Source organism: Apodemus sylvaticus, chromosome 15 (assembly GCF_947179515.1).
Source record: "Apodemus sylvaticus chromosome 15, mApoSyl1.1, whole genome shotgun sequence".
NCBI lineage: Eukaryota > Metazoa > Chordata > Mammalia > Rodentia > Muridae > Apodemus > Apodemus sylvaticus.
The window spans coordinates 77,285,418-77,421,196 of NC_067486.1; the positions used below are offsets into that span (position 1 = coordinate 77,285,418).

The window sequence follows — 135,779 nt, forward strand, 5'->3', positions numbered from 1 at the left end:
TCTGGTACAGTGTGGCTGTAGCACTGTCAGCTCTCCTACACTGCTTTATACATAAGTGTGTCCATTTCTACTCTGTATTTCCCCCATTGGTCCAGGAACAAGAAAAGTTTCAACCTCAGAGTCCTTAGCTGCTAGATCCTCCACGCCTTGCTGATGGCTCTCTTTAGAATAAATAACCTTCCTGAATGATTTTTACAGGACCGAATTATTCAAATCAGCTGTGTACACACCTTCTGAGTAAACTTGAACCCTTAACACAAAGAGCTTGTCTCAAAGTTCTGGTATCTATTTAATGCTCCGCCAGAGGAGGATGGGAGAGCTTAATGACAGAAAGAGTTTGAGGAAAGATCATGGATGATCTCTTACACTCTTACTGCAGGAGGATTCCTGATGCTTGCTGGCACCCTGCCCACTGAGGCTTGCCTAAAAAGAAGGGACCTTGAAAAGGGCTCAAGAATGGGAACTTTAATTTCAGGGTTGCCCAGGGCCTGATACTATTTTAATTTCACTTTATATTTACAATGGCCAAAGTTCAGGAATGGATGAAGCAGCATGAGCCAAAGGAAACCTCATCTAGGTTGTCAGGGGAGGGGCTCAGCACACTGTGGAAGGGAATGCACACAGTGTGGAAGCTTGTCTGATGTCAGTAGTCAGGACATTCCAGAAAGTCCAGCGACTGCCAGGAGAGAGACGAGGCCTCAGCCGGTGTTGCAAGGATGGCCCTCTGGCCATTCTCACTAGGGAGCTGTGCTACGGTTTTCAAACAAGTGGAGGCTGTCCCTAGCAAAGTGCAGTTAAGACATCATCACCCCTCCCACTCACCTTCTTTAAAAAATGGTATTCACATTTCAAACTAGAAATGTTGGCGACCTAGGAATATCTGAGAGACTTTTGTGGGCACATGGGCACCAGTGGAATCACTAAGGCCAGCTGTGTCAGAACCGAAGCATCCACCTACCTCTCAGAACAAGAGTCATTTAGGTCTGTCTCCCATTACAATCAAGGGAAGAAGAGGGGACTGAGCCGTGGGAGAAGGCACCATTTTCTAGAGGTGTCACTGGGGACCCCTGTCCTTCTTCATTGAAAGCAGTAGATGAAACAGCCCAAGAAAACCAAGTGCTCTGAGGGACCCACACTAGTCGTTCTTCAGACTTGGAGGGAGGCATCTGACCATCGGAATGTTCTTCAATGAAAGCGGAGTAGCGACCGGTCTGAAGGGGCCTTGGTGTAAGGATGACAAGCTGGTCAGGTGGGCTGCTGTGCAGGGGAAGAGACTCATGCAGAATCTAGAGACTTGGTTTCCCAGTCTGGGGCTGACTGTGCTGTCACTGAGTCTTTGTTGACAAGTCACATCATCTCTCCTCATCACAGTCTCTTCAGCAAAATGGCACGATGGCTCGCTAACCTTTTCAGGTAATAATTCAGTTTATTCTAACAACAGGATAGAGTTTTAGATGGAAGACAAACCTTTCAAGCAAGCAGATATGTCGCCATGAACGGTCCATAAATTACCATTGCCATAGTCTAACACTGTCTGGAAAGTATCTTGAGGGATATATTAGCTCAGTTATATGAGCTAAGACCTGCTGCATAACAAGCCACCCTAAAATTAGTCATTTATATTTTTTCTTCCAAGTCTATGGCTCAGCTGGGTGATTCTGTTCAACTCTGAGCAGGACTTGTCCAATACTGACTTTACTTCTATAGATGGTCAACTGGCAGGTTTCTGGTAACTCTGTGGTCAACTCTCTTCCACATATCCCTCATATCTGTCCAGCAGTCTAGCTCAGCCCTGGTGGCAACAGCAAAGGCCCAAGAGAGAAAACAAATGTTCTGAAAGCTTTTGCTGGGATTGAGTTTGGTAATGGTCAGGTACAAGCCTTCCAGTCAAACCCAAGTCTCCAGTAGAGGCATGGGAAACTAAAGTATCGAGTTTTCTACACAGTTGCTACTAGAGAATGAGTATAAGAGAAAAAGAATTAACACCAAGAAGGCCAGTAAATCAACACACAGTAAACATTTGAACTTGGCAAGAGGGATTCAAGAGAAAAAAAAATACTTAGTCATAGGTTAGTTGGAATTTGTCTTTGGACAGGATAAGACAGCTTGGGCCTGAGCGACCAGGAAGCAGACAAGATCTGGTGACCACGTTATGCAGCTAGGTAGGGCACTGGTGGCAGGGATGCTGAAACAGCAGGGTAACGGATGGCTGGAGGAGGTGGGGGACCCAGGGCTCTTACTGTGCTTCTGTTGCTCAAACACCCATCATTCAAAGTCGTTTCCATATTGCGTAGCTGATTCCCCACCCCCATACTTTCCCCAATTTAGAATTAAGTTCTCTTTCCCAATGTCCTAATTAATCAATTGTGTTAAAGAAAACAAACAATCTGTGGGGTACTTAAAAAGAAACTGAACAAGACAAAAATCTAAGAGTTATTATTCCCTTTTCATACTTATGGCCAGTGCCATGGTTAAGAAATGGCAGCCAGAATCAAACAGAGGCTCCCAACTCCAAGGTCATTGCTAGGTCCTTTGACCTATGCTGATTCTGGCTCTGGGATGCTGGGAATCCCTGGGGCATGCATGTATGGAGCAGTGATATGAAACGGAGAAGAGTAGGCTCAGTGCCTGGAGCATCCTGGCACGGGGATTTATAAGACAGACACAGATGCATAGCTGACAAGAAGCTGTGTCCTCCCCGTGCGAGTTGGGTACCACGCCCCTAGGCAGCTGCTGGCTAAGGATTATGACTCCTTAGCTTCTGCTGCAGCACAGCTTCAAACTTCAGCCTCTTTTCAGCATCTTCGTGGGAACACTCAAATACAATCAGTGGCCTATTGGGTACTCCCCAAGGCAGTAGTGAGGGATTCTTCACCTCCACAGCTCCTTCTTAGGCAGCACAGTCTACTCTTGTTACAAATGAGGAAGCTGCTGTGAGGCATGTAGCTATCACACAGTGTGACTGTCGGGCATTAGGTATGTAAGACTGAGAGAAACCATACATGGGTATACAGTGTGTCCCAGGAGCTCCTAAAGGACCATGGCTATACAGAACATTCTGGATGGGAGAGTGTGTGACATTCACCAGATTGCCACAGAGGGTTCTCAAACCCAGACTCACAGTAGTCTAGGAAGAGGGGGCAGATATCTGTGTCAAGCCATGCGGTTTCTTGCCATTTCTTGCCACGCATAACCATCCTTTAGAATAAAGGGTAAGCAAGAGATCCCACTAGGACCAGCTCAGAACATTTCCTTGCCGGGGTCCAGGATATGAGGTCTGAGCCAAAGCTGCTGGAAGAAGTACAGAGACAACCTCTAAACCTTTTGAAAGGCGTAAAAGGGACTGATTTTTAAGTTTGCATATTCAAAGACAACTAATGAATAGTTTCATTACATCCTACAAAATGAGTGTTTTCTCAAAATCTCTGAATTGCCTTCTTTAGAGATTAGGTGCTACACCCTGGCACTTAGGCGCACATAGACAAACCCTGCTTTGTGCTGAAGGAAATCCTCTAGTGTCACCTGGTGGCCGATATATGTCACTGCACACTTCACAACAGGTTTGTGCCAGTTCTTAAATTACTTTTAATCCCATTCTTTTTGCTAGCCTGCGTGTTGGCGCCCAGAGACTTTGTAATCTTTTAAAATGATGACAGAGACAGGACTGACATCCTTTCTCATTTCCCAGCTCTGTTCAGTTCTGTACAGTGTCTCTCTGTGACTCCCCATACTTTACCTTCTCCCTGTGACAGGGATATCTCATCCAAAGTAGAGATGCAGGCAAGGGCTGCTGCTTTTCTGGGAATTTCTCTCTAAGCAGCCTCCCTCACTCAGAGGGATAATCTTGACTTTCTAGTGTCCTTTGCTCCCTAAGAGACTCTCGGGAGCCCCGCTCACACTGTATTTCGGGCTCACACTGTATTCAGGGCTCACCCTGCCTTTGGCACCCAGCTCTTCCAGGAAGCAGCACAAGCACAGATCAAAGCTCACAGTGTCCCAGCACATCTGTCCACATGGCCAACTGTCTGACTGTCTTCTGGATCCTAGGGAGAGCGGGCTGTGGTCCCGTGTGCTGAGCTCACACGCAGACCCAGTAAGTCCCCCACTAACCACAGCGCTGAGGGTGTGGCCTAGCAAGTGCTGGAGTTATAACCATGTGTCACCATGAGCAGCTGTAAAGGTGAGTTTACAAGGGCTTTAGTGTAAAGTATTTTGGTAAAAAGGAAAGGCCATGCCCAGAAGTGTAAGCCAATGTGTGTGTGTGTGTGTGTGTGTGTGTGTGTGTTTAGGGTGGACCTCAGGATAACAGAGCACTCTGAGAGTCAGCCTAAGAACTGGACAAGGGCCAAATCACACACAACAGGCTATGTATGCCAGGACATCTGAGGATGACAGGAGTCTTGAGAGAGCCAGGAAGGTAGGCCGAGAAACGTTACAGGAACAGCACCGGATCACAGGAGAGACCATCCCAGTGCAGATCTCTGGCCTGTCAGTTCAGCGGGTAGCAGGTTAGCTTGGCGGTTCCTGAACTACCCTGAAGAACCTCTGGAGGAAGTGAGGAAGAGAGATGGGCAGAAACGGTGTGGCATAGAAGGGGCATGGAAGAGGTAGGAGCAGAAGAAGAAAGGAAACAAACACGTAAAAGATAGCGCACTCTGAAAAACATGAAAGCAGAGCCAACGAGGTCCCAATGATACAGTTAAGTGAGGAACTACTAGATACGGTTAAGTGAGGCATGAACAAAAGAAAGACTGACTGGCGGGCTTGGGAACTCAGGAACCTTCAGACTGTCTGGGACAAAACCCAGGGAGCAGAGAGTACTCACCATCCAGGTGGGAGAAGTACTCTGTCTAGAGTGATGGTTCTCAACCCGTGGTTTGCACCCCCTAGGGGTGTTGAATGACCCTTTCACAGGGATCCCCCGAGACCATCAGAAAATATGGATATTTACATCATGAGTCATAACTATCAAAATTAGAGTTATGAAATAGCAACAAAAATAAGTTTATGGTTGGGGTCACCACAATATGAAGACTTGTATCAAGGGGTCACACGCAGCATTAGGAAGGTTGGGAACCGCTGTTCCAGAGACTCCAGTGAGGAAGAAAGTGGAGGGGAGACTGCAGGACAGCTGGAAGGGCACACACACAGTGACAGAGAAGGGTGATGCGTTTGTGTCAGGAAGACTGAAGTCTCTGTGCCGTGGGGATGGGCAGTCACAGCGGTGTTTGCAGAGGGCAGAGGGGAAGAGGATGCCCTTGGCTGGAGCTGGGAGAGGGTCCTCCAGTGAGCAGGTGTGCAAGAGGAAGAGTGGGTGCACAAGTCAGTCTGAAGACTGACTGAAGGCAGGACCACTGAGAAATGCACTACTGCAAAGCTTTAGTGAAATCTGAGGGGGGTGCACATCTTGGTGAAATAATAGCAGGTGTTCAATAACTGAATGCAGACTTGAAGATGCTGGGCGTCTAAAACAGAGAGCTACAATTGGCTTCAACTATACAAAAGTAAATGATGCCATCGGGTTCAGAGTGCAAGTGCAAGAGGGTTGGCTTGGGTTAATTAATAGAGCCAAACACCTGCAGCATGGTGGACGGCAGCCTCTGTTGTGGCTCGAGAACAAGAGTCACTAGGGAGGGCTGTTGAAGCCCTCTCTGTCTCTGTGTCTCTCTGTGTCTCATCTGTGTGTGTGTGTGTGTGTGTGTGTGTGTGTGTGTGTGTGTGTATGTGTCTCCCTCTGTGTGTGTGTGTGTATGTGTATGTGTCTCCCTCTGTGTGTGTGTGTGTGTGTCTGTGCACATGCGTGCGTGTATGCACTGTTCATTTCCTGGTACTACTGTGTAAGGCAGTCACCCTCCTACCATATACAGAACCACACACCCCTGCCAGGCCTCCCCATCTTGATAGATTGAGATTTCTCTGAAATTATGAACCAAAACAAATGTCTCCTCCCTTAAGTTGCCTTTGAGCACATTTCATGACAGTAATGGAGGAATAACAGAGACATTTTCCATTTAACTAAAAGGATCTGGGAGACTTAAAAGCAGAGGGATTGAGGTTATCAATGCAGATTCCCAGAACTTTAGACTTTTACCATCTCCTAGTTCACCCATCTGAAGTTTGGAAGCAATGAGTGCTGTGGTTACTGAAACAAAGCCCTATTCTCTGAGATGTGTGTGTGTATGTGTGTGTGTGTGTGTGTTGTATGTATGTATATGTAATTGTAAGCAATGGCATTTTAATCATAAATTATCCATGTACTGGCTGGTTTCAACTTGACACAAGCTAGAGTCATCAGAGAAGAAGGAGCCTCAGCTGAGGAAATGCCTCCATGAGATCCAGCTATAAGGCATTTTTTCAATTAGTGATCAATGGGGGAGGGCTCAGCTCATGGGTAAGTGGTACCATCCCTGGGCTGCTGGTTCTGGGTTCTAGAAGAAAGCAGACTGAGAAAGCCAGGAAAAGCAAGCCCGTAAGCAGCAGTCCTCCAAGGTTTCTGCATCAGCTCCTGCCTTCAGGTTCTTGCCCTGTATGAGTCCCTGTTCTAATTTCTTTTAATAACGAACAGTGCTGACAAAGTGTAAACCAAATAAACCCTTTCCTTCCCAACTTGCTTTTTTGGACACTGTGTTTTGTCACAGCAATAGAAACCCTGACTATTACAAGCCAGTTCTTTGGGACTGTTGTGTTTTACAAAATGACTGGGTGAGGGGAGGCCTTGACTGACCCTGCCCAAGTGTCACTCTGGACAATTAAGTCATGTGACAGGCCTAATATAAAACGGAGTTTATTTGGGACCTGGTGAAGGGGATAGAGGTAGAGGAAGGAGGACAGAGGAGAGGAAGAGAGAAGAGAGGAAGAAAGAGGGAAAGAGGCCAGCTGGGGACACATGGGGAAGAGAAAGGGGGGAGAATAGATAGAGAGGGAGAGAGGAGAGAGAGAGAGAGAGAGAGAGAGAGAGAGAGAGAGAGAGAGAGAGCTTCAGATAGACAGAGACAGAGAAACAGAGAGAGAAAGAGAGAGAGAGACAGAGAGAGAGAGACAGAGAGAGAGAGAGAGAGAGAGAGAGAGAGAGAGAGAGAGAGAGAGAGAGAAAGGAGAGTCCTTTTATACAGGGTACCTGGCTATTGCTAGGTAACTGTTGGGCAGAGCCTAAAGGAAATACTAGCAGGGGCTACTCTCAAAACTGAATACCCAAAAGGAATTGTTGCAAATAAGGCTCATAAATAGACCTGACACTTGGAGATACTTGGTCTGATACTTAGAACACTAAGATGCCAGAGAAGACGTTCTGCTTCTGCAGGTATGAGATGGAGGTCAGATGACGCTCTTGATGGAACTGGAGAAAGACTGGAGCCACAGAGCTGCTTAGCAGCCCAGGAAACTAGGCTGCAGGTGGCTAGTTCCCATCCTAAAGCTTAAGGCCTAAAGAGAACCTGCTATGCTTCACACACAGTCAGAACCAGCTGCAAACATGACAAACGTGTGTGCCTGAAACCGTGGCTTGGGTATGTTCATGGCATTTGCTGGTCATTGTACAGGAGCATGTAGGCAGCTGGTGTCACAATCCCAGCCTCCCCAGGAAGCTCGCTGGAGGCAGGAGGACCACTTGAGCCCAAGAGTTCAAAGTTATCCTGGACAACACAGTGAGATCTTACGCTTAATAATCGTTATGAAATACAAAAAGCAACTCTCAAGATTTGCTGGATTTTAAAACCCTATTGCTTAGAAAAAAATTTAGCTTCCAAGATAAACCTAAGCAGCGGTCACCTATTCTTATGGTTTTCAACTGTTTTGAAATCAAGTGTGATTTAATGATGCTGTGAATGTGGTGTGAGGAGACAGTGAAGCCCTGCGAGGTTTAAAACTCAGCATGTCTGAAGAACACAGTACAACTTAACAGAATTGTCCATCATCTCCACGTCGGGCTTAGTTTTGTCAGTCCCCATGCCTCCCATAGCCTCAACCTTTCCATCCTGTGTTTATCCAGTGTACAGTGTGCTGGCTTTTCTAAGTTTATGCAGATGGGCAGCCATCACGAGTTTCAGAGCTCTCTCTCCTTACCCCACACAGCACCCCCTTCTCCTTTGCACATTCCTTTACCCCAGCAAGTCTCTGGTCTGCTTCCTGTCTCTCTATTGTTTTGCTTTTGTAGAAGTTTCATATAAATGAAACCATAAAACATTTGCCTTTGATGTTTAGCTTTTTCACTTAAAATAATGCTCTGGACGACTGGCCCTGTTCTACAAGTATGTGCAATCCATTCATTATATTTAGATCTTCTTTTCAGGTGCGATCCATTTTTTAACAAATTCTGCCTATCACTCCAAGCACTGAAGTCTCCAGATTTGTTATTTGTGGGCTTATAATTCTTCCATTACAGCTTCTGTAGACTGTTCTTCCCCCAGCAAAGCCTTGCAGCCTTTGTAGGGAAGCCAATGTTTTACTGGCCTGTTCTATAGAAAGGGAAACTGTTGATCCATGGAAATTTCCTTTCAGTCACTCGGAATGCACCATACCAGATTACTATGTAATATATTTCTCATTGAGCACGAGAGTGAAACATATTTCTTGGAAAAACTTTTATTTAGACAGTGCCAAATAATATTCATAATGAGACACTACTAAAGTCTCATTAAAATAAGTTAATAGTTTATTTGGGTCCTCAGAGATCATGGATTCCAGTAAGGCACTCTGCAGAAGAGGTGGCCGAGGTCCTGGGGAGAAGGTTGACTTCCCAAAGCTGAATAAGAAATAAGCCTGGTGTTCACCTGGTGACCCCCATTTTCCTCTGCACCAGAAGCCCTGCATCTCCTCTGCAGCCCCAAGCTGTTTCTACCTCGTCCTGGTCCTGCCAGCTGGCACGGCAGAGCTGGTAGCTTGTGACCTCTCCCACTTCTCACTGAACTCTGTAGTGCTCTGACAGACACCACCCTCGGACACTGTGCCCTTTGCTCTTGCTCATTGTCCAGTAATGGACCAGCTGGCTTGCCAATCGTGGACGGGACTCCCAATGGAACAGAGAAAGCATTAGCATCAACACCCAGTGGATCATACACACCTGTGGCGCTTTGCTGAAAATCAAGTAAATTGCCCAGCAACACATGAATTGGATTTCTCTCAGCTCCTCAGGAATACAGTAAGTCAGAGCTGTGAGACAGATTACCTCAAGGCCCCAGGACTCACAAAACTTACCATTGCAAGTTACCATTGTGCCAGTTCCAGAGACTCACTTGGGCATACTCCATCCCTGTTATCTTTTAGGGTCTCTTTCTCTCTCTGCGAGGCACGGACTCCGTGGCTTTGTTTCTGACTGGCCAGCCCTGGATATCCCTATCAGGGATCAAAGTGGCTCTTTTAATGAAGACTGTCTCTGTGGCACACATCTGCCTGGAGCTCATTCATTCATCCATGTCCTTAGTTGCTGAAGTGAACACATTCTGAGAGGAGGAACACAGCTTCAAACAAGGAAGCACAAAGAACATTCTAATGCTCGGCTGGCTCAGCAGTGTACAGGATGAGTTTCCAGCACTAGGTATTGGCTCAGGGCTCTGAATCCCTCACAAGGACAATCTCAGGTTTTCCAGTTCCTACAAGTCTGTGTATATGAGTTTCCCACCTCCTTCTACTTGTACAATGGCTGGCAGAACCATGGCGGCTTAGAAATTCTTGCAGAAAGGTCCAAGTGTCTCTTCAGAGGAGAGCAGAATGAATGAGCAGGAAAGGGGGTTGATCCTGAATATAAAAAGAAAGAGAGAGGGAAATAAAGAAAATGCTTAAACAACCATATAAATTCTGCATAAGATATTCCTGTTAGGCAAAATAACCCTAAGGCTACACAGGGAGTGTCTATAATATTTCTTATAACTGAGCATAAGTCCACAATTACTCAGAATGCAGAATTAGAGCATCTCCCCTATGGTCTTAACAATGGTAAGGAAGAAAAGGCAGGAAGGAAAGTCAGAGAATGCTATTATTGCACCTCTTCTATAAATTAAAATTTATCTTGACATACAAAATTCAAAACAGTTTTACAGTGCAAGCAATTGTTTATCAATAAGGTATAAGCAGAGCGTGTCATTAGGCATTGGTAGACACTGGCTCTCTGCATGACCTTGGGCAAGGCTTTTTTTCATTCTAGTCCTTAGTTTGCCCCACAGCATAACGATTCAGTAAGTGGGCTCTCCCCCTACTTTATGAAGAGTCCGTGTCCTCCAAGGTCCTGCATCAGCGCCACTTCCTCTATTCTTCAACTTTCCCAAAGCACATCTCCAGGTGTCTCGAACTATACAGATAAAATCTCTTTCCGAGAATGTTAAACTAGAAATGAAATGAAACGGTGGGTGCTGAGTGCACAGCCCATGGTTAGCCCTCTGCAAATAGCAGACTGGATGCCTCGTTTGCCCCACAAAGCAAGCATTAGCTAGTTAAGAACATCCAGCCCCAGGCTCTGGTCTCTAGGGCCAGCATAGAACCTCTGAGAAGAGCCCGAAGGGTCAGCACAGTGCCCGGCAAGGATCAGAGTGGACGACTCAGGCTCTCTGCTTTCATTCACAGTCCTTCTTTAAAAATCATGAATTTCAAATCTGAGCACACATCAGAATCGCCCACAGAACTCCCAAGTGCACAAAGTGCCTGCTCCTCCACGTGTGTGCTCTTATTCTGTAGGCTAGTGTGGAAGACAAGTGAATTTGTGTTCCTGACAACTTCTCAGATGGTAGAGTCTGCCTGAGCCCACAGGACAAGTACAAGTTGGTTCCCAGGCCAGAAGGGAGGGGAAGGGAGAGTGGAGAAAAGTTCCCAACACCCAGGGCACACACGATGGGAGAGAAGTGGCAATGTAGTCAGTTTCAGGCTGGGTTATGAGGAGCGTGTTCCTGGGTGGTTTGGAGAAATGCGTAAATTGTAAGCTGCCTGTGGCCGTGTTTGTCAACACCCAAGAGCTCCAATGGAAAATGAAGTGGAAGATGAAGAATGCCCAAGTTCATTATGTGTCAGTGTCTAATCCCATGCTGAACACTTTGCATAGCCTATCTCCATGAAGTCAGCCTGACTCTGATTCATCTGTGCTGACTGTGCGCAGGGGTGGAGCTCCCACAGCATATGGTCCGGCAGTAGACCCTTGCCCTGAGCCCTGGGTTGCTTCATAGCCTCCCGGGCTTTGTTATTTCCTGTGAGTGCTGGGATTTAAAGCAAACAAACGTCTTTGATTCTCAGTCCCTCTGCCAGTAAAAGGAGCTATAGCAAAGATCCCCAGAGGAACTGTGAGACTCAAACATAACAACAAGGGGAAACTCCTACACAGAACATAAATTGTTCTATGTATCTCAGCCATCAATCTAATGAGTACTAGTAATGGCTGCGGCCTCTGGATAGCTGCTTAAAGACATTTACTTAGTCCTGGGAGACACTGAGTTAACACTTCATCTTATTTTAAATAAAGCCATTACCCACCAGTGTAACTAATGTTTTATTATTACTAATTCTGGAGCCATTGTACCATGGAGCCTGAGTTAAAAGAAATTTAATTGAAGAGCAAAACATACTCAGTAACAAACCCTACTTTATAAATAATATCTGTTCCAAACTCTAAGTTGGTGTATAAAAGTTATTTTGGTGTAATTGTTTTTTCAGTATTTGGTATAAAAGTTTTGATTACAGTTTGTGTAGAATCCTGTAACACTTATAAGACACTATCCTTTATATGGCGCCAAATGGTAGGCTGAGGAGTAATCGAACTCCCTTGTTACACATTTAAGAAACAAACCTAGGCAAGCTACATAAAATGCTCTTATTATTCTGAAGGACAAGGGCTGCGACCACTCTTCAGGCCCGGGTCTCTGCCCTACAACAAGTGATGTCCACAGGGCATCTGAGAAAGGAGCTTTCTGTCAGCTTTCCCCTGCATCTCTCGTCTCACATAAGCATGTATTGGCGGAGATTGTATCAGAATTGGGAGGAGCCCTACAGACCGCCTGGCAATCCCTAGGGATCCAAAGCACACACGTTTTAATAAGTCAAAGCACCTACTAAACAACAGAAGGGGTCGGGATCCTGAGTCTCTTGTCACAGTTCTAAAGAAGATATCTTCAGCTAGTTAGTCCCAGGGCTTCTGGCAGAAGAGACAGGAGGACCAATAGGCACCTTGCAGTCACCTGTCAAAGGTTGGAAGATATTTCTGGAGCATCAGAATATGAAAACCTATACAGATTTTTATTATGAGTCCCAAGTCTAAATTATAGTTTGTCCTTTGAATTATTATCAAGTATTAGAACTGAATTGTGTCATAATCCATTTATATGGAAAACAGTATAGTTTAAAGACAAAATGGGACTTGTGAAAAGCCACATACATTTCATTGTGACAGGATAGAAAGTAGTGTAATAGCAATATTTATGGGCTAAGTCAGGGCCTGCATTCAGTGACAGGGTTTCCTCATCCAGCTCATGTAAAGCTCACAGTCAGTGATGTAAAAGGTGAGGTTCAGGGAGGGAAAGACTATTCCTTAAGACCAAGCATCTAAGAAATGCTAGACTCTAGATTCCCAACTAGATACGTTGGGCCTCAGGCCCAGGTCTCTGACTCTTATCAATAATTACATCCCATTAAGTATTTAAAAGAATGGTTAGTGGGACTAGTAGATGTATTAGAGCATGAGAATCATGCAAACCTACTAAGAACATTTCAGTAATGATCTTTACCTGGGTCCAAAGGGGTCTTACTAAAGCAACCTGAGGATTGCAACCCCTTTTGGGGTGAAGTGGTCCTCTGACAGGGGTCATCATCTAAGACCATCAGAATACAGATATTAACATTATAATTCATAACAGTAGCAAAACTAAAGTTATGAAGTAGCAATAAAAATAATGTTATAGTTTGAGGGTCACTGCAACATGATAGGGTCACACATCAACATAAATGGTCACAGCATTAAGAAGGAGAGAGTCGCTATATTAGGAAGTGAGGGTCTAGAAAGAAGACAGTTCAGACCCTCAGAAGGATCCAGATTTCACAGTGAAGATTTCAACCACAACAGTAGCAGAGACACGGTTCATTCTTGGAGACATTTTATCATGAATGCCATCCACTGCTAAGCCCTGATGTGGAGGCCAACATGAAGATACAGGCTACCAGTCACAGAATGTTCTTGAGGCGTTCAGGATATATTGTGAAGAGATATTGGCTTTGTGGAGAATGCTTAAGGATGTTCCTAACACTTCTAAACAGCTTTAGGCTGCTGTTTTACTGCTGGGGCAGGAGAGCATAGGGCCCAGTGATATGAACAACGGCCTTAAATATCTAAAGCCAGTAAAAGTGAGAATCAAGTAAACCTGTTTAGAACTTCTTAGTAATGATCTTTATCTGGGTCCAAGGGGGTCTTTCTAAGGTGTGCACACCATTGCTTCCCCAATAGTATTCATGCAGACATTCTTTTAGTGGCATGACAGTTTACAAGCTGTGAAGAACTGTAGAATATGTGAAACATTGCGAACATCTCCTCGTGAGGTCCAGAAACAAGATAATTACAGGTACATCCTTTAACAGCTTGACAGAAGGTGCAAGGCCAAAATATAATTGACCATAGCAAAGATGGACAGAGATAGACAACTTTAAGAGAAAACAAATGCAAGATGGTTCTGAAACTTCAAAGCAGATATTTGTAGCTAGAGAGGCTGAGGAAGAAGGAGTCCAACAGGGGTACTGGGGAGATGACAAACCACAAAGTGACCTAGATAGTGTTCAGGAGTGATCCCTCCACAGATGAGCAGGCAGAACTGAAGGGTTGCTTGTGAAGTTCCTGTTATCATCATACACAGAGAAAGGCACTAATGCTCAGGAGGTGACCCATCTGTAAACCCTCATAGCAGCACAGAGAGGACCAAAGACAAGACCTCATTGCAAGCCTCTGCTCCATCTTATTACTGACTTAGTCATGACATGACACTATTTGTAATGGTAAATATGAAAGTACTCTTCAAATTTATTTGGGTAAATTGAGACTGCAGGGGCTACATGTGTGATGATTAAAATCATATCAGAGAAATCAAATATAAGAACTTATCAGGAACACTAGACCAAGGAAAGGGTATCACTTCCTCCCCTAGACCCCATAAAAAAGTGGAGGGTCACCACTACAGTGGCAATGGCCCCATCAGCCTGTCATCTGACACCTGGTGTGTACTCCTAATGACAGCAGGCAGAGAACTCTGTACTGTCCTTGGGCATTCAGCTCTGCTTGGTTCATAATATTGACACAACCTACTCAATTCCTGTCTGTCTGTCTTCCTGTTTGCCCATCAAGATCTCCACCCATCACCCTGCCCCTTCCATGCTGAAACCTAGACCTGCACTTGAAACTCTTAGAAGGAATAGTCTAGGCTTCATTGCTCTTAACCTGTGATCCACAGCCTGACTGCTTAGCTGCAGCTTCTTTTCTGCAGAGGGATTGGATCGCATAACTTATCAAGACAGACTCTATTTACACGTATATCAACTCCTGAAACCACTTGAAAAACACTGTGGCCACTTTGATCCTTTGTGTCCAGTCTATAACCCATATAGATAGCTATATCTACTTCTCTCTCTGTCTCTGTCTGTCTCTCTGTCTCTCTATCTGTCTGTCTCTGTCTCTGTCTCTCTCACATGTGCATGTGCGTGTGTACGTGTGTGCGTGTGTGCGTGTGTGCGTGTGTGCGTGTGTGCGTGTGTGTGTGTGTGTGTGTGTGTGTGTGTGTGCGCGTGTGTGCATGTGTGTGTGTATATAGACAGACAGACAGACAGAGGGAGATTTACTATGTGATATGTCATATGAGATGTATAGTAGTAACTAAGATTGAATTTTTTAAAATGCATTTGCTAAACCAAATTACCAAGGAAAGTGAGATTATCAGGCAAATTCAGCTTTTGAAACTGCCAGGTTTGTGAATTTATTGTTATCCAACAAACTCTGACATTGTAGGAAGTCACAAGCACTTTGTGTCTTTCTGATGTTGAGCTCTCCATACCCTACATAGTAGAACTTTAAAAAATTTCATTCCAAGTATATTTTGGGGAAGCTGTATGTGATCACAGGCTACCAAAGTTCCTTTCTGACACTAGTATTCTGGGTGAGGCACTGTGGCTAATGCCTACTATTCTAGCCCTGGGGAATTTAAAGCAGTTTGAGTTCAAGGCCAGTCTAAGCAACTTTCAGCCTTGGTCTCTAAAGTACAAATACTACTTACAGTTTAACATATGTAAGCTGTTATTTAATTAAGTCTTTTCTAGTCCTCAAAATTACACAGTATCTTTTGCTTTTAGTAAAAATATCTTTAAAAAAACAATTTTGCTTTTAGTAAAAATATTTTAAAAAGAAGAGTAAAGCAAGGATTTCTTTATATATAAAATTTAAAAAAGCATGCCTACCAGCAAGCCCATATTAAAATAAATATCAAAGAGAGTGATTCAGACAAAGAAATATAATATCTTAGGAAATATGAGGCATACAAAAAGCACCTAAAATAGGAACTATATAGTTAAATATCTAAGAATGTCTTCATCATTATTTCTGTTTTTAAATATATGGATGGCTCCTTACTTAAATAAAACTAGTGGGATGTGGAATCATGCTGCATACTTGAGAGTTAATGACAACAGTAATATAGAGATGTGGAGCAAGAAAATGGAAATTATTAAAAGTTTCTTATAATACACAGAAAGAAGCTATGTGATAAGTTAAACCATAAAATGAACCTTGAAATAACAAACCAATTGCAGCTATAGATAGAAAGACATGGCAATGGATATGCTATTTCTAACTTAACTTAATCTAAAAGTCAGGAAAAAGAAAAACCAGAGCAGAGCAGACAGAGGATAGAACAGATGGGAATAAAGGAATATTGTGACACATAAAATCTAGTCATGGTATTATTCATCTTAAAGATAAATGTCTGTGTTGGCAAGTGAGAGAACAGGAAGCTCCTTGATCATAACCCCGCAATTCTAAGATTTTGGTAACCATACATAGGCAGTGTGTCTTATCCAGAAGCATTGAAACCTACAGATGCAACTGCAAATTTAACAACAGCTATGTGACTCAGTTCCACTCAACCCAAAAAGGAGCAAAAAGGAAAGGACCTTTAGCTCCTGAAACCAGTGTTCAAAGAAGAAAAGAGGTTTTAACTTCAGAAATGCACAGACACCAACTCAGAGCTATGGGGATAGTAAAAAGCCAGTCAAGCAAGATGCTAAAAACAGCTGAAATCAGGGAAATGGTACACAGCAAGAAGTTAAATAAATTTTAAAAATGAAATCATAGAAAAGAACTATAGAAATCCTACATGAAGAACATAACCACACAACTGAAAGATACAGAACAAAACCAGTGAAGATGAGTCAGAAACCAGTCAGGAAAAAGAGCAGTAACATTTTTCTAATAGTCAAACAATTTCAAGTGTAATTATGCAATTAGAGAAACCAAAAATGAAAAGTGAAAAATCATAATGTATCTATAAGTTGACATTAAGTAAACAGATACATGAATTGTGGGAGGTTTTGGAAGAGAGGAGAAGGAGAAAAAGGCACTGTAGTTATATTTTAAGTTTAAAAACAATTAAATTGAGAAAAGAATAGATAAAAATTTCTACATTGTGTGAGAGATATCTACAACCAGATTCTTGAAGCTTAAATATCTCTAAGAAAAGAAAAAAAGTCAAATAATGATATCATGATAATGAGACTCAGAACAAATTGTAAAAAGAGAGAAGATGGCATCTTGAAACCAAAAAAAAAAGAGAGAGAGAGAGAGAGATCTATACAAGAATCTTAGTTTATCAGCTAAAATTTTAAAAGAGGCAATGGGATCATACATTCAAAGTACTAAAAGCCAAATGACAAAAACAAAAACAATACCTCCTCCCAAAAGCCAACTAAGAATTCTATACCCAGTAAAAACTATCCTATAGAAATTAATAAGACAGGGATAAAGACATAAAAGACAGTCACAGACTAACAAAATGTGGGTAAGTTTATGACCATTCTGCGTGACTCACAAGAAATGCCTCTAACGTGCAAGAAATGACAAATGGAATTCTTAGAGCTGCAATGAAATGAAAGTAAATAGCAATATGAAAACTGAAAATATGAAACTCACTGATAAAGTAAACTGGGACCTACCAACATACCAAAAGAAAAGACTCTGAATTTTATAGCCTCTCAGATCTTGAAATCCTGAGACCCAAACCTCTCTTAAAGATTAAAAATCCCAGGTCATCATAGTAAAATATTTAATGTTTCAAATGCTAATGTTCTGAAAGTCTGAAACCTGAAAATGTCATTCCCATGAAAAACAAAAGTTCTATGTAAAAGGAATAGAGAGCTGAGTTCTGGTGAAGAACTGATGCTTTCTTTGGTTCTAGCAAATTATTCAATCGTGTATTGTCTGCACCCCTTACATACTTGGTGTCACTCCCTTTGTCAGGGAGTAGCACTCATTTGACTCAAAGACATTTGTTAATTGGAGTTTCCTCCCATGTTACAAAGCAGATTGATTAGTGAGTATAGTGTTGGCTAATGATTTGGCTGTTGAAAGAGACAGACTTCTTACAGTAACCACTGAATATAACACAAACTGTTGCATGCTTTACTTTCAAAATTGCTCCCACTGTGTTTAAGTCAGATACATACAATGTGTGCCCCACCAGGGAAATCATAAATCCTAACCATTCATTTCTGTTTTCAAAAGGAAAATGATGGTTCCTGGATGGCTATTTAAATATTTTCCAAACTTTGAATGAAAAAATGAATTTCATCTGATTCCCTGGTTATAATGACACACGCGCAAAGATTCTAAAGGTGAATTTCAATGTGTTACCAGTCGGGTTTGGTTTTTTCCATTCAACCCAGTTTGGTAGAAGTTTTCGACGAGTGGATTGGCCACATGATAGAATAATGACAAAATTTTAATGTCGAAATGCGCCATTTGTTTGCATTGACATTCCTTCCAGCTGATGAAAATCCAGGAGCTCTTAATGAATCCAAACCACATTTACAAGAAGCCAGCAGAGTTACTGGCCAGTTTGAAAGTAATTATGTGCAGGATAGGGCAAGAAGGCACTTACGCAATGGTGTTGCTTGGTCACCAGTATTGTTTCCACAAAATCTGAGGTCTGTATATGAGTAAATAGGGAAGGATATCTCTGTGTGCCCAAAACAACAAAAGGTGGCCCCAACAATGGAAAAATTACATAGGGGATGTACACATTGGTGGATATCAGTTCACAGAGAAATATCAAGTAGAGCAGCCTTGTAGGACGAGAATGAATATGTTCTTTGAGGACAGCCATAGCCTTAAAGAGCAGTCATCAGTGTGTGTGCAGTGGTGTAGGACTACTGACTTGTGGCTGTGGGTAGTGGTACCATCTCATTGAAGTGCCGAAAAGTTACAACTGTACTTTTCATTATATATTTCTTCTTAGTTCTTTATCTTACTTCATAGTTTCTCCTACTATTTGCAATGAGCAGCATTTTCTACAATTCTTTGTGCTGTGCATTTTATCTGTCCATTTTTTTCTAATATGGAGACTATAAATTGTAAAGACTTCTAAAGAGTTCTGATTCATTTCATGCCTTTTTTTGTGGGGAAGAGAGAATGATTTAACTACATAAAAATACATGATCACAAAGTTGGCTTTGTGTGTAAGAATTCTGCATGTTTATAAAAACATTGAGATCTCTTCAATAAACAAATAAAGGCCCTTTTTGTATATCTGCATTTGTGAACCATAAAATTTCTGGCGATCACATCTTGTCTGAGTTCACATTCGGTGGTGAACAACCATGAATTTATTTCAGAGACTGAGCTGCCTTTTATTGGTTCCAGGCGATTTTGTGAAAGAAGGAGACAATTTTGTGCAAGTGCCAACAAGCCAAGTGAAGTTGTGTGGGCTCATTCACACGTCCAAAATGTGGTTGATATTCCAAACATTACCCAAAAGAAGTTGGAACCTCATGCCAAAACCAAGAGATACACTAGAGATGCTGCAGACCTCAACACAATGCTACATGGAGGTGGGAGGAGCTGTAGTTCTGAGACACTAGAGAGTTGGCAGAGAACACAGAAAACCCTCATTTCTGGACTGAGGCCCTAACTGGTTCCAATGGTCTTGAAGGTTGCAGATGGTTATCCATTACTATTGTCAGTGCAAAGGCATCTTGCCCCAACCACCAGCTTCTTTAGCCTTCAAGGCTGTAAATCTCTACTCTGTTCCTTGACCTGAGCAAGGGTTTGAATGGCACTCACTTGCTATCTCTGCTGTATTCATTGTCTAAGTATGCATCAGAGTGTGGAAACAGGACCAAAGATGGGGGATGAAAGGCAACTTAGTTGCATGACTAATCCTGGAAAACCAGACTCTAGAGACAAGCATCAGGGTGCAGATCTGAGTTTATTGCCCAGCACATAAGCATATGTACAGTGTTTGAGCCAATCTTAAGCCCCTAAATCCTCTGCCAATCAGATCTCACCAGCCCCAATAAAAGCCCTGCCTGATGTAACTCAGAAGGGCAGGGGTGGGGCGTGCTCAGCTTTGTCACCTATTTGGACTTCCATGAAGATGGGGGGGGGGAAGCAGCCACCACCCTGGCCTTGATTCTGTTTTGCTGGCTCACCCATGTTCTGCGAACCATCTTGGATCCAATGCAGATCAGGACTCTTCAAGGAGTCACAGGAACCTGGGCGCCTTCCTCTCCATCCCCCCTTTTCCTTCACCAGGTTGACTTCCACATTCTGCACACTGGGGGCCTGGCCTTGTGACCAAGAATCACTGTTTTCAACACCTCCTGATTTAGGTTATCCGTTAGGACTTCGTAGAAGTCCAGTCACAACCTGGTGAGCACAGTTACCAGCCGTAGTGATCTGTGTTCACACATTTCACTTCTAAGCTGTTTTCTCCGTGACTGTGATTTCACTGTTGGTAAGCATTATGCATTGATACTTTCATCAGAGTACTTGAGCAAGAAGCTTGTAAGACTACATCTTTCCTTGTCGCCTATTTCAATAAGGTTTTGTGTGTTTCTCAAATCTTCTTTTAAAATGTGAATCTCTCAAATTTTAAGTCATATTTTGAGAATTTTGACTTTTGGGGATTCCAATATTCAGGATTATTGTATTCAAAACTGCGTGTTTTGGAATTATGGCCCAACCTCAAAGAGAAATGCAAAATCAAGTTGAAATATGGATACTCAACAACTTATAATAGTTTGACTTCAACCCTTAAACATTAGGCTGATATAAAATAATATCCACACAGTAGGATAAAAAAAAAATAGAGAAATAGACTGAAGTACCACAATACTAGGTAATTTCAGCGTCTCCTTTCCAACAATGGGGAGATCACCCCAACAGAAGGAGAAATAATAAATGAATGACTTGAATAATATCATCATCCAACTAGGCCAGGCAGACATAAAATATTTCACAAAGGAACAAAATATGCATTTTACTCAAATGAAGCTGTTGTCTTCTCCATGATACTACAGAACATAAAGGAGACAATTTTTTTTTTTAAGAAGGACCTTGGGAGACTGAATGAATGGCTCAGCAATAAAGAAAACTTACTGATTTTGTAGAGAACTGGAGTTCCATCCCAGAAGCCACATTGGGAAACACACCACTACCTGTAGCTCCAGCCTCAGTAGACCGGATGGCTTCTTCTGGCTTCCAATGGCACCTACACACATGTACATACAGAGCCCTTTATATACATACATACATACATACATACATACATACATACATACACCTGCACTCATACACAAAGAAATAAAAATAAAAGAAATATTTTCAAAAGAAAAAAAGGTATTAGAGCAGGCATCTTTCAAACACAATAGTATGAAACTATAATTTAATAACAGAAGTAACTTAAAAATTCAAAAGCATGTGGAAATTAAACAATGAAGAATTCAGTCAGCTAATGAAGGAAAGAGCAAAGGAGAAGTTTTTAAAAGGCCTTAAAAAGTAAAAATGAAATCAAATCACACCCAAAGCTATGAAAATCAACAAAGACAATCATAAGGTGAAACTTTGAAGCAATAAATGTTCATATTCCAGAACTCCCAAAAAACTTAAGTAGGAGGCTCAAAAGTCAGAAGCCAATCTGTGCTGAATAGGGAAACTCTATCACAAGCAAACAAAATAAACAAACAAAAACTCAGAACCAAACAAATAGGAAAGTAAAAGAAACACAAACAATTTAATAATAGACATCAAGGAAACAAACAAGAGCAACAAAAATGACAATAATAAGCTAATTTCAAAGTTATCAGAAGAAAATAAATGATAAATACTAAAGAAGAATAATTGAAATAGAAAGATGATTCAAGTTAAAAAAAAAACCCTAAGATTTATCTTTCTAAAAAGACAAGTGAACAAATCATAAATATCCATCCAGGGGCAAAAACCTTTAAATAAATAAAAGTATGGATGACAGAACATTTCTGGTGCTATAAAAACACAAAGGATCATAAGATACTACTATGAAAAATTTATACCATCAATTAAACAACATAAAATAAATAGGTAATCTACCAAGAATTAATGCCAAGAAATGAAAACTTTGAATACACATCACTAATATATAAAGAGATTCAAATAATAATTAAAAACTGTCCAACAAATAAAAAGCAAAGCCAGAGGTTCATGAAACACTAATATCTATCCTCCTCAAACTCTTCTCAAAAAGTTGAAAAGGAGGGAAAACATCTAGACTCATTTTGTAGGGCCAGCATTACTAATGATCAAAGCCAGACAATGAGAAAAGAAATGTATATGCCTAATATTAATGATAAACATAAGGATCAACTCCTCAACAGGACACTAACAAACTAAATTCAACCATTTTAAAAGAGACCATTGAATGTGACAAAGTGGAATTTCTCTTTGGAATGCATTAATGGTATGATTTGGAAGTGAAATGTACCCATAGGCTCAGGTAATTTGATCACTTGGTCCCAGGTCTTGGTAATGTTTGGAAGGCTGAGAAACACTGGGAGATGAAGCTTCACAGGAAAAAGTATGGTGGTGGGCTTTAAGGTTTCATAGCCCAGGCTCCCTTCCTATTTGTTCTTTACTTCCTGGCTGCAGATAAAATGTGATAAGCCACCTCAAACTCCTATGGCCATGCCTTTCTTGCCTCAATGGCTGTAACCCTCAAATTGTAAGTCAAGGTAAACTCTTTATCTTTTAACGTATTTCTATTGAATACTTCTTGTAAGGTATTTGGTCACAGCAACAAGAAAGAGACTTATGAAGAAGTTGGTGTCAGGAGTGGGGTTGCTGCTGAGGTACACCTGACCACATGGTTCTTTGGTCTTTGAAAATGGTTTGGGAGGAGTCAGAAAGATCTGTGAGGACTCAGGAAGATCATGGAGCTGCAGGCTAAAGGAGCTCTAGAGTATTATAAAGCAGAGTTTAATGGTCCATTCTGATAGGCATTTGGGAGATGTGAATTCTGAGAGAAACAATTCTGACAGAGGGGTTCTGGCTTAGGAAGCTTCAGAGAGAAATAGGTGGTTAATAGGGAACTGGGCTAGAGCTCATTCATGCTACATTGTGCCAAAGAATTTGGGTTTATCCTGGCCATGTTCTGAGAACTTAAGTGAAGCTGGATTCAAAAGTCACAGCCTAATTTGTACAATAATAGTCAGTTTTAGGCTGTGGCATAGTTATTGCTCGCCACTCTTCTTCAGGTGTACAATTGAAAAGAGCAACAGATAGAGCAGAAAATACACAAAACATGCAACTTCATGAAGAGAAGAATGCAAGCCAATTAAAAGTTGCAGGCAAAGCAGTGCTGAGAAATATATTGCTCTGTCCAGGACAACAAGTTCTCTGAGGCCAAGACCACATCCATCACAGCTTCCATATTTGAAAGAAGAGAACTTGAGGGTGAATCTTCAAGTTTAGAGGTAGGCCCCCTTATTTATGTGTAGCAGTGTTACAAGTCACCTTGCAAGTTCCCTCAATGACAGAACACCACCTTCCATGTTTCTCATAAAATCATGAATCAATTTTTATCTGTCAGGTATTCTACCAGAAGATATATATGTTAGTTTGTTGAGTCTATTCATTCCATATATCTAGTTAAATTACATTGTATATCATAAATATATAAAATTTTGTACTGTAGTGCAATTATTGAAAGTGTTTAACCTTTTTTATGATGATGGCCATTCTGACTGAGGTAAGCCACTGACAGAAAGGGCCTCAATGACATTTTAATATAAATTCCCTTGATGGCTAAGGATGCTGAATATTTTTGTTCTTGTTCTTTGGCTGTTTGTAAACTATCTGTTCATTTTATTGGTTATTTGGGATGTTTGACTTTAGAGCATTTAGGGTTTTTAGTTACTCATGTAGTCTAGGAATTAAACTTCTGTTAGACAAGTAGCTGGCAAAGATTTCCTCATGTTCTCTCTGTTGTCTTCCTGCATTATGTCCTTTGCTGTGTAAATGCCTTTCAATTTCACAAAATAATGTGTCAATTCCTGATTTTATTTTCTGAGCTGCTGGAGGCCTTTTCAGAAAGTCTTTCCCTGTATCTAAATCTTGACACATCTTTCCCATGCTTTTCTCTAACAGAATCAGAATTGTAGGTCTTACATGAAGGTGGGTTTTTTTTTGACATATTTTCAATTGATTTTTGTACTGTATGCGAGATGAGAATCTAGATCCATTCTCCTACACGAGGGTACCTAGTTTTCCTGGAATTTCTTGTTGAGGAATGTTTATTCTTAACATATGTATAAGCAAACAATGTCTATTATATGTGAGAGACCCTAAGTTCTTTGTCAGAAAACCCTTAAAACTGATAAACACAGCAAAGTAGCAGGATACAAAATCAACATAAAAATCAGTACCTTTCCTATATGTGCTGAGAAAGGAATCAGGAAAAATAACCCCACTTATAATAATGTTTTATGTTGTATGCATTAAAAATGGTGCAATTGTGCCAGGCAGGGTTTCACAATTTCGGATTCAGCAACCACACTGAAGTGAAGTTTAGTCTCCCTGGATGAAGCATAAGCATTCTTTTAATTTTCCACATTACTGTGATGACCAGGAAGATCTGAAGTTAATGGTATCAGTCATACTCCTGGTCAAGGTGCTGACCGACCTAACATTTAATTTTTGTTTTGCTTGGGTTTTTGATCTGGGTATCACTGTGTAGCCTAGATTAGCCTTGAATTTGCTGTCTTCTTGCCTCTCTTTTGGGAACATGGATTATGGTTGCACTCCACCACATCTGTAGTTCTGAATTGCCTCAAGTTCTTTATTCATGTATTGGGCATTCAGGAAGAAGCCTGAGTTTCAGGCTTTGACCCCCTGCCCTACAAAAGAACAACCCACTAACCAAATTCTTTACATTTTCTGACACATTCGTAGAGTTCCAGAAACTTTCACTCAGACGCTACAAAATAAATACTTTAGTAGAAAATGTAAACCCCCAGTGTTCCAGGGTAGGACTCATTCTCACAGAAGCTGCCTTTCTGATATGGCTTCCTGAGTGTAATGTGAGGGCTAGGGCTCTGAGCTCACCCCTGTTGTCCCCATTTCTTTGCTTAGAACTAAGAACTATTGGTTCCTTGTGTCCCTTTTAAGCCACTTTTTGTCAAACTTTTAAAGAGACTAATTGAATCTTTCCAAGCATTATTTTTCTTAATATCCATGATAGGATTCTTAATAATGAATGACAACACAGTAAGAACCAAAGAGGAAGCAAGTGACACCATTGAGCTCCTCTGGCCTCCCGACTCAGTGCAGACAAGCAGCCTCCCATCCGTGCATCTCTCAAGCCCACATCACGTTTGGTGTGCTCACACAATGAACTGATACCTCCCTAAGAAACTAAGTGACTTGCCTGAAACTGCAACAGCCGGGACTATAGACCAGGAGCCCAGTGCTCCAAACCCCAGAGCAGCATGGCCTGCCGTCGTCTCACACCTGGATCTGATGGGGACACCTCAGGGAGACTTCATCAAAAACACACTGCAAGCCAGAGGGCAGCTGCAGGAGTCACACCCAGAGCCTCCACTGCACCTCGGTGACTGTGTGCATTCCAGCAGCTCCAACTGAGCCTTGGCTGACGCCCGAGGAAGGCATATACCAGATCCACTGAGAATTGACAGAATGTTCCCTCAGAATGTCCTTCAAGTCTCTCCCATTGATCGTTGGGAGTCTTTAAAAAGCTAGGGCAAGAAGCTATTTCTAGAGGTCTAATTGCTCTCTGTGACACTTTACAAGGGGCAGCTTATAGCTTTCCCTCTCAAACTCTTCCCTCTGTGTCCAGATCTAGAGTGAAGGCCTTTTCTAAATGTATGCTAACTCCAGGGAGGGTGGGCTCAGCTGCAGGGAGAATTGCGGGACTCCTTCCCCGGGCAAGGCCACTGTACACTGTGTGCATCTTGCCAAGTTCTTTCTCCTTTGGTTTGAAAACCCTTGTGTATTCCAAAAGAAATGCAGCCCATGTGTTTCTGATTCATTTACACTTAAATCATTAAAATGTTGTTTTGTGAGAGTTATTTGATGTCTAAAGAGCCTGACAGTCTGCTTAATGGAGATTTTACAGGGTTTTCTTTCTTGTCCTCCCTGAAACAGAGAACATTTCTCTCAGGCAATGCCTAGGTTCAAACCTCCCTCCTCATCACACACGCTTACACTGCATTATCAGCCAGAGCCTCAGAATCATGCCAATCACACAAGGCTGGCACTCAGGAGAGCTAAAATGGAGAGCTTGGAGGAAAGCCAGGCAAGAATTACAGAAAATGTCAAGTCTTTTGATCCTCCAAAAAATACATCCAGGAGACCTATCTCAGGGTGGAGAATGTGTTTGCCACCTTGATTCAGGTGGCAAGCGGCTTCCTGCATAACTGCAAAGTAGCTCACCCTCAAATTCTCACTTGTGCCCCATTACAGTTTCCATTCAGTGAACAAGGAGATGGAGTCTGAAACAATACTGTACACAGCCAGGTTGGTTAGAAAACACAGATTACGGCTACAGTCTAGATCGGTGTCTAAAGCGCTTGAAATGGTTCAGAACCAAGTTTTTCTGCTAGTGGATGTATGTGGTTTGCAAGCGCCACGTGCTCTGAGACATGGTGTCACAGAACCCATGAGAGATGGGTTTCTTTCTCCCTTCCTGGGCGTATGACCACCTCCTCTGGTCACTTTTGTTAATGGAAAATGGAGTTATAAAACTACGACTGACCTGAACAAGGGGCTGGAAGGAACGAGTGGGACCAGGGTTAGCACACAGCGGCCGTTCTAGCAGCTGGCTTGAAGTGGCAATGACTTCAGGAGTGGCAGTGGGATTCTGGATGCCTTGACTAGTCATATAATCTTGCTAAGATGACATTCCCCCACCTGGGAAAGACCCATCACAAAGAACGCTCAGAAGTTTCTCAAAGTCATTGAGATAGCGTTTGTGCCTGGCACTGAAATAATGCTCGGTGAGCCAGCCCACCCCCTTCACACTCTCTTCAGTGCTGGCTGCAATCTTTGTGTGTTGAGGTTATTACTGTGGAGGATGCTCTGTCACACAGAGAAGCCAGTGTGCAGAGGTTATTCTGTGGTGGGAGTTATAGTAGGGGTTAATTGTGGAGAGGGTTACATGTGGTGTTATCTTTATGAAGAGGGGTCTCTTATTACTCCGCTCAGCATAGATCCACTGTACCATTTCTCCATGGGGCACTGACAGCACACAGGCACAGGTCTTTCTAGATGTGTGGGTCACCTGGCTCTCTGACTTTGCTGAAGCCTTTTCCCCAACTGGGTAAGTTAAATCTCTGCATGCTTTTGGCTAAACAGCACCACGTGGCAGCCTTTCAAGTGGGGAGAGTAAGTAGCCAACTGCACAAACGGGTGCTCACTCACAGTCAGGGCCAACCATGAGGTTTTCAGAAAAAAAAAAAAAAAAAAAACCTGTGGATGCCCACAGACAGGCTGAGGCTTGGGATCTGCATTCTTTCTTATAATCTCCTAGAATTGCCTTTTTAGTTGGCTGTTTCTGTTTAATTGTTCTTTTGCTGGGGTCCTAAAGTAGAACAGTTATAGCCATGAGGCAAGAGAGGCTGAAGAGAAATTAATCTCTCTCTCTTTCTCTGTGTGTGTGTGTGTGTGTATGCACACACACACACACACACACACAAGCACGCACGCGCACAATTCTCTCTGTGTGTCTGTCTCTGTGTCTGTGTCTATGTCTGTGTCTGTCTCTCTGTCTCTGTGTCTCTCTCTGTCTCTCTGTCTCTCTGTCTCTCTCTCTCTCTCTCTCTCTCTCTCTCTCTCACACACACACACACACACACACACACACACACACCTCTAAGTCTCTCAGTTTTTTTTTCCTCTCAAGGGCTGCAGTCCCTCCCAAGGAGGGGACTGGCTAACAGATCTTCCAAGGAAACAGTCTGTCAGGTCCCTCTGAGTGTACACAAGCTCACTCAGAGAGAGGAGAGAGGGGAAGCCAGAGGGAGAGGGGGAGAGGGGATCTGTTGCAGGCAGGAGAAGGCGTGACCTGAATGGAGAATGCCAGCCAATTCCAGAGACACACAGGGACCTCAGAACAAAGATAAGGCATCGCTGACACCACACCGGGGACTGGGAAGAGCTCACAGACAAGTCGGGCAGAAGGGACCAAAGCCGGGAGCACACAAGGCAGGAAAATGAGGTGAGTGCCGGATCAGGGGAAGACACCGGGTTTCTTCTTCAAGACCAAGTATAGAGCAGTGCTGGATCTGACCTTGCCTCTAGGCAGACTCACCTGCTTATCCTCTGGGTGGCTGGGGATGGGGGGGATTCTCATCAATCCTCGGGGCCCTGCAAAGGGAGTCCTGTCCCTGGGGCACCTTCCCAGGGATTCGGGAGACTCGCAACTTGAAACCAGATAGTTTGGGCAAAGCCAGCTCCTGGCGCGGCTGAGGCTCAGATTTCTCTCTCTGCCAGCACAGGGTGCTGCCTACTGGCCAATGTGACCCTCCTCCTCCTGCCCACAAGGCTGATTCTTCCCGTTGCTACTCGGCAAAGAGTAGTGATTTCTTTCTCCCAACACTTTGAGGGTTAGATAATGTGTTTGTATGTTTATATTTTTTTTTCCTGACCGGAAAAGAAAACAGTTCCCCACAGCCTCGCTTGTGGTTTCTTGAGCCTTCAGAAGTTTGCCAGTTAAACCTCAATTTAGAAAACTAGAAACCTGTCCCCATTTTACAGTTCCCTATAAATTCTGCATTTCTCACTGAAATCCGAGGCAGCTGGTGACATGAATCAGGCTAGGAAATGCACCAAATGGCTCTTAAAGAGACACCACAGTTTTTTTAAGCAGCATGTGGGTTTCCGAAACCTTCCACTTTAAATTCTAATGGGCTTGAAGCTCTTCAACCTTTCCTGTTTCTTGTGTTACTTCGTGCTCTTCACCAGGCATTTCTTACAAGCTTTTTCCGAGTCTGAAACCCCAACTGTCTTAATTATTTTTCTCGCGTGTAAGTGTCAAGGCTGCTAGAAACACTCAAAAAGAGCAAGAAAAAAACACTCTGTAGATGTGTTAAGTAGGGACACACCTATTTCCCCATTCATTTTCTTTAAATCAGGAAAGCTTCTGTTTTTTTTCTTTTCTTCAGTCACCTGGTAACTTTGCTCAGTCCGGGACCAATAATAGGCTTCAAGCTGTGTAACTTTGAGTTCCATTTACCTAAGGCTTGGAGGAAGAGATAACTCTCTAAAAGTTAATGCCATTATTCTGATCTTAAGTTGTCTTTCTGTTTTGTTCTTATACCTGCCAGAAATTTTCATTTTTCCCTTCTTCTGAAATAATGGCTTTTCTTCCTTTGTATGTAGAATGATAATCGGCCTTACCTGGCCTCAGCCGGTCCGAAGCGCACCTTTGTATGTGCTTAGGCTTCAATCACAGACAACCCTCCCAGGTATTCCCCACCTAGAACTGACTGGCAGACTCAACACTGTGTTCTCGTGTCTGCTCTCCATCCCTCAGACTTGGCATCTCTTCCTTTGTTCTCATCTGTGACCGAATTTCTTACCATCTTTGGCATAGCTACTTATTAAAATGTCCACTTCCCCTTCCAAGGGATGTAATCAATGTCTTTCTTCATCTTTGTAGAAGGTCTTCATTGTCACGTGACCAGCGCCTAATAAAATGTCCCTTTCCTAGTAGAAATTCAGTAACTATGACTGGGTTGAATTCAATTATTGACTATCAAAAAGAAGTTCTAGGAAAGGGTTCTGCTGGCTGTCTCTAAGGGGTCGGGACACACAGGCGCAGGGCACTTCAGAGTTTGCAAGACACTTTCATGAGCATTGCTTCATCTTGGCTTCGGGTTTGGGGTGACATAAGGATTGATGGGTACATGAGATAGAAACAGTTAAGCAACTTGTCCAGGACCACGCTGAAGATCTGGAAAAGGCCTGGACTCATTCTTGTGTCTTTGGGCTCCAACCATTTTCCTGATATATGCTATGAGGCTCTCAATCCCAGCTGCACATTACAATGGTCCATGGTACTCGAGGAATGCCAGGCCCCAGGCGACAGAACAGAGCTTCGAACACAGGGGAGGGGTTCAAACATTAGTATTTTTTAACTTTCCACATAAAGCTATGGGTTTTTTAAAATTATTTTTCACAGGATTAATTGCTTTGGCCAGATGCCTGGGCATGATATGGGCATGGACCCAATTTGTTCTCTGGGCTTTTGTTATTCTTTTCTTCTGTTGGAGTTAATTCACCATATGGTATTTGGCATGGTGTACCATCTCTTAGGATATACTTTTCATCGTCTGTCAAGTGAGGCTGGTGGGTAAGGGAGCTCTGTAGACTCTTCCAACTCCAAATCTTAAAAATGGAGCGTTGGTGGGGTGTACATTGAAATGCGGGGAAGCTAGGGTGTGTCACTCACTCCACGATCTGACTCACACAGCTTCTTTCTGTGTCTCTGATGGCCTGCTCTTACCACAGAGACTGTGAAATCCCAACTCTCTCTACCACTTTTCACATTTCAAACAAATGTAGCGCAACTGTTTCTGATCAGCTGGAGGACAGATAACAGGTGTCAGGACTTGTACAGCCGGTGCCTGGTGCAGAAGAAGCCAAAACAGGATTGCAACTGGAAGCGAATACTGCGGGGTACACCCTTGGATTCGCAGCCCCTAAGGCAAGCAAGCAAACATATGTTTCAGCCTCTCACATGAATGGAGATATCTACTTCATGCATCTAAGTCTGTCTCGAGCTGCAAAGAACAGGACACTCCACAGGCTCCTCGTGTGTGCACAATCACCGGCAGTCTGCCACACACAGCCCTGCGGCCTGGGCTGAGGGGTCAGTGAGCCACCAGCCTCAGCAGGCCTGACCTGAGGAGGCCTTCTCTTCTGCGTGTGAAAGCTGACCTTTAAGCCTTGTGTAATTCAGTTGTCACTGTTGCAGGGGAGTTGGGCTTCCGAGCGAGCCAGCGCTCAGACCTCTGAGTATGTGGCATGGTGGCCGTCAGAACAAACCTGGGCCTAGGGCTGGATGCTTAAAGCTCATTCTGACGCGCCTGAGCAGCACAGTCATGTGGGAAGTCATTATGATCACCGTGTATGAGATGAGGAAACAAATGGAGGAGATGTCCCCAGCCTGGGTAGGAGAATAAAGTCAAGGCCTAGTTCAATCCATCCTTCCTTGCTGGGCACTCTCAGCCCTGGTAACAAAAGCACATTTCCACATTCAGAAATGGGGTACCTGGGCCCTGAACGTTAGACCCTGAATTCCCTTTTCCTATAAATTCACTACGTAACTTGGACCTGTGCCTTCTCCTGTCTCTGTCTCCAAAGCCCTTCCTTTACAAATCGCTGTAGAACAATATTGACCTTGGCCCCTGGATTAAAACCTGTTGCTTTCCCACTGCTTTCCCATATGTCGCAACTGAAGGTGCTGTGGGGAAAATTTTAAAGTGGTGTTATTTTCTTTGTGGGTGAAAGCAATATATGATCGATGGACTTTCTTGTTAAATTTGTATTGATGGGTATGACTGCCTACCTACTTGTCTGTACGCGTCCAGTGCATGCAGGTACTCATAGAGGCCAGAGAGCATACCCTCCGCTCCCCCGAACATGAATTACAAATACCTGAGAGCCATCTGGTGTAGGAGCTTAGAACTGAACCCAGGCCTTCTGCAAGAGCAGCAAATGCGCTGAGCCACTGAGCCAGCTCTGAGGCCCTCACTCTAAAATTCCACTCACACAGAATGAACACACTTGCATTCTCCTTCTACAGAGAGTCACACTAACCCTTCTAGACCTTTCTACATATATCTGTTTACCTTGCCTGTTATCTATCACATAGAAACAGCTAGAGGATCTGGACATGTACTTGTTCACTGTTTGCATGCTGAAAAAATCATAAGTATACATATGCGTCCCTACATCCAAGCACAGAGGAAGGAGGTCTTGGCACAGAATTGACTTCCTGATTAACAAAGATATAACAGTTAATCCAAATGCTTGGCAGAGTTTCCTAGCTTTGCCTTTCTAGGTTATTTAAGACTCTGCTTCTGTGGCCCTGCTTTTACTTGTTCATTGGCATCTCTTATACGCCAGACACCTTCCTAAATACTTCACATGCATCAATGTTGATGGTGATGGGAGCCCTACAAATTCGGAATTATAACCCCATCTATGTATGAAGGGACCAAAGCACAGGGGAGCAGGTTACCCAGGTTTTTACAATGGAGGAACTGGGATTTGTACCCAGGAACATCCAACCTCAGAGGCTGTGTTAGAAGCAGAACAGTATGCTAGCTGCTCCAACAGAGGCCGTGGAAGCTGGAGGGATGGAGGGACATTCGAAACTAGGGGAAAACACTAAAAACTAGAAGTAAATGTTGGGGATGGGTAAAGCATGTGTATAGTGAGTCCGAGGTGTGGGAACAATCACAAGTGGTCTTGAACAGGAAGATCAGCATAGAATTGCAAAAGGTCAGCCACCTCAGGAGCAGGTGCCACGCCCAGGCAGCAGGGTTACATCTGTGTTAGGAAAGCAACTTGAGTAGAAGACTTAGCCAGGAGGGAAGGGACAGAAAGAGCACTTAGATCATGGTAGCAGTTTAAATGACGTAATTGACTGGAGACAGAAGAGATGGGGTTCAGAAGCATAGGAAGCAGAATGAATAGGGCCTTGGTGACTGTCGCATAGTGCATCAGGCTAGAGAACTGGCAGGCAGCCACAGCAGTAAAGAAACTCAGAGCTGGAGCTGGAGGGATGCCAGAGTCCAGAGTGCTTACCATGCAAATATGAGGACCTGAGTTCCATCCCCAGAACCCACACAATGAGACAGGCAAGAACACTACCTGCTAATTTCAGACTTGGGGACGCAAAGATGGGGGGATGCTTGAGGCTCATTGGCTAGCCCGCCTCAAGCCATCAGTGAGCTGCTAATCCCAGTGAGATGCTGTCTCAGGAAACACAAAGTGGGTGGCTCCTGAGGAACAACACTTGCGGTTGATCTCTGGCCTCCACACACACGCGCGCACACTCACCCACAGGAACTAAGAATATCAAAAATAATCACAGGAACCTGTTAGAAGAGAAGCTAAGGGATAGTGTTTGACACGTTTGAGTTCAAGGTCCTTGAGTCTTGCTGGGAAAGTGCTTGCTGTGTAACGGTCAGTGCCCTGACCCTTAGGACTATGACCAGCCTTAGTTATTCTGAATTGCGTCATCCGTGTTTGATGCTGTTTCCCTTGTCCCTCCCCCCACCCTTTACTCCCCACCCCGCTACAACTCTCTTAGCAGTCCATTATATTTTATTTCTCCAGAAATGAATTATAAACTTTTGATTGCTATAAAACAATCAAAACAGCTCCCCAAGACGTATTTTCTTCCTTCTGTCTTTATCCAAGGTTTTAGATGTATTTACTGGTTTTGTAGTAAACAACTTTTTCTTCCCAGAATATTAAGTAAAGTATCTTCAATGTCTGTAGATTCCACCACTGAGTTTGAGCTTTATCCCAGTACTGAAATCATTAATTATAGTGTTAAAGCTACATAGAGAATTTATGGTTCCTAAGTGAGGTACAGCTGAAGAAGTAATAACAGTTATCACCTAATTGCAATAGTTTTGCTTTCCAGAGTAGGTAAGACAGCATGTTTCAGCATCCCAAACATGCTACTTTCCAGAAAACAAAACTACCCATATCAACTTTTCAAATTATCAAAGCTAAAAGCAACCTTAGAAACCGTCTAGTTACTTTCTCCAAACATCCTGCTGACCAGGTTAGCAAGGCCCGGAGGAGAAAAGAGCAGCAGACATCTAGCTCAATGTTGGAAATCTGCAATCATGGAGGTGAGCGAAACTTCCTTCGTGTCTGTCTTCCAGGTTCCTGTCTTTCCGGCGGCTCCTTCTCTACCATGCTCTGTGCCTCGCCCTGTCAGAGGTTTCAGCCCATACGGTGGAGCTAAATGAAATGTTTGGTCAGATCCAATCCCCTGGCTATCCAGATTCCTATCCAAGTGACTCGGAGGTGACCTGGAATATCACTGTCCCGGAGGGGTTTCGGATCAAGCTTTACTTCATGCACTTCAACTTGGAATCCTCCTATCTTTGTGAATATGACTATGTGAAGGTGAGACCGCCAATGATGCTCTCTAATGGGAATGGGTACCATTCTTCTTCATGGGGTTGCATTTAGTGAGGAAGACTCACTCTTAGGGGCATAATGCAATGAAGGATGTAATGGGAGTGGTAGGCCAAGTTCAAGCCTATGAGAGCTGATAGAATGACTCACCTAGACACATCTCTCCCTCCTCTAATCTTAATGTCTGTAATGTATCCAATAGCCACTGCTCCTACCTCCCAAGAAAGCGCATAGACCCAGGAATAAGCACATCACAGATCATCATAATTATGTCAGACACGAAGGTATTCTAAAGCACTGCCAAATTCCCCCAAATAATAACCAAATGTTTAGGATTACAGGCTATGCAACAGTTAACAGCAAGAGGTTAGATTTGAAGAAGGAAGGCTAATGTGTGATTCTAAAGGCCTTGAGTATTGTGTCAAAAGTTTACATTTTATTAGCAAAGTACATGACCATGGAAGGGAAGTGACTTAATGGAAAATATTAAAAATATATACAGAATGTAGGAGAGTATCACAATATATAGACCGTATTCCTGGGAATTGCCATGGGTGCAAAGTCTTGGTTTTAAAGTGGGTCTAAAATAGACAGGCATGTCTGTGACTCCAGGACTTAGAAGCCAGGGACAGGACATTGGTGACTCAAATTGTGTCATCCAAAAAATAAATAAATAAATAAAATTTAATAATCAAGTGGATATGAAAAGGTTAAAAAATATTCTAAGAGATCAGGTCTATTAAGATAGTACCTACCTCAAAAAGTTATAAAACCAGAAAAATTTACTTTCTAATGCATGTATGTATGTATAAATTTTAATGTGTGCCTATTTTGTATATAAGTTTACTACATGTGTGCGGTGCCCACAGAGGCCAAAGGAAAGTATTGGATCCCCTAGAACTGGAGTTCCAGGTGGTTGTGAACCAGTGTGTGGGAGCTGGAATAGCATCTCTCCAGTCCCATGTAGTACCAGGTCTCTGAGTTCCTGGAAAGAGTTCCCACCAAATATGTCCAAAGTCGTCTTTCTACGTTTTAATCTCTAGTCTACTCTGACCTGCCCACAGCCCGCCATCCAGCAACACTTAACCTTGTATTAACCAGACCATTTGATCAGCAGCAAAGCAGTGAATTTTCTAGACCCCTTTATGCTTGTCATCTCAATCAAACCTCTGGAAAGTTTTATGAGACATGAACACCTATCCTATCTCACAGCAAAACCAACCCAGAAAGGTTCAGTGACTCATGGTGGCAAATCTGGAAGATGGCAGGTCAAGATCTCAGCCCACCTCATGTGAATTTGAACCCTGTATTTGTTTGGCTACACCAAACAGTTCACAAGCTATGCTCCCCTGAGTCCCAGGATATAAAAGGTCACTAGAGGCACAGGAAATGCCAGTGTAGCTGTGCCCCCCCACCCCCGCAGTGTCAGATTGTTTTATGTGTAGAACATTAGCACGGCATCAAATGTTCACATGGTGTTCCATGTCCAGGTTCTCAATCTCAGCACCATTGATGTCTTGGAGCCAAGTATAGGCATTGCTGTGAAACAGGGTTTCCAACTCAGAAAATTCCCTGGCCTCTGCTTGTTAAACATCAGTGGCTACTCTACCTTGTGATTATAACCAACAATGTCTACCAATGTTGTCACTATCCCAGAACCATTGCTGTTTGGGGTGTTGCCATTGTTTTGGTGCTCTCTTTTTATGGACAATAGGACTATTAGGATGCAAAAGATCTGTCATCCCAAGAAGAAAGATAACCCTAAAAACCATAAGGTCTGGGGAGTTCAAAGTATACTTGAGGAAGCTTGCAGAATACGCTGCTGAGCTGAAGTCCTTGTGAAATAGACACATTTGTCTAATTCCTACAGGGAAAGGGATTCATATGGGGAGAGAGTTTGCATGGTTGACAGTCAAGAATACCTTCCCAGCGTTAGCATCAGCCATGAGACAGGAACAGGCCTCCCACTTCAAGATGCTGCCACATCTGCTGGCAGCTGGCACTCATATAGAGACAGAGCCTTGTCTGCTCATCCACATATGTACAATAGAGTTGCCTTCCAAAATAAGAACTCAAGAAAGTAACACTTCAGGACCTGTTAGAAGTCCATATCCTCCTAATTTATAGGATTATGGTAAATTTTACATGGTTTAACTATGTTTCCTCTGATAAACATGCTCTATTAACTTAAGTTTGGCCTAGTACAGAAAAACACAGATATGGGTTTAGTGAGCCTCAAAGCTCCTCTACTTGTCTATCGTCACCCTACAGCACTTTGAGGCCCAGCGCTTGAATTCGCAGCTCCAGCAAAGTTCTCATTGGCTGAAAGAAGAGACTGAAGGTTAGAATTCAAAGGGACCATTAACACCCCCGGCCTTTGAACTCTCAGGTCCACAAGTATCACACAGGAGTTGAAACTCTTCTGCTTTCCTACAGTCCCAGATTCCAGTATATCCAGTATATACTTTATGTTTTAAACTTTGAATGAGACAGAATCTCTTCTCTTTCAATCTAAATGTAAGCACAAACATGCCCTGTGGCTCCAGGACAAGTCAACACTACTCTCGCAAATTCCATTTGTTCATCTGTTCAGTGAAGGATTGAATCACTTTTCCTAGGGATGCATGAACAAATTCTCTCCCCGCTAGGATCCCTTAACTGACCAAAGGAATGACCCTACCAAAGTCTATGTTTGTGAACCAGGGAGTTCATTGGGGTTACTTACAGGATAATGGAGGAGGGGTTGCAATGATTCAAAAGGCAGCTGAGCCACCCAAACCCACCTTGGTCTAGGTGAAAACTCATGACAGCTCCATCCTGGGTCCCTGTGTGACTTGAAGACTGTTGGAGACAGGCTGGAGAGACTCTTGAAGGTAGCTCAGATGGGAGGTTCTCTTTTGCCCAGCAAGGTGTAGTGAATCTTGTTTGTTTCAGTAACTTCCTGAAACTTGTGTACTTGTTTAAGTCTTAAGGAGCTTCCTCCAAAGGAGAGAGTGTTACAGCCTGGAGGGAATTGATGGAACAAAAAGTGAGAGGAGATGATCCCTAAACTTCCCAATCTTACTGGCCAGAATTTTCCAGGTGAGCCCCTCCAAGTCTTCATTGGCCTATTTAGCCAGTTCTCAAAGTCCCAAGGCCATTAGTTCACAAGTAGAGCCTGCAATTTCCAGGGCACTACTTTTGTGAGACACTATCTGAATTGTAAAGATAGCACACAACTGCTGTTATGTACCAAGTCACTTAAAATATCAACAGTTTCCTTTGGCAGGATAACATCTCAGACTATTTGGGAACTTTTTTGCTCCGTAGCTGAATTTTCCTTGTAGCCAAAGGGTCAGTATAAAGGACCACCCAACTCGCAGGAACCCTTTCCAGTCCGACCCACATCCATGGTGCCCCTTGCCACTCATACCCATCAGGCTGACCACAAGGGAACTGCTGACACTGAGTATCATCCCCCAAAGCCAAACAGGACCTCAGATCTATGGGCCGGATGCTCACAGTTACGGGAAATCCTCGCCAGTCTGCTCTCCCGCTGTCCTTAGTCTTCAAGACACGTGCACATCTGCACAGCAGCATCTGCTTCCCTGGAATGTGCTGTCATGGTGGAGCCCTGCAGGGCACAGATGAGGCATATGAATCACAGCTGGTGGGTGCAGCAGACGAAGGGCCCAGCAGAGATGCTGAGCACTGAGGTTGGAAGCCTCGATTCTGCTTATCATTCTGCACTATGATATTAGCCTTAGGCAACTGGCTTCTTCTAGAAAGACTCTCTCCTTGTCCATCCTCCCTTGTCAAACAGGGAGTTGATTTACACAGTCTGTAATTCCATCTAAGCTCAGCATTAAAAGACCTTAGAAACCAAAATCTAACTCCATCATCATCGTGTCAAGAGTGAGGAAGGGTAATTCATTGGCCTATATCAGGCCTATATCACAATCTACATATGAAAATTGTCAGTCTTGTCTAGAGTGGTGTTACACATCTTTTAGCCCACTGTGTGGGAAGCAGAGACAGGTGGATCACTGTGAGTTTAAGACCTGCCTTGTAGATTCAGTTTCATGCCAGCCAGGGTTAGACAGAGAGACATTGTAAAAAAATAAATCTATCTTTTCTTCTTTTAAATTAATCAAGCTATAGCAGAGTCCCTTCTAATGAATACCTAGGTTTTAAGTTGCAATATGTAGCAAATGTTACCTGTAGTTAAATTGTTATAACTTTCTTATAGTTGAATTCTATTATATAGCCAGAAAATACAGGGTTTTCCCAGAAATTGCAACAAAAGAACTTTATTTTTTTATTTGATATATTTTTTATTTACATTTCAAATGATTTCCCCTTTCCTGGCTCCCCACTCCCTGAATGTCCCATAAGCCCTCTTCCCTCCCCCTGTTCCCCCATCCCCCTTTCCTACTTCCCTGTTCTGGTATTGCCCTATACTGCTGCACTGAGCCTTTCCAGAACCAGGGGCCTCTCCTCCATTCTTCTTGGACATCAAACAAATGAACTTTAACTGAGCATCAGATCAAATGATTGACTTATAAAGGAGTCATGAGGTGAGAGTTGTGGAAATGCAAACCTTCAGGCACAGAAGTTCACACCATTTACACCTCCCATTCCAAGCTCATTCATACTATCTGCTTGCTACATAGAAGGCAGGCAGCACTCCAGTTCAGCATCTATCTATCCATCCATCTATCTGTCTGTCTATTTATCTATCCAGCTATCTATATCTCTGTCTGTTTGTTTTCCCATTGATTTCTCTCAATTCCCACCCCAAAGCTCAGTTAGTAGCTACTAAGTAACCAAAAGACGTAGTGCCCCATTCTCCTGTTAACCCTGCATCTCTTACATAATGAATAGTTCTGTGTCCCTTCCACTGTGAACCCCTTAGCCTCCCGCACTTAGCTCACCCAATACATTGCAATGTTCTCCTAAGTACCTGCCAGATATAAGTCTCTCCCGTAAGTCGGCCCTATGTAGATGTTCAGAGGGATCATCTTCTAGTGTCTCTCTGCTGGTGCTATTCTCACGATCTTTCCATACCTACCCACTTTCTTTTGAAGTCCAAGGATTCTGTAGAGAGCCTGTGCCTAAAATGAGCACTGCCAAACCTGGATACCCAAAGACAAGCAACACAGTCCAGCCTGCCAGAAATCTACAATTTCAAAGATGTAACAAGACAATTACATAATTACGATTTTAAAACCTGCGCACGTAGCACAAGGCAACGCACATGTGTGTGAGTGGTCACTTCTCTGTGGTCAGATTTCAGTGTTTTAAGGGTATGTAGAGGGTGATTCGTGGATTGGAATGTGTCAGCAGTTAACCACAGCTCGGAGATTGAAACAGATGTTCTGGTAGAGTCTGGGAGAGTGGTCAGGGATGACATTTCTTAGGGAGAGACACAAGAAAAGCCTAGAACAATTAGGTAGCAAGGGACTAAGAAAACATCTAGTAAATTTCGCTTTAAGCATGGCCATCTAAAGTGATAGACAAAAGACTAACTGGTCGAATTGATTTGGGGACTTAAGCATGCACACCACGGTCATAAACAGGTGATCAATAGGTTGACTTGGTTCTTCAGTATACTGTGTTTGCCGGTTTTATATGAGCTCACTCTGCTTCAAAAAGGATAATTTGTAACAACAACAACAAAAATAGAAATAATATCAACATAAACCTTGTGTTCTCACGCAAAAATCATTATTTCCCTTACCAATTCTGGCAATATTGAGAGACAAGCAGCTGGCACCCTGTAGAGTTGACCATGGAGTCAGAGCTCCCCACTCCAGTGCCAAAGCTTCTCATATCTTGCTTGCTCTTGCCTTGGAGTAAAGAATGTGAAACTTTCCTCTCCAGTGAGCCTACCAAAAGGGGAGGGGGACAGAGAAGCACCCGAGAAGGCGTATATTTCAAGGAAAATTATTTGAAAACATTCTTTGCAGAATGAAGAATGTCTGTCTGCATTTAATGTGCAAAATATGTTTCTGTCTAAAGAAAGTCCTTTGTGCTTTCAATGTGGCATCATATGGCATCTGACTGTAGGATTTCCAATGGGAACCTAAAGGCTGGGGACAGTGGACATGGAGGTGACATCGTCAGCAGCATGTCTGAGTAAGTTTGACCCAGATACATAGATACAGGACATAGGCACAGGCTACAGTGGGCACTCACTAACCACACTGAGTGTGTTAGTTGGGTAGAACATGTGTCTGGAGGAAGCTCACAGGCCCCTACAGAAAGCTTTGGAAGCTCAGGTAGCACATCACAGGAAATGGGGCACAGGGGAGAGGAAGGAGAAACTAGAGCTTCTAACCTAGGTTCTGAAAACCTTGTGACTACTTTCCCTGGGCGTGGCGGTGGGCAGCAGGCATGGACCAGCAATTTTAGAAAGCACAGGGCGTGCTGCAGAGTACTGAGTCTGGAACACAAGTGGAAGTGCTAATCCAGATTTTAGGATGGGGATTAACCAGACATAAGGATAAAATTAACTGAGTCACTGTGCATGAGACCCCTTGGCCAAGCTTTTGCATCTCCCTTAGCTTGGGCTTGTTGTCAGATTTTTTTTTTTAATCCAGAATGGGCACAGTGTCTTCCGCACAGCTTGAGGCGAGGCGAGGTAGTCTTATGTGGAATGGGCTAAAAATGGCAGTCAGACTCAGTGGTCTGAGTCTAAGTTTCAGAAACTGTGAAACCTGGGAGCAGGTGCTTCCTGCATGGTGCCTTGTGAAATGGAGATACCGTGATCCCTTTCCCACAGGCTCATTGGGAATGTGAATGGGGAGAAGGCTTCAAAGACCTATGTCCGATGCACATTAGCTAAGTAAGGCAGGGATGGTCATGGTGTAAGGTGGATGCCAAGGAACTCATCTGGTATCAGCTGCTGCTCTGTGGATATAATCATTCTCTTCTATTTTCCCCCCTTGCTGGATCACCCAGGGCTTTCTGAGTAATTCCTCCTAAGTGTTTTGAGAGTACTGTTTAGAGGCAGGGGCCTGTGTATCCCATCAATGTTTTGACAGGAGTTTCCAATCCACTGCCACATGCCATTCTTCTCATGGACTAGAGAGCTTACAAAGAAGGAAACTGAGGCACAAATAGAACTTTCCAAGTCCCTCTGGAAAAGCCAAGTCTCAATGCCTGGTCTTTGCAAGCCCAAGATCTGGTTCTGCTTCCCTCTCGGGCCAGTTCTAGTCTGAAAAGACCTAGGTTTATCTCTCAGCCATGCATTTATTTCTAAGGCAACAGTTTACCTGTTATGATAATTTAATGAAATTTATAAAATGGCATCATGGGATTTGAGGGTTCCTGTTTTGTCTAGATTCTATTAAATAACTTTCTTCTTTATCCTGACTTTGAGAGGACAATCCTTTTAAGAAATGGATTCTGTGATGCAAAGGCTCAATTGATATGTTTGTGGTGCATATACATCCCAAATCATCCCCACTAGACTGCCAGCCTCAGGAGTTCAAGTTTGTGTTTGTATGTTTACTAGTAGCAGGCAGTGTCCTGGGCAGGACAGAAAAAGGCACAAGTTTCCAGGCAGTTGTACGGAGGAAAGAACACCATTCTAGAGATTAGCCATTTGGCTCAGGATAAGACCTTGGGCAAGTCACCAGTGCATTCTGGGTGCAACTTTCTCAGTAAAGGAAGTATAGCCTCTGGCATTGCTATGTCCTTACTATTTTTGATGCCCTGAGACCCGGTCCAATGCCTTTTCCCCCAAGTCACATGGGTCAGTCTGCATCCTGCTGCATAATTAAGATAGAAGTCCTGTGACCTCAATTGCTGATTTCATTACAGCTCTCTGTTTACTTAGAACATGACCTTCTTCGGGCCAGGCTGACTCCAACTCCAGAGGTGGCTCTGCTCATTCTCTGAGAGTGGACAAGAGGCCTTGGCCTCAGAAGGAGATGAGAAATGGATGAAGGTTTCTCTTGATAATTGCAGTCTGGGCATGATTCTTCCCGGTGGGGTGCTGGGCCCAAAACACCAATGCCTGCTTACTGAAGAGAACTAGAAAGTGAAAATGAGCTTCAGAAGGTGTGACCAGATCTTATTTTAAGCAAGAAATGCAACAGCACAGGCTCTGGGGTGGTGAGAAGAAACAGAAGGAAGAGCCTCGTGCTTGGTCCAGGAAAGCAAGTGGATGTGTATAGACCCGAGTGATTCAAACGTTCTCTCCGGGGCACTGTGTACAAGGTACACATCCAGGTACTTGTGTGCCCACAGGAAACTGCTTGGTAAAAGGGCAGAGCTTAAAGTTTCCTTACAGGAGAAGAGAAAAAGTGGGAAAGGTGTTCAGTGAGGAAATGCTGTGATTTTAAGGTACAGGGTCTAGGCCCCTGTATTTTATCTACTGAGTAACAAGCAAACGCGCAAAGAAATAAAACAGGCAGTATAGGGGTGCTGCTGAGGAAATGCTGTGATTTTAAGGTACAGGGTCTAGGCCCCTGTATTTTATCTACTGAGTAACAAGCAAACGCGCAAAGAAATAAAACAGGCAGTATAGGGGTGCTGCTGAGGAAATGCTGTGATTTTAAGGTACAGGGTCTAGGCGCCTGTATTTTATCTACTGAGTAACAAGCAAACGCGCAAAGAAATAAAACAGGCAGTATAGGGGTGCTGCGGAAGCTCAGGGTGTGTGCTGTGACTTGAATATGTCAGGCAGGGAAGCCTCATAGAGAAGGAACTATTTGACCAAAGATAACAAAGAAGATCTTAGTCTTGTGTTTCCTCGAGAAAAAGCATCAAAGACCCAGGAAGGGAAGTGTGTGGTGTTTATGAAGAAGGAATTAGAAATGGCTCATGGCAAGAGGGCAGAGATGGGGCCAGGGAGGGACTAGGGCTCCTACAAGATGCTGTGGGGGATTGAAAGCACTTTAACAGCTGCTTCTACACCTGATGTCTCCTTTGCCCTGACTCCTGGAGGACAATATTAATATCCGGATTGTATGTTCTGGACAGCTGAGGCCTAGAAACAATGATATGTGCGTCCGTAAGCAAAGAAAAGCAGCAGGCATGGGAGGGACAAGAGATGGATCTTGGCAAATCGTTCTCCTTTTGAATAAAAAAAAAAAAGACCCCAGAAACAATGGAGGAACAATGCTAAAATAAATGAGAAATGATGAGTTTTCATAGAATTTATTTATTTATAATATGGTTTGTTTAATTAGCATTTGGGGGGAGGGAAACTTAACAATTAAAGATGGTTGTGTGGCTGTTTAACAATTCAAGCAAAATTCTAGAAAAGTTGGCAGTTGGCTCTTGTAGGCTAATAGGCTTTTCCGGATTCACAGCACAACACGGCAGAATTAAAGTGCAAAAATATGTGACAAAGACCCAGGACCTGTGGATCTGCATTTCCAGTCCCCTGGAAGGATTTCTATGCAATATTATCTATATTTGAGGATATAAACGGGGTTGGTTGGGATAGGGTTCTGAGCTGCGGAAGTGAACACAAAGGCTCACACATTCCTGCAAGCACACACCCCCTGTGGGGCTGTTACTCAAAGCGCAGCTGATCCCGCCTCCCCCAGTCCAGACTGGGACATACCTTGAGCCTGGCAGCCCTTGCTCTCACACACAGCCATCCTTTGTTTTATCCTGTCTGCAAGCTAGGTTCCTGCACTGAGCTGTGGGGCCCAGCCTCCCTACACTAAAGGGATTTGCATGTGAATGAGCAGCCCCCAATCCTGGAAGAGTGGGATGGAGGATTCTGAGCGGTTCACAAGCTGGACGGATTGTAAATCCACCCTGGCTCTCCTCCCCAGCCACAGTACCAGGAGCCTCTTTGCTGCCCCACTGCAGCCTCCGCCAGCTGAGCTGTGAGGCTCTGCTGGCTCCCACCTGCGGGATGCCTGGATGCTATTTCCTAGGCTCTGGGCCAGACCCCTCCCTGCTGGCCCTTTCTTCTCTCCTTGCACATGCCAATCTCTTCGGTTTGCTATCCTTCCTGGCACCAGGGGTAGCTACAGACTCTCAGGACCTGGGAGCTCTTTCTCATGCCCCCTCATTCTTTATGGTGTCTGCCCTTAGCACGGAGACAGGACCATCTCGTGGTGTTGCCAAGCTCCACTAAGGTTCTACTGTGGTTAGCTGAAAAAACAAAACAAAACAAAACAAACAAAACAATAAAACAAAACAAAACAAAAACTAAGATGCCAGGCAGTGGTGGTGCAGGCCTGTAATCCCAGCACTCTGGGAGGCAGAGGCAGGCAGATTTCTGAGTTTGAAGCCAACCAGGTCTACAGAGTGAGTTCCAGGACAGCCAGGGCTATACAGAGAAACCCTGTCTCCAAAAAATCAAATCCAAAAACAACAACAACAACAACAAAAAACAAACAAACAAAAAACAAAAACTAAGATAAGATAGCTATCCTGGTGAAAGCAATGCAGCCGGGGCTATTATGATGTGACTTAAAATCAGACTCAGTTTCCCCACCTAAGAAATAAAAAGTGTACACTTCAACTCTGACTACTGACATAATTGTCTGATTCTAACTATTGACCAGCGTTGGAAGTCAAGACGTGAATTTTAGCTCAGGTGTCCTACTCTTAGGCTGTGTAGCCTTTGAGGAATTCATATGACCTCTCTCTATGCTCAAAACTGTGACATCCCTCTGAGTTACACCATTACATGCTCAAGACTAGGAGCAAGTAGCACAGAGCTAAAAATGTTGCGTAGAAATCATCTTATTTGTTTTTATTTAGTAGTTGTTTATTTATTGAGAAAAAGGCTGCCTCACTATGTAACCATCTCATCCTGAACCTCACTAGATGACTCCTGGCCTGGGACTCAGAGATCTGCCTGCATGAGCAGTCACTCCTGGCTGGGCATCGTTTGGTTTTTAAGGCCACATGATGTAGGCCAGGACTAGAATATGGACACACACACACACACACACACACACGGCATATCTATCTGAAGCCAGCTGAAATCTTCCATCTTCCAGCCAGGCGATTCCACAGGGCTGGCGTTCGAGAGCCTTTTAAAGATTGCTCAGTGCCAGGGCTCTGGGCCACCCCTCTACGATTCAGGCTCAGGTGCACGTCTGGTGTATGGTCACTCCATTTGCTTCTGCCCATGCCCTTTAACTGCAGTGCGAAGCCACCTGCTAGAGTAGCAAGACTGGTGTCATCCACCGGCCTGGTCCCTGCAGGTGAGCATGGCTCCCTTCCTACCAAATGCCTCATTATACTTTTTTTGCGTCCATTGGGATTCATATGCATTCTGCCAATTAAGAGAAAGACATTAAATATTTGTCATTCAAGTCTGTCTTCTTAGATCAATGGATCTTTAAGCCAGAGTTTCTTTTTATGTCTAAAAGCAAAAAAGAATTACTTTGCACTCTCATTATGTGTAGTTAGTGTATGTATGTGCATATGTATATATGTATGTATATATGTATGTATGGAACCAAGGCTACATCCCCATGAGTAAGACCAAGGAATAACTTTGTTAATGTAATCTCAAATAGACTGAGCAGTCTTGGGAGATACCGACTTTCTTATTTCCTCAGATGCCTCTGTAGAGGTGAACATTGTTTTTATGGTTAGGGATGTTAGAAAAGGCTAAAGACGAAGAGTGGGTGGCTTTTAAGACTCTAAGAATCTATTCAATTGTCATACTCGAAATGTCCACTCACCAATGTCAGACTTACTCATTGTTCCCAAACACTTCTTTCACAGCCTTGTCCCCATAGGTTCTCTTTCACTGTGTAATAAACCACTCCAGCCCCTCATAGCTAAATAGGATCATTCTATCTATTCAAAATTCTGTGCTTAGGAATTTGATCTGTGCTGCATAGAATGATCCTTTCCTGGGCTAGCTTAGAGTCAGAGATTCACTGAAGTTCAAAGGTACAAAATGACCTCACACAACCCAGTTAGATGATGAGCGTCAACTAGATCTTCTAGAAATCTCTTGTAGAACATGGGTCTCTATCCTACCTCACTTTGATGCTCCAATGGACCTGCTAAGGCCTCCTCTCCTGGTGACTTCAGAGTAGGACTTCACATGTGAAATAAGGGAAAAGAGTCGATTAACAAACAAAAACATTATGCCAGGCAGTGGTGTCACATGCCTTTAATCCCAGTAATTGGAGGCAGAGGCAGGTAGTTCTCTGTGAGTTCAAGGCCAGCCCAGTTTACAGAGTGAGATCCAGACAGTCTGGGCTACACAGTGAAGAAACCTTGTCTCAAAAAATAAAAGCCAACCAAACAAACAAAAAAGACTAACATTAAAAGAATAGCGTTTAGGCTGTACTCAGGAACATCACTCCCATCCAAGGACTGCAACAATGGGGGTTTCCTTGCTAAAAATTTCCTAAGAATATTTCTAGGTCTTTGCAAATTCTCTATTAATGTGACACCAAATGGGTTCCCTAATGTTTACTAAGTTCACATGACTTTAACTATTATTTCTAGTTCTATTATTAGAATCTGCACCCTGTTCCAAATATAGCCCAAGCAGGTAGGAATTTACAGGGTGAAAAAAACAATTAGCTGGAAACATCAGGATTAGGAGGTATGGTGGCTAATCTGATTTAACAAGCTGTTTGGAGAAGACAGGCCAGGGTGCTGAAACATCACTGGAGAGCAGTGGAGGCTAAGAAAATGCATCAGGTACCCAGAAGCACAGACTTTTCCAAACTGCCTTAGCAGGGCTCCTTGCTAATAGTAGATTTTGCACACATGGGCTTAGCAGAAAACTCAGAAGCTTTACTAAAGCTGTGACAAGCAAAGAGTCTTTGTCAATAGCTACAACACTGCGCAGCCAACATTTAGATAAGGCATATCTTTTCAAACGTACAATGTCCTTTTGTCAGCACAAGTCACAAGTCACCAGCTCAGTCCAGGAGCAGCAAAGTCATGAGACAGAAGGCTCTGCATACAGAAATGGAAGAGCCAGATGCAGGTACTTTGGGAAACAATATACCACAGTCACAGAACAAAATCACTCGTGTCTTTTCCAAATACTGAACACAATTCACCCTGTTGCCTAAGTGCATTGTGAGATCAGGCTTGAAGTTCAGGGTCTCACGATCTAAACCGTGTCTACATACTGATAAAATGCTCACAACAGGTGCTTTTGTGCGGCTTCTCTTTGCCATAGATCTCTGAACCTTCAGGGAAAGTTACTTGATCCACAATGCCCAGTGTCTGCTTCTCCTTGTGATGTAAGACTAAGATGAGCTCAGTAAAGCCCTCACTGAGAAGTGGGAGGGATAGAAATAGCACAGCAATCAGCTTTGTGTTGTCTGCTCAAGAACTTAGGGATGGTCCCTGGAGAGAGTTCTGCTCTCTGAACAGAGTTCCTACTACATCTCAAGAGAAATCCTTTCCTTCTCCTAAGACAGAGCTCAAAGTTGCAGCCAGGAGCTCTCAAAACACTTGAACCCAAGACCTCACCTCACTTCTCGTCGTTTGTCTCACCATTTCTAGTTGAAGCTGGCACGTCCCCTTAGCATTTCCTTTGAGTCTTCTAGATGTGAGAATATAGTTCTTTATAGAAAACAACAGCAAACAATAATAAGCAGAGTTACTTTCTGAGTTGGCTTTTGTGCTTAGAAGAGCGCTTCAGAGTCTGTAAGGGTCATATCTGACTTCCGGTTTGGGTGATAAGTTCCAGACTCTGTCTCAAGTCCTTCGGAGCTCAACACACAGGTCATGGTACCTTCGATCTCAACCTTATCTTGCAACTACTTTTTCTTTCTAGTGAAAGGACCAATTCCCAAGCCCAGAATGTTATCACATTTCTGACAGCTCAGTGGATACTTGCGGCTTCTTGAAAACTAGGTAGTGTGCAGCCAATAGCGCATGCCCACACGTAGTACTCTGTGGGTGTCTTCTTAGCCAGAGCACCTACCCACTGTGCTGATGAGCCACTTTCTAAGCTGCCACAGCTGGTTTCCCAATTGATTCACCACTACAGTGCTCCCATGCTCATTTTTGCAAGAGTCCAATAGTGATTTCCTTACCATTTTTCTGGAATTCATTATATGAGCCAATTCCCCAAACCAATAGCAAAGAACATTGTTTCCTGACACTCTAGAATTCTACTGTTGGTCACTCACCATTCATTCAGGAGAGTTGAACCAGAGTCTCTGTGAACATGTAAGTCCATGAATGGTAGAGCTCACACCATTTGCAAGAAGAATTAGGGGAGTTATGTTGAGAGTGGAAAGTTTGAGGGCAACAGTGGATGCTACCAAACAATTCCGCTAACGCCCTGTCATCAGTGGAAAGGAATCTAATTAAAGAGGTCTCTAGAACTCTTGACTCAAAGACAACAGCACCTTTAAGCATCCATATTCACATATCAGATGTCAGTTACAGGTCCCTGCTGGTCCTCAGAGCCTGTAATGGGAGGGGAGAGCCAGGTGTAGAGGAATAAGAAGACAAGTTAGACTTACTATGTCTTCTCCATCTGCCCAAAACAACCTTTACAGAGTAATGGCTACTGCCTTCTAGATTTGCACAAGCTCCTCCTTGGAACAACCCTAGAATTATACAAGAAGAAAATCCTAGGGTCCCAGATGAGCTAAATAGATCATAAGTTATTTCTGCACGGATGCTGATGTCTGCCTAAAATAAGCATGAAATGTTCTTCATGGGTCCAGAATAGGTTTCAGAAGGGTTTTGGTGTTGCTTGTGAGTGATGCCAAGTAAGTGTTCTACAATTGAACTACGTCTTCTAGCTCCTAAGGATTTCCTGGACCCTCTCAGCTGGATACATCTGCTTTCCTTCCTTAAAGCCCAAGGCTGTCCATTTTCATTGTAATTATTATACCCTGGCAATATCATAGGGCACATATTTGAGCATTTATATTATTTTCCTACTAAATTTCACATCCCCAGAGGCAGGGCACATGCTTGTTAGCTCATGTCACAGAATAAGTAATTATTAGCAGTTTTCATATTATAGTCCAGAGAGAAATCAGGACAATTGAGTTAAAAGAAACCAAACTGATGACATGCAGCCACATGCTGATGCCCTAAGTAACAAGAGCTTACAACAATATGGTTGCCATCACAGGAAACAGGAAGTGCAGGGTCTGTGATCCTCGGTCACAGGGGCCTCTAGTTATGAATTCCATTTTTTCACATGATAAGATGCCTCCACCACATTGATATGATGAGTCCAGATACAAAGACAGTCAAAACAGAAGCCACAGTTCAATCTTGCTATACGCAGAGGCAAATGATCTTGCAGCACTTTATAACAGAGGGATGTAAATGTTTACCAGGGTCACCGAGCCTTCTATTTAGGTTATGGCTTGAGCTGTCACTGAGCCACATTCTCTCTGGGAAAAAAAAAACCCATGAACCCAAGATAAGGTTTGCAAGTGGCTCTCAGGCCAGGCAAGTTGTTTGGCTGAGTGTCTGTGTCCTTTGTTACACTCTGTGTCACACTCCCTGCGTTGGTGCCTCTTCCCTGAGTCCCAGGACTGTCTCAAAAGCAAAACATGATATCAGAAGTGCTCATGTTATCTCTCTGCTCTTCTGAAGTCACTTCCCCTCAGGGTCTCAGCTTCCTGAGGAACGAGAGAAACTGAATCTCTTGCAGTCCTCCTCCTCATCAGCAGTATGCTCTGCTTCTATTCTGGGCTGCAGGCTGAATTCTTAGGACCTCAGACTGTCTCTTGTCTGCTTCTACAAATATCTATGACTCAGTTTTCTTGGCTTTCCACTAGAGCACACATCCCTGGTCTCTAGACTGGGGTAGCGCTTAGGTGGTGATTGCTTGCCATCCCAGAAATTTCAAAGAGTGAGGAAAGTCATCCTAGGTCCCAAGCAGATCTCCATTCCAGATTATCTGTGGCTGATTTTGCTTGAAAGAGCCTGTGCCCTGCAGACCACAAAACCCAAGAGGCTGCGAGGCTGCCGGGCTACAGAAAGGTTTCTGTGCTGCAGTCCTTACTGTTTAAGTCCTGACAGTTCAGTGGTATGCAATTCTCCACTGTGTCAGTATGGTTCATAAATAATCTTATCTTCACCAGCAATCCTAGATCTCTGTGCTGAGATGTCTACAAGCCTACAGGTCTATACTTTTATGGTACTAGAAACAACTAACACCAAGTTAGAACCCTGGGATTTTGTAGTTACCCACTGAAGAATCTCTTCCTGCCTGGCAGTGGTAGCACATGCCTTTAATCCCAGCACTTGTGAGGCAGAGGCAGGCAGATTTCTGAGTTCGAGGCCAGCCTGGTCTACAGAGTGAGTTCCAAGACAGCCAGGGCTACACAGAGAAACCCTGTCTCGAAAAAACCAAAACAACACCAAAAACAAAAAACAAAACAAAACAAAACAAAACAAAACAAAACAAAAACAAAGAATCTCTTCCCTTAGTCCTTCTTCTAAATCTATTAAGTCTCCCTTCTGTTAAATTCCAACAAGAGCAGTGTAAATAGGTTCCAATTTATAACATATTAAAAGTAGGCAGACAGAAAGTAAGGCTACTACTTTACACAAAGTAAACCACTTCATTAAAAAGATGTAGAAACTGTGTTCCATGAAGGGCAAACAGTATCCCCGAGGGTCCCACTCTAATGTAGTATAATGACATTTGACATTTGTGATGTTGGAGCTCACCCAGGGAAGCTTAGTGTATTTTACTTAAGAAAATAGTGATTTACATATAACACTTTTTTTTTAAGGAAGTGCTCTACCATAATAGAAAATGATTTTAAGGATTACTGGTGGAAAACCTTCAGTTATCTGGAAACCTCCACTAACCACAATAGCTTAGCAGCTGGAAGGCCAAGGAGCGGCAGTTCAGCTGTGTAAAGAAAGGCACATTCTACAGCGAGTCTGTGGGAGATCTCTACTATCTGCAGAGAGAGGACAAATAGCAAAGCCATGAGCTCATCTTCTGTTTACACTTCAGTTCCCGACATTAGTGATTAATTGTCCTTGTGTTTTGTTGCCAGGGCAAATTGCTTTCCTTCTTATTTTAAATAAATAAACCATTAGTTTCGAAACAGAAGTGTCAGATGTCAAGATATTCTGCCATACTAGGCTTAGGAACAGAATAATGGACTCATTAGAAGCCACTCGAGACAGACAGCCTTTGAGAACTTCCTTTTAGTTGACAGAAACCATTCTCCATAGGATTTCTCTTGAAGGTTGGTTAAAACATCAGTGCAGATGTTAACAAACAGAAACACAAGTTTAAAGGAATCAAGTGAGCCCTAAGTTCTGGTAGGCATAAGGAAGTAGGTCAAATGTTCATAGTCAAATAACATCACCAACCAGCTCTTTCCCGAATGAACCAGACGCATAAAGTCAGCTGTAGGCAAACAATAGATTATCTCTACTTTGTCATCCAAATTTTCCCAGGGTCCCTGGCCCTTCCAAAGTAAGAAATTCTTTTATCGAGTAGGGAAATGTGTCTGATTTCAACACGTGTACAGGCATGCAATTTCTGGGGTCCTCCAAAAAGCAGTTTCTAAATGTTTCAGAACTACCTATTAAATATAGTTATGAGTACATGACTTCTCGTTCAAAAAATTTTAATGTCTTCCACTCACAGCATTGACGTCACCAAAGGTCAACCACAACAGTCTGCAATGTCCTTTCAAACACAGTTTCCTCCTGCAATTTTCACTGACTCTCTGGCTCTTCAAAGTCCCCATAATGTGTCTTGAAGTTTTAGTTCTTGTTAGCAAATATTTATTGGATAAATAAGTATGTGCCAGGTTCTAGTCCGTGGGCTGGGGAAATGGCTATTGAAAACAAAACACTCTTAGCCACGTCCTGTAGCTTTGTGGTGCACTGGGAACCCTTCAAGTCCTGACTGCTTCTGTAAATTCGCTCATCACACTGTTCCAGCCCCACTTGTGTCTGTTCGCCTGAGCACCCCTGTCCCCCAGAGCTTTGTTCAACTTTCATCACCCCGACGCCCCACACTTGGTTCAGTGGCAGGCACACCCTGAATGCTCTGTAAAAATGTATTGTGTGCAGTGTTCCTTTTCCCTGGAAGCATGGTCAGGTTCCTGCTGCGTATAGAATCCATTTGTGAGCCTATCTAAGTCTTTACAAGTTTTCCATGGAATGGTTTTTAATGAATGACTCATCCGGATGGCAGTGAGGATGCACACACCAAGTGCCTCCTGAGGGAATCGAACTGAATGGACTGATCACATGGCCTCGTTCGCTTACACCAGTCCCATGCTGTCTGCAGATCTGACTGTCCCTAGCTTCTTCTATTTGAGTTCCCGATGCTGCCTCATATGCTTGTGGGCAGTCCTGCACTCTGTCTTCTGGAAGAGCCAGAGAGATGCTGACATGGGAAGGCACTCATTTTATTCCTTTGCACTTTGATCCCAAAGGTAGAAACAGAAGACCAGGTGCTGGCAACCTTTTGTGGCAGGGAGACCACCGATACCGAGCAGACCCCCGGCCAGGAAGTGGTTCTATCGCCTGGCTCCTTCATGTCTGTCACTTTCCGGTCAGATTTCTCCGATGAGGAACGATTCACAGGGTTTGATGCCCACTACATGGCTGTAGGTAAGCCACCCTCATCACCAGGTCTCCCCTTGTCTCTAGAGATGAACACTGCCTTGTGCTCGTTCTGTGACTGACACCCACCCCGTGGAGTCCACCTGCTGTGGCCCCCGGTGCTTTTACATCAGATTCGCCCATCGAGCTAGCTACTACTCAGCCAACAATTAATCTTTATTGATATATTCCAGAGTAATAGCAGACATCATTATATTGCTTCCTAGCTCAATACCTGTTAACAGTGTTTTGTTTTGCTGTAGAATATACATATATTAAAATGTATAAATCTTACATATACATTTCTTGTATTTTGAAAACATATATATTCTTTCCTCTTCTTCTGTAGATTAGTTTTGCCTCCAAAATGTCACATCAATGAGCATACAGAATATACAGTTGGGCACAGCATAAAGTCGAAAAGATTCATCAGTGTTGTTGGAGCTCCCTGGACAAAACCGTGTTCTCTAGTGTTACTGGAGACACTGTAGAGCTTTTGTGCATTTCCCACTGAGGGAACCTACGCTTCACTTTTTATTTTATTTTATTTTATTTTATTTTATTTTATTTTATTTTTTTACATTCCTTATAAAGATTGTTTCAGCCTTTTTGTGAATATATGTTTCCCCATTTATTGTGACTATCTAGACATAGAATCACTCACTGGTTTGAAGACAGCTGTTTTCAGTCTCATAGGAAATTACCAGATTTTTCCAAATAATCATGTAGTTTGTACATCAGAGTATGACATTTATGGTGGCTCCATGTCCTCATCAGCATTAAATGCTGTCAACCATTTTCCCTCATTCTTATTTACTGTGGTGAATATGTGTTGCTTAAATTGTATCCTTTGATGACTAATAATGGTGGACATCTTTTTTTATATATATTTACTGGCCACTTATATGCCTATAGGAGAAATGGATGTTCAAACATCTAGGTCAGGACTCATTCTATATGAGGGACAGAGGGGATGGGGGTGTGGTGGCGAGCCAAGCTATGCAAGAACCCCCACCCCGCAAGGAGTTTTCTATCCATACAATAAGGATGGTGGTGTAGTGTGGTAATTACCAACAATCATAACCTAGATATGGTAATTACCTCCACTAAGACTCAGATTGACAAGGTTCAAACCCAGCTCTTTGCGATCTTGGGCAAGTTGCCTGACTTCTCTGTGTTCTGTTTACCTCATTTGATAAATGGAGACAACGGCTACCTCTGGGCTTTACACAGGATCAAGTGAAAGAAAAGCATGACCCTTCCCAAATGATGAGTGACCTTAAGTGTTTTATAAATGTGGCTTAGTCATCATACATGCAGCAACTGATGAGAGGCTTTGCCTGCCCCACAGATGTGGATGAGTGCAAGGAGAGGGAAGATGAAGAGCTGTCCTGTGACCACTACTGCCACAACTACATCGGCGGCTACTACTGCTCCTGCCGCTTTGGCTACATCCTCCACACAGACAACAGGACCTGCCGAGGTAGGGCCTAGGGATAATTCCGTGCTGTGTCATGATACGTGGCATGTTCCGATAAGATCAGGTGAGACACAGACACTTTGTGCACACCATTAAAAAAATAAGTCAGGGCTGAAGAGACAGATCACTGGGTAAAGACCCGTGCTGGACAAGCATGAAAATTTACCTCAGCACTCATGCAGAAGGTGGCCTAATTGATGAATGTCTCTGGGGGACAGAAACAGGTAGACTCCCAAGAAAGACTCCCAAGAGCTTGCTGGCCCCCAAGTCTAACAGAAATGAAACAATGAGCTCTCAGTTCAGGGAGTCTTAGACCCTCTAAGTCTCCAAACTTAGGTGGAGAGCAAGTGGAAGACAACAGACATGGAACTCTGGTCTTTGTATCATGTGCACAGCTATGCACACCTGCATTTACACACACACACACACACACACACAGAGAGAGAGAGAGAGAGAGAGAGAGAGAGAGAGAGAGAGAGAGCAGAGAGACAGAGAGTCAGAAGGAGACAGAAAGGACAGAGACAGAGAGACAGTGAGAGAAAGAAAGACAAAGAACATTTTTTCAAAAAATCAAAGATACAATACACACATATACCATAGAGAGAGATGCTGTACTGATAACTCCTTTAGGAGCCCAGGATCCACTGTCAGAGGACCCTGTGACAAGCTCTGGAGCTGAGCTGTCTTTTCTGGGCAGAAAGTCTGTTCCACATGTTTTTGTCTCCTCTGCTACTGCATTTAACCAACCTGTGCCCATTATGAGAAACATGGGATTTCCAGCCCATTCCCTCTGAGCCGTAGATCCAGCCAAAGGTTCATTTTTCTTCTGTGTTTCAGCAGCTCCTCTGTCCCTCTCTAACAGAGAGAACCACAGACCACACAGAACCACAGAGGAGGCAAGATGAGAAAGACAGCAAGAAAGTGGCTCTTTGACCCTCTCACTGTATCATCTTCTGGCAGCATGGCTTCTGCTTTGCCAGCTCGGGTTGGGGCTGAGATGTCGATCTGGGAGCATTCCGCAGGCTCGCTGTATAACAGGCACCTTAGTGTTTACACAGAGTAAACGCTATGCTTGTTATGCTTACAGAAAGGAAGCGTGGGCACAGACTAATCAGACCTGAGCTGGCCTGTGGAAGTGACAAATGCTTCCCTTGACAGAAGCGAAGGACTATCAACACAGGGAGAACAGATTCTAAACCCACTCAGGGGTGTAGTAGAACTTAGAACATTTAGGGGAATTGCCCATGGGTTAGTCCGACCCTGAGTAAGGTCTGCACTTGTGAGCCTACTTGGGGAGGGTTCACTGGAGGAAACCAAGGCCACAGATAAGAGTTCTTTACTTCCTCCTTCAAAACTTGCTGAATAAAGCCGAATGCCTTCTGTATAAGCCCATCATCATCAAGTAGTATCTTCAAAAGGGAATTTTCACAAAGAGGATTATGAAAGCTCAGGATCAAGAATTCTACCTTTTCCTTAAAATCCTGACTCCAAGAACCTTTTTAAAAGGTTCTTAATATTTTAATAGACAGATATTAGGTCTATGCTTATGAACCTCATATCTGTCTGTGCACAGAGAATAAGAAGAGTAGGGTCTCCCAAGAACCATTTCTAACCCTCAGGAGGGTGACACTTCCCCTTGATGATGCTTGAGGTAGAAAGTGAAAACAGATGGGGAGTCAAGCGGCCTCGCCTCTCCAGTTCTTTTGGAAGTTTACATTAGTCATGCTTGCCCTTCTGGGCTACTGTTCCTTCATTTGCAAAATTAACTGAATGAACAAAGGCTTACAAAGCACGGACATGCCAGGCCTGGGAGGAGACAGCCCAAAGGACCAAGGTTCAGAAGCCTAAGTCATGGGGAAGGCTCCCGGGATGTTGGATAACAGGACAAAAGCAGAAGCTTTTTTAACTGGTTCAGAATCAGTTAAGACCACCAAGGAGTCAGGAAAAGAGTGTATGATGTGATGTCAGAGAGCATAGAGCTATGCGACCAACCAGAGAAAGGCAGGGGTTGGGCATTGAGGGTGTTGGGGTAGAGGGGAGTGGGGAGTGGGGAGTGAGGCAGGGGGGAGTAGGGAGGAAGGCAGAGAGTAGTGGGGAGTGGGAAGGATTTTTTTAGATAAGGACCAAGAGTGACTTTGAGCAGAAATCTGAAAGAAGTGTGGGGAAAGGTGGAAGCAAGACACAGCACCTGACCACTTCATCTCAACACTGTTCTTCTCAAAGTGGTTGCCTGCCCTTGCCAGAGGGTCCTATAGCAGGGGTCATCACCTATGGTAAGCCCATCTGAAGAGAGACTTAGAAAGTCTGGGATTGAGTCTTGACTGCAGATTTTTCCTCAGATGATGGTAGATGAACCTTCCTTAGAGATCCAGGGTCTCAGTAAAATGGGGATTGCTTCTCTGCCTGCCTCCTGAGAACACTGAAAAGATTACACGGTGGTAGAGAAGCAAAGTGTGTGTGTGTGTGTGTGTGTGTGTGTGTGTGTGTGTGTGTGTGTGTGTGTGTTGCCATTTCTCTGTTGTGTTTTCCACAGTGGAATGCAGCGGGAATCTCTTTACCCAGAGGACAGGCACAATCACCAGTCCCGATTACCCCAACCCTTACCCCAAGAGCTCCGAATGTTCCTATACCATTGACCTGGAGGAGGGCTTCATGGTCAGCCTGCAGTTTGAGGACATTTTTGACATTGAAGACCATCCTGAGGTGCCCTGCCCCTATGACTACATTAAGGTAAGTGTTTAATGACTACTTGTCCCAGGGTGCATCTTGGCTCAACTGGGAAAAATAAGAATCCCAGACTTTTGGCTTTTCAGCTTCTCTTGGGTCTGGGAGCTAAGCCATTAGCTTTTCAGAATGTCATTATTTATAATGATATCTTAGTTTCATTAGATCCAGATTGGGATCTCCTCTGTTCCAAACAGGCTCCCTGGCCAGTAGGGCAGTATGAGGTAGGGAATCACAAAGTCAAATTCCATCATTTAGGAATGTCCCCTGAGCCACATTCAACACTGTGGAGTGTACCCATGGCCTCTTCACTTGGAGAGGACTCACTTAGAAAGGACTCATGCTTGGATGAATGGGCTACAGTTGCCATCTTGAACTTCTTAATACATTCTGAAAAAGGTGCCCACACTTTTGATTTCTACTAGATCCCACACATTATGCAGGTGGCTTTATTTGAGAAAAGAGACGATTACAAAGGCAATAATGAAGAAGAAAATTTCCAAGGCCAATAGCTACATCATCTGAAGTTATTCTGGCTGTATAAGTCAATCACAAGACAACCTAAATTTGAGCTTTGACTGGGATAGTGGGAGAAACCATTCTCAGATTTGCAAAGAATAAAATCAGAAGTTTGCAGAGTGTCTAGAAGTACCTAGAAGCTCCTGGGTAAAATGTCCAAGTGAAGCCAAATTTTGGGCTCTGATTTCAGGGGAGATAGATGCTGAACCCAAGAGAAATAAAGGCTCCACTGACTGTGTAGATGGGTGTTTATCTAAACCATGTAGACTCTGAGCGGTTGAAGAACACAAAAGATCTGGGAACTGGAACCCATGAGTCTTGAGAGCTAGAATGAGGGAGCAGGGCCACCCATGAGGTCAGAAAGGGAGAGGTCAGCAGTGGCAGAAGCAGAGAAGCCCAGGAACCCCTGTGAGGAAGCTCAAGAACTTAATATCTGGCTTGCTCCCTAGTGAGTCAGAAGCCAAGAGGGATCATGGCTGCAGCTGACTCAGCAGGAAACACGGGCATGCTTTTGTTGCTGTGGATATGGTGCTCTCAACACAATAGCATGCAGTGACTTTTATCACATGCTTTGGTAGACCAGAAGTCCCAATAGGCTCTATTGGCTCTTGACTTAGGGTCTTATAGGGTTAAAATCGAGGCATCAGTTTGATGGGACTCTTACCTTGAGGCTCTGAGAAACACACCACTGCCAAGGTTATCTGAGCTGGTGGCAGGATTTTATTCCTGGCCTTTGCGGGACTCAAGTGTCATACTGGTTAGTACCAGAAGCTGCTCTTCTCTCTCTCTCTCTCTCTCTCTCTCTCTCTCTCTCTCTCTCTCTCTCTCTCTCTCTCTCTCTCTCTTTCTCTCTCTCTCTCTCTCACTTTCTTCTGTATTGTTCCCTGAGGAGTCCCTCTTGTTAGCCTAGTGAAAGTCAAAGGCCTCTGTATAGTAGAGAAAACCACAGGCCTAGTAAAGAGGTATTCAACAGTATGGGATACTATACATCTGACAGAGGATCGATGTCTAAAATATTCAAAGAATTTGGAAAAACTAAACACAAAAAGGCAACAACCCAACTTTTAAAACATGGACCAGAATAGAGAACTCCAAAATGAAGAAATACAAGTGATTAAAACATTTTTTTAAGGGTTCAATACCCTTAGCCATTTGAGAAAAGCAAATTAAAATTACTTTGAGATTTTATCTTGTCACTGTCAGTATGGCTAAGATCCAGAAAACAATTGATAACAATTGTTGTGAGTCTTGTGGTGAAAGAGTAACCCTTATTGACTCTTAGTGGGACTGTAAATTGATACAACCACTATTAAAAAATAAATCAGTGGAAAGCAGTGTTTCTCAACCTGTAGGTCAAGTCATCTAAGAACAACAGAAAACAGGAGCATAAATTCATAACAGCAGCAAAGAACAAAAAACCACAAGGAACTGTATTAAAGGATTGCAACATTAAGAAGGTTGGGAATCGCTGATATAGAGGTTCCTCATGAACTAGAAGCAGACTTACTAAACGACCCAGTGATGTCACTTATTGGTATCTGTTTAAAGGATTCTATATCCTACTATAGAGATAACTGATGCTTTATTCATAATAGCTAGGAGGACATGGCCTCCTAGATGTCTATCAACTGATGAATGGAAATCCTGGACATGTATACAAGGAAATTCTATTCAATGATAAAGATGGATGAGATTATTAGATTTTCAGGTAAACTGATAAAATTGGAAAAATCATTGAGTAAACTCACCCAGTCCTAGAAAGATAAATATCACATGTTCCCTGTCATATGTTGATGCTAGCTTAGAATTTTTAGATATGTATGATTAATTTGGAGTAACCATAGAAGCCAGGGAACTAGAAAGAGGCCCTACAGGGTGAGAAGTAGGGTTTTAAGGGAGGGCAGATAGCAAGGGCCAGGTGGTACGGGAATGAAAGAAGATTCTAGAGAGAAAGGTTTAAGTGGGCATTAGGTTAGGAGGGCAAAGGAGGATTAGGGGTGTGTGTTGTGTAATCTATCTCAACTTGACACAGGCTAGAGACATCAGAAAGTATGGAACCCCAACTGAGAAAATGCCTCCATAAGATTGGGCTGTGAGCAAGCCCGGTGAACATTTTCCTAATAAGTGTTTGATGGGGAAGGGCCCAGCCCATTTTGAGTGAGGCCTGGGCTAGTGGTCCTGGGTTCTAAAAGAAAGCAGGCTGAGCAAGCCACGCAGAAGAAGCCAGTAAGCAGCATTTCTCCATGGCTTCTGATCGGCTGTTGCCTCTGCTTGAGTGCCATTCCTGACTTCCTCCAATGATGGACAATGTTAGGAAAGTATAAGCCAAATAAATACTTCACTCTCCAGTTTGCTTTTGGTGGTGGTGTTTCATTAAACAAAACAGGCTATTGTCATTTGCTCTTTGCTACCCATCATAACTAATGGTGAGACTCTATTGCTGAAGACACCCTACACTTGACTCCCAAGGCATGGAGAAGACAACCAGGTCTGACCTAGTAGTTTCTTTCTGTTTGGCTAGCTTTCATGGTACCCGTGGTGCCATAGAGGCTGCTAAGGGAGAACAGTCACCAACAGGTATATTCAGGTGTGAGTCTTGTGATCTATAATAGTATTCTTGTAAGATATGCCCGTAGGTGCAATAGTGGCCTAAATGTTATAGGGTGACCTGTTACCCTAGACATCGCACACACACACACAGACACGCAGACTATCCTTGGGGATAGGCAGTAAGAAGGCACAAGAATCAACAACACAGATCCCGGGAGGCAGGTAAGAAGCAGAAGCAGACTCCTTTAAACGATTGGTGCCTATGTACCCTCGGCTTGCATCACCTTCGTCCGCAACTGTTTGTCCCGCCCAGCTGATTGGCTGCCCCAGTCACGTGCTCTGTCTTTGTCCGCCTCTGGGTGTCAGGCAGATTCCAGGGTTAGTGAATGTGGAAACACCTGCTGCGCATGCGTGGGCCATTGCAGGCCGCGAGCCAAAACTTGCTGACCCACTCCTCCTACAGTGACCAACTGCCTATAATTGAATTTAAGACCCACACCATAGCATGCCTGGCCCTGTAGATTTGACAAAGAACCTATGCCTGGGAAGGTCATAGAACTCAGGAAAGAACCCACTGCCATCGTTTTGTTAAATGGATATACTGTCAAATTGCCTTCAAAATGCCTTCTAAACACTTAATTCTACACCATAGATTAATGAAGTTCTCAGCCTGTATCAGACAAGCTTCATTTTACAATGGGCTGTGTTTAATACACAGACACACATCCTGCCACACTGCAGAAAACGAGGAGCTGTCCTCACCCCTGAAAGGTGATCGACATCACACCCCTCCTCACTTAGTTCAAGGAACCCTGCAGAAAAGATGATGGATGGGTTGTGAGGACAGAGGTCTGGAAGGACTCCCGCCAAACAGTGTCTTCCAGACGTGCGTGGGCTGTTTCCCTCTCCACCGCTATAGTTACCTCCAAGAGAATTATTCAAGATCAGGCCAGTCAAAAGCTCAGCATAGATAAGGGAGAGGCTCACAAAGTCCCAATCCCCTGAAGAGGAGATTTGGCAGCTGAAGGCTAATAAGATAAAACGATAAAACATTCTTTAGGGAAGTGGCACCTGAGAGGTTATCTATGCGCCAGGAAATGACTCCACAGCAAGGCACAAATGGAAGACACTCAAGTGACTCAGTAGATAATGGGAAAAGGACATTGGTCATGTTGGGAGATGATGTGGTGTGGTGGGTCTGGGCAGAGTCGAAGGGGATGTGAGGGGCAGTTATAATCAAAACACATTATACATATGTAAAATTCTCTAAGAATGAAAAGCACCTTAACATTGTAAAGTCCCTCGAGTCACAAAGAAACACTTAGGGAGCAGAACCTGCTGATTGTTTTGGATCACTACACATTGAGTTCTAGGGGCTCGGCATGGGACCCATATCAAGCGCCTGAGTGTCCTGAAGTGTCATGTCCTCTGTTCCCAGCAAAGTGATGTCACCCAGGATTATAGACATTACCAAATGCCAAAAATGGAGTTGTAGCTCTCAGAGACAGAGGAAAGGGGTTAAGTGCTCAGGACTGGGAGGAGGTGGTTCTGACTCACTCGGTGGTGAGGTGGTGATCATCTATGCCGCTCTGCTCTACCGCTTTATCACAGTCCACACCCTCTCACCTCTGCCCTGCTGATCTCCAGCTTTCCTAACTGGGGCTCTTGCTTCCTTCTTGCTCCTGCATCGGCTGTTTTACCACAGCATGGACGGTTATAGCGAGGGAATCAGACCAAGACTGTGCCTGGAATTAAGCCAGATTCCTCAACAAAGCAAGACCCTTGTCACTCTGTCCAACCTGTGTCACGCCACTCCCCCTGTTCCTGCCACATTGGCTTCTCCAGGTCCTCCCACAGCTGGCCCTGCCTTTTACCCGTGCTGGGTTGTCTGCCTGGAAAGTGGTCTTCTGGTCTTTTTCTACTCATCCTATGAATCAGATCTAACGCTACTTTATACAGAGCCTTCCTTATCAGCTAAAGTTGTTAGTTACTTTATTTCTGTTACACAAATGATGACTTCTACAGATTATAAAGTTTAAATATGGATATATAGATTATATACACTTTTCTAGAATTGTAAAATGTGGTACATGTTCCTATATAAATACATATGTATGTGTATGCATATATACATATATTTGATTATAATCATTTTGTTTATTTATTGTTAATCACCCCTGTAAACTACAAACTCTTTGAGAGTAGTAACCTCTCCTGTTTTGTGTACTGTTCAGGACGGCCCATAACATGTTTATCTTTAATCATGTAATTTGCTTTGTTAACTCCAAAGGCCACTGAAATTAAGACAAAAAATGGACAAAAAAAAAAAAATTGGTAACTTGTAAGTCTCCAAAAAACAAGACTGCATACTATGGATTCCCATTAAGACTTCCAGAACATTCCGGGACTAATTTGCCTGAAGCAGGACTGTGTACCACTCATAGTGTTTTTTTCTCTCTCTCCATATATGTTGCCTCATTTAGATTAAAGCTGGTTCAAAAGTATGGGGGCCCTTCTGTGGAGAGAAATCCCCAGAACCAATCAGCACCCAGAGTCACAGCATCCAGATCCTATTCCGCAGCGACAACTCAGGAGAGAACCGAGGCTGGAGGCTCTCCTACAGGGCGTCAGGTAACCTCTCCCCCTTCCCAGGTCACTGTGCACCATCCTCACAAGGAGGGCTGTTGAGGGGTGAGGGATGCAGTCCTAGCTAGAGGCCTGTTTCTTTAGGGACTTAGTAGAACTCTGCCTGAGAACCTGGGAGCCAAGGCACAAATCCTGGCTGAGTGTCCCACCTATAAATGGGGAACAGGCACCAAAGAGATTGAACGCATGCTCAAGATTGGCTGTGCTTCATCACATGGAGACTGAAGACAGAGTGTGCTTCTGTTTCCCTCACATGGAGATTCATTAGGCTAAGGAAACCTCCCAACCCTGATGGTCTCCAAGTGTGGGATTAGAGCTTGTGGGCCAATCTGGAGCTCTAAAGATTTCACAGTAGAGACCTGTCTCTATGCGGGCCCTCGGTATAGCACAGCCATTGCAAGGGCCCCATGGTAGCTAGTCCTCACACAAACCCAAAGGGAGTCATATGACTCAACAAGTCTGTAAGAACTCAAGGAAAAAGAGGCTAGACCCCAACCAGGGGTGACCAATCATCTTCATTGGACCAGGACCTGCATTTTCATGTCCAGAACACCCTGGGGAGAGGTGTGACAGAAAATTAACAAAATAAAATGTGTTTCTGAGAAAGTGTTGGGCCAGGCCCAATCTGTGAGGACCAGCCTTCTGTAGAAAAACAGAGGCATCCCACCATAGGGCATCCCACCTAGGTGCCTTGGGAAGAGCGTGAGACTGCAGTCATCCTGCATAGCCAATGCGTGGGAAATGGCAGGGCACAAAGTTAAACTGAATAGGAAGACCTTGCTTATTAAACTGGGATAGGGATATGCAAGAGTCCAGGCCTGGGTGTGAGTGGGCTCCTTGTTGCTGTGAGACAGTGGCCTGTCTCTGAGGACTCATGAAAATGTTTGGCCTTCTCCTTCACTTTATTAATGAAGAGGTGGAAGGTCGCATAAGAAAGTGACTCACCCTGCTTTCAAAACTCTTCTTCTGGACACCCAGCCCTGTTGTTTCCACTTCATTGCAGGCCTCGCTTCCTCGGTGTGGGCCCTTTGCTGTCATGTCTTCTTGGTTTCTCACCTGCTGTCTTTTCATTTGCTTCCTGCCAGGAAATGAGTGCCCAAAGCTACAGCCTCCTGTGTATGGGAAAATTGAGCCCTCGCAGGCTGTGTATTCCTTCAAAGACCAAGTGCTCATCAGCTGTGACACAGGCTACAAAGTGCTAAAGGTGACAAACCCTGCCTGGGAAGAGAGCGAGTGGGCTGGAAGAACACTGCCAGCCAAGTGTTTCCTAACATCCTGTAACGCTTCCCAAGGACTCCAGAAATTCAGGAATGATGCCTTCAGGACACCTCTCACTTCAGGGCGTGACACGAAAGTTGTTTATAGGGCATGAGTTGTCCTGAATTTTTAAATAGGGTTTGATATGGCTCAACAATTAGGGACTACAACCTTAACAAAGCTCCTCAGAGGTGGAGGGGGATGGCACAGAAAAAGAAGCTAATTTAAAGGTGGCAGATGGACATTCATCACATTCCCTCCAAAGTGGCAGTCCACCGGGCACCTTCAGAGTGAGAAAGCAAAGTTCCCATTTGCCGGCATGAGGAGTGGAACCAGTGGTTAATAATATGTTGTGCTCTGCAGGAATTGCCCTCGGGAAGGGCCAGCTCTGTGGCAGTAGCAGCAGCATTACCTGGGAGTTTGTTAGAACTAGGACTCCTTGGGTAGGTCAGAAGTACTGAACTGAAACCTTGGTGGCAGGGACAAGTAGCCTGTCTCCGCTAGCCCTCTCTAGGTGGTGCTGACCACTCGCTCTAGTTGGAAAACCACTGCTCTAAAACTGGAGTCAAAACTATAGTTTTTCCTCTAGAGACAATTGCCCATGCCTTGGGTGTAAATAGGGGTAACAATGTGACATGCCACACCTTTATGGGCAAGTTTGCTTTTGAGACTAGTTCCCAGGTGAAGACAGCCAGGTTTGAAGTTTGAGTTATTGTTGTTAGGAAATATGTGCTAACCTACTCCCCCTTCCTCCCTTGCCCTTCTGGCTTCTTTTCAGGATAACGAGGTGATGGACACGTTCCAAATTGAGTGTCTGAAGGACGGGGCATGGAGTAACAAGATCCCCACCTGTAAAAGTAAGAAAACCCAATGGATTGATGACAATGATGCATTCCTTTATTGTGGCCTTGAAGCAATAAGCATCAGGGCTTAAAAGTTTCAACAGTTCAGTTCTCTAAGAGGGGTGGACAGAAATCAATCCCTGTGTAATAGCTAGACCAAGGAATATAAGAACCCATTTCAGAAATAAGATTTTGGAATCACACTCATGCGCGCGCGCACACACACACACATACCCCCCCCCCACACACACACACACACAGACGCACAGCATTTTCAGCCAAGGCATAAAAGTGGCAAAGAAATAATAAGTATATCTCAGTGTCTGAAATTAGCTTGAGCTCAGGAATTGCTAGTTTAGGAAATTCATTGTCACTCAAGCCCAGAGCCCAGTGGTCTTGAATGTCTGTGTGCCAATCACTCACCTCCTAAGTCTTCTGGGTTAGCTGATGACTTAGGACTGTGGGCTCAGCGCAGACAGCCCCACTAGCTCTGGTGACCCAGAGTTCTTACCTTGTGTGCCGCTGACATATTACATGACCATGGGCATTTTACTGTGACTGTAAAATAGAGAGTTGAGAGTAACTTTAATTCTAGAACATGTGCCAATGGTTCTTGATAGAAATAATTCATGTAAATAAGCTATTGAGTGTTGTAAAATATAGATAGATAGATGGTAGTCAGATAGGTAGATGATACACAGATTGATGATAATAGATAGATAGATAGATAGATAGATAGATAGATAGATAGATAGATAGATAGATGATAGATTTTAGCTACTACTCTATTACTTTCATACCCATGTAATTTCAAATGTAAACCATTTAAGGATCATAATTTTAGCAACTAGTAACAGTGTACTGGCAGAGCGGGGCAATGGGGGAGCAGTGTTGGGGAGGAGGACTCATGACTTGCTTTAGATTAGAGAATGAGAAGTCAAGATATTATAGCCAGCAACCCCCCTTGCCCATTTTATGACTTTGGGATCTGTCCCCACCTAGCATTCAGCCAGATTCTTTCCCACTGTGACCCAGGAATCCTGGTTGGAGGATTCCCTGGAGGCAAACCCCAGGCAGCGAGCACAATCAGAATGGGCTTGTTTTCTTGTTCATATGGTGATAGCTGTGGTCAGACTCCTATGAGGAGGGGAAAAAAACTGTCATTTAGTAGCTTCTGTATTAGTAAGCTAAGCACTTACTAGATGCCAATGCAGAGTTCAGTAGAGAATTCAGATGGAGAAGACAAGGTCCAAGCAGCCTCGTATGGAGGAGGCCCAGTGTGGTCTGTGCAGGTCAAAGCGGGGCTCATTCTGAAGATCAATGGAGGTTTTCAGTGTTCAGGACCGAGACAGACTCTGCAGATGGGAAGTTGTGACTTTAAGTGTAGATTCTAGCAGTGGGTAATTTGCTCATACTCTTGCCCTCATCCTCCCTGGTCAAGATTGTGGTGACAACTAACTGGCTTGCTACACCCTCTGTGCCTATAAAGAGCCAGAAACACATTCAAAGGAAGTAAGCACTCAGTTACACTCAGCCCAGCCCATCGCCATCAGTGGGTGGGGCTTCGTATCTCTGTCTTATATTTTTGGAAAGCAGAAAGTGCTATTAATACATTTTTCTGGTAAATTATAATAGGTACTTTGACAGAGGAAGTCACTACCACATCAGATAGTATTTTTTAAACTAATACTTTATTTAATTTTAGTTTATGTACATTGCTATGTGTCAGATCTCCTGGGATTGGAGTAACAGACGGTTGTGAGCTGCCATGTGGGTGCTGGGAACTGAACCTGTATCCTCTGAAAGAGCAGCCAGTATTCTTAACTGCTAGGCCCTCTCTCCAGCCCCCGGATAGCACTATTTTATATGACTTATACTAGATAGTCACAGAACATGTTAACATTTTGTACTGAAAATTTGACCCAATTGGTTTGCATTAAATTATATTAGAACTGCTTCAGCTCTTATTAACACACAGCCAGCATCTTTAAACATCCATGGGTACCTTGTGCTCTGCTAGGTCCTAGGCAAGATATACAGACAAGCCTGACAAGTTAGTCCTTGGGAATGTGAAAGGAAGGATTGGAGACAGACAGGAAGTATGCAAGGTGTGACTATACAGCAGAGAGATTGGGGATGTAGCTCAGGCAATAGCATGCTTGCCTAGAATGCACAAGGCCCTGGATCCAGTCCCCAACATTGAATGTGCTACCACACATGGTTGCACATGTTTGTAACCCCAGCACTTCAGAGATAATAGTCTGGAGACAAGGAGATTAGAAATATAAGGTCATCTTCAGCTATATAGTGAGTTCAAGGTCAGACTAGGCCATATAACACCCTGTCTCGGCAGAGAGAGAGAGACAGAGAGAGACAGAGAGAGAGATGGAGAGAGAGAGAGAGAGAGAGAGAGAGAGAGAGAGAGAGAGAGAGAGAGAAGGAAAAGAAGCAAGGAATGGAGGGAAGGAGGGAAGGAGGGAGGGAGGGAAGAAGGAAGGAAGGAAGGAAGGAAGGAAGGAAGGAAGGAAGGAAGGAAGGAAGGAAGGAAGGAAGGGAGAGACAGAAATACAGAGATAGAGAGAAAGGGAGAGGAAAGGGGGAAGAAAGAGGAAAAGAGAAAGAAAGATGATAAAAAATGTAAAGACAAACAGGAAGTAGAAATTATGGGAATCTTGGCCCTGTCACCACAAAGTGGTGACAAGTCCTGCTATACTCTGAATGCCATCTGTCAAATAAGCATTTGGGCTGGATGAATGCAAAGCTCCCAGCCAGGGGCAGAATTTTATCTTCCCCAGGATGTAAGACTATGTAAATTCTCAGAATGTAATTCAGCCATCTCAAACTGTCCTTCAAACTGGCTGTGCCTAAACTTCATTCCTAATCTGTTCTGGTGGAATGGTTTCTGTGTTTCCTGCATGAACTATTTCTGCTTTGCTTGCTAATTTTTCTTTCTTTTTTCTTTTCTCTCTCTTCCTCTTCCTCCCTCTTCCTCTCTCTGCTCTCTTCCTTTTGTCTCCTGATCCTCCATTGCCTCCACCGTGATGACAGAGAGCGAGATGGATTTGGAGAGCGAGCTGGAGTCAGAGCAAGTGACAGAGTGAATGATGGGCCTTGGCGGGAACCCCGCACAATGCAGACATCTGAGAATGGATTGCTTACAGAGAACCCAAGCCCTTGCAGAGCTGCCCCACCCTGCCCCACCCACCGACACTCCACTGCCCACTTCAGTGTGGGTTAGAATGGATGCTGTGCTAGACAGCAAGCCTCATCCACAGAAAGAGCTGCCTGCCCAAGAACAAATTCTCTCTCTCTTCACGATTTACTCACCATTCAAACTTACTCCAAAAAGTAATGAAAAGATAATGGGTGATTATTTTAATCTCTAAGTAAACTGTACTCTTCTCAAAGGAAAATATGTCCTTGGGTTGAAAACCACAAATTTAATATACAGTCATGTGACCTAGAACAACGTGGGCCGTGGCGACTGATCCACTCCATATTATAAGTTTAAATGGGTCAGGGTGCCAACTACCTAATGACTTTCAAATCTCTGGCTTCTACTACTGTCTTAACAACCATGGGTTTATAAACTGAATAACAACACAGAGTGTGGATGTTGGCGAATCTGGTTGTCTTCTTATTAAGAAAGTGTATGTCCCATCCACACATTTTGGGATGAAGTTCTGCTATCTGAGGTTCCTTACCGCTGGGGCTTATAAGTTTTGTTTTTTAAAACCCACTATTAAAATCCTTAAAGAAATGAACATCACATCTGGAAGCAGCAGTCCTCAGCTTGGGTTCATAGCTATAGAAATGGTCATCACATCTGGAAACAGAAGTCCTCAGCTTGGGGTTACAGCTATAGAAAAATGGACATCACATCTGGAAGCAGCAGTCCTCAGCTTGGGGTCATAGCTATAGAAATGAGCATCACATCTGGAAACAGCAGTTCTCAGCTTGGGGTCAGCTATAACTAGGTCATTAGCAATGGTGAAGAAAGGGCTGGAGAACAGCAGAATGCATGCTGGTATCTAAAGGGCAATGTCTGTCTGAGTTCACACATGAGACGGGGCCCACCTCTTAGTCACCACCTGTTGATGATGATCACTTGATGAGGGCAGAATCTCACGAGTGTGGGTGGGGAGGAGTCTGGAGACTGAGGAGCTGTCTTGGGGTAAAGATGCCCTTGATAGAGGAGATGAGATGGACACTAAAGACAAAAGTTTGCTTGCCAGTCCCCCAGAGTATTCACATAATGCTAATACACTCAAGGAGATAGAGAGAATCACAGCTTAAGGAGAAGATTTGACATGTTTCCAAACAATTGTAAAAAACAAACAAAATAAGGTGCACATCACCCAAGAGATAGGAATAAAGATTTCAAGGACACAAGAGCATGACCTGCCCAGTTAGCAGTGTTACAAACATGCCAGATATCAGGGTTGATCCAGGTGGTCCAGGCAATGCCTGTAAGAGGGGAGTGACATGAGGGAGAGTCTGATGATACCGGAGTACAGGTAACCAGAAAGAAAGAGAATGAGGCCAGGATGGTCATGGGGCATCATCCTTGGCCCTGAGTACCAGGTCAGATGTCATGTATGACTCTGTAAGAAGTCCTTGATTTGCAGAAGTGTGTTTAGAGCTCAGGCCAAGAAAGATGTATTGGAAGAAACATAAATGGTGGTAAGAATTGGCCAGAGACACAAGGTATGGGGCAATAGCCCATAGCAGAGAGAGGTGAGCAGAGCAGGCTTCAGGAAGGGAGAGAAGAGCATCCTGAATCCAGTGTGTAGGAGGGCCCTAAGACAAACACAGAACAAGCTATATTCCCTTACTAAGTCAACTGGGGACAATTTCTGACACACACTGATTGGGTCACCCAACACTGCTCTTGGGAAAGATGTCTCCTCTCAGAGACATATTACTTTCTCCCTGTCATTGTGCACTTGGGAAGAAGGATGCTCCTTCCACACTGACTTCAGTCAAGCTGATATGACCCTTTGTTTTCTGTTTGTCATCCCCTCTCTCTGGCAGCCATATCAGTGGGCAGAGTGACTTATCTGGGGTGACAGGAAAGCATGCCCTCTATTGAGAAAATATCTCCTACTAGCATCAACCATTCAAGGCCAGGGCCAAACACTCAGGTCCTCCACTAGGGACAGGAGAGTTGGGTTGTGAGGATTACTGAGGCCAAAGGCACTTCCAAAAAGCTCAGGGGGACAACAGTAGTGCCAGTATCTTGTCTAGGGGCTCATCTGCTTCTGGTCTCATTAGGAGAGTACATTTACATCTACTTATGTTTTTAAATAACTACTATCTTGCATTATTCCAGTCATAACCATCATTTTAAGGCTAGGGTTAGAGCTAGGGTTATGGTTAGGATTAGAATTACTGACAGGTTTGAGGGTTAGGGTTAGTTTAGTTTACTTCACAAAACTACAAGAGCATCTATATTTTGGCTTAGCAATGCAAATTAAGTGATTTGTTCAAGGAACTTGAAGGCCAGGACCCCTTTGTGTAAGAAATGCTCGTATGGTTATCCTTCCTTCTTCTAATCGGGAAGGTTCTGAAATCAGACAAATTGTAAGTTAGGTAACTCTAGTCAATCTGCAAGGTGAGTCTGAAGTCCTAGGTTAGAGATCTGAATGATTGGCTCTGAGAAGTTAACTGCCCCTGCATGTCTCAAGAGGAGTCAGTGAAATTCAGGGGGAGGTGGGGATTTTGGAAATTCTCCCAGAACTCTGGAAATATTGACTACTCATGTCCAAGTTAGTCATGGAATGTTTACTATTTCACTGGAAAACACATTAAAAAAAAAAAAACTAGCAACAGCTAGTACCATTTAGTGAAAGAACACCAAAATCAAGGCCAGGTCTAGTTCCCACACTAACAATTCTCTAGGTAACTCTAGACCAACAGAATCTCCTCTCTGGGCTTATCTGTAACGTAAAGAGAAAATCGACATGCTCTGCTTCAGTCTTTTCCAGCATTGGAATTTCATATCTCTCCAGTTCTAGCAAGAACTATTCTATGTACCATTAGGGTTTCCTTAAAGGCAAGTGTCATTCCCTAACAGAAAGAGGAACCAATAGCTTGGGTCCTCAGCCTCTGATGCAACAGCTATGAAAGATACACTGACTGAACTCATGCTGAACTCCATCCATGCTAGCAGCTCACCTAAGATGTGGCTAGATAAGCAAGCTTCCTAAAGTCTGTCCTAGGAGAAGGCATCTTTGCCCATGTCCTATACTAAGATTATAATCAGCCAGCTCCAGTATCCAACCACTATCAAAGGAAAAAAGAAAGAGCAGGTGAAGACTGGAAATCTGTCCACCTCTGACTCTCCCTGCATTCTGTGGACAGATGAGCCACCTCTAGGAAGGCAGCAGCGTGGGGTGGGACTGTGTCCTCACGTCAGAACTGGGGATTCTTTGTTTGGTTGCTTTTGTTATTTTAGTACTAAGCTCCAATGTGAGGACATTGAAGTGTTCTTGTTCAGCCTGTGGTTGAGACTGGAAAAAATGGAGGATTATTTGGTTCGGGTCAGCCAGAATTTTCTCATTGAGCTATGGGCTTCATGCCTGGGCAACAGAACCAGAGGAGATTGCAAAACAAACTCCAAGTCAAAGAAAAAAAGCTGTAGTGGGGGAGAAACTTTGGTCTCCATAAATTTCAGCAGTCCTGTCCCTGCCCTGAAATTGACAATAGGGCAGGTAAGTTGGCCCTATAGTAGGAATATAGTGGACAGATGCTAAAATCAGAAAAGCCAGATTTGTACATGGCATACTGTGCAGTTGCAGGGCCACCAGTTAAATAGACAGTATTATTTCTCTCTGGAGTTATGCATTGTGTATAAACTCTACATCTAGGGAAGACAGATCTCTTGGTGACTCTGAGAGGAAGAACAGAAAATAGCTTAGGGGTTCTCACTTCTTCTCTCTCAGTTGTAGACTGTGGAGTTCCAGCTGGGCTGGAGCATGGGCTGGTGACCTTCTCCACAAGAAACAACCTCACCACATACAAATCAGAGATAAGATACTCCTGCCAGCAGCCCTATTACAAGATGCTTCACAATATCACAGGTAAGCGCTCCATACCAATGGTAACTCATACTTACTGGGCCTACAGCTGGGGCCTGAAGCTGCCCCAGAAGAGTGGCTTCCTACACATGTGCAGATGATACTAAGCGTTCTCCATAAGGCTATCGTTTGATCCTTCCTCCCAATAGCCTCAAGTTAATAGTTCCATTTTGAGACACTAAATAGTCCCAAAACCAAAGCAAAAGTGCTGTTCCTTTTAACTTGAAATTCTGAAAAAATTCTAGTAAATGCAGAGCCTGTTAGTAGAGCATGAAAGATATACACATCACAGAACTAAGAGAAGAATTGAGACTCTTGGGGAAGTCTGAATCCTACCAAAATAATTCCCTTCACATGTCTGAGATAGAGCTAGGGTTTCTAGAAAATGGCCGCTATGACTGATCCCACCATTTTCATTCTACTCCTCGGAAGACCAGACCAAACCCACAGAGTGGGGCTTTAAGGTTTTGTTCAGAGGTATATTCTAAAGTCTCACACAGAAGTCAGTGGACTGAGAGAATAAGGAGCAGATGATGTGTTCTCAGCAGAAAATCCAATATGTCCCAGTCCAAGACCCAAGTGTAGCCACAGCTGTTGCTGTGCAGACCTTTCCACAATCTCTGGATGAGATTCCCGGCTTCCTCGGGGGTCAAGTGGTAACATGTAGGCCCAGGTTAAAGCGATTGGAACAGCCAGTCTGTTGGTCACAGTGCAGGAGTGGGAGGAAATAAGAGGAAAGTTCATTAGAAATGTGTCCACCTCTCCTGCGAGTAAGGCCTTGTGGCCTCAAACCATCTCTATTCTCAAAAACACTCATGGTCTCCACCAGAAAAGCAACCCAGCAGAAAGGCTAACCTCTGCATATTCACACTAGAAACAGTCCCGTAGTTTCTCTGTATCTCCAAATCTCATCTCTGAACAAGAAAGCATGCTATAGCTCACAGGGCTATCTATCCTCAGGCCCACAGTGGGCACTGGATGTGAATGTATCTTATTAAGGAGTTTAAAGAAAGGAGAGAAAGGCATGTGTGTTACACAGAGCTTTATGAACAAAGGTTCTATGACCCATGAGAAGGAGAAACCCGCCAGGGCCCAGGAACGTAGGAATGAATGGGCAGACTAGTCTCAGACAAGCAAAGTCAGACTTAGGGTCCTAAGGATCCATGCCAAAGACTGTGGTGTTTATTTCTGGCGACAGTAATTCATAGCTGAAGAAAAGGACTCTTCAGGTTGTAGAGATGGCCAGTTCAGAGAACATGATGGCAGAGGGACCCTGACAAAGCCACAGTGATCACATTAGAGTATAATCACTTTCTTTCCCCTCCCCCACCTTTTCACTCAGGTGTATATACATGTTCTGCTCATGGGACTTGGACAAACGAAGTGCTCAAGAGAAGCCTGCCCACCTGCCTTCCAGGTACCTCACACGCCAAGTCCTCTGTCTCATAGCCTCCCACCCAAGGTCTGTTAATATGAAGTTGAGAAGGAAATGCTTTGCTTTTGGAATGATATCATCCGAAGGTGAAAGATCAGAAAGGTCTAGCCTGGCCTCTTCTCAAATTAACCAGTGTCTTAACTCAGCCTAGTTTAGAAGCCCAGAAGCCCTCCCTCCCCTAATATCTTTGCTGTTCAACTCTAATCCTTTCCATGAGGTTTTTCATCCAAAACACTTTGTGTATACACATCTGACATTGTGCCAGGGAAGTCGATAAAATGGACACTATGTGGCACACACCAAGCCCTGAAGAAGAGGTCAATGTAAGATTGATAACTGTAATGTGCTATTGAGCCCCAAAAGCTGTTACATATGCAAATAGTTCTGATTCTGCTTCCTCCAGGCTTCATTCACTGTCCCCATTTTAAGGTGAAAAGATTTTTATGGCAGCAGGAGGTGTTTGAATGCATATGGATGCCGGGGAATTTGCTTTGACACTAAAAGTGTAGAGGCTTTGCTTTACACTTACAGTGCATCCACTCACAATTAGAGAATCACAGCCCAAGATGACTCCCCAGAAGGCTAAACACAACCACAAACATTAACTTCAACATGTACAGTGCTGTATGTAATGTATACATTTCAAATGTCTAAAAACTCAAGAGTAACAGCAGTTAAATGAAGTGGCACTTGTGACAGTAGCGAAGGGACATTGAGATGTCTCCATAAGCAGCACCTTTGTGTCCCGTGGCCTTTACATTTGCTAAATTTTCATTCATATTGGACAAGCTGAGAGAGCCTATCATACGAATGGCATGTGTTAGTAGCTCTTGGTATTCACTTAATAGGTGTCTAAATATTAGGTTACACATTCGATAGCTAGGCTTGGGAGGCTCCTGAGATTAATCCTCATAACATGAAGAGGAGAATAGTGTTTGAATCAGTTCTATCACAAGTGCACTGGGCCTTCTAGAAAGCAGAAGTCTAGGTATATGTTTCTGTAGGAATGGAGTGGGGACCACCAGAAAGGGACTGACAGGTTCGGCAGGACAAGGAAGACGTCATACCTCACAGCTAACAATTTTGCTCACTTCATTTTGCCTTGGCCACAAGTGCAGTCAAGGACTCAGAGTGGGGAGGACTTTAAAAAAGAGCAGAAGATTGGGTCTGCAGCAAGCTGGAGCTTCAGATGCCCACATGCCTAAAAGATTATGTGCCCAAGCAAGCTAAGCTCATTCCCCATTCTGGGATGCCACAAGGCAACCTGTGGATGGAGACCACATACCAGGAGGGGAGTTGAGAGCCCGGGTCCCAGGCTTGGTGCAGCTGCTTGTAGGTGGTGTCTCCAGTCAGTAATGGTGTTCTCTGTGGCTGGGATTTCATATCTCAGAAGTGAATGAGCAAGACCAGGAAATAGCTCACAGTTTGTGCTTCCTCGTGGTCATTGGCCTCACTGTGCGTAAAGAGAAGCTTGGCCACAGTGACTCATGAAATTCTCTTAGCACACAGAGTTGGGCAGAACTGTAATGTATCATTGAACCACACTTGAATGTTCCAAATTCATTCCTTCTGAAAGCCTGAGTAAGAAGCCAAAATGCACAAACAAAGCTGAATGAATGCATTTCATTCAGCACCACAATGTCTACTCTTCTGGGGTGGAGGGTCATAAGCTGCCAGGATTCCCCACTTTATCTTACTGATATGAAAGCTAAATATCTGAATGCTGTGGGGATTTGGGGTAGGGCAAGGCAGAACTACAAGATAACTTGGAACATTGTTTTCTAATGCATGGTGCTGCACTGTCCTTGATAGGTCATAATTTATTTCACCTAAAGGTATGTAGAATCCTGAAACATAACCTTTGTGTTTCAAGGAACCTACTTCTTTCGGTACCCACTAATTTTTTTTTCTGTCTTAATCTCACATAAACATAGCCAAAGCTTTGAACATTCTAAAAACATTCTCTGTCTAAGAAAATACTGGCAGAAGAGTAGCGGTGAGCAACATGGAAGAGTCCATGCATGGAATCTGAGGTCATCCTCACCAACTGTTCTGTCTCACTGAACTCAGTGAGACAGCCCTGGAGTCCCACCCACTTATGATACTGAAGGGAAATCAAGAGAGGAGAGGAGGGAGGCTGGGTCAGAGGAGGACGCTCCACGGTCGGTCCTGTCTTGGTGACCTTCCCCAAAGACCACTTGTATCATTTTGACCCCTTGAAAAGTCAAAAAATAAATCAGAAGTAAACATGATAATGACAAAGTTAGTTCAGATAAGTGAGATGCTTCTCTTTTCTTAATATAATGACTCTGAGTAAGTGAATTTCCTTCTCTGAAACTTTGTTTTGCCATACATAAATTAGTTGACCTTTAACATTCCCTGGGATCTGACCTTCTGAGACCTCAGGATGGACTGACGCTTTGGTTGGAGGGGGGTATCATTCATTGCTGGACATGAGCTTCGTTGTGACGTGGCTTGAGTCACCTAGTTGTCCCTCAGCAGATTATGACCTTTGTCTGCTAGATGAGTTTTTATGTAGAGCATGTCACAGACCTGCCTTGAAATGTCACCTCCTTGTCTGCTCTTTGTGATGAGAGACTGGCACTTGACATCAAAGACCAGACCAAAAACTAAAAGGTCCATTTACATGTGGCCTGGAGTAAATAATGGGATGGCCCAGGATCATGGAAGAAACATTTGGCACTGGAAAGAAGAGCATCCGAAAAGCATTAGCTTTTTGTGACCCTCCCAAAGTCACAAGGAAACCCAGACGCCTCTTGGTCTCTAAAGAATTATTCTCTAAGTGCTTGGAGCCCAAGAGGATAGCCTGACCATTACCACAGGAGGTACAAACTCACACTGACTTCAAACACCCTTCTCTGGGAAGACCCACATGGGTCTGTTCATAGTAAGGGATTGCTACTGAAGACCTTCTGCTCATAAGCCAGAGGAGTTTGGCTGTGGGAGCCTGGTGATGCGAATACTCAGGGTGTGGCTCAGACGAGCGAAGATTTATCTCCTAAAGGTACTAAAGGATCCTGGGAGCAATGATGGCTGATCCGGAACAAGGCTTATGCATCATTGCCTGTGGATTATGCCACCTTTTCCGTGCCCTGTAAACACTGAACCATAATTCACAAGCACCAGGGAGTCCTTTAGGCCAGAGAAATGATGTAAGCCTATTACCATAATCTTAACATGGGACAAGGCAGTGTGGGATACAGATGAAACATTAAAGACACATTTAGACTTGCCACCTGACTCGACAGCCATATCACCTTGAGCTAACCTTGACCTCTGGATAATGGCAGTCATATATAAGCTGTGGACATGAGGAAGAGAGAAATTTAAAATTTCTAAATCACCTTTCAGAGGTTGAAATCCAAAAACAGGAGCTCTGACTCAGTTCACCTTGAAAGTGGAAAAGTTAAGTCAGAAACCCAAGTGTCCCAGTCTGGCATGGAATCTGAAAAATTCTCACTGAACTCAGTAACTGTGCCACACACTGTCATAAAATAAACACTAGTGACACATCCATTCTACAGATGAGGAAGCGAGTTTCTGAAAGTCACACAACGTGCTAGCTCATAATGGGGGTTGGAAGCTTGACATCTGACTACTCTGGTCTGATAGATAGCCTTTTAGGATCTTCTGATTTCTGTGAGCATCTAGAGAAAACTCCAGGTGGGTCTCTGAGTGCATTTAGAGCAGGTGCCTTCAGAAAGATAAGATACCTTTCTAAAGAAGAATGGATATAAAGTGTCCTTTGCTAATGATGGTCTGGCTAAATACGGTCCAGTCCAAAAGTGTCTTAACCACACGTGGCTCAGGTTGGACAAGGCCAAAACATAAAGTGATCTGGTACTGGACTGGTTCTGGTTATGAAGTTCCAACCTAGACATAAGGCCGACTCAGAGAGATGTAGATGTAAGTGAATCCTAGCTGAGCTCTCCTAAGCCAGCAGGCAAGTGAGGGTCCCATGGTGGCATAATCCACAGTGGGAATGGTATAAATTTCTCTTGGTTCTTCTCACTCGGTTGACTCTGTATCTGTCTCTTGTTTCCACTTCTTCCTTCTCACAGTGTGTGGGCAACCCTCCCGCGCCCTGCCAAACCTGGTGAAGAGAATCATCGGAGGTCGGAACGCTGAACTTGGACTCTTCCCATGGCAGGCCCTCATAGTAGTAGAAGACACGTCAAGGGTACCAAATGACAAGTGGTTTGGGAGTGGGGCCCTGCTCTCTGAATCGTGGATACTCACGGCAGCCCACGTACTGCGTTCCCAGCGCAGAGACAACACAGTCATACCTGTCTCCAAGGAACATGTCACCGTCTACCTGGGCCTTCATGATGTTCGGGATAAATCAGGAGCTGTCAATAGCTCTGCTGCCCGAGTGGTACTCCATCCTGACTTTAACATCCAGAACTACAACCATGACATAGCTCTGGTCCAGCTGCAGAAGCCTGTGCCCTTGGGAGCCCACGTCATGCCCGTCTGTCTACCGAGACCTGAGCCTGAAGGTCCAGCCCCTCACATGTTGGGACTGGTAGCTGGCTGGGGCATCTCCAATCCTAATGTGACAGTGGATGAGATCATCATCAGTGGCACACGGACCTTGTCAGATGTCCTCCAGTATGTCAAATTGCCTGTGGTGTCACATGCTGAATGCAAAGCCAGTTATGAGTCTCGTTCAGGCAACTACAGTGTCACAGAGAACATGTTTTGTGCCGGCTACTATGAAGGTGGCAAGGATACTTGTCTTGGGGATAGTGGTGGGGCCTTTGTCATCTTTGATGAGATGAGCCAGCACTGGGTAGCCCAAGGCCTGGTGTCCTGGGGAGGACCTGAAGAATGTGGTAGCAAGCAAGTATATGGAGTCTACACAAAGGTTTCCAACTATGTGGACTGGTTATGGGAGGAGATGAACTCCCCGACGGGTGTCATGGAGCTCCAGGTAGAACGGTGAAGGCAAATACTTCTTGGGGCCTGCTACCCTGCCCCAGGTCAAGTGAGGTTGCACCACACACTGCCAACAGCATATTCCATGATACTTACCAAACCAAATAAACTGCAGCACACTCATGTTCCTGAGATAGCCCCAACCCCCAAGACTGGGGTTAGCATTATGCAGGGGCAATCTCTAGGCAAGAGAATTCAGTCCAAAGCTTCAACCAAGCCTCCTTCCTCTCTCTTAGCCTCTCCTCTCCAGTGGGTGAGCTTTCCGGAAGGCTTGGATCCTCTCTAAATGTCAATCACTCCTAATCACTTTTCAAGGCTGTGGAGCCCAGTGTTGATGTAAGAAAGCTTGGTCCTGATCATTAAGAAAGGACTCCTTCAACTGAAGTCTGTATCCATGTATTTGCCCATCTCTGGTTTCTAGGCTTGCACTAAGACTGGTTCTTCATCTAGGAAATAACAGTTCAGGCTTGGGGGACCAAGAGCAGAGTCGAGATGTCCTTCAGAGAGCAGTGTCTGGGAGCACTTTTGTTCCTGGGACTTCTCTTAAAAGCTTCCTGCAGTGCAGAGCTTGTGCCTTGTGCCCTCCATTAGTTTCAGACAACCAAGAGGATACTACAAGGGCTCTGTTGACTGAAGGAGCAGAGTGGCAGCAGCTCTCCTACACCCTGCAGCACTGCTGTCCACTCAGAACACAGCGGGGGCTCCACGTGCCACTCAAATACCAGTGGGTACCGTGAAGTGCCCACTGCCACTCCACACAAACACAGAGCAACCTTCCAGCCCTGGGAAGTGTCACCTACAGAAGACCTGCCCCCAGCCATGTGTATGGAGACTGGTGACTACTTGAAGAAAGAGAAGACAGCCCCACTGTGCCCCACTGTGCCCCATTGCTTCTCAGCAGGAAAACAGAAGAAAATATGAGCACAAGACTTGGCAGGTCACTCCAATATTTGAGATTCTATTCAACCCAGAGCCTAAGCTCAGTGGAGAATCTACCAAGTGGCAAACTCCAACCCACCTATCCCTTGGGGTTCTGGAGGGTCAAGGTCAAGGGACAGAATCTCACCCATTGGAGAGAGACAAAGAGTCCTGGAATTCTGTCCTTAGCTCTATCTTCAGCTGCCCATATGGCCTTTGTCATCATTTTCTCCTCATCTGGAAGGGGAAATCAGAAGGTCCCATCGGGTCTGACCAGCACTCTCAACAGGCACTTCCCTGATTGCTAGCAGCATCTGTGGCTCTCACAGGCTGAGTATTCACTATACCAGGACTCTCCATCAGACAAAAGCAGCTGGAAAGGCCCGGAGAGGGAATGTGGAGGGAACTGGGAAGGGCCGTCAAAACACACTCCGCTATCTATGAATGGCACATGTAAAGGACACTATAGTTTGTATATTTAATGTCATGGGCTCTGCTACTCTATAAGGACCTCTGCACTCTGTTTCTCTTGTCAGGAGTCTACAGTGGCAATAAATCTATGATTAGCCAACAACCCTGGTTTGAGAGTTTGTTGCGAAGTGTGTTCACTCATTTTGATCTTTTAAAAAGACATGTGCTTTCATTAAGTCCCCCCCCCCATTGTAGGCACAGCTGCTGGCATCTGGGCACCATCTAAAGTGGGGTAAAGCACAAAGAAAAGGCAGTGCTTATTGACTATTGACATATTTCTTTCTCAGAAGTAAGGCTGTAACAACTCCCATCACTTAAATGCCTACAATTTACACCCGTGGCTCCAAAGAGCTTTCACTAGCAAACAATACAAGGCTATGTGTATACCGACGTTAACAGAAGTCAAGTGAGCTAACTGTCACCAAAGGAATGAGATCTAAGTATTGTGAGGATGTAATTTAAAGAAGGTGCAACTCTGTGTAACTATGGGGACTCAGAATGGCTTAGCAGAGGCAACAGAGACCACAGGGGAGGACAGAGAAGGGGCACAGTGGACAAGAGAGGAAAGGTAGGCAGGAACAGGCATTAGCTAAAGATGCAGGGGACATTGAGAGACAGTCATAAAAGCCCTGCTCCGCACTGTCTTCCAGCCAGAGATTCTCTGAGTGCATCCTGTTAGATTCATGCTGTGGTACTGGTTGTCAAACACTGCTAACTGCTGAATCTTCACGCCTGGAAATTCTGAGTTTAGCAGATCTGAGTACAGCTAGCATGTCAGAGAAAAGTGGTAGGACAAGACTGGGCTACTGAGTGTCTTAGTGAGATATGGTGAATCCCCACCATGCATGGTAATGCAGACAAGGTAGTTTAGGCCTTGTGGTGCAGCAGCAAAGCTTGGACTGTAGGCATCTCTGGAGATGCCGCACAAATGGGAAGGCAGGGCCAGCATCATGCACTGTGGGAGCATCTCCATAGGGCATACACATGGTTTGCCTTGGTTTGGGGTTTGTGCCATACTTTTGGGTGTGTGTCATGCTTTATATGCTGTTGAGAAGTAAAACAATTCTCAATTAGCCTTTGAAAGCGTTACACACTGCTGGTTTCAAAGACTGTCATGGCTTGAATTGGACTACATTTCTGATTTGTACTTTCCATTAGCTATGTTGACTTTGTACTGTGGCCTGTGGATTATTTGGAGTGCATGCTAGGACGTGGAACAGGGAGAAAGATTATCCTACAACTGGTAGTTTTCCATTAGCTTAATGACTGATAACATACAGATATGAAAGACAAGGGGGGACGACAAGAATGCGGCCAGTTCGGACATTAGAGGAAATCTGGAATAACCAGGAGAGGGAGGGAGGTTTGTGAGTGATGAGGGCAAGGGCTGAGGCTTCGCTAGGGTTTGAAGGGCTCTCTAGCAACTCAGCTGAAAATGTGCGTCGCCAGTTAGGAATCACGAACCTCAGAAGAGAGGGCACTTTGAAGTCAAGAATTGATACTCACCAGCCATAGGCGGAATAAGGCCTGGAGATATTGTCTGGTGGAAGATTGCAAAATACAAAAGGAAGCCAAGGGTTTCAAAGAGACCACCAAGGCAGAGGCTTAAAGGCAAGGGGGCAAAAAGTGCTTCAGTAGCTAAGGAGAGAGACAGGAGAGCTGTGAGGTAGTTACCCATGTGGTGTGGCCTGAGGGTCTTGGCAAAGGCCTCAGGGTGGACATTCATCAAGGTAGGATCCAAGCTACCATTGTCCTTTCTGAGGAATGGTCAGGGTTTGAACTGCCTGACACCCTAGTCTCCCTTTATCCTCACCCCCCTCCCCCCTTCCCCCCCCCCCCCGCCAGCCTGAAAGGCTTTCAACTGTCCCGTGAGAGGCAGGAGGCTACAGTAGCATCATCTTCTCCTTGTGACATCCAGGAAAAATCTTGTCCAGTTCCCAGGCTCTGCTTCCTTCAAACACACAAATCTTTTATTCTTACCACAGTTCCTAACTTCAAACAAAAGTCTGTTTTCCCCTCCCTCTGTTTCTTTGTTCTTTGAAGTTGACGTCTATCTATCCTTCACTTAAAAGGACGGCCAGCTTTGGTGGTTGGGGAGCCGTGGGACAAGAAGAGGTTGTAAGAACAGAGAGAACACATTGGACAATTTCAAAATCAGCGTTCTCCCATTTATGAAAATATCAGGTTGAGGTTCCATTTAGGACCAAAAACTACCAGAGTGTATGTCGACAGGATATTCCAATGTCTGCCTTATTTCTAAGTGTGATCAGTCAGTAGGTAGTGCTTTCATCTAAATCCACGTCCAAAGAGAGGCCAGAGTACGAAGAGTTTGTGTCTTCTTTGGAGAGTAAAGAGACACTGTGGAATGAAAGAGAAGTAGATACTGTGTGTGCACGCATGAATGCTTGAATGTATGTATATGTGCATGCATGTGTGTGTGTGTGTGTGTGTGTGTGTGTGTGTGTGTGTGTGTGTGTGACTTTGACCCTCTTTTGTAAAAGAAGAGATAAAAAATATAGAAAGGCATCCATCCCCATGCCCTGAGTGTCTGCTGGAATGGAACCAGATGTTGACTGGGGCTGGTTCCTAAAGTCCTTGCAGCAGCGCTGGGAAATGCTCAGGATGTCGTCAACGATTCAGAATATTTGCCAGTGTTTCAGTCCAGTCTTGCTTTGAAAGTGGCATGTGACTGCTTGGCTCCAGAGAGTTCTAAGGGTCCTGGGAGCCATATTGTTCAGAGTTAATGATGCTGGCCTGAGGGGAGCAAGCCCAGGGTTGGGGTCAGGTGATCTAGAATTATATTCTTGTCATTTGCCCATAGAGTGACTTTTGGCAAGCCAGAGACTTTTTGTAGACTTTGACTTCTTGAGGTATATGATAGGAGGAACATCATATACTGGGTGGTTTCTAAGGGCTTTCAGTCATAGGTTTGTCTAGGAATCCACAGCAAGGAAGGCAGGGAATGAGGGGATTAAGCAGAAAGACCTTCATTGTAGCAGTATGCAACTCCACAGACCTGGAGGAAGGCTTTGTCTGAGGACAAAAGCCCCAGTGATGGAGCATGGAACTTCTTTATTAGAAATCTAACATTTTTGAGTGACAGAAATCCAACATCAATAGGGAAGGGAAGGGAAGAAGAAAGGGAGGATCTACAGGTTCATATAACTGAAAAACCATGAGCAAACCCAATAGGTTTCTTATCAGACCTCAGCACTGGGATGTGACACCGGCCTCAGCCCTTACCTCTCCATTTCACTCTAGCCTATGATAGCACCACTCTCCCATTCCCCAGCATGCCCTCCATAAGACTAAACTTGGCAGATCCAGCCCTGCAAATAAGAGCTCGGGAATGCCAGCAGAGAGATCCTTACACTTATTCTAATGTTTAGTAAAATGTTCAGCTCAGACTTTAATTGGCTGTCCAAGGACATGTTTCCTATTAAAGATATTGCTATGACCCAAGACCTAGACCTTTGATGAATCACATTTATACCTCTGAAACCAGAGTTGAGATTAGTTGCATTCAAGTTACCTAGACCATGATTGGGGAAATCTCTCTCTCTCTCTCTCTCTCTCTCTCTCTCTCTCTCTCTCTCTCTCACACACACACACACACACACACACACACACACACACACACACGCACACACACACACACACACACACACCACATCATGCCTGCACATGCCCACGAATACACATACATGCATGCATAAAAACAAAAACCCAACTAAAACACTAGTAGAAGCAGGAAAGGGAGATCTAATAGTAACAGATGTTCCCAGCAGAATGATAAACCAGTATCCCCAATGGATAAGGAGAAGTACAGATGTGTGACATGTTCCTCCCTCCCTTGGCTACAGTGTGTGGTTTCCCAAAGTTCTCCCGGAAGCAGATCTCCAAGATCTTCAGTGGACGCCCAGCCCAGAAGGGGACCACTCCATGGATTGCCATGTTGTCCCATCTGAACGGGCAACCCTTCTGTGGGGGTAGCCTTTTAGGTAAGGAGAAAGTGAAGGGGTGGAAAACTCGGGGCTAGGAACAGGGTGGAAACTAAGGACCTTGTAAACTGCCGGAACCACAAAGACAGTGTGGACACAGGAGGCTGCAGCTGGAACCAGGGCAAGTATACTCGTGTTCTAATTCATTGAGCTGTGGAGCACTTCCTGGTTCTGGTCAGTCTCCTGACTGACTGTTGAAAGTTGGTTGCAAGTGAAGGCACGTACTGTGACACAGATCTGGGATGTGCCAGAGCTGCCAGATCAGGGTGAACCAAAACACACACACACACACACACACACACACACACACACACACACACACTTGGACCCCAGCCCTCCCAACCACCACCACCACCAGTAGCAGCCTTGGAAATCAGAGAAAATGGGGTTTAAAGGACCTTGGATGCATACTTGAGATTTCAGATTAGATCCTGGAAACAGAAGCAGATTTCTAGGCACATTCTGACCAGTTCAGTGGGAACCAGGGCACAGGACAGAACCAAGAAAGAGAAGGGAAGGGCAGATAATCAGAGAACACCAGCAACAGACTGAGACAAAAGGGGCGGCAGGCACGGGACCTAGAACATAAGAGGGAGAGAACTGATGACAGAATAGGACAGAAATAAAGGTGACAAATGACAAGTAGAAGACAGACTGATGGGCCCCAAAACACCCAAGGGACAGGAAACATCAGGAAAGGAGAACGGGAGGGCGGAACCCTGTTGAAGGAAGAGAAGAGGCAGAGAGCGGAGAGGAAGAGTCACGAGCAGTGGAAGGAAGGAAGACCATTTGTCATGTTGTTGTTGTTAGGAGTGAAAAATGGACTTCACCCATTGCTTTAAGATTTTGAATTTGCTTTTCCAACGTCGACTTTTTATGTCAATAATGGTCATCCAGTGCTGGAACTGGTTGCATGTTTACGTTTGAAAGCTAAAATTCACTTTTACCATTGACCCAGCTAAAAGCTCCTTCACACTGGGCCCTCTCCCCCAGCTCTGCAGATCTGCTGCTGCTATTCTTTGTGATAGAGCTGAGGTGGATAGGAGAGAGCAGACAGACCAGAAGGGTTCTAATAGACTGAAGAAGAGGCAGAGCACTGTCTCTGTGCACACTGAAGGTCAATGGGGGTGGGGAGCTGGCAGAGTTCAAAGGTGAAGTTAACCTCTGGGCAAGCCAGAGCACACACACAGACTCATCCAGAAAGCCCTGCTCTGAAGCAGGATTTCCTAACCTGGGTTCCTCAGCCCACCTTACCCACTGTTCCAATAACCCCTAGCCACGGGCAGGGTCAGGATGTACCTGGAAGAAGAGAATGTTCTGTGCTGAGATTTGTCCAAAACCAGGAACCAGAATGTGTGACTCCTTCTGAGAGGGGCAAATAGATTCTGGGAGCTGCTCCAGAAACAACACCCTCTGCCTTCAACTCGGAACTATAGCCTAGACCACTGATCCATACACCCCAGCCCAGCCCAGCCCTGTCTACAACGCATTTTTTCTGCTTGGCTCCCACTGGAGATATCCAGGCCTCCGCTATTGCTGTTAGCACCACTGAGGAAGGCTAAAAGCTTGACACTGCATTAGACACACATCAAAAATATATTCACCTAGAGCAAGAAGATGGCAGCCAAGAAGTACATCAGGACACTAATCAGGAGACACTAACGTACTGTAACTAGGACTACACCACTGTTCTGACTTGGACTGGCTCTGAACAGTCGCCCTCAGCCCTGACTACAGTCAAATCACCAGAGGATCTTTTCATATGCCTCTGCTGCATATAGCCTGGATGCAGGTCACAACGATGACACCTTTTCTAATTCTCCAGGTGAATCCACATTTCTAATTCTCCCCATTGATTCCAATATGCAGTCACCAAGCCAGCTGCTAACCATTGTCGAGTTGTCATGTGCACAGGAACTACTTGGGGGATCTTGCTAATAGCATTCTTTATTTCTAGGGAACCTCCAGGTGCCCCTAATACCGACATCAGAGCCACACACAAGCAAGCAAAGATGAGGATGATGGCAGTCCTCACCAGATTTTTTTTTTTATTAATTGGCTATTTTATTTATTTACATTTCAAATGTTGTCCTCCTTCCTAGTCTCCCCTCTGCAAACCCCCATCCCAACCTCCCCTTCTGTTTGCCTCTGAGAGTTCTCCCCTACCAACCCACTCCCACCTCATCCCTCTAGTATCCCCCTACACAGGGGCAACAAGTCTCCATGGAACAAAGGACCTCCCCTCCCATTGATGCCATGTAGGGCAATCCTCTGCTCCATATGTAGCTGAAGCCATGGACCCATCCATGGATACCCTTTGGTTGGTGGTTTAGTCCCTGAGAGCTCTGGAGTGTCTGGTAAGCTGATATTGTTGTTCTTCCTATGTGGTTGCAATCCCCTTCAGCTCCTTCAGTCCTTCCCCTAACTCTTCTGTTGAGGTCCCTGGGCTTAGTCCAAAGATTGGCTGTGAGTATCTGCATCTGTCTTAGTCATATGCTGACGGCCTCTCATAGGACCAAACTAGAGCACTGAGAGCACTGCTTGGATCAGCAATAGTGTCAGGGTTTGATCTGCAGATGGGATGGATCCAAGATGGAACAGTCTCTGGATGGCCTTCTGGATGGTCAATGCTCAATTTTTTGTCCCTGTGTTTACTTTAGACAGGAACAATTCTGGGTTAAAAATTTTAAGATGGGTGGGTGGCCCTGTCCCTCAATTGGGAGCTAAACCTGTCTACTGGAGGTGATCTCTTCAGGTCTTATCTCCCTATTGTTGGGTGTGTCAGCTAATGTCATCCCTGTTGGGTCCTGGGAACCTGTTGAGGCTTATTTTGTATCTGATTATATGGTCCATTTTGGAGAAGGCACCATGTGGTTCTGAGGAAAAAGGTATATTCTTTTGTTTTAGAGTGAAATATTCTGTAGATATCTGTCAAACCCATTTGGTTCATAATTTTTGTTAGTTTGATTATGTCTCTGTTTAGTTTCTGTTTCCATGATCTATCCATTGATGACTGTGGAGTGCTGAAGTCTTCCATGATTATAGTGTGAGGTTCAATATGTGTTTTGAGCTTTAGAGTAATATTAGTAAGATTTAGTAGCAGTTCTTTTACAAATGTGGGTTGCATTTGGAGAATAGATATCATCTTGGTGGATTTTTCCTATGTTGAGTATGAAGCATCCTTTTCCATCTCTTTTAATAACTTTTGGTTGAAAGTCTATTTTATTGGGTATTAGAATGGCTTGTTTCCTGGGCCCAATTGCTTAGAAAAGTTTTTTCCAGCCTTATACTCGGAGATAGTGTCTGTCTTTGTTACTGAGGTATGTTTTCTGTATGCAACAAAATGCTGGGTCCTATTTATATATGCAGTTTGTTACCCTATGTCTTTTTATTAGGGAAATGAGTCCATTGATGCTGAGAGATATTAAAGACCAATGATTGTTGTTTCATGTTATTTTTGTTGTTAGAGGTGGAATTATGTTTGTGTGGTTCTCTTCTTTTGGGTTTATTATGAGATTAATTCCTTGGTTTTTCTTGGATGTAGTTTCCCTCCTTGTATTGGAGTTTTCCTTCTATTATCCTCTGTAGGGCTGGTTTAATGGAAAATATTATTTAAATTTGGTTTTGTCATGGAATATCTTGGTTTCTCCATCTATGGTAATTGAGAGTTCTGCTGGGTATAGTGGCCTCGGCTGGCATTTGCATTCTCATAAGGTCTGTATGAAATTTGCCCAAGATCTTCTGGCTTTTAGAGTCTCTGTTGAGAAATTTAGTATAATTCTCATAGGTCTGCCTTTATATGTTACTTGACATTTTTCCTTTACCACTTTAAATATTCTTCTGTTGTTCTGTGCATGTGGTGTTTTGATTATTATGTGACAGGAGGAATTTCTTTTCTGGTCCAATCTATGTGGCATTCTGTAGGCTTCTTGTACATTTATTGGCATCTCTTTCCTTAGGTTAGGGAAGTTTTTTTATGATTTTGTTGAAGATGTTTACAGGCCCTTTGAACTGGGAATCCTCACTCTCTTCTATACGTATTATTCTATGGTTTGTTCTTTTCACTGTGTCCTGAATTTCCTGGATGTTTTAGGTTAGGAGCTTTTTGCACTTTATATTTTCTTTAACTTTTAAGTCAATATCTTCTTGGTATCTTTTACGCCTGATATTCTCTCTTCTACCTCTTGTATTCTGTTGTTGATGCTTGCATCTGTGACTCCTGATCTCTTTCCTAGGTTTTCCATTTCCAGGGTTGTCTCCCTTTGTGGTTTCTTTATTGTTTCTGTTTCTATTTCTATTTTTAGATCCTGGACAATTTTGTTCAATTCCTTCACCTGTTTGATTGTGTTCTCCCGTATTTCTTTATGGGAGTTACTTATGTCCTCCTTAAGGTCCTCTATCATCATCATGAGATAGTATTTTAGATCAGAATCTTGCTTTTCAGGTGTGTTAGCGTATCCAGGGCTTGCTGTTTTGGGAGAACTGGGTTCTGATGGTGCCAAGTAGCATTGGTTTCTGATGCTTAAGTTCTTTTGATTGCCTCTAGTCATCTGGTTATCTCTGGTGCTAACTGGCCTTGCTGTCTCTGACTACTGTCTCTCCTGTAAGCCTGTTTATGTTGGGCCTCCTTGGAACAGGCTGACTCTAGTATGGGAGGGGGTCTAGAGCACCTGATCTGTGAGCCTGGCTGTGGATGACATTCTGGGAGTCAAGCTGACTGTAGGTATGGACAGGGTAGTGGGTGCTGGAGCAAATGATCTGTTCTCAGGCAAATTTGCATACCAGAAGGAAGATATGTCTCCAGGAAGGCAGGGGTTATTTTGTCCTCTGGGCCCTGGGGGGGAGGGGTCCAAGTTAGACTAGGTATTGGAGTTAGGTTAGGGCAGAACTCACCTGTGAGCCTGGTAGTATCAGAACTCCTGGAGGTCAAACTATCTCTGGGTATGGGCAGGGTCAGGTGGGGATCTGGAGCACACAATCTGCTCCCAGGTACAGTTATGAACCTCCCTCACCATATTTTTGTAGACCCACCTGATAACCCACCCATGTCATAGGCCTTAAGAAATCCCAGAAAACCTCTTTAAAATGTCTAGTCTTGGCCTAGATTGAAATGGGGAGCTAGAATCTCAGACTCAACTCCTCATCTTCAAATAGGATCATGTGAGTGTCTGGCTTGGGGCCATGAACACAATGGAGGTGGGTTTGGCTGCTAGCAGGGTCTTGGAAGGTGCTCTTGAGTAGCAGTAAGGACCTTAGCTTGACCCGATGGGAGGCAGAATGGAACAGTGCAGGCCATAGGATGTGTGTGCTCTGTTTCAGGTTCCAACTGGGTTTTGACGGCCGCTCACTGCCTCCACCATCCACTTGATCAGGAGGAGCCAATCCTAAACAACTCATACTTGCTCAGCCCTTCTGACTTCAAAATTATCATGGGTAAGTCCCAGCCAAGGCTTCTAAAGGCAGCTGTGGTTTTCTGAACAGAGTCCCACTGCCACAATTTTCAAGACTCTCCTTTATAAAATAAAGACCACCTGCTGGCTCAATTCAGTTTAATGTTCTGCCAGGGTTCAATTAAGAACTAATGCTACACATAGCAGCAGCCTGTGAACTTTATGAGGAGAGAAGAGGCTGTTGCAAGAGGGAAGCAGGGATTTTTGAGTCATGGGAGTCTGGAGGGAAATGTAGCAGTGAATTAAACTGCTTTGAATCCCAGCTGGTCTCGCACATGCTGCACCCACAAAAGAGTTCTCTAGATTTGTGAATAAGAGATATTCATGCCAGCTAACTTTGATATGCCTTGACCAGCTCAGTGGCTGGGCATTTCTAATCCTCCCTGTGGCTAGCATACATGCTTGCCTCCAACTTTCCTGAGTCAACTTGCTAAACCAACATTTCACCTCTGTTACCCTAGACTCAATCAGGGGAGTGGCTCCTTAACCCCTGTCATCGTAAGTCAGGGTTTCTAGTCCTGTACAAACATCATAACCAAGAAACAAGTTGGGGAGGAAAGGGTTTATTCAGCTTACATTTCCAAATTGCTGTTTATCACCAAAGGAAGTCAGGACTGGAACTCAAGCAGGTCAGGAGCTGATTCAGAGGCCATGGGGAGATGTTACTTAGTGGCTTACTTCCCCTGGCTTGCTCAGTCTGCTCTCTTATAGAATCCAAGAATACCACACCAGAGGTGGCACCACCCACAAGGGGCCCTACCCCCTTGATCACTAATTAAGAAAATGCTCCACAGCTGGATCTCATGGAGGCACTTCCCCAACTGAAGCTCCTTTCTCTGTGATAACTCCAGCCTGTGTCAAGTTGACACACAAAACCAGCCAGTACAGCCCCTTTCCCAAATTCTTAGATGGCTGGTAGCTTTCTTCCCAGCAGCTCTTAAATCTGACCCCTCTCCCTCTGAGTCATGGCAATTCTCCTCCTCTCCTCCCTCTGTTCCTTGTCCTCACAATCTAAAAGTCCTGCCTCTTTCATCCTGCCCAGCCACTGGCAACTTTATTTCCCAATCAGAGCCAACTGAGGGCAGGCATCGTTTAGTGTCTGAACAGATTCCCATGTGAGTCTGGTTGCTGAATTAAGACAAAGCATTAGAACCAATCCCCAACAGGGAAATACCTTTTTAATGTACATCAAGATCTTTAGTAATTAAAACTTTGTTTTTGGAATTAAAAAAATTCTCCTTTTGTGACCTAACTTGCATTACAAATGAGTCTCAGAGGACCAGAAAGATGGCTCAGCAGATAACAGCACCTGCCCTTGCAGGGCACCAGAGCTCTTCTTCCATGTCGGCAGCTCACAAACCCAGTAATCCCAGCTTCAGAACCCCTGACATCCTCTTCTGACCTCCACAAGTACCCATGTCCATGTAAATATCACACATGTATATACACACACACACACACACACATACACTAAAATGAAAAAACTCTTTATTTTTAAAAAATTCTTAGCATCAGGAATAAATAGCTCAGAAGTATTTTCAATATTTTTATTTATTTATAATTCTATTTTAAAATTAGCTTACAAAGTAATAATTCCATATATATACATACACATATACATATACATATAAAATTTTGGTTGGTTCTTGGCCTTCATCCTACTCACCTCTATCTCCATGACCTCTTCCCAGTGAGAATATACAGTAGCTGTATTTCTCGGCTGGGTTATCACATAGGGAAAGCCTTAACTTCATTAAGCAATCAACATACAACCCAGACAATAAAGGGTGATTACTGTCAACTATACACTCCGGTTGATAATAATGTCAGAGGTGGAGTCATGAGCACCTTCCTGTGGAAGGAAGGACAGGATGGCTGAGAGGGCAGCAGAAAGGCCTCAAGGCTGGACCAGGTACTAGATGGAGCTGGGGCTGGTAGGGAGCAAGCATCCATTGCACTTCTGCCTCATACACCTTCTGTGGTCCAGGGAAGCACTGGAGACGCCGCTCAGATGAAGACGAACAGCATCTGCATGTACAGAGCATCCGACTTCACCCGTTGTATGACCCCAGCACATTTGAAAACGACCTTGGTCTGGTGGAACTGTCAGAGAGCCCGAGGCTGAACGACTTTGTGATGCCTGTCTGTCTGCCTGAGCAGCCTTCCACTGAAGGTACCTGTCTTAGTCAGGGCTACTATTGCTGTCATGAAACTCCATGACCAAAACCAACCTGGGGAGGAAAGGGTTTATTTGCTTCTCACATCTATATCACTGGTCTTCACTGAAGGAAGTCAGGACAGGAATTTTAGCAGGGCAGGAACCTGGAGGCAGGAGCTGATGCAGAGGCCATGAAATGTTGCTTACTGGCTTGCTCCTCATGGCTTGCTCAGTCTGCTTTGTTATAGACCCCAGGACCAAGGCAGGGATGACACCACCCTTCCTCATCAATCACTAATTAAAAAAATGCCCTACAGGTTTGCCTATTGCACAGTCTTATAGAGGTTATTTCTCAACTGAGATTTCCTCCCCTCCGGTAACTCTAGCTTACATTGGTTTGGCATAAAAACTAGCCAGCCCAGTATCTCTCCCCTGAGCGCATCCTGTACTGCAACTGCAGTAACGACCAAGGGATCTTCTCCAGAGTTGCCAAGGTTGTAGTAGGACATCGCCTCTCACAGAGTGTGTTGGATTTTCCCACTGCTTCCCTACGACGATAAAATTGGAATTAATTCATGGTGGCCCGAGTTGTATTAGGCACAAGGTAAACAGGTGTACATGTATTCCATATAGGAACACAGAACCAGACTAGTGACTGTAATAGAGGAGTATTGGTGAGCTAAATAAGTAAAGGGGAAACTCTGAGAAGGAAGAGATGTGCCTGCTGTTAGACATGATTGTATATAGGCTGCCATTTTGTGCTGCCACCCCCAGCATGATGAAGTAGCACCCAGAGAGAAGGATGGCTGGGGTGTGGCTCAGGCTGGCGACAGAGCTCGGCAATAGCATGCTTGCCTTGTCTGTTCTGGACTCAGGCTTCAAGCCCCAGCACTAGACACGCGATAAATGGTGGCAGGACAAGCTGTAGCGAAGGGGCAGTAGTTGATCACCGCACAGTTCCAATCACAGGGCTGGCTTTCCTAGTGAGTTGACCTAGCCCACTCAGGCAATCGACAGGTTCTCCAGTACAGGAGCAAGGACTGAAAAGAAAAAGACCATTAGACAGTGCTGCCGCATGACCCCAGTCAATTCTGAGACTGAAGGCAGGTTTAATTTTTTTCCAGTCCTCTTTTATACCATTTTAATTAGACGCAAGCATGAATGGAAGTACAAAGAGGAACAAGCAAGACAATAAACACAAATAGGCAAGGCAAAAAGCAAAGTTCCTCTATTGCAGTTGTTTCCAAGAGCTTGTCAGAATGACAAAAATACCTGAGCCCACTTCCTTGTCCAAGCCCCAAATTTTGCCTGAAGCCTACTTCCTTTGTTCCACCCTAAGATTAAAATCCTGCCTAAACCTACTTCCCTATTATAGCCTAAAGTTAAATTCTTTTTTTTTATTCAATATATTCTTTATTTACATTTCAAATGGTATCCCCTTTCCTGGATCCCCCCTTCCCCGAAAGTCCCATAAGCCCTTGTCCCTCCCCCTGTTCCCCAATCACCTTCTTCCTGTTTTCCTATCTTGGTAATCCCCTACACTGCTGCACTGAGCCTTTCCAGGACCAGGGGCCTCTTCTTCCTTCTTCTTGGGCATCATTTGATATGTGAATTGTTTCTTGGGTATTCCAAGCTTCTGGGCTAATATCCACTTATCAGTGAGTACATATCATGTGTGTTCTTTTGTGATTGGGTTGCCTCACTCAGGATAACTTTCTCCAGTTCTACCCACTTGCCTAAGAATTTCATGAATTCCTTGTTTTTAATAGCTGAGTAGTATTCCATAATGTAAATATACCACATTTTCTGTATCCATTCCTCCACTGAGAGATATCTGGGTTCTTTCCAGCTTCTGGCTATTATAAATAGGGCTGCTATGAACACAGTGGAGCATGTGCCCTTATTATACTGGGGAATCCTCTGGGTATATGCCCAGGAGTCATCAGGGAAATGCAAATCAAAACAACCCTGAGATTTCACCTCATACCAGTCAGAATGGCTAAGATCAAAAACTCAGGAGAAAACAGGTGCTGATGAGGGTGTGGAGAAAGAGGAACACTCCTCCACTGCTGGTGGGGTTGCAAGCTGATACAACCACTCTGGAAATCAGTCTGGCGGTTCCTCAGAAAACTGGGCATAATACTACTGGAGGACTCCCCTATACCACTCCTGGACATAAAGTTAAATTCTTGCCTGAACTTACTTCCCTGTCATGGCCTAAAGTCAGATTCCTGACTGAAGCCCATTTCCTCTTTCTTGGTCAATGTCAGATTCCTCTACAGTGAGTCATCTTGAGGATGCCACCAGCCTCAGTAAGCTTAAGTCCCTCACCTCTAAACTGGACACAAAACCCCATTGGACTGCCTGAGTTATTAAAATGAAATGCTATAATCAGAACATGTCCAACGAAGGGCCAGAGGCCAAGCCAGGCCAACTGGCATCCTTTTCCTTGGAATTCAGTGTGTCATATCCTCAACCATTTCCCGAGGCTTAAAGTTGGCAGGGCATCTCCAGCGCACTCACCTCAGCCTCTCTCTTCACACTGTCTCCAACAGGAACCATGGTCATCGTCAGCGGCTGGGGAAAGCAGTTCTTACAGAGGTTTCCAGAGAACTTGATGGAGGTAGGGTCTAATTTATATCCTACAAGCAAAAATTCCTTGGCCATGCATCAGGCTGCCCGCTGTATACCGCCTGCTCTGGGATTTTGGGGCTTGGAGGAAGGAAATGATAAAAGACAGGGGCCAGACTCAACTTAAAAATTTAATGGGGCTCAAAGTCCCAGAAAGTTTGATATGTTTAACTGGTCACAGGTTCCGGTCTCTAAATACTGCTCTGTGTGTCTGGCAGCTTGTAAAAACCTCAGAATACAGAAATTCTCCCAGAACAGAGCAAGTGTGGGTACCCAGCAGGCTCATGATTCATCTGTATGCCATGAAGACTACATACCAAATTAGCAAGAACAGACCAGGCTCCAAGAAGCACAGTCCTTGCAGAAGTGAACTTGACTACTGCATTTGAAAGCCACACCCCTATGATTTCAGAAATGAATCCCAAATTTGACCTAAGGAACCATGGATCCACGTCTGGGACCCAAGCAACTTCTTTAGACCCTGAAAGAGTCATTTTATACTTCTAAGTGAAGGAGATTAGAAGCAGCATCAAACTTACTAAATTTCCACTAATAACTGCCTGGCTCTCACATTCCTAGGTTCTATTATGTGCCTGCGTGCTAAATCCTTCACCATATTTAAATCCTTGAACATACGTTATTTTCATCACAGTTAAAAATTGTGAAGGTGTAGCAATCACCTATTGTTTTATCCAGGGACTTCCAAGTGGTTACTTGCTATCCCCTGTGAACTAGCTACGAGGTTTGCTGGGGAAAATAGAAGGCAAAAGGAGTCATCTGGCTCCTGGGCTCCTTATGTGTACAGTCACATGGGACAGACAGGAAGTAGTTTGGGTATGATGAAGGTGATGAAGAGGTGCCAGGTGCTCTGGGATATACAAGGGAGATCTGACATCATCTTGAAGGTTCAAGATGACGTCCCAAAGGTTGGTACTCGGATGATGAATAGTAGTTAGTCAGAGACTCTAGCACATGCTGACAGCACGTCCTCATGACATGGCTTCCTGACCGCACTTTCCCGGGAAGGCCAGCCCAAGGAGAATCTTCACGAACTATAGTTCCTTGTAATGAGAACCAACAGAGGGTGTGTGCTTGGGGCACATCTTCCATTCAGTTCTTATAGTGAGGGAAATTAATAAATGAGAGTGAGCTACAGAGCCAGTGTAATGGGGCTCTCAAAGTACCTAGCATTTGGGGACTGGACAGATGAAACAGCTGTAAAAGACACTGGTTGCTTTTGCAGAGGACCCAGGTTCAACTCCCAACACCCACCTACTGGCTCACAGCTGTCTGTAAATCCAGTTCTAGAGAATTTAATGACCTCTTCTGCCCCCTACAGGTACCTGATATGCATGTGACACACAAACATATGTGCAGGCAAAGCCACATACATGTTAAAAAAATAACATGCTTAATTTTCAAAACTACCTAGTATACAGTACTTAATATATATCTATATACACTGTCAAACACTTGATCATACACTTCCTTTGAGAAACTGCTTGTGATTTGTTTGTCAAAAAAAAAAAAATGTGAGTTCTATCTTTAAGATAAGGTATGGAAGTCTCAATGGCCTTTTCTTAAAGTCACATGCACCAGGTTCTAGAGCAGAGATGGAGGGAGCATATACAGACTGATATGATTTTTCTATATGTTGTCATATTTCAAGTTGTTGTATACTAGGCATGTATTGTCTCCATATTACAGACAAAATAAGTGAATCTCAATCAGGCAAAGCTGCTTGACCAGAGTCGGTACCTACAGCAAGTCTGTAGCTGAGGCTGTAGCAGATGGGTCTCCAGTTCTCCATTCAGCCGTGCCTTTACCTATACTACACGGCAGTTCCTGAAACCACGTGTAAGGTAGCTGGAGGCCCGCTCAGAGCTGTCAGGATAGCAAGGGCTCCTCAGCCAGGGGTGAGAACCAATCACAGCTTTGTGTTCCAGATTGAAATCCCAATTGTAAACGATGACACCTGCCAGGAGGCCTATACCCCACTGGGGAAGAAAGTGACCAAGGACATGATCTGTGCAGGAGAAAGGGAAGGTAAGACAAGAACCCGACAGCCATAAGCACTATGAACCTGGGGTGGGCACAGACAGCGGGGATGGGAGTGGGAGAACAGGGGGAGAGGGAGAGGGGAGGGAAGAGGTGGGGGGGAAATCAGAACTTTTGGTATCCCTTCCTGAACCAGCACTTTCTGGAATCTTCTTACCCGACCTACAGAGGAGGGGATTGGATCCAATGGTCTGCTGCACCCTCCAGTGGCCAATTGTCTGAACTACAAATCAGACACAGGTTTGCACTGGGAAAGGGGCTTTGTATTTATCTGTATCTCCCCTTCCTTTAGGGGGGAAAGATGCCTGTGCTGGTGACTCTGGAGGCCCTATGGTGACCAAAGATTCAGAGATAACTCCATGGTACCTGGTGGGCGTGGTGTCCTGGGGTGAAGATTGCGGAAAGAAAAATCGCTATGGAGTTTATTCTTATATCTATCCCAACAAGGATTGGATCCAGAGGGTCACTGGGGTGAGGAACTGAGTTCAAATCCCAGCTCAACACACGCTGTATGGTCAATCGCCAGCAGATCAGCAAATGCAAGCAACCTTTCCTTCCCTGGTCCTCAGTCTTCACTGCCCCTTCCTGGGTGATACTGGAATTGTTTGAGCCCCTTTCCCCAGTCTTTATAGAGTAGCAGAGCCAGTCAGAGCAGAAGGCTAGATTCAGGCTCCATCACTTAAGATTTTTGGAATGTTGGACAGCTGACTGCCTCTTTGAGCCTATTCTTCAACCATGAGAAGCAAGTGCTAGACCTTATCTACCTCACTAAAGCATGCTAAGGAGAAAGTTAATATATACATAGTACTTAGCCCGGTGTTTGGCATAAACTGTATGTTCTAAAAAATGTGACTTAGCAAAGACATCTGTGCCCATGAGGCAGGTAGAAGTACCTTATAAACTCTTGGTAGGGTCTTAGGGATGATTAATGCCACCGCTCCACCCACCGTCAGCCATTGCTTTAATCTGTCCCCTAAAGTCTTTACCAAATCTCATCCTCCCAAGCCCAGCCCCAATCCCCCACAAAAAAATGCAAAAGAAAGAAAATCCTTAGCCCTATGACACGACCCCAGTCACACACCCAGCAATGTCGTTTGGCACTTTAGCTAAGTACCAAATGGTAAGAGAGGAGAGAAGCAGGGGCTGGGGGGTGGGGAGGATGGTGCCGAAGTCACATCTGTCCCCGTCTCTTATGGGACCCTCACTACAAGTCTTTTCTTCTTGGTTTGAAGGTGCTTGTAAGCACTGACATTCAAGGATCCGAAGGAGCCATGTCTGTTATGATGAGTTAGATTCAAAGTAATCTAAAAGGAAAATGTTCATTAGGTTCAAAAGACAAAATTCTCCTGCTGTCCCTGAAATTCCCACAGTGATCCACTGTACTCAAGTCCAAAGGACAAAACCAAGGCCAAGTGCCACCAAAGATCTTCCCCTTGCTCTGAGTAAAGTGGCTTTCCCCACCCCCTTCTCACCCTCTAGGCATGCATGTACAGGCAGGCCTCTCAAGCTCGCTCTCTCTCTCTCTCTCTCTCTCTCTCTCTCTCTCTCTCTCTCTCTCTCTCGCTCTCCCCCCCCACCTCTTGCTTTTCACATCCTAGCTGAGCTCAGGCTACCATTTCTCTGATTTCTGACCCTTTGTCTCACCCACCTGAGAACTCTTGTCTTGGAAGAAGCTTCTAGAAACCTCATCCTAGACAAGATTTTCAAGCAAACAGAAGCCCAGCCCTGAGTTTCTGTATGAGAATTGTTCTTCATAGAATACTTTGACCAGCCAGGTGGTGATGGTATACGCCTTTAATCCCAGCACTCTGGGAGGCAGAGACAGGAGGATTTCTGAGTTTGAAGCCAGCCTTGTCTGCATTGTGAGTTCCAGGACAGTCAGGGCTATATAGAGAAACCCTGTCTTGAAAAAAAACCAAAAAGAAGAAGAAGAAGAAGAAGAAGAAGAAGAAGAAGAAGAAGAAGAAGAAGAAGAAGAAGAAGAAGAAGAAGAAGAAGAAGAAGAAGAAGACGGGCGACTTTGACCCTTGACCTGCATTGCCGCTGCTAGAGTCCAGAAGAATCTCTGCTAAATGAGGAAGTAGGTGGGGAATGAGGACTTGTGGGCATTATTAAGCCCAAGGCTGCACACTCAGGGACAATTTCTCCCCTCTACCCCTCTGAGGTTGATACTCTACTTCTTTGCCCTTGACTCTTTATTATGCAAAGAGATGACCCCAGGGCCCAAGAATCAGATTCTTCTCAAGCAAGCTGCTACTCTGTTTTAGTTCCTGAAGAAGAATTTTGATGCAACTGCTTCTCATTGTCCATCGCCAGCACCTCCTGAGCTGTATACCGTCCAGGTCACAGGGACTGCTGCTGCAGTCTGCTGCAGTGAGGAGTGAATGGGTCATGGCTTCCAGACGCTCCTGGTGCAACTGTGACACACATGTGACTTTGATATGGGGATGACCCCTGACAAGTCTGTTTTAGAGAGGCGAGGCGGGAGGTAGAAGAAAGCCCAACGTATGTAATTAAAGGAGCGGAATGCCAAGAACCAGCTTAAAGGGTGATGACCTTCAGAAAGTGGGCATTTCTAGAAGAAGAGAGTTCGAATCCACTCAGATCCCACCAGCCCCTCCCATAGGAATGATATTTCCAGGAAACCAGCATTCAAGCATGAGAATCAACATCTAAAGAGGCCTCTCTCCAAAATTCTTCCTTAGGAACTAAAATAGAGTATTTATCCATATCAGAACACTTGGCACTTTAAATACCTCCAGGATTCCTGTGCAGATACCAACTTCTGGCTGGGCCCAGTTTATTCTATTTAACCTCCAAATTATGGCTTCATCTTTATCTTGAGAAAATAAATGTCCCATGAAACTTCAATCTCGGCCTACAAAGTACCTGTTACATGATGTGGTGGTTTGAATAAGAATGGTTACCATCTGCTGGTTCAACTGGAGGTCAGCATGCAGAAGGATGTGAATTGATCCATCCTTGTATCCTTGTACTAAGCTCAACTCCAAATGGATCAAGGACCTCCACATAAAGCCAGACACTCTAAAGCTAATAGAAAAGAAACTGGGGAAGACCCTTGAGGACATCGGTACAGAGGGAAAGTTCCTGAACAGAACACCAATAGCATATGCTCTAAGATCAAGAATTGACAAATGGGACCTCATAAAATTACAAAGTTTCTGTAAAACGAAGGACACCATCAAAAGGACAAATTGGCAACCAACAAATTGGGAAAAGATCTTCACCAACCCTACATCAGACAGTGGGCTAATATCCAATATATACAAAGAACTCAAGAAGTTAGACCCCAGAAAACCAAATAACCCTATTAAAAAATGGAGTACAGAGTTAAACAAAGAATTCTCACTGAAGAACTTCAGATGGCAGAGAAACATCTTAAAAAATGCTCAACTTCATTAGTCATCAGGGAAATGCAAATCAAAACAACCCTGAGATTTCGCCTTACACCAGTCAGAATGGTTAAGATTAAAAACTCGAGACAGCAGGTGTTGGCGAGGATGTGGAGAAAGAAGAACACTCCTCCACTGCTGGTGGGGTTGCAAATTGGTACAACCACTCTGGAAATCAGTCTGGTGGTTCCTCAGAAAACTGGGCACCTCACTTCCGAAAGATCCTGCTATACCACTCCTGGGCATATACCCAGAGGATTGCCCAGCATGTAATAAGGATATATGCTCCACTATGTTCATAGCAGCCCTATTTATAACAGCCAGAAGCTGGAAAGAACCCAGGTATCCCTCAACAGAAGAATGGATGTAAAAAATGTGGTATATATACACAATGGAGTACTATTCAGTCATTAGAAACAATGAATTCATGAAATTCTTAGGCAAATGGATGGAGCTGGAGAACATCATACTAAGTGAGGTAACCCAGTCTCAAAAGATCAATCATGGTATGCACTCACTAATAAGTGGATATTAGCCTGGAAAACTGGAATACCCAAAACATAATCCACACATCAAATGAGGTACAAGAAGAATGGAGGAATGGCCCCTGGTTCTAGACTCAGTGTAGCAGTATAAGGCAAAACAAGACCAGGGAATTGGGAAGGGGTGGGTGGGAGAACAGGGGGAGGGAAGGGGACTTATGTGACTTTTGGGGAGTGGGAGACCAGAAAAGGGGAAATCATTTGAAATGTAAATAAAAATATATTGAATAAAATAAAAATACATCAAAAAAAGAAACCGTAAGCATGTCAAGATAACTAATAATTACTTATAAAATAATGAATACTTAAATAAAAATGATTTAAGAAATCAAAAAGAAAAAAAGAATAGTTACCATCTATTTGAATACTCATCAGAGAGTATTGTTTTCTGAAAGAATTAGGAGATGTCACTCTGTTGGAGTAGACATGGCCTTGTGGAGGAAATGTGTCACTGGAAGTGGGCTTTGAGGTTTTCAAAAGCCCAAGCCAGGCTCAAGGGCTCTCTTCCTGCTGCCTGTGGATCAAGATGTAGGAGTCTTGGCCACTTCTCCAGCACCATGTCTGCCTGTATGCCACTATGCTCCCGCCATGATAAAAATGGACAAAACTTCTGAAACTGTGAGCCAGCCCCACTTAATTGCTTCTCTTTTTGTAAGAGTTATGTGGTCACAGTGTCTCTTCACAACAATAGAACATTAAGACAGAAGTCTAGTTGCTGTTATGGTCTAAGAAACCTAATCACCTAAATCTAGAGACACAGAAAGATGGTATAGGCATGGGGTCCACCTTGTCTAAATTCAAAACCTAATGCTAACCAACTCACTACCTTCAAGTCCAGCCAGTTCCTTAACAACTCTAAAATATGCTGTGCATAAAAAGGCCTGTCTTCCAAGCAACTGAAATCTACCTCCCTAGAAATTAATTTGTGTATTGGAAGCTGTGTTTTTATCCTGTGAGCACTGGTACTAGCTGTGATGATCGTGCCTGGGATTCATTAGTCAAAGAAGTTGTTCTTATGGGAAACCACACATTCGTTCCAATAAACATCTGCATTGAGTCAAGGAGCTCTGCTTGGCTCGTGTACTTTTTCATGCACTGATGGATCTGGTAAGTTGTTTACATGTTTCAAAAATTTGTTCTATTCGATTAGGATCAGTGTACCATGAAAAGAGAAAAGCTGATGGGAAGGTTGACTTGTAGATTCAAAAGAATGTCTCTGGTTCTATTGATTCATTCTTTCTTTAAAAAATAAAAATAAATAAAAAATTAACAATAAAAAAATTACCATTGTCCCTGCAAATTATCAGGATACCATAAAGCTGAGGTCTCAGCACAAAAATTGGTTTTCTCAAATACCACCCACATCCAGATTAGAAAGGGTTTTTTATTTTGTTTTTGAGGGTTTTGTTTTGTTTTTGTTTTGCTTTGTTTTATTTTCTTCGAGGAAGGGTTTCTCTGTGTAGTCTTGGCTGTCCTGGAACTCACTCTGTAGACCAGGCTGGCCTCAAACTCAGAAATCCGCCTGCGTCTGCCTCCCAAATGCTGGGATTAAAGGTGTGCGCCACCACCACCTGGCTTGTTTTTGAGTTTTTATGTTCAATGTCTGTCTATCCCAGCAGAGTCAATATTCTGGAATATGTACCTTCTTTTTGCTATAAGTTAATCTACTCTGCAAAGGCATGACTTAAAAAGCAAGCAAACAAACCAACCAGAAAACCTCTAAGATGTTTTTCAAACAAGAGGTAAGCAAAATATGGAGAGAGAGGAAATCAGGGTTACTTCCAACGGAGGCACAGTGAATATCAGTCTAGAATGGGTCTCAAAACCAAGAGACGAGCTCTGAAGCAGCAAAAGTTGACTTCAGTCTATTCATTAAACTGAAAAAAAAAATGCTTGCCATCTCTTGTTTCAGATTATTAAATCCATGAGTCAGCAGCAAAGAAAAACTATTGAGAAATTATAAGCTTAGTCCAAATGTATAAGTTCTTTTAGGAATATCATAGATGTTTCTTAGTATACAGTGAGTTCATTGATACTGAGGCTCTTACATGCACATTCTCTAGTTGAACCCCAACGATAATCCGTGATGAAATTACTCCTCTGATCCCCCATTGTACAATGAGCCAACTGAAGCACCACAAACAGACTGTGACTGGACCTAGAAGCAGAAGCTTGCACAGCTACAAACAAACCAAGGCCCCAGATCTTGGTGTATCATATAATCCTCCAGTAAACAAGGCCCCTTTGAAGTTGATTCTAGAACTTGGGCATGAAATACACAAGACAAGCCTGGAGTGCCTTACAGTGCCAGAAAGTAAGGAAGCATTCAAAAATGTCCTCAAAGGTGAGGACAGCTCCAAATGGCAAAGGCCCAACTAAAGAGCCCCAGTGGACAAAGCTGGAACAATTTGAGCCACAAAACAGAGTTAAGTTGAATAATAATCCAAAATATAAAACAAGTAACTGCAAGCACATACTTCATGGATAAATTGTTTAATGAGCACATAAACTGTGAGAATAGACAAGCCAGCTAAGAAGAAACTTGTCCGACCCTTAAGGGTGAGCAGTACATACTAGGTTTCTTCCAGAAAGCATAGTACAGGGCTGGGTGGAGCTCAGAGGAAGAGTGCTTACCTGACATGAACAAGATAACAGGTCTGATGCCCCACCATACTCCTGGAAGAACAAGAACAGTATGGGAGGAGAACATAGTTACTCCACAGTGCAGACAGCACTACCTCAGTCCTACTTCAGGAAGTAAAGGATGAGATCAACAATAAGCACCCACAGTGAGACTGAACAGGGCTCTGCTGCTCTGTTCTCCATCCACAAACTCTGTAATTCATATCAGAAAAATTGCAACTGAAGAGTATTCTGCAAAGCATCTGACCAGTGCACCCCAAACTGTTCAAGTCATCGAAAAGGGCACCAGGGATCTTGTTTTTAAAATGTCATAGCCAACAGAAGCTTAGAATGGGTTGTATTGTGCCCCCCACAAAAGATATTGACTCTCTAAACTCCAGTTCTTCTAAATGTGAATTATTTCAAAATAGTATCATTACCAATGTGATTAATTAAAAGAAGGTCATGCTAGAGACAGAACAACTGTTATCCTCACAGACGAAGAAGAAGAAGAAGAAGAAGAAGAAGAAGAAGAAGAAGAAGAAGAAGAAGAAGAAGAAGAAGAAGAAGAAGAAGAAGAAGAAGAAGAAGAAGAAGACACAAACACACAGAGGAAAACACCATGTCAGTAGGCACAGAATCCTGCTGGGACAATTCAGGTGGCCCGGGATTGCCACCAAGACCCCGGAAAACAGGAACAAGCAAGGACAGGAGCACCTTGATTTTAGGTCTCTCACTTTATTACAATACCTTAAAGGCCTGTCACTTTAAAACACTTAGTTTGAGACATTCATATAGGAGACTTCACAAACAATTTTATCTCATGTGGGATCCTGGGGTGTGGGGGTGCGGAAAGCAAACACTATGGAGATTCAAGCCATGTATGGATCTGATTGTGAGCATCTATCTGTGCTGGTTCATCTACTCTAGCAAAACCATGGCTCTACAGGATAGACAGCATGTCAGAAACAGATGCTACTAGTGTGGGAGACACCATAACTCTCTGTGTCATCGTCATAACCTTTATAAATGAAAAACGATTCTAAAACAGAGTCTTTAAAAATTATGTGACCTGTCAGCTAGAAGGTAGAGGAAACAGTACTTAACTGCAGTTTCTGATGAGCTCTGGGCCTTAGTCCTTGAGTAGGCACACCAACTTTTGAGAAATGAGGCAAGACACAGGTCCTTCTCCTGTCTGGTGTAGGGTCTGAGTATTGGTGCCTCTTAGAAGACCCCTAAATGATTCTAACAAGCATCCAGTCTGAGAATCGCGCTGTTCTGAGTTATCTGGCCCATGAGAGCCACTATTTCCCAGGCTTCAGGTCCCCTGATGTTCTAGCCTGTGATCCAGAATGTTTCTGTGACTCAGTAGCAATGTCATTGCTAGGGTACTCCTTCTGTAGTAAACAGAACTCCTTTACAATAAGAAACCAAGACAAGGAAAGTACCACAGGAACTGGGGAGCAGCATATTGGGGCTCAAGGAGGTGAAAGGACCCTGATATCTGAAGGAAGCTGAGTGACATGGTGTCCCTGGGTATCTAGGGAGAAGCTGTCTCTGAAGAGATAGGCAAGTCAGAAGAAAGAACACCACAATGTCTATGAATGGCCCTAGAAGCTTTGGGTTTGTGGGAAGGGAAGACTTGAGCTTTCTGAACCAAGGAAATGTATGATCAGTTCATTCTTCAAATGAGGTGTCAGTGTAGAGAATGAACTCAGATTCAAGATGGCCTCAGAACTTTAGGCAAGAAACCTATTGTTTCTCATTGAAACCAAATCCATTGGAAGGAGAGTTTTGGGCATCTGGAGTGCTGAGAACCTAGGGCCAGGCCTAAAGATGTCTTTAGCTAATCTCATCCTCTGTGAATACTTCAGAGAGAATTAGCAAAAGAAGAAACAGAGCAGGGAGCAAAACCCAAAAGGAGTGATGCGTTTCCAGGTCTCTGGTCTTTCTCTGCCTACTGGCATCATGCTAGAAAGGAAGCGTGGGCTACTCTGAGCCTGAAACAAGGAGACAAACAGGGCCTTTGTAGTGCTCTCCTGCATCTGGTATGCATTGGTCTTTTTTCCCAAAGAGATCAAGAAAATGTCATTTGGATGCAAAAACACGGACTCAATTCCCAGCAATGAGCTTCTGATCACAGGGAAGAGGAGCCAGCACCGTTTCAACATCGAGACAGATCACAAAGGCTCCGAGGGAGCTCCCCCTAGAGAAATGGTGGGTAAAGCATGTTACGACAATGAGAAGGTGTGTCTAGTCCAAGTGATGCTCAAGGCATGCATGAGTGACAAACATCTCAGAACAGGCAGAATGCCATTCCCCCTCTGCTTCTCCTAGGCTGGTGCTAGCCTCTGCAAAATAAGAGGTCTCTGTAGCATGAATATGGGTAGAAGCCCCTGCTCATATGCTCACCCTTGGTGTGGCTGGAGTAAGACCTGAACAGTGGGGGTTTGTGAGGATGTCCATGTGGTTCTAATGAACATCATTTGAGAGCCACTGTTCTAGACTATTCTGCCAGAATGTAACCTCTGAAGAATGTGGGAGCCTGTTTGTCCCAGATTTACGACTTGGATTGAGGTTACTCAATTAGTAAAAAACAGCGACAGAAGAGGTGGCAGAGGAGTTTTAGGAGGTAGGGTTTAGTGCTTCCGTCAGCTGGACTATGCCCTCAAAAGGTTGTGGTGATCCATTCACCCCCTTTCCTGATCACATGTTTCCTGATTTAAGATATTTGTGCTCACTCTAACCCACACGTTCTACCGTTGTTAGCCACTGCCTCGTGAGAACTAGGTCAAAGGAAGCGCCATGCCCTTGAGTTTCTAGAACCTTAAGCAAAATAGGCTTTTCTTTTCTAAGTATCCTGCATCAGATACTTTGTTATTGTAATGTGAAGCTAAACTAAGGCAGAAGTTATGTTCTTCTGGTCTATAATGATAATCAAGCATCAATCAGAGCAAGTCCTGGAGTCCTCAGGTTCCATATAGACTCAACTCAGGTTTAAGGTCTCAGAAGCTGCTGACCCAGTTAGACAATGAGGACTTTTATCTTCCCTTGCGTTATTTATCATGTGACATTATCTTTCCCAACTCCTACAACCATGTGGCTTATTTAATCCATGTCCATTAAATGTCATACGTGCTTAAGGCCTGCCAGTAGGACCCATAACAACTGAATTTGTTCCTTTAAACAACTCCACAACATTTCTGTCTTGGTGTGACCTTGTGTGCTCAATTCCTAATTGGCAGTCTAGGCCTCCCACTAAGTCATTTTTATTTCAGTACATTTTTAACTTACGAAATACTTCAAACGCACTGGAAAAAAAAATAGACACAAGTCCATGTCCTGCTCAGAAGTGATGAAATAGTGGTCTGTGTGAGGAATCCCAATGGTTCCAAGTCAAGCTGTGAGATGGTGCCATGAGGGGAGGTGGCCTCCACCAGGGCAGAGAGCTCTGGTGCTGACTGTGAAGACCTGGAGCTCAGCCCTAGCTCTGTGTCTGGGTTCAGATGCTATCATGAATTCTCTCTGCACCTCCATCTTCACAGTCTGCCCCATGACTTCCTCCATCTTTTCCACCTCTGAGTGAAGAGCCCCAAGTTCCAGTCCTCAGGACTCTTCCTTATCTCTGTGCTGTGAGTGTGTCTCTGGATATTTAGCACCATCTAAACACAGATGACTCTGATTTTCTTGTAGCTTGCTCTCCCTTCTGATCTACTACTGATACCTTGCCAATTCTTTTTTTTTCTCTTTTCCAACATAGTATTTTTATTGATTATTTGGGAATTTCATATAATGCAGCCTAACCTCAGTCCTCCTAGGTCTGCTCCCCACCTTATAACCACTACCACCCCCCCAAAAAAAGAAAAAGAAAAAAGAGTACAATCTGTGTTGCCCATAGACTCACCAGAACATGGCCAAACTCCCAGTGGCCAGCCCCTTAATGAAACCTGAGTCCATCCCCACCCCACCAGAAGCTATCAATGGTGAACAGCATCACCTCATCCTTATTACACTTTTTAATAATTCTCTTCAATGGCTTCCGGTCTAGCCTGCCACTTTTATGGGGGAGGGGGAGGGAGGAGAGATTCACAGAGAAGCTTTCTGTGTGTCTGTCTCTCACGTTTGAGTCTACAGCATTCAATACCTCTGCAGAAGAAGTCTCCTTGCCCTCTGTAGCCAGCAGGTACATGGTTCATGGATCTCCACATGATTTCCATTACCAACACTGACCACAGCCATAATCATGTGCTCCATGCCTCAGTATGGTCTCTGATGTCAGTACACGCTATGGACATCAATACTGTCCTCTACCACAGCATGGACCGCCTAGCCCTTGGCAGCAGCACAGGCCACAGACATTAACATGGCCTCTGGGACAACACAGGCTATGAGGACCAATATGGTGCCTGGTGGCAGCCAGGTCCATGAACATCAACATGGCCTCCTGAGGGAGCTCAAACCGTGAACATGCACATACCCTTCAGTGGTAACATGCATGGACCATGGTCATCAACATGGCCTCTAGGGGAAGCACCAACCATGGGTATCCACACATCTCAGAATATTTCTACATCCATGGAGGTGGGGGGGGGGGGGGGCAAAGTAAAAACTTACCAGACAGGAGAGAAAACTGCCACTTTCCTAAACAAGTATACTTTCTAAATGCATTCTAAATACTTATCTTTATTCCTTCAGATAATAACAGTTCTCAACTCTCATCAAACAAGTTTCTTTTTTCAGCAAAGACCATCCCAAAAATCCATAGCTGGTCAAATTTCAGAGAACAAAAACCATAGGGTGCCCAGCCCCAGCTGATATATATGCAAGGCAATCCCTCATCTAAGGTTCAGGGATCATTGCAGAAGAGGCAACATAAAGATTGTAAGACACAACTGACCAGGATGCCTGAGTGAGGCAACACCTTCTATGTAGGACAGGGAAGCTTCAATCATGAAATCTTAGCAATATGGTCACCAAAATAAGGCCCTTACAATGACAACACTAGTAGGCATGGCAACTGTGGTGGTTTGAATAGGAATGACTCCCATAGACTCATGTGTTTAAATTCTTGGCCATAGGAAGTAACTGTGGCCTTGTTGGAGGAAGTGTGTCATTGTGGAGGAGGGCTTTGAGGACTCATATGCTCAAGCTATGCCCAGTGTGGCACACAGTCTCCCTTCTGCTGCCTGTGGATCAAGATATAGAACTCTCAGCTCCTTCCCCAGCACTATGTCTGCCTGTACATCACTATGTTTCCAGCCATGATGATAATGGAACTGTAGGCCAGTCCCAATTCAATGTTCTTCTTTATAAGAGTTGCCGGGGTCATGGTGTCTCTTCACAACAATAAAACCCTAAGACAAAAAAAACATAGATGTAGGAAATCTCACAAGGTCCTTCCCCTATGTGAAGAGCTATAGATAGTTAATGGCTGCTGAGAGAGGGAGAGTCAGTCTTCTCTAGGGATGAGCTCCCTAATAGCTTATCCATTCATAAGCAGTCACTTTTAAACACATGTGCATATGAGCCAAATGGACTCATCAAGCTATCTTTACATATACATACATGTGTGACTGTAATTGAAAAAGAGAGGGAACATTTGAATGGGAGTGGAGAAGACATGGCAGGAGTTGGAGACAGGAGAGCGTGGGGTGGAAATGACATAAACACGGCATTCCCGAGTATAAAATTCTGACTTGTTTTTAATGACCTAAATAAAAAAGAAATGAGAAGACAGAACACAAGCTGAAACTTCATCATTACCACCCAAGGCTTTGCATAAGGCCAAGTCTTGCAAGGGAGGTGCCTTTCAAAATATGCATCTTTATAAAAAACAGGGACATTGGGTTGATGAAAGTTTGCTTCAAAAGAATAAAGAGAAGGAAGAGGCTAATAATTTATCCAAAAAGAAGGACAAACTTCAAACCGACAAAGGTTTAAGGAAATCCTGGGATAGCAGATCTATAACCCATTGGAAAGATCAAGGTCAAGATCCTCCTGGAAATGGACAAGGATGGAGATGGCTCAAGAGAGCAGAAGCAAGGTCAACATGTGTAGGATCCTTCAGTTACTGTCTGCCTCAGCAACTTTATACAGGAGTAAAACCCAACTGAGCTGAGGTCAGCTGCCCAGGTAACAGAGCCAGAATTTGCAAAGGTCTAACTTCCAGACCAGTGAGATTTCTGCACCACAAACACATGTCCACCTGCTTCTCAGGAAAAAAAAATCAGCTCCTCCCCACATGTGCTAGGATACAGACAATGCCAGAAATGACTCCAAAGGAAATGCCTTAGTTGGGAGTCCTACAGAGAGACAGAATGAGACTTGGAAAGGAATTAAATTCCTCCTGGGGTATTCTAGCCAGTAGGAGTGGGGCCCAAAAACCACTGGTGTTTTTAGTTTGAGATTTTTAAAATAGCAGTCTTTGAAGAATGAAGTATGGTCACCATGCTTCTGGAAAAGCAAAGTTATTGCTGTGAAATAAATAGAAAGACAAGAGAAGAAACCACCGTGGACGAGCGAAAACAAGCCAGTTCTGCTGGGAGATCGATCCCCGACACTCTTTTTCCATAAGCATTGACCAACAGCATTTCATCTGAAGTCACAAGGCAGAAAGAGTGTCAGGGCTCAAAGGAGAAGAGTTTAATTGAAGGGAGAAAGAGCATGAATGTTTAGTAAGCCCTGTGCCGTGTGACAGGCATGGCCTGGAGCAATACTGAACGATAAAACGTTATCCCCATTTTGATGAAGGGAGGAATGAAACTCAAAGCACTCAGGTGCTGGCTGGGAAGAGGCAGGATTAGCCCTCAAGTGATCCCCAGCCCCATGTTTCCTGACCTTCTATAAACCCTTGGTGCACTGTGCTGCTCTAAATCCGTCTTGTCTGTAAGATATGAGCCCTGTATCTTTAATTTATTTTACAGGTGCCTTAATTTTCCTTTTGTTAAGTTTCTTGGTTCTCAAGACTTAGGGGGGGGGGTCTCCAGAAGGCTAATGACCTGTCCCTCACTGGGTCCCTCAAACTGTTACTTCTTGCTGACCCAGCATTAAGGATCCCAACCTCTAGAGCTGCGTATGGTACCTGTAGGTCTCCTCTTACTATAAACACCAAAATTCATGTGCACTCCAGTGGGAGAAGGGCCATGTTTTTGTAATTTCTCCTGAGGAGTTTATTTATAATACTTTGAGTACATCTAACAAGTTCATCATGTTGTGTGTGGCATGTGGAAACTACCCTGGAGAATTCTGCAGAGATAAACAAGCAAGTCTGGAATTCCTTATCTGTCACAAGTACAGGGTCCAACAGGGGAGACAGGTGAGGGCTCAATAATAAACTCAGAAGCATCTCCTATGGTAGGAAGAGTCCTAGGAAAGTTCCAGACTAAAGCTGTAGGTAAGGGTTGGATTCTGTTGTATAGTCGGTTTGTCCTAACTCCAACATTTTCTCTAGGAGTTGAGGGGCCGTGAAACTCAGGAAATTAATGAAACTTACAAGCTTAGGATGTAGACAAGGCTTTCAAATTTCAGGAAAGTTTTGAAATTGCCAAGATGCACAAGGCTCCTTACCAAGTTAGTAAGCAGTACTGATTGCATGTCTCCACCTGCCAAAGGGCCTCCAGGGGTTGCTGAGGTCACAGCAGTTGCGAGTCCTCATCCTCTAAGGTAGCAGGCTGCTCAGAGCTGCAGCTGCCCCTCACACTTCTGTGAGGAATCCCCAATAAACTCAGTGCTTCACTGAGCTAGCCTTGAGTGGCCCTGATCCTTCCATCTGCCCTCAGACCCATGTCTGGGCTGAACAGATGTTTGTGAGTCTCTCCAGGAAAAGACACAGTCTCCTTGCTCTGCGTGTCTTCACATGTTTGGAAGCAAGACATTTCTACAGTCTGATGACATTTTATTGTCTGGTTAATAAAATGATCGAGTTTCTAGTGGGTCATCCAACTCTCATATCTTTGGCTTTGCAAACGTTTACTTCCCTAAGTGCGCAAGAGGTGTGCAAGCCCTTGTGCTCGCAGATAAGCACTGGGGAAGCAGGACTCTTGGGCAGGCGGGGTTGTCTCTCCAAAGGGAGAGATGTAGAGCCTGTTTTCCAGCCAGAAGGCTGGGAGCAGTCTTGGTTAATATCCTGGTGGCCTTTGCTCCGTCTATATGGAGAGACCACACTGGTTCTCCCTCGCCCCTTTCCCTTAGCTTGAGCTTGTTTACTCTTAATGTATAGAACCTGTCCTTATAGAAGATGTTCCATGTACTTTACAGAGTTTCAATGTAGTCAAGTGTTAAGTTTTGTTGTGCAAATGGGATTGAGTTAATTATCACTAGGAAACTTCTTTTTTTATAAATTGTGCTGTGTTTAAATATGCCTAAAGCAAACCACTCAGGGTCAGACTCTCAGAGTTTGAGCCAACATCAGCTACTGCGTAATGGTGAACCAAGCCGCCTTCTTGTCCCTCACAGCACTCTGTTGGCCATGATGCCTACAGAGACCCCCACACTTAAATAGCCTTTCAGAATCACAATGCCTTAGAGTTATAAAGAGAGTCCATGAGAGCCAAAGCAGAGGAGGCAACACGCATTCTAATCAGAAACACTGAGTTTATCCTCACTTAAAGGAAATGGAGGGGAAGTGATGTAAACCAGAAACCACTAGAGAGTGTCGGAAGTTACCTGTCGAGCGAATGGAGAAATAGATGATACCATATGAAGAAGCATCCTGCTGCCCTGTGCAGAGGCTGGTCCCATCGCAGCATCCCACTGCCCTGTAGAAAGTCTGGTCTTATGGTAGCATCCCTCCACCCTGTAGAGATTCTGGTCCCATGGCAACATCCCTACTTCCCTGTGGAGAGTCTGTTTTCATGGCAGCATCACTATTGCCCTGTGCAAATGCTAGTTCTAATGAAATGAAGAACAGGAAGAACATTTGACGCCATTTTAGCAAAATGGTATAGCCCCGTGTGTGTTCCCCCCACAGGAACATTACAAAATCACCATAGGATGACTAAAATAACCTTATAGTCATGTTGGAGATCAGTCAAACATGAGCAAACATATGAAACTCTAAGAAATACATTTTTTCTCAGCTCAGCTCACCCCTCTCCCAGAGGAAGTGGAGAGGACCATATGCACAGAGCCTAGACTTTATTTGCAATGTTCTAATCCATCTGGGAGCTGCCTAAAGGATTGGCCTCGGTCTTGCTAGGGTCTTAGTAGGAGTTCCACTCTGGAAGACTGAAGAAAGACTATGTACCCACCGATACTTAGGACAAGATATTAGAGATGAAACCATAGAACAGAACAGTCCAGACTCAGAGATGCTATAAAGTGAAAGGACTCAGCAACAGCTGTGGTGGGAAGGTCTCGAAAGGCTACAAGCTCAGGCCAGGGAGCTCAGAGAAGGCTCAGGAGACCTCAGTTATCACGTCTCACATGCTCAGGGAGTGGAAAACTTCTGTGGCCCAAAGTCAGCCTGCAAAGACTGGTAGAGATAGTTTTCTAGATGCTGATTTAATTACATTAATTAATTAATTAATTAAGTGTGTGTGTGTGTGTGTGTGTGTGTGTGTGTGTGTGTGTATGAAGGCACAGGCACATGCACATGAGACTACATATACAAAGGTCTATTCTAGTTTTCTATGGATGCAGTAAACACCATGACCAAAAGCAACTTAGAATTTTATTTGGCTTACACATCCCAGGTCACAGTTCATCACTGAGGGAAATCAGGAGAAGAACTCAAGCAGGAACCTTGGAAGTAAGAACTGAAGCAGAGACCATGGAGGAATGTTCCTTCCTGGCTTCTACCCCATGATTCATTCTGTGTTCTCTCTTATATAATTCAGAATCACCTGGCACCGGCTTGGGCCCTCCCATATTAATTATTAATCAAGAAAATGCCCCGTATACTTATCTACAGGCCAATCTGATGGAGGCATTTTCTCGGTTGAGGTTCCATCTTCCATCCATGACCCTGATTTGTATCAAGTTAGGGGGAAAATGCCAGCATAGGTCAAAGGTCAACTTTCAAGAGTCAGCTCTCTCTGTCTACCACATAAGTCCTGGTGATCAAACTCAGGTGGCAGGCACATTTACCCATTGAACCATCTTGCCAGCACAAGATGCTCCATTTGAAGCAAAGGAAATAACCGAAATGATTAAGGGAAGGATTCAAGCATATATCTGTACATCACTATTCACAGGGATGTTATTTATGACACACATGAGAAGCAAGGCATTGTCCTTCAGAGGGTATACAAAAATGTGGTGTGTGCAGGGCTTGCGTCTTCTCTGTTCTCCAGTTTCCCTGACTGGCCTAGGCTACCCTCCCAGATCATCCCTTCTCCTCCCATTGAGGACCAAATGTGTGATGAACGTGAAACTTTTACCTTCATGACTCTACAGCCCAGCTCTCGCCAGGTTCACCAGCACACATCTTACACACACTGCATCCTTCTAAGCCTTGTGTCTGTAACTGCTCACCAGAGGGCAGCACTGATGGTCAAACTGCCTTCTGCTCGGTCTCCAGGATTCATGGTTCTTGATTCGCCTTATCATTTCTCATTTCTTCTTGCTTTCCTCTCTGTCAGGTTCCCGCTTCTGCCTGATTTCTGCGTGTGGGTGCTCTGCAGGGTGCCCCTTTGAGTTTCCTTCTCTTTCCCCCTTCTCTCATTTCTCCACATCTCCTGGATCTTCTCACCGCTTCTGAGACTTTTGTTGACTCAGGGAAAGCTGTGTCTTGAGGCCTGTACAACCCTTACCCTGGTGTTTCTCTTGTCATCTCCATTTCACAGTTTCAATACACTTTCAGCGTCAACACATTCAAATGGATTGCCAGCTGGTCGTCCTTTCTGGAAGTCTGCGACGTCTATCATTCTGACTACTTTAAGTTGTACCATTTAGTGGTGGTAAGTACACTGGCATTTCTGTGTCATCCCTGTCACTATCTAGCCCTAGAACTTTTTAATGATCCCAAACTGAAACTGTCCCCATCAAATGCTCCTTGCTGAATCCCATTCTCAGAGATGTCTCCTAGCATTCCACAGGGAATATGCCTGGTGCCCTTGTCAGAGTCTCTTAGTCAGAAGGCACAGAGCAGCTGATCTAAGGAAAAGGGGGAATGTGTTCAGAAAGTATGCATGTGTGTGTGCATGCATACACGCACACACACAGTCTCTTACACACACACACACACACACACACACACGCACACATACTCACACCTACACTCACACACACACTCATACACTCACACACATAGCCACAGCGCTGGATATGTGAATAAAGGAACTCTTAATCACACTGGGAGTCTACCACTGGAATAAATAAACTTTTTTCAAGTTTTTTTTTTTAAATCCCTTTGAATGTCACTGACATATCAATCACTTTCTGTCTATCCACATGTTTCTCTGTTGAGAGACAAAGATATAGACCTCCTTAGTACCATTAGCAGTGTTCCGTACCAGACAAATTGCCCCAGAAAACAGAAGGCAGAGTGCTAGCTACCCCCAAGAAAGTTCAAGAAAAACTACGCACCTCTCTTAGAATATCTATCTCTTCAGCACTTATTGTCCCAGGATGCTGTAGCATAGAGAGAACTGACTCTCCATGGAGTTATGCTCAGCCAGAGAGCTCAGAGCTAGTGGAAAGGCTTGGCCACCTTGGCTTCAAATGATGCTGAGACGCATGCCCACCGGCCTTACAAGTGGCTCCGGGGAGCTGCTGTGGTTTAATATAAAATGCCTGTCAACAGCAAAAGTGTCAACTGTGTGGCTCACAGCTAGTGGTGCTGTTTGGGAATGTCCCAGAAAAAGTAGGAGGTGGGATCAAACTAGAGAAAGCTGGTTACTGATGATAGCCTTAAGGTGTCCTGGCACCCTCTTATCTCACTCTGTTTCCTGCCTATGGGGAATCTCTCCCCTGCTACATGGCCTATAGCTGCACTGTTCTTCCCAATTGCATAGGGCTGAGAGACTGTGGGCTAGATCACCTTGAACTTTGAAGGGAAAACAAACAGTTTTTCTGTTATAGTTTTCTCTGAGGTGTTTTGCTCATGGTGTCCAGAATATTACCAACAGTGTGGAACTGAGACCATAGATGTGTCCACGCCTGACCATGTGGTATGGAATTAAGCCTTTGGAATTTTTGTTTGAAGAAGCAAATCAGAAAAGGCTTCCAGTTCTGCCGAGCAGAGCTTAATGGGTGATTCTGGCCAGTGCCCAGAAGATCACAGTACTGCTAGGAAGCTGACAGTTAAAGACTCATAAGGTTTCCGATGGGAGGAGGAGGATCCTGTTGAAAGTCTAACTGGAGGCCATTTGTGTGGCTTTTGTGCAGGGGGGGAAATGATCTGCATTTCTAATGTTGTTAGAATTAAATAAAATACAATTTCCATTATGAGATAGACATGAACCTTTAGGGGCCCAGGGATGGAATACTGACTTGAATATGAATGGCCCCCACAGGCTCACATGGGAAACACCTGATATCTACCTGGTGAAGCCAATGAGAAAGTTCCGGAAACTTTCAGGAGTGGGGCCTGCTGGAATGAGTAGTGGGGGTGGGGATAGGCTCTTGGAAGGGTGTGGCCCTTCCTTGTCACATTCTGTTTGTCTCCATCATAAGGCTCCTTCTGGCGTGTGTTTCTGCCACCATGACATTCTGTCCAAGCACATGGAGACAAGCACCATAGAGTGACAGCCTCGACACTACAAAGTAAAACAAATCTTTCTGCCCCGACATTTCCCTCTGAGGTATTTTAGTCACAGTTACAGGAGACAACTGATCCAGAGACTGAGCTGAAGATAGCTATAGTGTACTCAATTTAGGCTACTAATTTTTTCAGATTTATTTATTTTATGTATATGAGTACACATAGCTATCTTCAGACACACCAGAAGAGGACATTTGATTACATTACAGATGGTTGTGAGCCACCATATGGTTGCTGGGATTTGAACTCAGGGCCTCTGGAAGAGCAGTCAGTGCTCTTAACCGCTGAGCCATCTCTCCAGCCCCTCGGCTACTAATTAATAGCAGCCCCTTCTATGGTATTTCCCCCTACTGTTTTATACTGGTTAGGCATCTTGTCAGTTTGACACAGCTAGAGTTATCTGGGAAGAGAACCTTGATTGAGAAAATCCCTACATCCAATCGCTATAGACAGGCCCAAGGGCATCCTCTTAATTAACAATTATGTGAGAGGGCTTAGCTCACCCCTGGGCATGTGGTTCTGGGTTGAATAAAACAGTAGACCAAGCAAGCCAATAAGCAACACTTCTGTGCGGGTACAGCTTCAACTCCTGCCTCCAGGTTCCTGTCCTGCTTGAGTTCCTGCCCTGACTTCCCTTGGCAATCCTCTGGAATATAAGATGACATAAACTCTTTCCTCTCCAATTTGCTTTTGGCCATGATATTTATCAGATGGTGCTTATAAAAGGAAACCTAAGGCTGGAGAGATGGCTCAGTGGTTAAGAGCACTGACTGCTCTTCCAGAGGACCTGAGCTCAATTCCCAGCAACCATACGGTGGCTCACAACCATCCGTAATGATCCAATGCCCTTTCTGGTGTGTCTGAAGCCAGCGACAGTGCACTCATATATGTAAAATAAATAAACAAATCTTGAGGAAGGAGGAGGAGGAGGAGAAGGAGGAGGAGTGTACAGGAAAATATCCAGAAACGGAGGTGCAGACGCAAGTTGTGACGTAACATGGCATGTCGAGGGAGGCCTGACGAAGGGTGACACTCACAGGAGACTTGAGAGAGGTCAGAGAGCAATCCGGGAGCCTTTCTGGAGAACATTCATGGTACAGGGGATATTTCCAGTATGTATGAAGAACAGCCCAGAAGCCAGGGTAGCCTCCGCACTAAGAGGGTGATAAGACCATCAGAGCCATGCTGTTTCTGGCTTTTACTGAGTGGGGGTTGGGGGGGGGTAGAGGGATGGCAGAGCCGCACTGGGATTAAAAGGATGCCCTAACTGCAGCACTGAGGAAGGCCCAGGTTGGGAGGGAAGGAGCCTTCTCTATGCCCTTCCACGTGTGGACTGCTGACTGCAAAACACAAATCCTCTGGAGAAGGCTCAAAAGGGAGCAGGCTTCCTTACCAGACAGAGCTAGCCAAAGAGGGTGTGAGCTGCCTTGATCAACGATGGCCTCTCGGCCATCCAGGGTGCTCAAAAGCAGGCTGGGTCGGCCGGCACTGGGACATGTGAGGGCCCAGGCTTCAGGTGGATGAGTGCAGGGTGGGACTAGGAAAGAACTAGAGATGTTTTAACCCCCAAGAAAGGGCACCTGAGGTAGAGACAAAATGAACAGCCGAAAGTGCCAGGGACAGCCAGTCCACGGTTATAGCAGAAGCCACAGCTTCCAGAGTCTGGAGAGCTCAGCATTGCTTGTCTAAATCCATGCTGCCACCTTAAACAAACCAACCCCATCCTCTAAGTGCTTTGGTTTAAATATTTTATTTGGGTTTTATGGGTACAAGTTCTAGGCAACTAGGTGGTGCTATGAAAAGGGAGACTATACATATTCTCAGGAACAAATAGTACGCAGAAGCAAAGATGTGGCTGGAGATAGCCTAGCTATTGATTTACTTAGTCATTCAACAAAATCTTACTGAGCTCTTGTTCTTGTGCTCAATAGAGGTAAAATACAATACAGGACGTCTGTGTTGGCTGGAATTTACATTCTAATGGGGAGTGCATCCAAAACTAAGAGATTACAGCGGGTCGGTTGGCTAGCAAGGCAAGAAATGGTGTAATGGAGACCAGAGAGCAGGGTAATGCCATTGTAGCAACAGATGTCCATGGTGGGAAAGAAAAGGGAGGATTATATTCCCAGGGCACAGGATGAGAGGTCCGGCCACCAAGAATGGAAACTGAGCCCCAGAGTTCTGGGGAAGCTGGGGCGGTTCCTCAGAGGAGACTGCTAGGCATCATTTATAAACTAGATACAAATGAAGCTGCCCCTTTCTTAGCAACATTGTACCAGGCAGCAGAGTTCTGTCTAACTCGGATGTTTAGGTCACTACTATTGCTTTAAAATCTCCCCTAGCATACAGACAGGGCTGAGAAGCTCTGAAGTCAGCAGATGAGTCTGACAGTCTGAGCCTGGCTCAAGATGCCTACTCTACTGACCCAGATCAGAACTTACTAGAGAGCGGTGCCCAGGACGTGTGGCCGACTAAAGAAATTAATACTGTGTAGGAAGAAGTCACAGCTGGTTGCTACTGTCAGAGCGAGGGTCATGGTGACACTTACCTGGTGCTGATTTTCTTGGCCCAGAGCAGTAGCTAGACAGAGTGTCACTAAGAGAGAAGACAGGATACTTAGAGGGGACACTAAAGGCCCGAAGGACATCAAGGACCATGTGGAGAATCTCAAAGGTGCACTGATGATACCCTGAATGTCTTCATGTATGCCACCTTTATGTAAGTGGCTTTCCTATCCCTGACACTACAGAGTGTGACTTCCTACGGATGTGGCTTGAGGACAGGAAGTCGGTTACTCACACGGACAGTGAACAAGGGCTCCTAGGGCACAGAGTGGGGGCATCCCATGCCCAGTGGTTCCCTCTCCACCAGCCTTACTCTCTATTATCAGGACATCTCCGAGCCTGTGACTGCAAACTGTAATGTATCTCAGTTTGAAAAGACAAGAGCTTCCGGGAACTCCCTACTAACAAGTTATTTGTATCTTTAATGCATCCTCTACCACTGTGGTCTAGGTAGAAAGCCTCTTTGACAAGAAAGTAAATGTAAAAAACCAGTCTTCTACCCTTTCAGCAAAGTCGCAGGAGACCAGGACCCTGTTCCCCTGTTCTTGACATCAGCAACCTGACCATCTGAACCCTGAAAGCTCTCCGCTATAATGAGGAGTCATTCTATGTGGGTTTTTCTCTTCCAAACCTCTCTAAATTGGGCCACTTCACAAGCACTAAGTGTGAGGCCTCACCCTGTGACTACCTCAGCTGTCACTAGTCTGTCAGGCAGGCAGACAGACCCTGGGATCCACCTGAAGGACAAGATTCCAGAAGTTTTCAAGTCTGGGGAACACAAGCACAGTGCAATGGAGCCAGCAACCCAGTGACCCTACCTCTGTAGCCTCAGGAGAAACTTCTGTGTGTGAGTAAGGCTTATATTGAAAGCAAAGAGGCTCTTTAAAGCTACAGCTAGATGCTATGGTTATTAATGAGGACAGGGTGGGAATACCAAGAGAGAAAAGTCAAGTTCCTTGGGTTTAAGATCTTTAGAGATAACCTAATCCTATAATTTCCAAGATTGTTTTCTTTTTTAAGCAGATATTATATATATATATATATGCACACTATATATATGTGTGTATATACGCTCATATTTACACATATATATTGTGTGTGTGTATATATATATATACATATATAGTATATATATATATACAATGGATATACATGTATATACAATGTATATACATGGAATGCCATGGAAAGTAATTCTCTTCTGATTACAGTCAGGGAGAAGGCAGAAGTTGGGCGTGGGGGGCAGATATTGGGTTAGGAGAAAGCAACTCATTCATTGGCTACTTCCCAAATCAAACATCCCTGACGTACCTAGAAGGACTCCAGAACTCTGAATTTCTTTGGAGAATTCAGCCATCCAGCCCAGACCCTTAATTTTACAGGTTGAAAAAAAATGGATACATTATTCAGGGTTCCTACTGAATCAATAACCGCATCGCATTAGAATGTGACCCGTTCCTAAGCCAGGTCTCACCTCACCTCTTCCCACCAGCTGACTCCCCACCCCAATCTTAGACAGAACTACGGAAGGAGAACTGGAGGTAGATGATGAGCAACAGGACTGTGGCCCAAAATAAGCACCAGGGAATGGAGCAGAAGTTGCAGCCTGAGCCCGCTTCGGCCTGTGGCTTGGTGGGGCTGGGAGCACGGGAGAAGGTGTAGGTGGTCGCCTCCTCCTCCAGCAACTTCTCGCTGGGCTTCCAGTGCACGATGCCTTCCTGGCAGGCCTCGCAGAACTCTCCGCGGTGTCGCCGGTTGTCCTGCCGGCTGGCCACGTGGATGCGGTAGTGGCCACCGCGCTCGCCGTAGCACTGCTCACGCAGACTGGTGATGAGGTTGTCCACCAGGCTTTCGATGTTCTCCTCCAGCATGCTGGACTCGTCCAGCCGCGCTGTGCCGCACTCGTAGCACAGCTGCTTGAACACACGCATGCGCACCGAACCAGCGCGCTGAGCCTTGTCTAAGTACATGTGGAAGAGGATGACCACATGGGGAGACTGCCAGGTGTGCCAACACCAGGAGCAGTGGAACCTGCCAGTGGGGGAAAGAGAAAGCAGAGAGGGTCATGTGACGGGAAGGAAACAAGCCAGGAAAGGGTGAGGAGATGTGGAGGCTGGTAGAAACCGAGCCCGGAGGTAGGGCGGTGTGCCTACAGTCCCCAGGATCCATTAGTTTCCCCAGGACGCCATCCTTCTTGCTCTATGCGAGTGCCCAAGGGACAAGAGCAGTCTCCCAGACTTGCCACAGGGCATCTAGTCTTGGTCTGCTGCCTAGTGGCTTTCCAGAGTCTGAGTCTCCCTTCAGCCTGGTTTCTTCAGGGCATGTCCCTCATCCCAACTCTAATAAATTCATTCTTTATCTATAAAACGCACTGGGTGCATTAAGTGAGCCCTCTGCTCACACCACGTGGAAGTTCATTCTATAGCAAATCTGAGTTTTGCAGGCTGAGATACCCAAGCCTGTCTGTCAACACTGAACAAGTTAGCGCAGGCCCAGAGCTAGTGCATTCCCACGTCCTGGAAGTGGAGGCAGTGTGAGCCCAACGTGACCCTGCTTTCCCCCGCCCCCCAGGACCAAAATCTCCTGCTGACTGAGGCCATGGGGGGGGGGAGGGGATCGCAAGTCAGTGACCAAGTCTGAGTTAGCCACAAACCCCTCCCACCCTACCTCAGGAGACCAGCTGGCAAGCAGCACCCTCCTAACATCTGATCCAGGCACCCCACGTTTTCGCTTTAGTTTTAGGTTTATTCAGATGTTTAATAGCTATTTTCCTCACTCGGGCCGCACTTGGATTTACTGTCAGAACTGGAGGGGCCACAGAAGTCACCTATCATTCATTTTGGTTCAAGACACAGCAAAAGAAGCCTTGGTGTACACAACAACTAGTGAGAGTTGGAATCAGCGTCCAGCAGTGCTGGCTGAGACGACTTGAGAATGTGTGAAGCTAAGCAGGGAGGCCTTCACCAGATACCCAGATACCGGCGCTACCTTTCTGCCTTCACTCGGGTCCCCACAGAAAAGTCTTAACATAGACCCAGCGACTGGACCCATGGGCTAGAATGTAGCTATTCTCGGGTGTCTTTGTACCTACAAATCACCTGGGAGCCTTCTAAAATTTGGGTACTTAGCTGAATCTGGAAGGGGCCTAATATTCAGCAGCTATGACAAATTCTAGATGATTGTCACTGTCATCCCTGGAGCACAAGGTGAAGCTCTAGGCTAACTCTTCCTTCAGCATAGCCCAAAGTGGAGTGTGGATTGCTCAAGCGCCACAGAGCCAACAGCAGAGTCAGTTTCCAGCACGATTCGTGTGTTCACCGTTGTAAGCCAAATGGAGCTGAATGAACCAGATGTAAACTTGAACAGATGCCTTGACCCTAAGCCTCTCTTCTCTCCGTTCACAGCTACTTTTAAAGGCATTATTAAAGTCTAAAGATCTGTAAACTGGCAAAGTCAGAGACTAATAAGTATTGTCCACCTCTTTATTTGCCAAGTGGAGAGGCCATAAGACGAAAAGTTCTCCTGCAATCAGCAGAAAACGTGGACGCAAACTGTGTCCCATCCCCCTCTGAGGGACTCCCTGTCTTCTAGTTTACACAGGCCTAACAGTGAAGCTTAAGCAAGCATGGGTTCTGTGTGTCCTTAGACGATGCCCCAGGGCTAAGAGAGGTTTCAGAGGCTACCCGCAGGCTCCTTAGTGCTGGGATACTCACCTGCCTGAGGCATGAAGCTCCAGGTACTGCTTCCAGCCAGGGGCCAGCACGTTGTGCTTGAGGTTGGGGTCTATGATGAAGTCCCAGCTGTCCGCCGGCTTCACCTCCTCCATCTTCTCGTAGAAGACCTTCTTCCACTCACCTGTGGTCACACTCTTACACATGTCTTCGTCAGTGGGAAGAGAAGGCAAACTACACTTTATAGAGAACGTGGGGAAAGAGGGTAGGTGCAGGGCAGGGCAGCGCAGTCTCCACGGTCTAAAAATCCTCATCGGCAGGACCAGGAGGAAGCAGGACCCAGCTCCCTCCTTTGTCCGCAGTGGAACCTGTCTCCAAGGTAACCAGGCAGAGTGCCAGGAGACACACCCTGGGGAGGAGAGTCTCTGGAAGGGTATTCCAGAGCCCTGACTGCACTCTGCACAAGCAAGGTTTATGAGTCTAAATGATCCACGACAGGTTGGGGGCTGGCAAAAGGCTAGACTTCAGACCATCTCACCTTGGCCTGTAACAGCATGACAAAGTAAGGACTTGAGAGCTGGCTCAATTTTACCTTACTGTTCCCTGGAGGCATCATCAGCACCTGGCTGCTATGGTAACCACCACACCTTGGGGAGCTAAGGAGAAATAAGGGATTAGAAGATATACACTTGTTAATAGGTAGAACCATAATATAGTCTCCCTCTGCCTCGACACCCATCTTGTACCTGAAACACTCCCATTTGATACACATCATGAGATCTCATAAATCACATTCACACTACCAATATGGAACCTCAGACTTGGCAGAATGGCAGAGTTGTTGAGGAGCCATTCCAACCCATTCATTCTTCTATTTCAAAGATATTGATGTGTCAGGCCCTATGCAAGGTGCTTGTAACCGGATGTATGTCGGGTAACAATAAAGTATTGAGTTCCACATTGTGAGCATCATTTACAAGAGCAGCCACCTGTGCACAAAGGTAGACACTGTTGCATCAGCCAGGCAGCGAGACGTGACTCCTTCCAAGTCCATCACAGACAAGCAGCAGCAGAGAATCATCTGAGGCAACACTGCATATGCAAAGTCAAGCCTTTTATACTTTTAACAATAAAATAACTCTTCTTTTTTACTTTTTCTTCTTTTTACTTTGATTCAGAGCATTGGAAATATTTGACAATAAATAAAACAGAGCAGGCGCTGAAGAAGACAAACTCACTAACCAAATTGAGAAGGCATTCAGACCAATCAGGGAGGATACAAAATGGGGGCAAAAGAGGAACAAAGTTTAAACAGGGGATGCTGACACAGGGAGGCAAGGAAACTTCCCAGAGAACTTGCTCTGAAAAGGACTTAGGAAATGGTTAAAGTGACTGTGCAGGGCATGGGGGTGGAAGGTAGGGCCATCGACTAGGATAAGCAAGGACTGGATCAGGCTGTGGGGAAAAGGGTTAAAGATGGCACCATGGAGTAGACCCTGCACTGGGAGAGCCAGGATAGAGGCTTAGTGTACAGATAGCTTGCGAGGTGGAGACAGGGTTCCCCCCCCCCCCATGGAAGGAGATCATCAGATGGAACTGGGCTCAGGACCTGGCTTGGCTGAGGCTCCATGCTATTTGGGTAATGACACAGTCACTGTGTCCTAAGGCTGGCAGCATGACGTATTGCTCTGCTGATCTGTGTCCCTTACTGCCTCCAAGCCTACTGGAGGTGTCAAGAGCAACTGAGGGTCAGAGAAGGGTGACAGGCAGGAGGGTAGTTGATTCCACCTCAGCAGTTGCCTGGTAGGCTGTGATGGCTGAGCAGCCCAGGACCACAGTTTTCTCAAGGCAGGTGTTTACGATGGAGCCCACTGCCCCTCACGCTGCTTGCTCCCAAGGGCAGTGGTTGGTACCTTGTCCTGTGATGGACACTAGGAACTTAGGGCCTTTCTCACACTGTTTTGATAGGGGTCAGACTTGTAGTTTTTAACAAGTTGTTTTTCCTTTAAAAAAAATCCATGGTGTGCTTATTACAGAAAAGTGACAAGATAAAGAAAAAAATTCAGCAAAGGTAATTCTCTTCCATAACATCCTTGTCCAAGATGACTGTTGTTAGTATTAAGATAAATATCACAGGACATTTGATGGGTTTTATAAAGGATAACATATCGTGCATATTCTTCTAGGTCATTAATATTATTCTCTAAACACAGGTTGCTTATATTCTGTTATATGGGTGGGCACAATTTATGTAGCCTGTCTTATTCTTGAGTCAGTAAAGTTTAGTTCAGTCCTTCACAGATTAACCCTTGTATGATAAAAACTTGTGCCCATAAGCATGCATTCCATGCATCAGAAACAATGCTTCTAGAGGCATGTGGATCTCTGAGTTTTAAGACCAGCCCAGTCAACAAAGTGACTTTCGGGATAGCCAGGGCTACACAGAGAAGCCCTGACTCAAAACCAAACCAAAACAAAACAAAACAGAGGTAATGCTTCTCAAACATTGTGCACATCTCTAAGATGGGCATTTGTGGCATATGCTTGTAATACCAGCATTGGGGAGTCAGAGGCAGGAGGACTGAGTTCAAGGTCATCCTCAGGTACATAAGGGACTCAAGGTCAGCCTGTCTCAAGACATACAAACAAAAAGAACGCCGTTTCCCCGGCTGTTCCACAAAGTCTTGTTGGGACTAAAGAACCTTCAAATGGTGGGAATTGCATACAGATTGCCTGAAAAATCCTGAAATCAGAGGTTAAGGAAGGCCTAGGCTGGCAAGACGGCTCAGCGGTAAAGGCTTTGGCCACTGTACCTTACAACCTGAGTTCCAAGCTCAGAAGCACAGAGTAGAAATCGAGAACCGCCCCAAGAGTCCTCTGCTCTCCACTGCATGCCACAGCATGCTCTGTAAAACGTGGCAGTGAGGACCAAGAATGCGGTTTAAAAATTAAAATAAAAAAGGCTTGAAAACTAAATGGTACCACAGTCCTCCAGGTGCTGACTCTGCATGAAGGATGCTCTGACGAGCGTCGCTTAACCTCAGTTGGCTAGCAACGGTATACTGAGAACACGGAACCCATGTTCATTCACTGTTCGTTTGACTTGAATTCCTTTATGTCTTTTACATAGCTGTTCTGTTATCATTGATGTGTATCTTTTCATTGTGGTAGAATGTGTCATTGTTTTGTGTGACTATATATTTATATTTATACACTAACTTGCGGCGTCACGGCAGTCACTAAACAACAATCCCGGGCTCTGCCCCTGATTCTTTATACACCTCACTTTATTTCATCACAATAGTGATCTTTACAGGCAAGAAATGGCCTCAGCTTCATCTTACAGGCATCCCTATGTATCTGAGAGGTTAGATAACCTTCCCAAGGTTCATCATTCAGCATTGATTGAAGTTGGGTTTGAATGAGTGTGACTGCTTTGACTAGTATGCCATGCAGTATGTAATCTAGAACATAATATTTGCTAAGTAAATGTGCGTGCCCACTGGATCTTCCCATTTTAGTCTCCGGGGACATGTTGAATCAGTATCCTTTCAGCAAATGGTTCACTGTGGTACATTGAGGCAATAGCTCCTCTAGATGAAAGAACATGTTGCAAGGGATCCCCCAGGCTTTCTATTATTACCAGGGTGCAGCCTTTACTGTTATAGTTAACAAAGCAATTACATTTGCAAGCACATAATGTTCAGTACAAATAGTCCAGAGCCAAAAGAGGAGTATAGTCCAAAGTCTTTCTCTAAATTTGGAAAAGTTCTTCAATTTGTTTGTCATCCTTGCTTAGGAGCCATGCTAACCCTCTCTGGAAGGTTCCAGTTTTAGTATATGTGCTGCTGAAGGGGGCACATAGCCTGAAGCCTTTCCAAAGAAAATGTAATGCAAAACGTTGTCTCTATGCACAAGATCCCTGCGGCATCATAAACATTTGGTACCAAGTATCAGGCTCTATGGAAAGAGCTATGAGTCTAGAGTCAGGAAGTCAAACACCTTCTGCCATCTAATTTTATGGTCCCTGTGAGTTATTTGCTCTCTCTTGGCCTTGATTTCTCCATTCATTCAAAGAGGAGTTAGGATAGACTAGACAGGGAAACCTGCCGTAACCCTGATTATAGCAGTTCATGATCTAAACAGTTTTAGACCTAGGAACCTGACTAGCTGGAAGATAGAAGATTGGATGAAGTCACGGGATGGAAGAGAAAGATTCAGAGGATGGGTGCATGGGTTCCTGGAGCCAGGCACTGACTCCTCAGAGCCTTCGGTGTAGAGCCTGCTGCAGACAGCCTGCCACATAGAACTTGGCACACAGAGCCTGCTGCTCACCTGTAGATGCCAAGTCACTGGGCTTGTACTAGAAATGGTAAGAGGGATGAAAATTAAAGCTATAACCACTAAATAGTAACATTGGAAATGACTTCTAAGTTCTTTGGTATATTTCCTCAAACTGTCAACTCTTTAAATCCGCACTCTTGTCCCTGAATTAAAGATGTCAACTCTAAGATAAGTCAACTGATTTACCCAACTTCCAAAGTGTGATGGAAGCTGTTAGAAGTGATAGTCACTGGCCAAGGCAAACTGGAGGCTGGAGAAGTTCCTAGAACATTGCCTAAAGCTAAGAGAAGTGCGAAGCACAGTTAATCCAACATCCAGAGTGAATCTCGGACAGGCATCTTGCAGTTGTTGCTATAATAAACATTCTGATGAAAAACAAGGATACCAAAAGTAAGACACCAGGTGCTTTTGTGTGTGTGTGTGTGTGTGTGTGTGCATTTAGCCAGCTGATGCAATCCCCATTGGCACAAATTAAGTTTAATTTGAGACCTGAGATCACAATGCAGAGGCCAGTGCAATGCGCACTCTGTACAGCAGAGTGCTTAATAATAATTTTAAAAATCTACCAAGACAAAAAAAGTAAAAAATATCCTGTATCTTACCCTTGTTAAATAAGGTCCTGTGCTATGAAGTCCAAACTCACAGATGATGGATTTAAATGTCTTTGAAACCTTTGGGTTCAGTTCAGTTTTTGAGTATATATGATAATAGTTTAAGCACACAGATGGCTTAAAACTAAATACCTACTAGAAAATATGTGATTAAGAGAAAAGAAAGAAAACCATGCCTCTGACTTATTAGGCATTAGGCTTTATACACACACACACACACAGCTTATTATGCTGCTATTGTTCATCAAAATTCTATAAAAATAAAGCACTGTCCATTTTAGCATAACAAATTCCTGACCAGGAGCAGTTTCCCATCTCTATGTGGCATTGCAGACAGAAAGGTGAATATTTGGGGGATGTGCCAAAGATCAAAAGTTTCTCCTGGTACTTGGCGGCCAGGGATCAAAGATCTAAACAGGTTTGGTATCCTACAGCAAAGAATCTCTCCTCCCCCAAAATCCCACAGGCACTGAGCCAGAATGGTAGGCCTCTTCAAGGCAGCATTAACACAATGAGGAAGCTGCAGTTAGTACTCTCAAGTTTCAGTTCAAAGGAATCCTGTTTCTTCCCCAATGGAAACAGCCCATCCCTGGGAGTCAGGCTCTCTACACCGGCCAGAGAAAAGCATTCCTAGCATACTGCTGCAGCAAGCTTTGAGAATGCCTTTTCCATTCCTTAATCATTTGGGACTCGACAGCAACAAAATGCAGTGCTGTGTCTTCGTTGCTAATTCAGAGCATGCACTACACCCCAGAGGGCACCGTTCCAGCCTGGCAAAATACTCTCAACTAGCTAGCTCCATAAATGAGCCTCCCAAAGACAGACCAAGTATAAAATTGAACGAGTTGCTTAAGGATGATGGTCTATATTGCACAACCAACGAATTTCAGTTGTGAGGGTCATCTGGCTATGACATCCATTACCCCATTGATCACCAAGATGATTTGGCAGAGCTGGCTGGGTAGGCAGGTGTCTCCTTCCTGCCTTGCTACTCCGTGTATACTACTCCCGAAGCCACACGTTCAGTTAAACAAGGTGACCTTCCTCAATAATAGGGAAGTTATCAGTCTCCAGTCCAGGTTACACAAGTAGCTATATCATCTGCTAGAAACTCCAAACAAGCTCTGAAGGCTGAGTGAACCCCTAAACCTTAGGTGAATTTCCCAGTGAGATTAGCTTCTCCTGGTGGCTTTAAGAGAACATACAGCTGACTAGCTCTCATGACTTGTCTTGTGGTAGGAGTAAAGGCACTTTCTCAGAACGGCTTATTGTGGTTGAATAAAAAACAAAACCATTTCTACCAAGACTCCCATTAATTTGTTGAGCATTCCCAGAGAATGTGTGACCAGAGATTTTTTTTTTACCCAGTTCTTCTATTGTTTCTTTTTAAGTTTTGTTCTCTCCTCTACTTTCAAGGCCCTGTTGCCAGTGACTAGACTTCCTTGTCACTTATACTGACCACTTCACATGGGAAACTTATTCATTATTCATAACCGTGCTAACAAACATCAGCCCATATGATTATGGAAACTGAAAAGTTGACAAAGTAGAGACTCACAAAAACTGGTGGCATGGCTTAACTCCATCTCTAAACACTGGACGATTAGTAACATCAGTCAACTAAGGGTCATTGTGAGAGCTACAGAGGATCCAGCTCAAACCCTCAGGGAATACAATGAACTCTCTTTGCCATTTAGACATGCCATTGCTCAGGTATGTCCAATCTACAGCACACAGGCTGTACCCTAGGTCACCTAGAAATGTGGTTTCCCCTAAAGCCACAAACTCATTTAAAACATGAAGGACTTTTTGGCTATTATTTTTGTAACTCAGTTGCCCAGTTATAACATATAAACTTTGTAGATAATAATAGCATGTCACAGTGCCTCTAGGTTGTAAGGCCTCCAAAAGATTGGATGACCATACAGATGGAGATTATAATATTTAACCCACTTCAAAACATCCTTAAAGAAACTCAACAGAAGTATTGCTTCCTGTAGTAGTTGGAATAGGTTTGGCCTCCATAGACTCACATGTTTTAATGCCTGTCCTGTAGGGAATGGCACTATTAAGAGGTGTAGCCTTGCTATAGAAAGTGTGTCGCTGTGGGTAGGCTTTGAGGTTCTATGCTCAAGCTCTACCCAGTGAACAAGAGATCCTCCTCCTGACTACCTGCAGAAATCCATCTCCTCCTGGTTGCCTTCAAATCAAAATGTAGAAATCTCAACTCCTCCAGCTCCATGCCTGCCTGCATGCTGCCATGCTTTCCGCCATGATAAAAATGGACTAAACCTCTGAAACTGCAAGCCGACCCAATTAAATGTTTGACTTTATAAGAGTTGCCTTGGTCATGGTGTCTCTTCACAGCAATGGAAATCCTAGGACAACTGACCAAAAGCAACTCAATAAGAAAAGGGTTTGTTTCAGCTTCCGAGTCACAGCTCATCACTGAGGGAAGTCAAGACAGGAACCCAAGCAGGAATGTGAGGCAGGAACCATGGGGGAAGTCGGCATGCTGACTCAGTCTTATACAGCCAGGACTACTGTCAGGGAATCCACAGTGGCTGGGCATTTCTACATCAACTAACATTCGATCTCCACAGACATGCTCACGGGCCATTCTGCTCTGACCAACACCTCAGTTGACAGACACTCCCTTTCCAGGCACCTCTAGACTGTGTCAAATTAACAGCTAAAGCTAAATAGGACATGTTACTAGATCATTCATTTTCCCTTACCAAGTATTTTCCAAAGTACAAAGAGAGTTTTCCAGAAACTGTCTCAAACTCTCAGATGAACAAAATAATAAAAAATAACCACTAATTATGGTACAGTTCTTGGCTATATCTGTATCTGAGTCAAAGTGCTCTCTAACTTTGTTCTGGTTCCATGGAAACCCAACAGGGTCTGAAAAGAGTAAAACCTAAGCATGGAAACCAGACGACACTCTCACACTTGGCCCTTTCCATTTGTGTTGAGTTCCTCCATGACCTAGGCTCACTGTAACTCACACACACACACACACACACACACACACACACACACACACCTGCATTAGCTAGTTTTGCATTGCTGTGATAAAATATCATGACCAAGGCAAATTGTAAAAGAAAGTGTTTAGTTTGGACCTTACATTTTTAAAGGGTTAGAATTCATGATGGCAGTCCAACGTGACATGAATAACTGAAAGCTCAACTCTTCTTCCAAAGGCAAAAGGCAGAGAAAGAAAAACTGGAGGGTGACAAGAGTTCTTTGAGACCTCAGAGTGCACCCCCAGTGACACACCTCCTCTAACAAGGTGACATCTCTTAATACTTCTACAAAATGGGAACCAAATATTCTAGCACATGAGTCTATGGGGACCATTCTCATTCAAACCGCCACACTGATGTCTTCCCTTGCCCAGGAAACGACCTGAAATCTTGTGTGTATGCCTTTGTTCACTGACCTGTTTCCCAGCTACCAGAACCTCCACACTTACTCCAGGCTTGCTCTCCTACACTGGAGTGGCGTGGGAGAGAGTCTATGCTTCTCTATAGTGCTCTGTTTCCTGCGCTACAGTATTTATAAAGAATTCTAATACTTACTGAGCACTGTCTATGTGCCTAGCAGTCACTCTGCTAGGTTTATATTCTCTCTGCATGCCAACCCTATGAAGTTGACTTGGTTTTCTCCTACTTGGTTTTCCTCCTTTCATGAATCTTCATTATGTTTTGAAATGATTTAAGTAACTTGGCTTGGGTGACCTGACGACATGGGCTGATTGGAGGGATTTGAACCTGGGGAATTCTGTTAGTAGTGCCCACTTTATTAACCACTGGGACATGTAATGTCAGGATTAACTATTGTCTTCCCTAAGAAAAGGTAAGCACACTAAGGACAGGTTCCATATCAGCTTAGTCTCAGTATACAGAAAAAGCTGGCTCAGAATGAGTGAGTTACAAAGCTGTTCCCTTGAGAACCTGCTTTCTCTCCACTGCTGTCTTTATTACACTTGCCAGATATGAACCAGTTACGATAGTAACAATCATTCACATATATAACACCAGGATCATGTGGTCTCCGTACTCTTGAATATGAACCCACGGTAATTTGAAGAGGCCATATAAAGGGACCTGGTCGACCCAAAAAAACACAACTACACTTCCTTCCTTCAGACACCCTCCCATCAGATCACAAAATGATGCTACATGTTCACAACTCTCCTCATCAAAAAAAAAAAAAAAGAAAAAGAAAAAAAAAAGGAAAGAAAGACATCTGCAAACATTCTGCGCAATCTGAAGAATCAGTTTCCTGGAGACAGACTGTCAAGGGTTTGATTATCTCTTTGCTCTGAGGTAATAGGCAGTGAAGTGTCCCTTGGGTGCTAATATTTGTAGACACTTCATAGATTACTGAACTAAGTACCTCACCAAGCAGATGGGAAACCCGCTAACAGTCTATCATTATTTCTGATCTTGCCCTGGTATGTTTTCTTCCTGTTTCACACCTGTCACAGAACACGAAGGCTGTGGAATCTGTCTATCTGTGTTTAAGTCTTGGCTTTACCTTTAATTGGCCGCATGACAACTGGCTAACTTGATCCTTGAGCTGGTTAGCTGTTTATTAACTTAACATGAGCTAAGTCATCTGAGACAACTGAGAAAATGCCTTCACCAGACTGGCCTGTAAGCAAGTGTGTGGGCATTTTCTGCATTGATGATTAATGCTGGAGGGCTCATCCCACTGTGGGCAGTTTCCTCCCTTGGCAGGTAGACCTGGGTTATATAAATATGCAGACTGCACAAGACATGGCAGCGAGACTGTTCCTTGATGGCATGATGAAATAAACCCCTTTCTCTCCTGGCTGCTTTTGGCCATGATGTTTATCACAGCAGTAGAAACCAAATTAGAATAATCTCCCTACACTGTGAATTCCTACCTGTAAAACCAATGAATCAACCAGGCGATGGTGGTGCCACCCCTTGAATGCCAGCACACGGGAGACAGAGTCAGGTGGATCTCTGAGTTCGACACCAGCCTGGTCTACAGAATGAGTTCTAGGACAGCTAAAGCTACACATAAAAAGCCTGTCTTAGGGGGTGGGGTGGGGTGTGGGGGGATGGGGTGGGGGGTGGGAGGGGTGGGGGGTAGGGGGGTAGGGGGGGGAAACAGCGCCCTCTTAATTTTCTTACAGGCATTTAATAAAAAAAAAAACCACAGTTTTTAAAACTGTCTAACACAGAACTTTATCTGACTTACGTGAGAAGTATCAAGTATACCTGGGTTATTATGACATTTCTTCTGAGTGAGAATGAGCTTTCATGATCTCTTAAGTCAACTCTGATCACAGTGAGTGAGCTCTAATCTTAGCTGTGTGCAGCTTCTGCCCTTTGTGACTTCACAAGCTGCCAGAGTTGGGCACAGTCCTGCCTCCCATTAAACTCTCAAACCGAGTCACGCCATTTGCTTTGCCGGTTCAGCCATAGAGTGACCTCAGGTTTGCCTTCTGGACTAATCTGGCTTACAGTCCTCCTTCGTCCACTATTTTATGAGCTTTGGGTGTTTAAAGGTAGAAGCTGTGAAGGTGCTCAGAGTTTTTCTGGCCCTCGGCTTAAGTCAGGATCAGAAAATGGCTCTGTGACTAAATTTCACAAAATGTGCAATGCTAGAGACCGGGGCACATCTGAAAGGGTGTCCTAATTAGATTTACATGATTTATGTGATGAAACACCATGACCAAAGAAACTTGGGGAGAAAAGGCTCATTTGGTTTACACTCCCTTTTCACTGTTCATCATCAGGACAGGAACTCAAACTGGGCAGGAACCTGGAGGCAGGAGCTGATGCAGAGGCCATGGAGGAGTGCTGCTCACTGGCTTGCTTCCTTGCTCAACCTGCATTTTACAGAACCCAGTACCACCAGCCCAGGAATGGCACCAACCACGATGGGCTGGACCCTCTCCCATCAGTCACTAATTAAGAAAGATGTCTTACAGACTTGCTGACAACCTGATCATAGAAAGGCATTTTCTTAAGGGAGGTTTCTTCCTCTCATATGACTTTGGATTGTGTCAAGTTGTCATAAAGCTATCCAGCACAGAGAGTTTGTGGGACCACTCCTAACCTACAGCCTCCTGCCGTGGTACTAACACAGGAGAACAACCTCACTGGACACCTTTCTTCCACACACCTAGACCTATTCACTCTAGGCTTTATCCCAAGTAGTTAAGAGCGTAGGGCTTCCCCCTTCAAGGTGTTCTGGTTCCTGGGAGAGCTCTGCAACTTCAGAGAATTTCAAACAAGTCCCTCTGTCTGCATTCTTAATTGGCTTCTCATCTTTATCCTTTGAAAAAACGCTCCTCCCCACCCCCTACCCCCTCACCCCCCATCCCCCTACCCCCCCACCCCCACCCCTGTCAGGTAGACTGCAAAGCTATCTCCTCAAGTTGTATTAAGTTCCCTCCCAGAATGAAACATTCCATCCTGCAGGGAAGCTCCTTAAGCAGGAAAGTAAACAACTCAAAATAGCTTAAGGAAGTCCCTGAAACTGACCAGATTCTCTAGGACCCTCCCTCCCAGACTAAACAGTAAAAGCTGAGAGTCCCTCAGATTAGAAGAAGCTGAGCTGCAAAGTATTTGAGTATGAAGTGGTCCCACATGCTCTCTGTGCTGGATAGTTTGCACTCTGAGACCATACCATCTTCCTGGAAGAAACAGAAACCGCCAACTTTCCTGGAAGAGGTTTAGACCAGTAACTTGGACACTTTCCAACTTGCTGAGCTGTCTGCAGGCTACGAAGTATGCTGCAGGTTCTCAGCTTTTTGGTCTGGAAGCCATGTTGGGGTGGGCTTTGGTGATGCAGTTGTCTATGAGTCATTTCTGCTCCTGTATCCCATCACCCACATTCCTGTAAGCAAATCCAATAAAACATATTGGTTCACCAGGTTGGACTTTGGTGATGTCTATACTCTGGTCTGTCGTGGGCTCCCTTTCTAGGTTGAGTAGACGTGTGTGTTGCATCACTCCAGGAATAGTTTTGTCACACACCGCCCCATGGACTTGCCCATATGCTGTGCCAAGAACCTGTGCTTTGCTCTGTCTTCTGGTTGCTTTACTAAATTCATCATTATCTCTTTATATTCTCCATGTCTGACAAACCTATACCTCGTTCATCACCAATACTGTAATAGGAACAATGAAAAACAAAATTTCCTCAGGGTCCCATACTCAGAGAGAGAAGAGGCAGAAGCCCGGAGACCAGAGGAAGAGCAGCACCATACACCACCTTGATGGACTAGCCTATAGCTACAGCTATATGTGCATGTTTCCTGGCTTTTAAAATTCACGGTGCTGCTCCTGGGAAGATGGAGAGAAACTAAGAACGTTCTCTCCCTAGTACTGCTCCAAACTGTAAACATACCTGTTTTCTTCTACCTATGTGCTGGGTTGTTTGTTGGTTGGTTGGTTGGTTGGTTGGTTGGTTGGTTGATTGGTTGGTTGGTTGGTTGGTCTGATGGCATGCTGGGGATTTCAGATCCCAGATTCTAAAAACTCTATGACCGTAGAAGTAAAGGTGGCATATGGACAGCCACTTTTCCTGGGAAGTTGAAGGCAAGCTTCTCCAGACCACAGCTTTCCCATGAGGAGCTGCCCATGTCCCTCATGGTTCACTGGAAATTGCCCCAGAAGGCCGGTGGCTAACCAGAACATATAGGACCCGTTCCTTGTGCCTAACTAGGAGTAACCCTGAAGTGTTAGCTCAATGCTTCCCACTGTTTGAGCTGAGGCTTAACTGCACCATGCTACACCTCAGCTCTCAGTAGCCAAAATGCCCCCCTCATCTCACAGGAGTTACGCTTCCAGAACATCTCAGCAAGCTGGCATCCTCACCCCAGAGGCCAGTCCAGGAAACTCAATGGTGGCATGTTTAGATCGCCCAGGGCACCCTGTCACTGCCACACACCTGCTGTACCTTGCTTTCCTTAACAAGCTCCAACAAGTGAACATGGGACCAAGGGGTGCTGATGTAAGATGTGAGCACAGATGCTGCAAGAGAGACAGCCACAAGAACAGCCTTCTCCCGGGAGCCTGGGGACCGAAAGGACCTACAGCTTCAGTCCCTGCGGCACTGTCATGGCACGGAACACAGAATGAGAGGAGTTCCTGATAAGTACCCATCTCATCCATCCATAAACAGGCTATATGCCTCGAAAGGGGGAGGGGGGAATAGAGCAAATGAGACACATGGGGGTGGGGAGGGAAGGAGGAGGGTGTGCACACTTGTGGGCATGTGCACACTCGTCAGCATGTCTGCTCGTGTGTAGGAAAGGAAGAGTCGGAGATGGGAGACCTAAAACGATTCTTCACAAGATGCATTGGAAGCCTGCAGTAGCTTGGCGTCGTCAAAGTCAGCATAGCTTTGATTGTATAAAATGTTATCCTGCTTCTTCTGGCTCGTTAGTCCATTTGAGCTGTGTTTTAAATATTATTGGCTTGATTTTGTTTGCTTGGCTTTTTTTCTCCTATTTGTTCCATTTTTTTAATGGCCCATCAAGGCTCAGGGTTTGCTTGCAGATGCTGCCATGAGTCCCCTATGCTGCCTACTAGTCTGCCCCTCCCCCCTTATTTGGACAGCAGCTAGGAGGAGTGACTGTCTTGTGGGCATACATCAAAGGCAGCTCACTCGGACAGAGACGGGGTCCTCTGTATCTTCCACTGCCCGTTGGGATGACTTGCAGCGGGGGTTCAGCTTTTCCTGTCACAGAACCACGGTAAAAAGCACAATCCAGAGAGGGAGTAACAAAGAACTGGTGGGAATACTGATGTCTGTCTCTCCCAGAGGAGCTAGGTGACACAGGTGTCAGCCTCACCCAGCATTTCCTACATGGCAGCTGTCTCTGAAATCTGTTTTCTTTCTCCAAAATTCCACCAAGCAACCCATTCTTTCCTGGATCTCCTGGGCGCTCTCTCTCTCTCTCTCTCTCTCTCTCTCTCTCTCTCTCTCTCTCTCTCTCTCTCTCTCTCAATAAAATCTATTAGCGCATACTCCTCCCTGGGTTTTTAGTTGTTGTTTTTTGTTTCTTGAGTGGCTCAGTGGACAATTTGTAAAGTCCTCAATCTTTCTGATTCTTTCTCCACCTGCTCCTGTTGACATAAGGGCTTGCAGGGTAGGTAGTTTTCCATCATGAACCCAGCCCCCGCCCCCAGCCACAGAGCTCACCCACCACCTCCGAATTATTAACTATCTGCTAGACTTTTTGTACATCTTGTTCCAGTCAAAAACTGACTTTGGCTCCACCCCAGTCTCCTCTCGCTAAGGGCTCTGTGTCCAGAGGACAGGAACTCAGGGAAGGAGAATGCCTATGTCAATCACCTTCTTAGAGTACCATGATGGCTCTGCTACGCTGTTTGACAGGTCGGAAGGGGTGTAACAAGCCAGTAACAAGCCCCTCACACATCTCATTTATGGAGGGATTCCCCATTCATGAACCCCAGTGCTGTAGCCATGGTGTGCTTTGTGTGGTTTTTGTGCGTTTGATGGCTAGCCTGAGCCAACCGACAGCCATTTTTTAACGAGGACAGCTGGCTTGGTAGCCTGCAAGATGGATCTGAAGGAGGAGAGAGAGCAATGTGGCCCTCTTAAGTCAACAGCTGTCCTCCCCAGAGAGAACTTGACAGGAAATGCAGTGGTTCAGAACATGTACTCTGGAGTGTGACAGACAAGTTTAAACACTGGCTAGGACTGTGACTTTTCAGAAGTCTGTGTCCTCGAACGCCCTTTCCTAATGTGCCCCACGGGGCGGGGGGGGGGGGGGGGGGGGGGGGTAGGGTGGGCAGTCTCTTAATCTTTGCTACTTCATGGTTCCTAAGAGGGTATGAGTGATAAATATGTGGACAATTTACATGGACTTTTAGAAGCCGGAGCTGAAACCAAAGTGGCTTGAGCAGAAACGGGACATCATCTCAGGATAAACATCAGTGCAATAATCTG

At 44.5% G+C, this 135,779-nt stretch overlaps 2 protein-coding genes, 1 long non-coding RNA gene and 1 other non-coding gene across 5 annotated transcripts; 1 reads left to right on the top strand and 3 right to left on the bottom strand.

The window, feature by feature from the left end:
- Positions 1 to 8,602: 8,602 nt before the first annotated feature.
- Positions 8,603 to 27,947, bottom strand: LOC127666039 (uncharacterized). The gene is made up of 4 exons (XR_007973534.1): positions 27,795 to 27,947; positions 20,594 to 20,705; positions 9,193 to 9,732; positions 8,603 to 8,740 (listed from the first exon to the last, which is right to left on the bottom strand). It is a non-coding gene; the product is annotated as an uncharacterized LOC127666039 (long non-coding RNA).
- Masp1 (MBL associated serine protease 1) lies at positions 26,919 to 96,467 on the top strand. 2 transcript variants are annotated; one of them, XM_052158739.1, is made up of 16 exons: positions 26,919 to 27,701; positions 33,394 to 33,640; positions 51,991 to 52,168; positions 53,511 to 53,642; positions 56,173 to 56,369; positions 61,916 to 62,063; positions 63,164 to 63,282; positions 64,114 to 64,192; positions 71,122 to 71,259; positions 72,599 to 72,673; positions 82,903 to 83,040; positions 88,360 to 88,473; positions 90,478 to 90,663; positions 93,204 to 93,271; positions 95,226 to 95,325; positions 95,630 to 96,467. In XM_052158739.1, exons 1-16 carry the CDS (start codon positions 27,697 to 27,699, stop codon positions 95,818 to 95,820), a joined length of 2,115 nt encoding a protein of 704 aa, XP_052014699.1. In that variant the 5' UTR covers positions 26,919 to 27,696; the 3' UTR covers positions 95,821 to 96,467. The 2 variants fall into 2 exon arrangements, with proteins under 2 accessions (XP_052014699.1, XP_052014698.1); XM_052158738.1 differs by lacking the exons at positions 82,903 to 83,040; positions 88,360 to 88,473; positions 90,478 to 90,663; ... (1 more) ...; positions 95,226 to 95,325; positions 95,630 to 96,467 and adding an exon at positions 76,774 to 79,142 and having other exon boundaries at positions 27,325 to 27,701.
- Positions 96,468 to 118,397: 21,930 nt separating this feature from the next.
- On the bottom strand, positions 118,398 to 121,476 carry Rtp1 (receptor transporter protein 1). The gene is made up of 2 exons (XM_052158796.1): positions 120,895 to 121,476; positions 118,398 to 119,212 (listed from the first exon to the last, which is right to left on the bottom strand). The coding sequence occupies exons 1-2, from the start codon at positions 121,164 to 121,166 to the stop codon at positions 118,693 to 118,695; spliced, it is 792 nt and encodes a 263-aa protein (XP_052014756.1). The 5' UTR covers positions 121,167 to 121,476; the 3' UTR covers positions 118,398 to 118,692.
- Positions 121,477 to 124,606: 3,130 nt separating this feature from the next.
- On the bottom strand, positions 124,607 to 124,713 carry LOC127666446 (U6 spliceosomal RNA). The gene has a single exon (XR_007973639.1). It is a non-coding gene; the product is annotated as a U6 spliceosomal RNA (small nuclear RNA).
- Between the last annotated feature and the right edge of the window lie 11,066 nt (positions 124,714 to 135,779).

What these genes read in the sequence shown, in the direction of transcription:
- Masp1 (XM_052158738.1), top strand. An exon ending in GCTCTCCTACAGGGCGTCAG is followed by an intron (nt 62,064 to 63,163) that starts GTAACCTCTCCC and finishes GCTTCCTGCCAG; the next exon opens with GAAATGAGTGCCCAAAGCTA. An exon ending in GATGCTTCACAATATCACAG is followed by an intron (nt 71,260 to 72,598) that starts GTAAGCGCTCCA and finishes CTTTTCACTCAG; the next exon opens with GTGTATATACATGTTCTGCT.
- Rtp1 (XM_052158796.1), bottom strand. Translation starts at nt 121,166, where the DNA reads ATGAGGATTTTTAGACCGTGGAGACTGCGCTGCCCTGCCCTGCACCTA. An exon ending in GAGCTTCATGCCTCAGGCAG is followed by an intron (nt 119,213 to 120,894) that starts GTGAGTATCCCA and finishes CCCCACTGGCAG; the next exon opens with GTTCCACTGCTCCTGGTGTT.